The sequence below is a fragment of the Alligator mississippiensis genome, chromosome 13 (assembly GCF_030867095.1).
Source record: "Alligator mississippiensis isolate rAllMis1 chromosome 13, rAllMis1, whole genome shotgun sequence".
Taxonomy (NCBI): domain Eukaryota; kingdom Metazoa; phylum Chordata; order Crocodylia; family Alligatoridae; genus Alligator; species Alligator mississippiensis.
This window is the reverse complement of record NC_081836.1, coordinates 5,381,286-5,511,014: the sequence shown is the minus strand read 5'-3', so window position 1 is coordinate 5,511,014 and position 129,729 is coordinate 5,381,286. Positions and strand designations below refer to the sequence as shown.

General features: G+C 49.1%; 3 protein-coding genes and 1 long non-coding RNA gene across 6 annotated transcripts; 3 read left to right on the top strand and 1 right to left on the bottom strand.

Moving 5' to 3' along the window:
• Positions 1-8,513: 8,513 nt before the first annotated feature.
• Positions 8,514-75,431, bottom strand: LOC109286287 (uncharacterized). Its single transcript, XR_002094279.2, has 4 exons — positions 75,358-75,431; positions 73,632-73,705; positions 13,464-13,693; positions 8,514-13,131 (listed from the first exon to the last, which is right to left on the bottom strand). It is a non-coding gene; the product is annotated as an uncharacterized LOC109286287 (long non-coding RNA).
• On the top strand, positions 40,418-42,990 carry FAM43B (family with sequence similarity 43 member B). The gene has a single exon (XM_019500010.2). The coding sequence runs from the start codon at positions 40,534-40,536 to the stop codon at positions 41,611-41,613; it is 1,080 nt and encodes a 359-aa protein (XP_019355555.1). The 5' UTR covers positions 40,418-40,533; the 3' UTR covers positions 41,614-42,990.
• Positions 50,107-58,836, top strand: MUL1 (mitochondrial E3 ubiquitin protein ligase 1). Of its 3 annotated transcripts, none has more exons than XM_014602022.3 (5): positions 50,107-50,180; positions 50,593-50,738; positions 52,314-52,401; positions 53,318-53,438; positions 55,672-58,836. In XM_014602022.3, exons 2-5 carry the CDS (start codon positions 50,619-50,621, stop codon positions 56,408-56,410), a joined length of 1,068 nt encoding a protein of 355 aa, XP_014457508.1. In that variant the 5' UTR covers positions 50,107-50,180; positions 50,593-50,618; the 3' UTR covers positions 56,411-58,836. The 3 variants fall into 3 exon arrangements, with proteins under 3 accessions (XP_014457508.1, XP_059572828.1, XP_019355556.1); XM_059716845.1 differs by lacking the exon at positions 50,107-50,180 and adding an exon at positions 50,196-50,498; XM_019500011.2 differs by lacking the exon at positions 50,107-50,180 and having other exon boundaries at positions 50,196-50,738.
• Positions 75,432-75,518: 87 nt separating the features above from the next.
• CAMK2N1 (calcium/calmodulin dependent protein kinase II inhibitor 1) lies at positions 75,519-78,798 on the top strand. Its single transcript, XM_059716284.1, has 2 exons — positions 75,519-75,859; positions 77,388-78,798. The coding sequence occupies exons 1-2, from the start codon at positions 75,691-75,693 to the stop codon at positions 77,456-77,458; spliced, it is 240 nt and encodes a 79-aa protein (XP_059572267.1). The 5' UTR covers positions 75,519-75,690; the 3' UTR covers positions 77,459-78,798.
• The last annotated feature ends 50,931 nt before the right edge of the window (positions 78,799-129,729 follow it).

The following is a 129,729-nucleotide window of genomic DNA, read 5'->3' as shown; positions in this document are numbered from 1 at the left end:
GCGAGCAGGTGCACCAGGACTAACCCCCACATACGTTCCTTCCCCACCACAGTAGCTTTTTTGAGCTAGCTTAAACCCCTACCTAAGTCCTACACCTTAAAACATATCATCGTCGTGGTCATCATTATTATTCCATATCCATTACTTCTAGTGATATAGCAGATGTTGTGTTATATTAGCCAGCTCTTCTACAGCGTTTTTCATTAGCAGAACCCATAGTGCTTTATAAAGGATGCCAGTATCATTACTCCCATTTAACAGATAGGGAAACTGAGGCACAGATGAGTAAAGTGACTTCTCCAAGATTGCCTAGCAGAACAGTGCCAGAGCAAGGACTTGAATGCAGATCTCTTCCATCCAAGACCAGTGCCCTCTCCTACACTGCTCCACCTCCTCCCTTAATATGCAATAAGAGTATCAGGTGCAGGTTATACTGATATAACTATATGCCATTTAAATTCACACCTTGCCTTGTACTGAATAACTTTCCCAGGTAGACCAGACCTACACAGTGCTCCATTGGCGGGTTGAATGACTAGGCCTTTACCATGCATTAATGAATGCTGTAGTATATTTCTTAGGGATAAAATAGTAGGATAGGCAGGATTTACATGAACAGAAAACATCCCAGCCAGACAGCAGCAATCGTATAAAGTAGGTCACAGTTTGCAGTAAAAAGTATTTGACAAGTGGTCTCCAACGAAGGGGAAAATTAAAAGTTCTGCACAGAAACTCGCTGTGTCGTTGCAAGGCTGGGGAAGTGCTTTGGCATGTCCCATTTCTCTGGGTCTCTGCTCTGCTGGGATCCCACCTGTCTGGGACAGAAGAGTGCCATTCCTTCCCTGGCACCCTGACATGCCAGGTGGCCCAAGAGACTCCCAGCAGCAGTGCCTTGTTCTTGCACAGACATGAACCCAGCGAGGAGCAGCGGGAGAGGAGAGCAGCAGTGTTTTGCTCCGGGATCCAAGCCAGGAGAAACAGGTGAGAGGAGGACAGTGCCTGTTCCTACGAGCCGGGGCTGGACTCCACGGTGCAGCTATTTCTAGGGAAGCACAAGGAAAGAGGATGGAGGGGTAAGACAGCGAGGGCCGGTGTGGACCATGCAGACCAGCTGCAGCTCCCAAAAGTCAAGGGGCTGGGATATATTTCACAGACGACAGACCTGGCTAAAAAGCACACATCCATGTTTGGGCTACAAAGCTAGTGCTGCCTAAAGTCAGGGCCTCAAATGCCCAAGGAATGGGATGGGAATTTCCATCGGCCACCAGCAATCCCTGTTCAAAAGGGTCCAACACATACAAACCAGGAGGGACTGGCACCAGGGAGAGCACCCAGAAGGAGAGAGCCGGAGGGAAGCGTGAGGGCAGGAGGGGGACGTTGCAGCTGAAAGCCAGAAGACATTGGCCATTAAACAAAACTAAAGGTTGGTCCCCAGAAACATGGATTGGGAGTTTTGTTTCCTGAAAGAATTTCAAAGAAAACAAGCAAAATCCCCAGAAAATGTTAACGGGGGTTTTAAAAGTGTCCGGTTTGGGTTTTTTTCAAAATTCCCCACAAAAAACAATTAGCGTTTCCCCCCTTGCTCGTGTCCTAGTCCCCACTCTGCTGATGAGGGTCGGGGCAGCTGCCTGACCTCATTCACGTGAGTTTTCCCTTGTGTAACGCAGGCACGAGAGCGTGTCCCCGGGGGAGCTCGTCCCGTTAGCAGAGTGCTTGGAGGGCCTGGGCTCGAAGCCTTGTGACAGGCTAGGCAGAAATAGCATTTCCCCATTACTGGCGGCGAATCTTATTGCCACTTCATGTCACCAGGGGCTCCGGGGGTTTCGTGCAAGGGAGGTAGATGGACTAGAGAATCCATTTTCCACGGCTTCTGCGGTCTCAGAAATCACCGCGCCTCGCGAAGGCAGCCCAGGGATGCATTTGGAGTCGGCGCGATGAGCTCTGGCTTTTCATGCCCATGCTCAGGACCACAAAAACTTCCAGACACACATATTTGATTGCATGCATTTGATCATGCCTGGAAGGCTTTTACCAGCCAGCGTGCAACAGGAACGAGATGTCACTTCCACGCCGCTCTCCGGTCCCCGGGCTCATCGCGTGGACACCGGACTCTGCGGAGCACGAAGTAGCAGCGGTGCGTGAAGAGACCTTTGCTGTAGAGAGGCCAAGGAAACTCGTGACGTGTGAGTTAATAAATGCTTCTGGGTCGCACTTCATTCCCGTGGGACCAAACATCCTGTCGGTGCTCTTCCAGCGGGGACTAGCAACACTGCCGCGACAGCCAGAGACCACGGTCTACAGTCACTCTCTTCTGCACCAAAATGCTGGTCCCAAGGGAAATGTCTTCCTCTCTTTTGCTTCAGTGGCCCAAAGGCGGAGTTCATAGAGAAAATGTGACCTCTCAGATATTTTCCAGCCTGGCAGCTCCACAAATGCTTCAAATAGAGGGCTTAATCTAATTTGTCTGCCCATCCCTCTCTCTCTGTCTCCATCTCTCTCTGCCTGTTTTCTGAACTCAGAAATTATCTCTGTTATGTTAAAAATGCAGATGAGATCTGTATCCAAATGAAGCCAATACACAAATGTACCCAAATGTGTCCCAAGGAAGCAGCCTCTGGCTGCACCTTAGGGTCAAATCAGTGGGGTTTCTCCAGGTCTGATTGTGGGAGGCTCTGGCTGGGGTCAAAACAGGCAGCGGACAGTCCTTTACACATGCAGCTTGAAAGGCAATTAAATTAACTGGAATTAGCACCCCCCCTCAAATGGGGGTAAGTGCTATCTCATATACTTGACAGGTACTTAAAGTAGGACAACAGGCTTGTACATCTGTAGGATCCCAGAATAAAAGGCTTTTTTTCCCTCTGTGAAATGCAAGTCTGTTTTTAGCCTTGGGGAAGGAAGGTGAATGTGAAAGGACTCTGGTGCTCACAGCATGCATTTTTCTTTAGGCTTCGGGGGGTGCTTTGTGGCTCTGGCTTTCAGCGGGTCAGTGTAACCCAGCCTCAAGCTGGCTCGAAAAGCCTGGAAGCAATTAGTCACATTTTTGATCATACCTACGCGGCGGTTAAGCTATTCACTGCTTTGGTACGGCTTGTTCTCCGAGGTGAACGGGAGCAGGACCGTGCTTTCCCAAGATCAAATGGAGGAAAGCAAGGCCTGAGATCAAACCTGTGTCATGATAACAGATGAATCACTCTCTGCTGCCCTTTGGGCTGTGCATTTCAGCCGTGGATCAGAAAGGGCTTTACAAGCAGTAATGAATTTAATGAATTTCGACTAATGAGATTTGCACTTGAAAGGCTGGCAAGGCTGAAAAAACCCCATCATCTGCCTCATCCATCTCCCAAGCAGTTGTCAATAAAGCAACATGAAACATCAGGCATTATCGGTTGCTCCAAGTTCTCTGCAAGCTGAAGGTCTCCCAGGCTCTGACCCCGTCCATCCATCACCATTGGCCTTGACTGCCGTGAAAGATGTTCATTGAAGAAGCATCTTACCGCGGAGACCTTGACAGCGAGAACTGGCTGGTTGGCAGCGTGGAAAACCCAGCAGCTGTCTCCCCCCACATCTGCTTCACACTGTATATTCTTTGGGGCAGAGACTGCCTCTGTTACTGGAGATTGTGCCTAGCACAGTGTGGCCTCGATCCCACACCGTGGCCTCTGGACACGACCACAATGTAGAGGCCTGGGTGGTTTGCATCTAAGACGAGCCCTCTCCCTCTGCACCTTGGCTGCCCGGCGGTTCTGCTGGGGCTTGCATCTCTCCTGCTGGGATCTGAGCTCATCCTCAGGGCAGGCATCGATGCCAGCCTTTTGGCTAGTGCAACTGCACTGAACACAAGGGCAGTCACCACTCGAGGGCCTGACCCTGTGGGGTTTTTTTGCACTGTCTGGTACTTTCAAGAATCAAAGCAAAAGCAGGGGTTGGGTGTATTGTCTCCCTTCTGTCTGAGGATCCTCTGCATTTACATCCCAAGAATAATCCTTTCCACTCAGCATCCCTACTCATTCAAGTCTGCAAGAGTGCCATAGGCAAGACTTCTTCAAGCTGGGACTGCAGCTGATTGAACGTTTTCCAATTAAACCATTTTTCATCAGAAAATGCCAGCTCCTATACACAAGAACCTCTCATGGGAGCTCAACAGTTTGGATGAAACTTTCATTGGGAAAGGTTTTTTTCTAGTCAGGATTGTCAGCTCCAGAGGGGGACCCAAGAACAGACCCCTTTTGTACCTCCAAAGCACAGGAAGTGCGAGATGGAGAAGAGCATGTACGAAGGGAGGGAAAAGAGACGCTTGCGTGGAGCTCCGTGGGCAGTCCGAGATCTTCCAGGCAGTGACTGCACCTCTGCACGGTTTAGACGCTCCTGCAAGCTAAATACTAATAGTGATGCACTATCTATGATTAAGAGACTGTTGCATACAGAACCACAGCAAAACAGGGAGTGCATAAGCACTAGCCCAGGCAAGCATGTGAGCTCTGGCTGCAGCATCGGCTGTTCCCCTGGCAAGGCCACCTTGCATTTGCTCTACCCTTGCTTTTTTCCTTTGATGACTTACCAGGAGGGCTTTCCCAGTATTTCAATACATCATACTGAGATAACTCCACCCTCAGTAGCGGTACTCAGTGGGTGAGATGGGATGTTTGGCTCTCTGGTCTCTGCCTGATGAGAGCCAGGATGGTCAGCTCAGAGCCTTGTCACTTCTCTCTGAGTCTCCCTCCATGGCTGCTAAACTGGGCAGCTTCAGGGGCACCCAGCCAGTGCACAGCAGCCCCGCTGCCAGAAACAGGTAGGCAAGCACATGAGCATCCCCAAGACCCATGGGACTGAAGCCTCGGGCCTCAGCAGAGATCCCCTACTCCCCTCCCATCAAAGGAAAGCAAGGCAGAAAACACTCCTGTCAAGCAACAGAGTAGAGTTTATTGAGGGTGAAGTTTATTGACTGTGTCTTAGTTTCCACTTACCATGGGATAAGAGCATACATGTGACAGTTATTCTGGAGCAGCTGACACGTGGTAACATCCAGTCTTCTTTTCTCCTGTGGACCACAGGAGATGGTTCATATTGTCATTTGTTTGTGGTAATTTGTTCATATATCCATACCCTATGGGATAGACTGTTTTCATAGGGAAGTTTGGATACTTCCAAGATGCATAAATACACACACACATATATATACATAGACATAGATGCATTTATCTATCTATCGATCTATCTAGAGATCTATATCTATATCTATATCTATATCTATATCTAGATAGATAGATATATGGCGGGCATGCCAATAGCAGCCTGGCTTGCCGGCTCGAAAGGGCTTCAAGCCATCGGTGGGACTTTCCTACCGATCAGGAGGGGATGGAGGAGATGTTGCCCCTGCCTGGGAGGGGAGGGGAGTGGGGTGAAAACTGATTGAGAACTGCACCTTACAGGCCCGGCAGACTTTGGGGATGAAGCCTCCGGAGAGAATAAAAGGACAGCACGCCCAGCACACAACAGACGCGCCGAGGGATGAAGAGAAGAGCGGGGGAGAGTCACTCAGCAGGGCAAAGCAGGAGCCTGGAAGCGCCCCTGAAGATTTCTGTAGGTGGCAGGAAGCAGGGGATGGCTCCAGCAGCCAGGCTCTCGGTGTGCAGCACGGCACACGGCATCCAGACCCTGGGAGCGGTGTGAGGCGGCTCGGGTCTGCAGCCCCTGGTGTGCAGCCAGAGGCACGGGCTAGGGCATGGAGCAGGACCCTGGGAACCGCTCGCGACAGCTCAGGTCCCCAACCCTGGCACGATGCATGGCAGAAGAGATGCAAGACAATGACTGCACTGCCTTTTCAGTGAGAGCTAAGCACAAATCAGCTATCTCACTATACAATTTTTAATGGATGCAAGGTACAGCTCCCTTTGCTGGGTTTATGGCATGCTGCATAACACTATTTGGATACTAAGTGAGAGCTGGCTTGTTTTTCATCCTTTGGAGATTTCATATCGATGCCATTTGTTCCTTCTGGTGCTGATTTTATTGCCTGCCATTTCCTCATCATTTTTTCCCTGGGCTTGGGGGATAGGGAACTAGTTTCTTGTAAAAAATGTCTAGATAACAACAATAATACTTCTTTACACCCCTCAGGGACTGTAGAGGAACAGAACGGGTAATATCATAGACAGGAGCAGACTGGAAAATGTCAGAGAAGAGGTCCAGGTCACAATCTGCCATGACATTATACCAGGCGTCTTAATGTTGGGACACAACTTGCTCTCGCTTCAGGTCGGGTTACATCACATCAAAGCAGGTCTCTGGCCGGATGCCATCACGTTGTGTATCAGGAGGTTTAAGGTCACATGGGATCATGTTAAGACATGACAAATAGGATCAGGGTCGTTCCCTGAGGAATTTGAACAACTGAGACGCATCAGAGTCAGCCGCCAAGCCTAAATCCAAGAGCTCCAGGTGTATTTATTCACTGACGCTCCAGCCTCTCATTCGGTGTCTCCAACAGACCATCCTACAGTGTCACCTCTGCCTTCTTCTTGGCCAAACGGTCATGTCACCCTGCTGGAGGGCACCAGCCCCCCCATTTGATTTTCCACCTTGCATTGGACAAATAAACCTGCACTGGGTACTTTTGCTCAGTTCACCATACTTTGGAGTGGCAGATCAGCGACCTCCCAGCTGCCACGCAGCCAGTTTGGTGGCTCTGCAGGTTTCTGTCGGTGGCTTTTGGCAGGTAAATGGAGCAGCAGAAGGAGTTGCTGCAGGCAAGGGCTCTGGTCAGTGGGGTATTGTTAATAAGCTTTCTCTCTGGCGTGTAGAGAAACAGAGGGCTTCAGTCCAAGGGCTGTCACTCCGGCACCTCTCCCCAGCAGTGTGAAGGGAAGATATGAATAATCCTCAGTGTCCCAAGTCAAAGGGGCCCTTTGTGAAGCCTCGCTGGCTCTGAAGAACCTGACTCTGCAGATGCAGCAACTGGGGGAGCAAACTCCCTCCGAGGCACAATGTCATCCCAGGGATGAGCTCAGTGCGACGTTCGTGCCAGAAGCTGTTCTCACGTGCAGCCTCCTGGGCCTGGCGGAGGGAGGCGGAGTGGAGTCAGGTGTGAGAGATGGTGTTTAGTTTTTAGAGAGCTCTCAGAGCCTAGAAATACTGCAGACGTGCTCCCAGGCTCAGACCGGCCATTGCTCTTCTGAGCAGGAGAAAACAAACCATAATTCCTCTTCAAATCACAAGGCAAGGCACCCCAGGGGCTGCTACCTGGGCCCAGGGATAGCACTTGCAGAGTGGAGTCACGGTCTGTCCACCCACTTTCCCTGCTACGCAGCGGCTCTGCAGCACTGCCGAGTAAGTGCAATGCAGCTAGTGTCCGCAGCAGAAGCATTAGCTATTGCTCAGCTCCAGTGTGGGGCAAGTAACCCGAATCCTAGTCCTGGTTCTTCCATTAGTTTACTCCCTGTGTCCTCTTCCTCCTCTGTGTGCTGTCTCTCTGTTTTCCTTCCCCTTCCACTCAAGTCTGGAGAACGGTATGGCAGACTTGAGTGGAACTTTAGCAACTGCTTGAAATGAGTTTGATGGCCCCCATTCCAGTTATTCACCCCTATTGGAAGTGGCCAGGCCAAAGGGGGGCTCCAGTAAAAATGAGCAGGGCTGGGTTGTGATCCCATCGGTGACTGGGAGCCTTGTCATTTGTTTCAGTGGGGCCAGGATTTCCCCTTTAGACATTATCATCTCAGGACCTTGAACTCTGAACCTGGTTCCCTAAAAGAAAGAAATACTTGCAATGGGGTTGATGCATGGGTTAGTAGTGAAGCACTTATTCAAAGGCTAGGGACAGGCGTTACACATAAACTGGTTTAAGTGATCAGAAACTAGTTTAAACCTGTAACAGAACAGAAGTTTAGTGCCCATCAGCCAGTTTCAAAATGACTGAAAATGGGTTGAGCTAAACCTGGTTGAATGCAGTAGCAGACTGAACTGATTTAGGCCAAGCCAGCTTATGAAACTTCTGTCCCAGACCTAAGTGTTTTTGTGACCACAGATGCTGGCTTAAAGCACGGTCTCTGTTGGCTGGGACTGGAGCCATTGAAGAAACTTCTGTTTCCAGTAAATATTATCTTTTCCCCTCCATTGGCAGGGATCTGGATTTTCGGTATGGCAGCCCCCGGGGACGAGGGTTCAGGTGCCACAGAAGGTCAACGAGTCCCATCAGCTGGCTGCATTACTCTTTGCTCAGGGTTGGCATCCGGATCTCCAGAGCCACCCCGGGAAGATCCTTCAACTTCCCCGCTCCGTGTCCAGAAGCACCTTGGCACATCCCTGGCCCCAGGCCTCTGCGTCCTCTTGCCTGAGTTATGACTGCAGAGGGCTGCTGAAGGATGAATGGGGGCTGTCCTGCGTGACTGAAATTATTCTATTTACTGCAGCAGTGGCTTTATTAAAGCAGCGCTGTTGTTGTACGGCTCTCTCCCCGCCCAGCCCCCAGGAGACGAGGAAGATGATACCAGCACAAACGAGCAATAAAAACGACGTAGCCATTACAAAGCTGACAAATTTATTGCAAAGCTTAGAGCTTTATTGCAAGAGGAAAAAGGAGGCCAAGCTCTGTTTATTAGCTGCACTGGAGTCCTTCTGAAGCCAAAATGTGAGCAGAGTGCGATGCTGTTAGCCAGGTAGGCAGGGAAAGCATGATGTCTACATGGATTTCCTGTGTGTATAGAAAACACGTGCACCAGGGAATCCTTGCCAGTCAACCCCCTTGGTTTGGTGCTTACAGAACAGGCCCAAAAGTCAGGGCATCTAGCTACTATTTCATTTCAGTGCCAACCACTGGCTCTACTGTTCAGGATAGTCTTGTGTCCAGAGCTATGCACCACTTGCAACTCCCATCAAAGACAAGGGGAGCTGCAGATACTCCCCACCGCTGAACAGCAGCCCTGCAATAGCCTGGGCCTCAGTTTCCCCAGGTAGTAAAATGAGTCTAATACTGACCCTCCAAACAGGGGATAGGATGCAGCTTAACTCAATATAAGCCGGGCTTTGAGAACCTTGTGTTAGAAATGGATTTGCAAAGATCCCTCTGCGCTAAATCAGAAACACGACCCACATTAAAAAAAGCATTGATGGGCATGCACTGAAAAATCCCCTCGTCAGCTTTAAAAAGATCAGCCAAAATTCAGCCTTAAGATGCGTAGGGCAGAGTGCTGGTAAAGCAAGCTGACTGTGTCCAGCTAGAACAAGACACCACCCAAGCCTGTCATGTGCCTTCCTTTGTCTTCAGGATGGGAACTGAACAGGACCTTCTTGTTTGGATCCATTGGGAGAGAGGCTGTGTTTCATGTGTCACAAATCTTGTGCGACAGCCAGTTCTTAGGTTTCCAGCCTGGTTTTGCACACTTGGAGGCTTGGCAAGGCCAGATCAGCATCCTGCGAGGCATCTGAACTTTTGGAGAGGGAATTCTGAAACCTCTAAGGTTTGTTCTTCATTTGCCTTAACCCTAATATTCTCCCCAGCAAGCGGCGGGGGACAGGATTGCCTGTGTGCATTGGGGAGGAGAATTTTGCCTTTCCCACAGACAGGACTGCATTCTGCTTTTCATTCTTGGGGTCTCTCTTTATTGCCCCCTGATGAACATGCCAGGAAATCCCAGATCTCTTTATATCCCTGGCAGGAATGGACTAAGTGCACTAAAATAGTTTGCGGATAGCGAGGCATGATGCTATATCCCTCACACCAGCCATTAGCAAGAAGCATTCCTTTCATTTTACTGCATATTTCCCCCTGTTAAATAACCTCATTAATGGAACATGCTTTTGAGCAAAATAATCAATGCACCACTTCCAAAATGCAGCAGGGAACATCACAGCAGGTCCTAGGCAACTTGCATTGAAAAATGCTCCTTGTAGAACAGGTTCTTTTTAAAGAAAAGCCAAACAGCCGGAAGACAATATGGTAAGAAAGAGCAGCTGGCACAGGTTCATACTTTACAGTGCACTCCCTCTAGCCTCTCAAAAGCATCCCATCTGCTAGATTAGATCTTCCTATCAGGACATTTATATGGGTTGCATCACTGAGATGTCTGAGCCCTTCAAACCCTCTGAACAACCTGCAGGAGTGCCTGCTACCCGATGCTTCAGAAGAAGATAAAATATGTAGGTGCACTTAGATATGGTGCAGATGCATGGCACGACATTTCCTTCTGGCCTCTTTGGATCATGAGCGACTGCTCTGAGGCAGGTCATGAAGCATCAGGCCACTGAGCACACATAATTCAAGTCATTATTAGCCATAGCATTACCCAGGCTCTGTAGTGTTTTGGATCCTCATATCTTTAATGGAGTTAATAGCAGACTCCTGTCTCATGAAGATGTTCTGAGATTAAAACCATGCAAGTTTGGGATGCACTCAGATAATGTAGAAATGGAGCTCCAGGAGGTACCTAAGAAGGGGGAACAAACTCAGATACTACATTTAGTAGTGGCCAGATTAATATTTGCAGAAGCCCAAGAACTATTTAAGATGCCCAACCTGGGAGACTCCAAGGGGTTGTCTACAGGGGGCCAGGGGCTCAGCATGTTCTGAGCACAAGCTCTCTTTGAAGCATCTTGAGTTTGGCAGCCACAACATCACTAATTCATTTTAGGCCATTGCTTTTAAAGAAAAGCGTGCAGCTGGAAGCTCTGCAAAGCCAAGCTATAGCTGAGGCCTCACAGCAAGCCCAGAGTCACCAACTTTCAAGTCATGTCCTTCAGCCAAAGCCAGGTTGAAAGACACAACCCAAACTCCGGCTTTAAAATAGAAATGCTTTCAAAACCTCCAAAGCCAAAGGCAGCAGCTCCCGAACTCTGCTTTTGAGAAAGACTTTTTGACCCCAGAAGAGGCACTGACAGAGCAAAAAGCCAATGTCCCAGTCAGTTTACTCAGTGCTTTAACCAATAAAGTCATAAATGTACAGAAATCTGTAGCTGGCTCGAGACATGTTCCCAAGTCACTGCTTTGCCATACTCTGCTATCCCAATGTGGCAGGCTCAGAAAGCTGCTTGTCAGGGCGAGATTGGTGGTGGCTCAGTTCTGCAAAGCCATTTATTCTGCAGCTGATAAGTAGCATTAGGCTCGTCTTCCTCTCTGCCTGCATGCACGCCAGGCTGAAGTCTCTATTCCAGGTATTGTCATGAGACTAAATGTTCTCACCTCCTTCGAATTGAATGGAGAAAGGTGCAGAAGCAGAGCAAAGGAACGAGTGACTTTCCAGCCTTGTTGCAACTTCTCCCATGGGGGCTATATTTGTCACCGCATTTCGCCCCTGCGTCTAGTGTCATCACTGATGTCAAAGGAAGGAGGATTTCAGGACACAACATGCAGTGGGAGGGAAATGTCACAGCCAAATGTCACGTTCTGAGAGCAGCCCAGCCAGATTTGCGCTGCACAGCGGTTCAGCACTGACGTCACGATGGAGGGGCTTTAAACTGAGACATAGGAGAGGCTGGTGGTGAGAACAAGGGTCCGAGATCCAGCCCTTTTGGGATCTATTCTTGGCTGGATCCCTGACCCGAGCTAGGTGAAACTCATTACAAAAGAGAAAAATCGGGAGCCAAGTCACTGCCTGAATTTATAACATGCCTGCGAAACAGAAGCAATTTTTCAATTCAGGCCAATTTCTCTGCCAGTGTTTCTATAACTCACTCCTCATTTCGGTCTCTGAGTGGCTGATTTGCCAAAATAGCTTGTAAAGTCCCTGGTGTGCAGCTATCTGGTTGGATGCCTTGAGGGACAGGATTAGTGATGGATCCTCTGGAGGGCACAGGACACTTCTGCAATCCAGGACTGTCATGCTGCCAGCGCAGTCCAAGAAAAAGCAAGCAGAGGCTGTTACCTGCAAAGCTGAAGACCCTGGATGCTAAATGCCTGCAAGACCACTGGCTTGTTGACAGCCGTTGCTGCCTGCCACGTTGGGAGCCCGTGAAGGTTGTTGCCAGTCCCAGTTGCAGCATGACCCATGCCCTCCACCCCAGAGTGTGGGGCACTTCACCTCTGCAAATACACCAGCATTCCCCCTGCAGATACACCAGCATTCACCAGCACGGACCAAGCACCTCTTGTGTTTGAATAAGTTGGCTCTCCATAGGCGGGGTCCTTGGTGGGCTGCCTTCCTATTACCTCCAGTCTCGGGGTTCCTTTGTGTAAGACCATCCCTGCCCTTTCTTTCTTCCTTTCTTCCCCCTTTCCTTTGCGAAGCTGCAGTAACTGAGCCTGGCTGACTTCACTCCATAACTCACGCCCACGTAACCCTCAATCATTTTCATTGCCCTCCACGGCACCTGCTTCGTTGCAGCAGCCTCCTCTTTAGGATGTGGGCAGCCGGATTACCTGCACTGCCATATATCCTGAACTCGATGGGAACCGGAGAATGGCTCCCTGCAGGCACTGTCTCCACAGCTCTTTGCCTGCTATTTTTCACGGCTGCCAGGCACGGTGCAGATGGCTTGTGTGTATCGTGAAGGATGTGGAAGAGAACTGTAGTGTTTTATGGCAGTTCAGCTAGTCCTTTGTTACCGCGGCATTGGCTGGGGGGTTTCTAAGGGTTAAATCCAGCAGAAGCTGACTGTAGGAGAGGCCATAAGCTTCAGAGAGCTGCATTCTTCACTGCATCAAGGGACAAAGACCAGCCACTGTCCCTATGAACTGTACCTCTGACCCTGCTAAGCACAAGAAGACCCTTGAAGTCCAGTCCAAATTTATGACCCCAGGATTCAATAGCTCTGAGTTGGCAAAGGAAAGGAGGAACTGAGGTAGGATAACTGCAATCAGTGGAAAAAAACGTGAGCCCTGGAGCTTGGCAGAGGGACACAGGGGTAAGGGAACCATGCCAAACCCCAGGGCTCAGAAGAGTAGGTGACAGCATGAGCTCCGGGGGAGCATTGCTTGTTCTGCTGTTATTCCTTTGATTGAGGTTAGGCACTGTCTTGGTTTGGAAAAGAAGCTTTGAGTCGCTGTGGTCATGCTGGTTACAGGTCCTGAAGGGAAGTCTTGCCGGGCAGCTGAGTCCAGTTAGGCCTGTGGAGCCATCATGGTCGATGAACAGGGGACTGGACCTCAGAGAGCAGGAGCATCGCAGGCTTCCCGTGTCCTGGGAGCTGAAAGGCTGAAACCTAGAAAGGGGAGGCGGTTTGAAGGTTGAGAAGGATCAAAGACATTAATCACCCTGAACTATGGCACATCTACATCTCCCTGTCCTGCAGGACCATGCGATAATGGATTTGGATGGGCTGGGGAGGGAAGCCTCAGAGAAACATCCTTTTCACCATAAGTTTGCTCAAAACTACTTAACTCCTGGCTTTCAGCAAGCACTCAGTGCTTTCCCACCTCAGGCTGCTACACTCCTTCTCCTCGCTTGACTTCTCTGGGGCTTGCATTATTCATTCACTGAATATAGCACACACAATATGCTGTTTACCTTGGCCTGCAGCCGTGCGTGGCTTACCTTCTCTGCCTCCCCCGGATCATTTCCCTGACAAATCCCTCCAAGGCAGATCAGTGCGGTGTATCATTCAGCCATCAAGCAGGTCTCTCCTCCTGTAAAGGTGTGCTTCACAGGTAGGCCATGTGCATCATTCATACACCCTCTTGCTTAGTGTGCTGTGCTGCATTTCCCTTCAGGCAACCGCTCTGCATTATATTAAACCACCGGAGCAGCTTCTGGGGGGAAGGATCCTAAAGAAATTCACAAAGATGAAAAGAGACAGACAGAGAATAGTTGTATGTTTTCATGTGGCATCACAGTAGCATTTGTGAGAAAGGAGAATACACTGGTCCCCTTCTTCCCTACAGTCCTCTGCCCAAGGACCTCAAAACAATATACAATCATTAATGGCTTCAGTCTCACAGCGATCCTTTATACTTGGAAGTGTCGGCAGAGGCAAGGAAAGCGACTGAGCAAAGTCACCAAGGCAGCCCATGGGAGAGTCAGGGCTAAGCCCCACATTTCCTGACTCCTAGCCCTGCATTTTAACCCTGAGATCATCCTTTCCCTTGGAAGTAGGTTCAATGCACACCTATGCCTTGGCTGTCTTTTGAATCTTTAGTCCATATGCATGTGCCTTTCGTCATTTTGTGTCCCCCGTATTTAGTTGTTCCTGTCCCCATTAGCCCCCACAGTTAGTTGGGGTTACTATGTTACTTGGTGGGCTCTGTCCGCACCTTTGTCAGGATACAACTAGGCCTATGCCTTGGCGGTGCAGGACCACCCACCAGCAGTGAAGAGCTCTGATTGAGCTCTTTTGAGAGTTAAATGCACCAGGACACTCAGTGTCCAACTATTGATCTTCCTGGGCCTGGACATCCAATCCACTGCTATTGTGCGGTCTTGCCACGGAGCGTGACCCAGCTGCTGGAAATGATCTGAATGGCAGAGATACGATTAAGGACACACACCTAAGAAGCAAGAAGAGAAGGAATGCAGGCACAGCTTGAGAAAGCTGGAGACACCCTGAGAAGAAAATGACTCTTATCTCTGCCTACATAGCTACAGCCTTGGCAAGAGATGCCCTTTGCTTCTACATACCGCGCTCAAACGGCACGGGAGGCTGCTGTATTGCTCTGCTCCAGTTCTTTCTTGAGCATGTTGCTTTCCTTAGGCTGAAATCCAAAGCCCCTTCTAAGCTGAGAAAGCGCTTTGTCCTTTGTCTGTGGGAAAGCCATTGCGAATGTATCTGCCTCAGGAAATGGGATTGAAAAGCAACCTCCAAAGAGACAGCAAATCCCATATCCCCACAAGACAGACTGAGGCACATGGAGCACGTTCTGCCTGGGAGCTGCTGCAGCCCCCCAAAACAGGACAGTGCCCCTGCTCTTTGCTTAGGTAGCCGTGCTTCCCACAGATGCCCCCCGGACGCCCACTCAGGGTGCTGGAAACCTAGACCCATATCTGAATCGGGCCGTGTGCACCCATTTCTCCTTTGTCTGGAACTATGTCTGATGGTCTGTGGTGCAGAGGGGCCCTCCATCCTCCCTCTCTGCTCAGAAATCTCATCCTCTCACCTCCAGCTCCCTCCCCTCTTGGTTCCCTCTGCTCCAGCAGGCCCTCAGCCTGCTTTCTTCTCCTCTGCCACCCTGCCTGCCCCTCGCCATGCTGTTCAGATGCGAGGCAGTGCCCCGGGGACCTTTGCTGAGCGCTAGGCCAATACCATTTATACTACGTCATCCAAAGAGAGAGGTGGGGGTGAGGAGGGGGTGTTATTTTTAGACCTCGGCTGCAGCAATACTAACTCATCATGAGCTACATCACTCAAGCCCCACATCCCCCTCCATCCTGCTTCACCTGAGAGCCATCCCACTGCTGAAGGTAGGAAGGGAGGCTGCAGCAGTAATCCCTCCAGCACCGCACGCTGCCCTTCTCTCCTGCTTTCTGTGCAGAGAGCGGTCACCCAGCCCTTTCCCACAGGGTGGGAGCAGTGCTGCTTGCAGCCAGGAGCAGGGGAGGGAGCTGTGCTGTGCCCCCGGCCCATGCTTTCTGGACGGGCCCCTGTCTCAGATCGAGAGGCTAGTACAGGCTTCACCGTCTTGCCTCAGCTGGGGACTGTGCCTGGGCACACTTGTCTGCTGGAAACCAGGCAGAGATGGCATCCTCTTCCCAAAGTGGTTTGCAGCAATGATCACAGGGGAGCAGCTCCCAGCATGTCTCCCCTGGCTCAGGTTCAAGCTCGACTCGCTTGGTTTCAGTGCTGTTTTCCATGGGCCTCTTGGATACCCCTTAAAGCAGTTACCCAAGCTCCACTGGCCCTGGCATTTATCAGCCATTTGGGAAGGATCACATGGAAACACCATTCCTGCCAGGGGTTGGAGATATCCCTGGCCTCCCTCCATCTCTCCATGTGTCCCTATGCAGCACCAGGCACAATGGCACTGATTCTGAGGGCGGCTAGTGGGTGCTTCTCTATGCCAATCCTCATAATTGTCAAGGGAGTTTGATAGCCAATGCCTGTCTTTCCATCATCCCCATTTCTCCTCTTTACAGCTCTGAGCTTATCCAATCTGGGAGTAGAAAAAATAGCATATGGTTTAAGCTACTAATTAGATACCCTGGGAAGTGGATGATGACAGTCAACAGTTGGTGGACATCCAATAGGCTGAATATCTGTCTCCCATTCATAGCTAAGCAGCCCATATGAAGGCAGTCTGGGTTGGGTTGTATGCTAGGGTTCACCAGGAGTAACTGGACCAGCTTCCCAACCTGCAGCTCCTTCTGCCACTGTTCAAGTGTCAAATGTTCAGGCTTTGGCTGGGGGAGAATCCCAGGCTTGACGCCAAAGAGTTAAACTTGGGAAAAGAAGACTAGCTTCACAATTTTTTTTCAGTACAGCCTGTGCCTCTCCCGACTCGAGCTATGACAGCTCTAATCATCCTAAAGTGGGACTCGCATTAGCTGGATTGAGCTGACAGAGCTTCTCTCCTGATGAAAAACAAGTACCATGTCATCTCTGAGACAAGTTCTTGCTGGAGCTTGCAAGGCTCTGATAGAAGCTGGAGGGGGAAACAGGGGGGGACTGGATGGTGCAAGGGGTTGGGAATGAACCCCAGAGACCGGCTCAGCCACTGCCGAGCCAGCCCCCCATCTGGACCCTGTGTTGGCTACTGGATGACCATTAGGAAGTGTGTGCTAATGGTCCAGTTCCTGGTGGGAAGGCAAATGCCTTCTGACTCCACGATTAGTCCTCCCTGGGTGTGAATCGCAGGTATTGGCAGCAGAACAGGGAAGCTGCCTTATCCTGTGGACTGATGCAGCAAAACTGGACAGCTGAGGGCTGTTGCGCAGGACCTTTTGGAAAGAGCAAGTGGCTATTTCGTTTGCTAGGATCCAAGCCTGCAAAGGAGCCATCACCAAGGTATCCATGCTCCATCCGGACTGCACACCACCGTCCATCCCCATGGGACCAGACCTGTAGCAACTTGACCCAATGAAAAGATGCCCTTCAGGGGGCTTAAATCACTTGGCGACAAAGCATGTGCTGAGGCTAGGGCATTACATCTGCCTTTCCCTCGGGGCAGCTTCTAGGGTGCCCTAGAAGCAGCTCACCCCAGGACTCTGCTCTGGCTCCCCCAGGGAGAAAGCTCCTGCTTGCCTATTTATTTATGACACTGATCCCTGACTCTCCCTCATCGGCTCCTGGCTAATGGTTAATTCTTGGGCTGCCGGCACATGGCTGCTCTCCCTGGGGCTGGGGTCCAGATGGAGCTGCCTCCACTAATTGTTCAAGTTGTGCTGATGCAATTTCCTTATTCTGTTTGCAGATTTTTTTTATTGCTCCCCCGGTCCAAGGGGGAAGGTTCTTGGCAGAGACAACAGCTGGCAGCGATTCTAATGTGATGCTACAAGGCTGGGGCTCCTTAATTATCGCGTTCACCTTCCAGCTTATACACACATGGAGCTATTTGATTTACGTACAAGCACACATGGCTTCTTACCTGCTACCCAGCTATCATGCTGCACCTCCCAGTATAACGTCCGAGTACCGTCCTGCCCTCCTCGCGACTCCCACACACCCACACCCACATATGCTGGCAGGGAAGGAGCAGAACAGAACGCCCCTCAGTTCATCTCCGTCTTTTCAACTTCTCTGAGGTCTTTGCTTTCCATGTGGCGACCCTCAGTGCAGCCGACTCTGGCTGTCTTTGACGTCGCATCATAATCTATAACTTGGCTCACAATTGAAATTGTTCTCCAGTGACGCAGAAATTACACATCCAAACAGGAAAAGCACTGATCTGTGCAGTGCTGAAGGGAGAGGAGGAGGAAGTCTGCACTCAGGGAGCAGACCTGCCAAGCTGGGGGATTTATTTCCTAGAGCCTTAGCATTTATGTGCTACCAACCTCCTACTGTTTGAAGGGACAAGACAAACTGTCTGCAAATGAAATTATTTCTTGGACAAAAAAAATGACACAGGGGAGCCCGGTTCTCTTCTAGCTCATAGCAGCTGAACACCGATCCATCTCCATTGGCCTTTGTGAAATGAATCCTGCCTTGCACAGGTGTAAATGAGACGAACCTGCAACACTGTCTTTACCTCTAAACCAGGCACACCCAGTCCTGGGAAAAAGTCCAGTGATCAAAAAAGATGCTGTTCATCGTTTTCCAATTTTTTTATTTTTTTTATTTTTTGCATCCAACTCCATCATTATAAGGTGCCTGTTGCTTGGAGACTGCAGCTAGCATGCTGTTTTCTTGGAAATGGAAACCCCAGAATAACCAAAGGGTCAGTTCAGAGCCCTGAGGGGCTGAGATCAGGAGTAGCTCGACCGGGGTATCCAATGCATTGCTACCTTTCCCCAGTGGCTGCAGCCCCGTCCTCTTACTTGTTTTCTTCAAAACAGGTCTCCCGCCTTTCCCTCCCTGCCTGAGTCTGCAGAGAGCCTGAGGCAGCACCACAGAGCCGTGCTATTGGTGTCTTCTGTTCAGGTGGACGGTGACCTTCAGATCCAGCCAGGGTCTGGCCAACTCCTAGCACTGCTGAGCTGATCCAGATGGGCCAAGGAAGAGGACAGGAATCATCTTCAGGCAGGTGACGTTCCTCCCTAACCCGGGAAGTACCACCACACCCCAAAGCCTGGCTGAACCCTCTCCCGCCTGGTGCACGTTACTGTTTTGCTGCTTCTCCAACCAAAGTAGGCTACAGGGGCCTCTGCCCTCACTTATCAACCCCCACTCAATAGTACTCTTGTCGTTTTTGACTCCTCTGTCCAACTGAGTCCTCTCCACCCTTCATAAGCACCATCGAAGCAATTATCAATAATTGGCCGTGGCTGGTTGCAAGCTCTTGAAGTGGCAAGCCACTTTGTTCCCAGGCTGGGTCCTGCACGCTGCTGAAGTCTCCATGAAGGCTTTGCTGGTGTCATCTGCCTCGGGGTTGTGGGGCCTGCACGGTAGATGCTCCAGCTCTCCCCCAGGCTCGCTACTCGGCAAGAGGGGGCAGCTCCTCTCCTTCAATGTTCCCCAGGGCGCTCTTACCAGTTGTTTCCAGGCACATGCAATAGGAGCCCAGTCTTTTCTAGGTGGACAGAGTTTGGGTGAGGCTTGGGGAATGCCACCATTTACAATAGAAAATAATAGCCCCTGGAAAGGGAGAGGGCATGCTGGTACACGATGAACCCTGGGCTTGCCTCCGCTCCCTTGTCCTGTTTGCTAGGCCCATGGAGAAGGGATGGGGCTTGTTGGATGTGAGGAAGTTTTTCCTGAGATAAAAAACAATACCTTTTAAAACCTGAAAGTCAGCAGGATTCAAACCTGCACAGGGAGCTCTCCAAGGATTTCTTTTTAGGCCAGCATTGCAACTACTTGGCTACAACAGCTCAGAATACATCGAGCTCCTTGGCAGAGCCTGTATCAAGCAGCCTCCATGACAGCCAGCCGAGGGATTATATTTAACATCCCTCCTGTCTGCTAATGCAGTCATGATGAGCCCTTCACAAGCAGTACATCACACCAGGATCCCGCCGCTCCCACAGCTGCACGTCGCTGACGGGGAGGCTGTCGGGGACCTGTGGATTAAAGCCAGAGTTGCTTTTAAAACTCTTGCTTTGTGAGCAAGGAGTTAAGCTAGGTTTGGTTGTAGAGAAAGGCAAACTCAAGCCCAGCACGCGGGGTTCGGTTGGGTTCAGGTGACTCTTCTGCTCCATGCAGCCCCCCAGACTCCACGTTGCAACTACAGCACCTTTTCCAATAGGCAGGAGCAATGAAGAAGATCATCAGCTCCAGTGAGGGCTGGAGAGCAAAGACAGGAAGAAAATAAGATCAGAGCGAGCCCCCAGTGAGCTGTGAGGACTCATCTGAGTGCAATATCAGAACAACACACTGGAAGGCTAAGTAGCACTAGGAAACACCAATGCACACCTGGGGAATCACTGGCTAGGCAGCAGCACTGGAGAAAAGGATCTGGGGGCAAAAGGGAACTGCAACCTGAATGTGAGCCGTCTGTGCAATGTGGTTGCAAAAAAACTACAGTGTCCATCACTTCTTCCCCTGCGCTGTAGTGCTGAGTGCTGTTGTACTCTACCCAGAGGTGGCTGCATTTCACTGGGATTCAGTTAAAATGCCATCTGTGTCAGTGCAGGTAAATGTAGCAACACCCTCTACCAGGGACCAGCCCTGGGCCAGAACCCAAGCCCCCACCCAGCTCTCTTCTCCAGACATCATGCAGAGATTTCTAGAGGCTGAGTAAGCTAGCAGCTAGCATGGCCACAGAAACCCATGCTCAGCATCTTTAGTGCTGGAGGCCTCCACCAGCTAGAGGCAACACTAGAAAGTTTGTGGGCACTTGGAGCCATGGCCCAGAAGTCAGGAGCTGAATGAGAGTTTGGAAGGAGTTGTGGTCTGGCTGTTCGATGACCATCACTGGGCAATAATCTGGAGAGAAAAGCTATAGCAGAAGGGACATGTTCAGCGAGAAAGGAAAGAGCAGGGCCTCCCGAACAGCCAAAACACAGGCAGGAAGAACCTAGGATCGTGCAGTCTAATGAGTACAGAAGTGGATTTAAAGAAGTTGAGGAGACGAGGTTACTTCTGCCAGAAAGAGAGGCTACAGAAGTGCTCCTGGCTGGACATGGACAGGCCCCCGAGCTAGTCCTCTAGCCGTGCAGTTCTGAGCATGTCGCACTGTGCCAGTGCTCCTGTGCCGTGCATTCACGGTGGGGCACGGGAAGGGAGAAAGCTGCCCGCAATGCGTGTTCAATGCGGTGCTGAGATGCAGGAACAAGAGAGCCAAGGAGAGAGCGGTGCGTGATGTGACAGCAGCCAGCCCCACGCTGTGCAAGGCAGCTAGTGGAAGAGCTTCATCCTTCAGTGTTTAATCTCCAGGCATTGCAGCTACTTGGAAACACTGCTAATGATCAGCTCCTCTGATATGAAGTCCCAGGCTTGGCTGGCATCATCGCCGATGGATATTTACCTTGCTTCAAGATACACCACTGCAGATGTTTGCATTCTGTCCAGGAGCCAGGCACTGCTGCTACCAACACATCTGTAGGAGAAACCTGTCTCCTCTTCAGCACTGCTATGACTATAAAGATGACGACCAGAATCACTGGTAGATCTGCAGCAATCATTTGATCTGACTCTTGATGCTTTTGCGGTCTTGGTAGAAGCAGTCTGCCTTTTCCCCGGACTCTGCTGAGGTGTCTGCAAGGGGTTTTTGTCCCCTGCCTGTTCCCTGCTGATTTGTCCATAGCAAGAGTCTGCCCTAACACCAGTGCTGATACTACAGGACTAATGACGATTCCTCTACACAGATTTCACCTGTGGCTCTCAAGGTACTTTCTAAGGAGGCTAATGGTTATGCCCTCCTTTGTACAGAGACTTGTTAGCACCCAAAATGACACCCACATTGGCTAAAGGCATGGCTTTGGATCAGCTCCATTAAAACTATCCCACTCCACTCTTCAGACAGGTTTCAAAGCACTTTTAACTGGCTTGGTGTAAAATGGCAATGCTCAGCGCTGACTAGTGGTGCACATCTAAAGAGCCACCCTGGTATGAACCTCCCTTGGTGAGCAGTGCTGCTCCAGGTCAGAAGGAAATATTACAGTAGGGGGTTGCACACGTGGCAGGACAGACAGACCCAGCATATGCAGTCAAACAAGCACTTGGATAATATTTTCTATAAAAAGCCATCAGTGATAAATCAAAAAGTCATTTGCGGGATAAGAACCAAGGCAAGGTATCTCTTGGAGACCTGGGCCTCATGTATGCATTTTGCTGGCAATGTTATGTTGATGAGGGGTGCGAACAAAACCATAGCTTTGCCTGTTAGGAGAAGCCCTGAGGTTCATGCTGTTGTATCCCCAAAAAGTCCTTTTTCCAGTAATTTATTCCTGGTTTGAGCTAAACCAGCCAAAGAACTCTTTGGCTAGGATGAATCACAACCTCACTAAGGGGTTTTGCTTGTAGAGCTCTCCCAGCACCCTGCCCCAGCAAACTCCTTCTAGTTCTAGGTAAGGCATAAGCTATTTTGCAATTAATATAAATCAAAGTGATTGAAGGGCATGTCTTGTCTACACACCAGAGTCCCACTGCTTTAACTGAGCTTTTATGACTGAATGTGGCTGAAGGGATATAAACCCCCTGCACCAAGCATGGCTGCAGATATACTGGGATGATTATGTCTCTGCAGATATAGAATCATAGAAAATGAGGGTAGGAAGGGAGCTCAGGGGGTCACATCTAGTCCAACCCCCTGCTCAAAGCAGGACCAGCCCCAACTGCATCATCCCAGCCAAGGCTTTGTCTACCCGGGTCTTAAAAACCTCCAAGGAGGGAGGGTCTGTCACCTGCCCCCACTGAGAACAGCCCAGCTCCTTCCTCTTTGGAGCTGCCCTTCAGGTAGTTCAAGGTTGCTATTAAGTCCCCTCTCAGTCTTCCCTTCTCCAGACTAAATAAGCCCAGTCCCCTCAGCCTCTCCTTGTATGTCATGTATCCCAGCCCCCTAACCATTTTCGTTGCCCTCCTCTGGACTGTCTCCAATTTGTCTACAAATAGTTGTTCCTCTTAGGGAAGGACGTCAAGCTGAACTGGTGTAATGTTTAGCTCCATCCAAGCAGAGGCTGTACCAGTAGATGTACTTTAGCAATGGGTGCCCGACATCCTGTATGCTGCCTAAGACGAGCAACATCACACTTGTGGCCAGGTGGGGTTGTGACAAGTTAATCAAATAGGTTATTTCAGTTAATAGGTGCAGATGTGCCCTAAGGGCCGGAAGTGAGGAGTGTCTTGTCCAGGGCCATCAAGCAACTCTACAGTGGAGGTGGATCTCCTGGCTCACAGGCTGGGGCTCTGTCCATTCGACCATCACCAACTGTGCACATACCTGTAAAGACCTCCCGGCCTTTACTGAGTCACTGCTGACTCCAATTTACCTACCACGTGGGATCTGGCTTGAAACCCTCCCCAGGTCCCTTGTCCCCAAAATTAGCTCCCCAGCTCTACTCTACACACAGGGCTGTCCTCCCACTCTACATCAAGACCCCTGAATGGCCCACCTTGCCCAGTGTCTAAGCAAGACCCCAAAGCCATGGAGACATCCACAAAAGCCAGGCTCAAGAAGCTCCAGGGGATGGAAAACTGGTTACTTTGCAACTCCTTCATTTCCAGGCAGACTATCCAGTAGGTCACTATGTTAAAAAAATAACGGAGGAGCCAGTTAACCATGGAACTGCCTGGGAAAGCAGTAAATATCCCTCTGACATGCGCAGCCTTGCACCAGGCTCAGATCAGGACTCACCAGGCTCCAGGGGCTGATTAATTAATTATATGAGCTGGGCAGAGGCGCTCCGGCTTCGACTGACATGCACAGCGCAGAGCGGGGATCTGGGCTGGAAATAGTCTTACATTATGTGAAGGAGAGATGAATAATTAAAGGGCCAGTGATAATTCCTTCTATTTCTGTGGATGCCGACATGCAAGCAAGTGGTGAAGTAGTGAACTTGGATACCAGAGAGATGGGCAGACCCCCTAAGACCTGCCTCTCTGGGAGCAGAGTCCCTCATACCACTCAAGAGGCAAGACTTAGATGTCAGGAAGGGGAAGGGGATTTTTTAACTGAGGCTGCTGGGCACAGAGGAACCCTGTGGGTCTCCCTAGGTCTGAGACTCTGCTACTTAATGCACTGCAGTCGTGCAAACTCAACATTTTTGGAAGGGAATGCTGACTCCGTTGCAGTCGGGCTGCTAAGGGAGGGCCCCAGAGGGTCAACTGGGTATGTTCAGTGTTATGAGTCTGTGTAATTGGAAGAGGAAGGAAATGGCTTTGTTGAGGCAAAGACAGTAAAAGACTGCAGTCTTCACAGGCCTTTTTCTAAAGGCGAAGCAAGTCCCACGTGGTTTGGTGTCAAGAATTCTGGGGATTCCTAGACATGAACGCAGGAGACTTCTTAAGCCTTTATTATACAAACAGGCCAAACAAAAGGTGAAAGTGCAGACAGACAGACTGACAGAGCCTTTTCTGGCATTTAAAACCTTTATTATAAACCTGTTAAAAATGGTGAATGTGCCAAACTGCAGAGCCATCTCTCTCCCCCCACCAAGGGGCCGGGCATGAAAGCATTCATCAGTAACAAATGCCACATTCTCCCTAGAGACTGAAACACCCTCCTCCTTCCTCATCACCTTTTACGTGGTCATGCATTTGGGTCTAGCCATCCATTTTCCACCATGCAGAGTGCTCCCCCCAGGGCCCAGCCTGACACAAACTGGTCCACCTTCTGTTGCATGGTGGATCTCCTGACTCCCAGGACAGTCTGTCCAAAGGAGATGTGCCTTGACCAGGAGCTGAAAAAGCCGGAGGGTGTTATTGGATCCAGATCCTATGAGCCAGTGTCTGTAGCTCATTAGGGTTGCTATCTTGGCCTGGCTCAATGCAAAACTGGCCAGGCAGATCATGCTCCCCTCAGCTGCTTGGTACAGGACAGAGAAAATGCATGCTGTCTCACAAAACACCAAGCCCAGAGCACCAAGGAGGACACAGAGAGCAGCAAAGAGTGGTCACAGCTGCAGTCAGTCCAGGAAGACGTGGAAGAGCGTTTCCTCCAACAGATTTTAAGAATAGACTCTTGTGGTCATTGCCTGCATAACCCTGGACAGAGGATTTCACCCAGTGACACCTCTCTTGACCCCAGAAATGTATGCTGTTTTTTGGAAAGGTGTCCAGTCTTGATTTAAAAGGCAATAAATGGTGGCAAATCTGCCATGCCTCGTGGGGAGCTGTTCTGAGAGTGAGCTCCCTTCACTGCTAGCGTTTGGGTCTTCACTCAATCCAGAAATAAGGATTCAACCCCCAGAAAATTCTCAGAAACACCCACGTGGTTCTACAAGAAACAAAGGTGTCACGGTCCCAACCTACATATTCTGCAGCCCAAAATACTATTAATGCATAAACCCCTCAGTTATGCAGGCCTGAGGGGTTCACTGCGCAGTCTTTCATGCCATAGTATTTCTGCGCGTGGGGTCTGTGCTTCCTCTGAGTTTGGCAGATAAAGCCTAAATGGAGCGTTAATGGGAGAGATAAAGATGTCTACCATGACCAAAGCTGTTTCCTAACAGCTACAGCGGTGATTCTCAACCAGGGTACTATGACACCCAGGGGTGCCTTTGAGATCCTTTCTAGGGTGTTGAGGGATGCCACGCAGTGTTAGTACTCTCAGGTTTGTAACCGTGATTCACAAGATAGATCTCAAATAGGCATCCATAGTGTCAAAGGCATGCGGACCTGCTGCGGTCCAAGCTCTCTGCAGCACAAGAATTGCTTTATTATTTTTCTGCAATCAAAAAACAAGTGCAAACGAAGAGCTGGTATTTTCCAAACCTAGCCAGGGGTGCCTTGGGCCCGTTGAGGAGTCTAAAGAGGGTGAGCACCACTGAGTTAGAGGATAGGTAGGGGAGCGGGAAGACATGGGGTTTTTTTCATCTCAGCGCTGCCCTTGATTCATTGCGTGGACTTGAGTAAATTACTAATGAACCTCTCTTGCCATTTCCCTCATCTCTAAAAATTCAAACGTTACCAAGCTTACGGGGGTGTTGTGAGGATTAATTAATGTTTGCAAAGTGCTTTGAACATAGAAGGCACTCAGTGTTATTATTATTACTCTCGACAGACACGCACACGTACGCGCACTCCATCAGGGCTGCCAAGAGCTACTGATTACCGCATGGAATTTATTCCGGGGCTGGTGATGTGTTTATGCAATGAATGATGGACATAAAATGTAATGTGCACCGGGAGGGAACGTAGGCTTCGCAGCCCTCGTTGCTGCTCCTGTGTGATGGAGACGGAGGAAGCCCTCTTCTGAAGGAAGGAGGTATGGCTTGGCCGGGGCGATGAAAAATAAAATACCATCCTTGGAGGACTGTTAGGATCTCCTGGCAGGAAAAAGGATACAGAGAGCCCTTTTATGGAGCTCGTTGGCTTTCTGGACTTCTGCCATTAACTTTTAGCACCTGGTTTCTTCTGGGCTATGCAGGCAGAGAGACAAAGTTCATATAGGGGCTCCAGAAATATCAGACCTGCCTCTGAAGCCACCAGGGTCCTAGGGGGGTGATGAAAGGAGACTGACCCCGATGGGACATTACCCACCTGCTTCAGATATTAAGAGCTTTGGGGTTTTGCAAGCAAACCCCAGATCTGCAGTTCCCACCCATCTCTATTTGTACCTAAGCAAAGCTACTGCAGATGGAGTGAGCAAGAGCTGTGTCCATGGTGCTCCTCGGCTGTGGGTTAACCGTAGCTGTGGGGATCTCCAGGCCAGCATTTGTAGGGGTCTTAACTGCCACCACTGAGGCTACAGAGCAGTGGCAACCAACATACCTCACACCCCGTTATCATACTGGCTACTGCTGTAGGCTACAGCAGATGCCAGAGGGGAAATAAAAGGCATCACCGCATGCGGGTGGCCTGTGAGAGACGTGGAGGATGGAGCAGGATCTGCCCTGCTTTCCTTGAGGAGAAGACAGCAGCACTAGAAGTGGCCGGAGGGCTAACTACCTTCCCCGAGGTGCCTCCATGCTGCAAAGTTGATAAGATGTGCCAGCCCAGTCCTGCCTATGCCAGACAGCATCTGACTGGGGGCAGCAGGAGGAAGGAGTACATATTGCAAGATCCTAAGAAGCAGCAGCTGAACCCCCTGGGGACCATTGTCAGGGAGGCAGCTGGATGCTACCAGGCTGGAGAAAAGGCTGGAAGTGATCTGGTGCCTGAGCTTCCCACTCCTCTAGCCCCAGCTGATTCGCAGCAGTGGTGTTGTTCGATACGGGGAGCAGCGGTGTGCGCTACAAGAGGAATACAAACCCCCAGTCACAGCACAAGTGCCCAGTAGGAAAATGCCACCTCCCGGCAATGCCCAGCCCGTGCCCCATTTCGCATGTGCAGCGAGGCCTTTTCAAAGCGCAGCATAACTCCGCGGGGAGCAGCCCTCCGGTCACAGCAGCAGGATGTGCCGTGCGGGCCAGTTGGCCCCGCGGAGAGCCGAGTCAGGGCGGGGTGGCTCTCAAGGGCTTGTGCATTTTGGTTCCTCCCTCTCCCGATTTCCAGAGCAACTCCATCTGCTGCTGGTGTCCCCAGCACAGCTGCTGCTTTGAGTCAGGAGCACAATGCAGCTTCCACTGGAGCACTGCAGCAGCTGCTTTTTGGTTTCCCTCCCCAGACAAGACAAAGCATGGGCTGGGGATAATTGGGAAGCTGGAAAATACCCCGTGAAATAAAAGCCTACCTGGCCATGCAGGAGGTTCTGTCTTTCATTCTCCACCTGCTATAGATGAGGCACCTCTGTCTTGCCCCAAATATTGTATTTTTATTGCAGGCAACATGCACCTTTTCCCCCAAAAATGCTGCTTGAAATCGGAGTGTGCATGGGGAAACATGGTAACAACAGTTTCTGCTGCTTTGGGCAGGGGTGGGGGAGGCAGGAAGTGAAATTAAAGTCTGTTCTGCTCCTTCTAGATCAGGTGCAATGAGCAGGTTCAGCTCCCTACCTGCCGCTACTCACTCACTACAAGGAAAGATCTTCCTCATTTCATTCTTTCAAAAGCAAGCTACCCATTTTATTCTGGGGTGCATTGTGTGCTAGAAAATATGGCAAGTCCCAGGCACTGAGCGCTCTCAGGAATCCTATGTAGTGTCTACCAGCATCCTAAGGTGCCTCAGTACCTTGACAAATCTGACCTGAGGGTCTCTGGAGCCCAGGCTGATCAGGCCGGTTGCAGTAGAGCTCCCAGCAGACTGGCCTAGGTGGAAAAGTCTGTCCCCTGTAAATTCCAGGGTGTTTGTCTGCAGCTCTCGAGTTCAGATAAAAGGCAGCTGGTGAATTTGGATCCAGATCAGGCTCTGGTATTGAAACAGCTGTTTGAGTAGAACAGAATCTGCTGCTCAATGGCTTGTTGATTTAACCTGACATCTCTTTGGAGATGCTTTAGGCTCATTACGGTGAGGAAGGTCCCAGTCTTGGTCTTCTGATGTAGTGACTTCAAATCAAATCATGATAATGCATCTACTCCTCATGTGCCATCAGTAGTCTTTCATAGTGCAGCATTAGTTAACTAGCAAACCCCAACATTACACCAAGCAAAGATTTTACTCCAAATAGGGCAATGAGCAAGACTTTTAAGTTCATTGGTTTCTTTTCTTTGGATTTGTATGTGGAAGAAGTACACATACCACAGACGGGGTGGCGGGGGGGCAGCATAAAACCGTAAGACAGAGGATAAGGCCCCGTAATATAGTGTCTGGGCACCGAGGATGTATTGACACGTCTCATAATCCTAATGCTGAGTTATTCTGTAGGATGAACAAAGAAAGGTGCCACCTCTGGGATCTCGATACTCATTGTTATCAGCAGGACTTAGGCAAGATAATGAGAACCAGATCCTGCCTCTGTACATACACTCACTCACTCACACGTCCCTTCCCCTCTCTCCACCAGAGAGAAGGCAGGAATGCAAGGTGGAGGTATTCTGCACATCATAAGTTTTAAGGCTTCCAACACATCCTATTTTATCTTCACATCCTGGTTAACAATGTGTTTCATTTGCAGTGAGGCAGTGTCTGGGAAGGATGGCTCCCAAGGTGGCTGGGCTGCATTTTAAAGAGGCTCTTTAAATTCCCTACAACTGTTTCCTGATTTTTGTCCTGTCCTCACACCCAAAGTGGCTGTGGGCTATAAAACTGAGCTCTGATCCTAGCCTGAGGCTGAACCCTCTGCCCAAAAGCAGTTCATCTTACCATAATTAGCTGTAGTCCCACAACATGGTTTATGGTTATTATCCATCAGTTCCACATTCAATTTTCTTTCCTGAGCTACAGGGTTTTCTTTCCTGAGATTTCAGGGTAATACGTGCCTAAAAACAGTAAGGAGCCGATCAAACCAGGGAAGCATTAGCTGTGAATCTCTGTACCCCCATCCAACAACTCTACGGCTTTTGTCTCCTTCAGATGCAGGGGAGGAGAAGCAGGAAGGAAAGGAGGGCAAGGATCTTGAGGCTAAGTTGCAAATATGCTTCAATCCATCAGCCTCTCCTAGTAGCATCCGACTGTCAGCCTCTACGAGCAGGCACCATAGATTTCTGAGACCGGCAACTCATTACTGCACTTTGTCAATGAGAAAAGTATCTCCCCGTGGAAGTAAGGCATAGTCTGTGAATTGGCCACTGAAGTGGTGGTCCACTGCATGCATCCTCTGCCCGGGGTCCAGTTCTGCTACCTGGAAGTAGACGGGGACCTCCGAGGTTGGGGGGATCTTTTAGCAGGAGGAGCTTGTTGCTGGCAGTGAACTTGGGGACTATAACCTGTTGGCCCAAGCTACAGGAAACAGGCGAGTCATGTATTTTGGCTTCTACTTGTGTTGATGCAACACATATCTGAGATGCTGAGTCCCTCAAGTGCACACAGACACTTCTTCCAGGGAAGTTTATAGCCCCCTCTCTATCCTTCCCAAGCACAGACAAAACCCCAGTAAATCAAGGCAAATATTTAGTGTGAGGCTGGCCAAAGAAACTCTTCAGCCAGCCATAAATCATGAGACGCCTGCTGCCTAAGTGAACAAGGCTTTATTTCTGTTCCTGGGGAAGTAGACAACTCCCCGCTTTAGCTTCTTCCTTAGACAAAATATCACTCGTGATGTGAATCGTTGTTTCCTCATTGTCTTCAGTTTCTAGGTGGAGTTCATAGCTTCACAGGCACTATCTAGGGAGACCTGGAGCTGAGTAGTTCTGATCAAAGGTATTGAGAGGGAAGATCCACCAACTCTTCTAATTTAAGGGGCAGAAGGAACTAACCTTATTAACAACATAGTCAAGCACATTTGGTATCTATATGTCTCATAAAATGCTGCATGGTTCACTGAACAGGCCTGGGAGTGGGTAGACCAGCCTTGTTTTGTTGCTTATGTGGTTGATCAGTTTGGGAGACCACATCCCCTCTCAGTGCTGCTGTTTTCCCTCCCACCCATTGCCTGTTTGCAGTCTAAGCTCTCACTGGGGAGTGAACATCTTTCAGTCTATGCTTGTACAGTGCCCAGCGCAAAGGGACTTGATCTTGCTCACAACATTGAGGTGGTATTTTAACATAAATGGTTAACAGTAATGATTTCATTGTTCTCAATCCTGCTGCATCAGACCCGGGTATTTGCTGTCGTTGCTGCCTATGCCACCAGGGCAATTCCACCTTTTAATATCTAACCATTGAATCAAGCACTGAAGAAGCCCTAAGCTCCTTCTGCTTAGTTAGAGCCTTTTGGTGTACAAACGGATCAATGATAATGCACGTGACAGCCCCACGTATGATGGTGCAACGCAACCAGAAGAGCTAGGGATAGAGGAGAAGCCCCAACAGGACCCTCCCGTCACATCTCAACAGCCACAGATAGGTCATTCCAGTGCTTTGTCCCATCTGCAGTTGAACTTCTACAGCAGCCGGGACAATCGGAGGGATCCTACCGCCCTGGATCCTACCGCGGATCTAACAGACCCTGTGCCTATCCCGAGCTCCACGGCAGCTGGCCCCACACAGAAGCACCAGCAGGACTCAGATCCTCCTGCTGGGAGGCTTCTTATGAGATCAGGCCTAAATTCTTCCCTTCCCATCATGACTAGTGGGATCTCCTGGACCACACCCAGCAGTCTCCCTCCTTAACATTTGCACGCTGCAGTTACCAATAGGCCTGGTGACCAGTGCTCCCTGCTCAGCCAGGCTGTGCATATTTAGCTCTTTCCACCTTTTCTTAGGCGTAAACAACTCTGCTTAATCATTTTTTTCTGCTCTTCTTGGAATTCTCTTCATTTTTCCCTTTATCAGGTCCTTGTGCTGCCTACAGTATCCCGGAGTAACAGATGTAAGCTGGGCTCCTTTATAGCCCCTTCCAGGGTATCTCAGTCCTTCTTTTCCAACCTCTCTGCTGTCCCAGCCTTATGTCCCCTCCCCATGTATAACACTGCAAGTTCATCTCTTGTTTCTAGGAACAATCACCCTGGTACGTAACCACCTGGACCTCTGCACTCATGTCCGAGGCTTCTCCTCTTCCTTCTGACATAGCCTGCAGCACATAGCAGCTTTTCAGCTTTAGAGGGAGATGGGAGCTTTTCAGTCTTCTGTAGAGGGAGAGCATCAGATTTATTGCATGGGTGACTCCTGCCACATTTTAAATTCGATTCATCCGAAGTGAGAGGTTTGGGACCTGACCGCTGCACCAAATCAGATATAGGGGAATGTGGTCTCCTTGGCTAGTGGGTGCCAAACCAGCTCCTCATATCTCCCGTCATGCTGCAGCTGCTCCCTGTTTGTGATTTAGAAGAATGTGCATTTTAACCTAGCCTGATGGAGTGAAGTTTCCTTCTTCCTTTATGCTTATTAAGAACGTGTCCTGCTGAAGTTCGTTATAGGAGGTTCAACATCTCTTATTCGCTCAGACCAGCCAACCAGCAGACTGGTCCATATGGGGAACAAGGGTAAAGGTCCCACAAGACCTCAGAAAAGATTCTCCGCTTATGATCCTCATGAAATGTTTAGGTGAATTCAACAGCAAGAAGCATACGTTTTTTCACAGCACTGGGTCTGACTGACAGACAGAGAATCAGCGACTGTCAGCTGGGGTTAAGAGATGATCAAATTAAACAGGAGAATGTGAACGATGAAAAGAAAAAAAATGATTCTGGTGCAGCTTGTGGGAGGGAAATATTGAACAGGAGGCAGAAAAGCAGAGACAAGAGGGGGGGAATAAAGCACTTCCTAAACCATGTAAGATTTATAAATAAACTATCTAACAAACACTATCTTTGGGAGAGATTTTAAATCTGCTGAAAGACGCCCTGTCAATTGAAGGCTCCAGCAATTAAATAAAGATTCTTTACCTCTGTCACTAATAATATCGCAGAACATGAAGACGAAAAGAGCTTTGCCTTCAGATGCTACAGAGTTGAGTGGTATAAACAGCCAAGGCTGCAGTTGGCTGTATTGATAAAAATCTTCAGATCTTCAGTGATTTACTTCCTACCATTTGTAATGCTTGTTTAATTGCTACAGTTGGCTCAGTGCGGACAATGAAACTAAGCTGCTCAGTTTTAGAGCTCTCCGGCTCACAGTAGCATGGTGGTTCTGGGGGTTGTTTGACAGCATTTTAAAGAGATGTCTAAACCAGGCTTGCAACCCTCCAGCTATTTTCTTCCCTTCTCTTTTAGACCTTTAAGCTATTTTTTCTCATGACATCTAATAACCCATTTTTCCCTCCCCCAAATCTAAATTCTTGGCCTAAAACCAATAGACACAACGACGTCCCTTTGGCCACCTTTACACTGGGAACAGGGTAAAATGCATTCCCAACTGCAGCCTTTGCGTAAAGAAAGAATCTTTTGAACTAAAGCCACACATTTTTTTATTAATTTGGTTGCTTTGCTCTTATCTTTGCGTTCTGGAATTGCATGGCATAATTGCTGATGGATTAGCATATGCGGCTGGATATGAGAGTAGGGGGCTGTGCATGGATGATTTGTGTCTTGTGAACACTAGTGTGCTTTTGTAAATACACGTGACTGCGGTGTGTTTGTCAGTAAATATGGCATGCAAGACGTGTGTGTATTGGGTATTTATGCATGTAAACATGGCATGTACATGCGCACATGCACAACAAACATCGGGTGTTTGCAAGCAAATAAGGGGTATGTAGGCTAAAAGGAAAAAATTAAGAGCCAACTGGGGGCTATCTTCTTTTGCATTGCAATATTCCTATGCAAGTAGTTTGGATTTTGTAGCCCCAGGGAACTGGATTTCAATGGCCTTGCAGGACTGCAGTCTGGAAATAGCACCAGAAGCCAGGGTTTTAATACTCCCAGATTAACTGGCTCAGGCAAAAATAGGAACACAGAAATAAAGGGTCTTTTCTGTCACAGACTTGGTTGGGTTGGGGTGACCCTCAAGTGTCTAATCTACTGGTTTCAATGACAGATATTTAGAGCCTACTATAACCGGGTCTGCTCCTCCACACGAAGAGCAATCTCCACAGCAAGGACTGGAATTATGAGAAGCATTAAGAAGACTTGCTGAGTAGGACAGGCAGTGCCGGGTTGTAAAATAGCTATATTAAGGTTGCAGTTGCTTGGCTTTGTGAGGAGGCCCTGGAGAAGCATGCTGAGAAAACAGCGTTGTAAAAGAAGGCAGGTACGTTTCTCTCGAAGACACCAAAAAGGAGCAGGAAGCCAACAGGAGGACAAGAAGGGATGGTGCCCTGGAGAACAGATCCCTACTGGATCACGGAGCCCATACACAGGCATGACACCAGGGTATGTGTGTTTGTGTGACTCCTAGTTAAGGTGTAGCTTGACAAATAGGTCCTGGGCTTTTCTTGTTAACGAGAGCCAGCAGCCGTAACCGCTGCCCTGCTAGAGCTGGCATTGGATTGGATTTGAATGCTGCCATCTGCAGTCACATCTCGGGGCTGGAAAAGATCTGATGCAATGAGGCACATCCGTGCTCAGAGTGGGTGCCTTAGCCTGGGTCCCACAGTTTTGCCTCCCAGCTGCGCCCACCAGTGTATTGGGGTGGGGTGGGGGAAGCTCAGCACATACCACGGTGACTGGGTCTAGCTGGGGTTTGCTTGCTAGAAAGAGCCAAGTCACCTCCCATTTCTGCCTCAGTTTCCCCAAGTATGAAACAGTAATAATCATCATAATTCAGAGGCTGTGACCTTGAGTTCATACACATCAGTGTATGGCCTTGAAAGCTTTGGACAAGAGATGTTATAAAAAGGCTAAGGATAGCGGGAGGAGACATGCCTTCCCCCAGAATCCCCTCTCTAAAATATCTCCCTGCCCCATTTGAGCAGAAAGGAGCCGAGCTGTGCACAGAAGGAGTAATTAGCTCTGTCCTGACACAGGGCTTATCACACGGCCACAAATGCCAGGGAGGGAGGGAGAGAGGAAGGGAGTGAGAGGTGGCACTGAATAATGATCTTTATCCAGGGCTCCTCCAGAGCAGCGGTGCCAGTCACGGGTTCTCTCCTTGCCTCCTGGACTGCTTCCCTGGCATGATGTGAAGTCACTACTGATGGCTCATTAGGGCCTGGCTCCAACTACCTCCTTGTCCTCCCCTTGATTGGATTTGAAGGGGCAGATGAGAGCCCTGGCAGGCTGTACTGGGAAGGAGCACATATCCCCTACCTGTCAGCTCCACAGCCCAGCTCCCTCGCTGCCAATCTCCCCGTGACGGAGGCAAGCAGCTGGGGAGCCCTCCTTAATGCGGGAGTGGTGGGACGCAGGCCATTCTCATGCTCCACTGGGAAGGATTTGCAGTGTTTGCAGATCAGTGGCTCTGTTGTGGCTGGCTGGATTTCTGTGGGGATGCCCTGCATGGCAAGGACCCCCTTTCCTGCTGGCTTTGGTTTTGTTAGCACGTGGTTGTTTCCTGGGTCGTGGTTCAAAGGGGCTGCTGCCAAGATTATGTCTCAGGATCTGAACCAGGAGCAAGGAGCTACATTTGAACTATTATTGGGATGATGGGATGAAAAAGAGCAGAGAGCTGATTAGCATAAGAGGACCTGCCAAAGTCATCCTGCAGCTCAGACTCTCATTTCATTATCTGATGTTCTGCTATCTGCTATGAGGTTATTTCCTTGCCTTTCTAAAGGCTCCACAGCAGAAATAAACACAGCCTGGAACTGGGACTCTTCGTGTAACCCCTGCTAGCTGCAGAGCTGAAGCACTAGTAGACAATAGCCAACTCCTGCTACCAGCAAATGGAGATAGATATTCCTTTAAATCCACCGGCTGAGGTCTGTGTTGTGGTGCAGAAGGGGCTGAGGGGGCAGTCCATTTACAATGAATTTATGCTAGCTCCCTTGTAAGCCTCTGGGTCCAGAATCAGGACCACTATGCCTTGACCTCTACTCCCCTTTACAGCTAGTCCATTCACTAGCTCAAGTGAAATCTTTGCGGACCCATGACTACACACAAGTGCTTCATAGAGCCAGTAGTTCTCCAAGCATGGGCTATATAGTATCTCAGCAAACAGGGTTTGCCAGGCATGCAGCTCTTGGCTGCTAAGAATGCAGTTCTTCCTTTCTCTCGCGCTCCATTTCTGCTCCTCTCCACTTTCCCCATTTTGCTGCTTTGTCTTCTTCGTTGAGACGCTTCCCCACCTCCCTCCATTTTTTTTTTATTTCTTTTTTTTTAATTTTTTTTTGGGGGGGGGGGGGGTTGTTTTATCAAATCTGCTAGCATTTGCTTCTAAAATGGAGGAAAAATGAATGGGATGAGCTGCTATTTTATCCACATTAACTTTTCCTTCTTTCCTCCCCCTATTCATCACAATGCTCTTTGAGCCACTCCACCCTAGTTTCAAAACATCTGCAGGGCTCATCCAAGCTGACCTACTATAAACTCTATCCAATAATCACAGGCGCCTTGCAAAAAACCCCACTGAATCTTGTAGAAGGCAAATCAAGTTCCTGGGCACTGCTCCATTCCTCTGCATCATACAAATTCTTTGCACATTCATTCCAGAGAGACTCAGGTCATTAAAAAAAGAAGGAGAAGAAACAGTTGCTAAGAAAGAAGCAGCTGAATCCCAATAGTCTGAAATTTTATTACGGGCCTGAAAACTCAACAAATGAGTGGGACTGAATGCCAACAAATGAGTCCATTTCCAGAGCACTGGGGACTCACTGCACACTCTGACACAGCAGGTTTGTGCGGTGGGGTGTTTTAGAGGTCCGCTGAAGTCATGCTACAACTCAAGGAGCCATCTCCATTGTGCACAATCATTGCTGAGCTAATGAGTGTGAACTCTTAAGTTCCTGAACTGAGACTTGCAATGGCTTGGAAGGACCCAGGCATGCTTCTTACTGCTTAATTAACAGAGCCAGCTCTTCCCCATTGACATCATGGAGTCGAGCAGCCGCTGGATCTCAACCAGAGTAATTTAGGGAGTAACAAGGCATAACAACAGATCAACAGCCCAGAGCGTCAACAAATGAGGAGCTGCGTTAATGGAAATGTGGGAATTTGCTCCTACCTTTAGCACTGGGGAGGCCCAGGGTTGGGGTACAAGTATTCTTCATGAAACCTTTCCCTTAGAGCCCACTCCAAATCCCAGTGGTGTCAATGGGAATCTTTGCATTTACTTCAGCCATGCCTGCATCAGGTCCTTGCTAATTATTTGTATTAGGGAGTTGCCTTGATGTTCCACCTGAGATTGGGGCCATATTGTTCTTGAGGCACTATTGACATGACTAGTGATCACCAGGGCCTGCCCTGAAGAGTTTCCAAAGTGAACAAAGGAAATCTTGCTGTTTTCCCAAGGTGGCACCAACACACAGCAAGATAGTGCTGATCTAAGGTCACCCACAGCACCTGTGGCAAAGCTGGGGCTTAAGATCTACCCAGTCTCAGGCCACCACGTCTTCCCTTCTCTGAGGTTTTGATTTAGCAGTTTTAAAAGTTTCAGGTCGGTTTTGACCATTAAACATGAATCTACAGATTCTGAGGCTAACACAAGGAAGTCTTGTTGGTTTAATGCTGGCAGGCCTGACTAGGACTAGGATTCGCAGGCACTACTGTAATATGAATAATAATCAGTCATTATAAAAGCAGATTCCCTTCCTTGCTAAATACCTGAAATGGGAAGCCACTCTCAAGTTAGCTGCAAGGGATCTCGTGTCTCAAATCCAGGAGCTGCTCGAAACCATCCTTGCAAAAATCCAGGGCCAGCGAGGTCTCCCTCGCTCAAACTGCTGCTCTGGCTTCCAGCAGGCAATTGTCTGGAAGACTCCCCCATCTCCACTTCCTCCTCACCCATTTCTGCCCGCACGTACGCACAGCGTGACCGTACTGCTGCTGCAGCCACACCTTTCATACTACTTAAGGCAGATTATCATTTACACAAGAGCTGTTTTCTGCACAAAGGGGTTTGTTTTTTGTGAGAATGAGGCCTGACCCATTTTTTTGCAAACATTGAGGAAACCCAAATTTCTAGGGCATTTAACATGTTTACAGGATGTACTGGAGGCAACAATACAGTGTGTGACTGTGCCTCCCACACGCACAGATACACACCCACAAATCCATACGGAGTCACACATGCCTCTTTGGTGTTTAATTGCTTCCACCCTCTGTGACGGTGCCTAAATCAACTGATGTTCTGTTTCTCGCTCTTAAGAAGGAAGTTAAATGGAGCCGGGATCTCTGCTATCTGGGGTAAAAAAAGTGTAGTCGAGTGATCGAAGGCAGCCTGAGAGTCAGAAGCCTCTGAATTGGTCTCTGGTTCCTCTGAGATTTTGGACACGTTCTTTCCATCTGCTCCGTCTTAGTTTCCCCTGGCTGGAGAGGAGTTCATGGGCTTGTTACCATGCCATGGGCTTGTTTTGATAATAAGCATCTCTAAAGTGCCTTGAAGATGTATCAGTGAGGATAATCATCTCTTTTGCTTTGGTGTCACCACCAAAAACAGTATATTGGGGTAAATTATTTTGCCTAAGCTTTCCAGGCGGGAATACTTCCCCTTGGGTTTAAAAAAGGTGGCCTGACATTTAGGGGGGGTGCTATACACCATCCTTTTTTACCTGCTTAAATATGGTTTTAAGTTCTCAAAGCGCCAACAACTGACTTCTTTGCCCCCAGCATAAGGAAGTTATCAGACAGCTGCAGGGAGCTGGGCCATGGTGTTTTTTGATGTTTCTAGGATGGGAATATAGTGCATTTGCTTGTGGTGTGTACTGCAGCATTAGTACCTGTCCCACTGAGAGAGGGATATATGCTCTCTAATGCCAAGATGCTGCAGGCCTGAGTTTGGGGTGATCTGCAAGGCTTCCTGCAGGATTTCTCTGGTTTTGTGGTTTCCTGAGAGCACAGGGGACGCAGCCCACCGGGTGGTGGCACCGTGGACAAAGCAAGCAATGTGGGTCGCATGCTGGTTGGGGTCCGTGGCTGGGGTCCAGGTGAGGCTATGAGCCAGGTGCGTCTCCCCGTCTGTGAGCTGTGAGTTCCCGCAGCGTGTGGTGTGGCCTCTCCGGGGCTGCTTGTGAGTTCTGGACGACTGTGTACACACTCGGGGATGCTCTGTACGTGTGACCTCCAGGCATGTACATGTGCACGTGCTGCTGTGAGAATCTGGGCTTGTGCATACATGAGAGAATGAGAGGCGCCTCTGGGTGAGGGTCTGTGTGTGTGCACGTGTGTATTTGAGGGTGTGTATGTGAATTCTGGGCTGCTGCTCCTCTCATGTGAGGTGTGAGTGTGTGCATGCATGTGTGTTTTGGGGGGTATTAGTGTATGGACCCTGTGTGTTTGCATGGACTGTGCATGTATGGACTCAGTGTGTGTGTACATGGAAAGACTCAGTGTGTGTGCAGAGACTCAGTCTGAGTGTTGTGTGTGTAGAGAGTGGATGTGTGTGGAAAGACTCAATGTATGTGGGGGGGGTGACTTCTGGGTTGCTGCTCCTCATGTGGAGGGGGTGTGTGTGTGTGTGTGTATTTGTGTATGGGCTCAGCGTGCATGCATGCGTGTGTGTGTGTGTCTGTGTGCCTGGACTGTTTGTGTGTGTGTGAGAGACAGAGACTGAATTCTGGGCTGCTGTTCTGCATGTGAACTGTGTGTGCATGGACTCAGTGTGTGCAGGGGGTGGAGATTCGGTGTGTGTGTAGAGACTCAGTACATGTGCTGTGTGTGTGTGTAGAGAGCACATGTGTGTACAGAAAGACTCAATGTGTGTGTGTGTCTGTGTGTCTGTGACTTCTAGGTTGTTGCTCCTCTCATGTCCTCCCGGCTGCAGCTCCTCTCATGTGCAGGGGGAGTGTATATTTGTGTACAGCCTCAGTGTGTGTGTGTGTGTGTGTGTGTGTGTGTATAAAGATGCAACTGTGTGTGTGTGACTTCTGGGCTGCAGCTCCTCTCATATGAAGGGTGTGTGTGTGTGTGTGTGTATTTGGGTACAGCCTCAGCGCGCGCGCGCGCGTGTGTGTGTGTGTGTGTGTGTGTGTGTGTGTGTGTGTGTGTGACTTCTGGGCTGCAGCTCTGCTCATGGGGGGTGTATTTGTGCACAGTGTACAAGGATACCTGGGGGGTGCACACGTGTGTGTGTGTGTGTGTGTGTGACTTCTGGGCTGCAGCTCCGCTCATGTGGGGGGGGTGCGTGTGTATTTGTGCACAGTGTACAAGGATACCCGGGGGGGTGCACACGTGTGTGTGTGTGTGTGTGTGTGTGTAACTACTTGGCTGCAGCTCCGCTCATGTGCAGGAGGGTGTGTGTGTGTATTTGTGTACAGCCTTGGCGTGTATGTGTGTGTATAAAGATGCAGGGTGTGTGTGTGTGTGTGTGTGTGTGTGTGTGTGTGTGTGTGTGTGTGTGACTTCTGGGCTGCAGCTCCGCTCATGTGGGGGGGGGTGCGTGTGTATTTGTGCACAGTGTACAAGGATACCCGGGGGGTGCACACGTGTGTGTGTGTGTGTGTGTGTGTGTGTGTGTGTGTAACTACTTGGTTGCAGCTCCGCTCATGTGCAGGAGGGTGTGTGTGTGTATTTGTGTACAGCCTTGGCGTGTATGTGTGTGTATAAAGATGCAGGGTGTGTGTGTGTGTGTGTGTGTGTGTGTGTGTGTGTGTGTGTGTGTGTGTGTGACTTCTGGGCTGCAGCTCCGCTCATGTGGGGGGGTGCGTGTGTATTTGTGCACAGTGTACAAGGATACCCGGGGGGGTGCACACGTGTGTGTGTGTGTGTGTGTGTGTGTGTGTGTAACTACTTGGCTGCAGCTCCGCTCATGTGCAGGAGGGTGTGTGTGTGTATTTGTGTACAGCCTTGGCGTGTATGTGTGTGTATAAAGATGCAGGTGTGTGTGTGTGTGTGTGTGTGTGTGTGTGTGTGTGTGTGTGTGTGTGTGTGTGACTTCTGGGCTGCAGCTCCGCTCATGTGGGGGGGGGTGCGTGTGTATTTGTGCACAGTGTACAAGGATACCCGGGGGGTGCACACGTGTGTGTGTGTGTGTGTGTGTGTGTGTGTGTAACTACTTGGTTGCAGCTCCGCTCATGTGCAGGAGGGTGTGTGTGTGTATTTGTGTACAGCCTTGGCGTGTATGTGTGTGTATAAAGATGCAGGTGTGTGTGTGTGTGTGTGTGTGTGTGTGTGTGTGTGTGTGTGACTTCTGGGCTGCAGCTCCGCTCACGTGGGGGGGGGGTGCGTGTGTATTTGTGCACAGTGTACAAGGATACCCGGGGGGGTGCACACGCGTGTGTGTGTCACTACTTGGCTGCAGCTCCGCTCATGTGCAGGGTGTGCGTGTGCGCGCGCGGTACACGGGGTGGGCGCGGGGCCGTGCCGAGCCGGGCGGAGGGAAGGAAGGAAGGCAGGAAGGCGGGAGGAGGCGGCGGCGGGAGGCGGAGCGGCTCGCCGGGCGGGCGGTACAGCCGCAGCAGCAGCAGCAGCAGCAGCAGCCGCAGGAGGTGCGGGTGCGGGTGCGGGTGCCGGTGGCGGTGGCGGTGCGGGCGCTCAGCGCTCCAGTGCAGCGGGGCCGGGGCGGCGGCGGGCGGCGGGGAGCGGCGCCGCGATGCTGCCCTGGCGCCGGAGCAAGTTCGTGCTGGTGGAGGAGGAGCGCAAGGGCAAGGGCAAGAGCCTGGGCCCGGGGCTGAGCTACGCCTCGCTGCTGGCCAGCTTCCTGCGCTCCTGCCCCGACCTGCTGCCCGAGTGCCCGCTGGAGCGGCTGGGCAGCGTCTTCCGCAGCCGGCGCCAGAAGGTGGAGCTGACCCAGGAGGAGCCCAGCTACACCGTGTGGTACCTGGGCAACGCCGTGACGCTGCACGCCAAGGGCGAGGGCTGCACCGACGAGGCCGTGGGCAAGATCTGGGCCAAGAGCGGCGGGGGCGGCGGCGCCAAGATGAAGCTGTCGCTGGGCCCCCACGGCATCCGCATGACGCCCTGCGACAAGGGCGCGCGCCGGCCCGGGCACGCCTACCTGCTGCACCGCATCACCTACTGCGTGGCCGACGGGCGGCACCCCAAGGTCTTCGCCTGGGTCTACCGGCACCAGGTGAAGAACAAGGCCGTGGTGCTGCGCTGCCACGCCGTGCTGGTGTCCAAGGCCGACAAGGCCCGGGCCATGGCCCTGCTGCTCTACCAGACCTCGGTCTCCGCCTTCAACGAGTTCAAGCGCCTCAAGCGCCAGAACGACTTCCGCCACGTGCAGCAGCAGCTCCTGGGCGACGCCATCATCCCGCTGGTGCCCATCCGCAAGCTGCTCAATGCCAAGTGCCCCTACCGCCCGCCCGCCGAGAGGAACCGCAGCGCCCCGCGCCTCAGCTCCATCCTGGAGGAGGAGGAAGACGAGAGCCTCGCGGCCGGCGGGGACGATGGCTCGGCCTGTGCCGGCAGCCCCGCCGCACCCAGGCCCACCACCAGCAGGGCCCTGGGGGCCTCCAGCCTCAACTCCGGCAGCCACAGGAGCCTCGACCGCGTCAGCAGCTGCATCGCCACCGCCAAGAGGCGCAACAGCGGTGCATCCGGCCCTGGCAGCGGGAGCCTGGCGCCGGGCTCCGAGACAGCGAAACAGAAGGAGCGGGCCACGGTGCTGACATTAACCCGGGAGATGCGGGGCTGCAGCCTGCGGAGCCCGCTGCCCCACGGCTACTGAAGCTGGAAGGCTACAGGTTGCCCCGTCTGCCGGGGTGGCGGTGAGGAGGATGGGACTTTGTTTGCCGCAGGGTCCCCGTCCGTGTTCCCGTGGCTGCTGTCTTTACCACCAGTGATGGCCAGGGCTGTTGAGGGACCAGACGGCAGTCATCAGCCTCTGCCGACGGATGGGGCTTATTCACTTGGACTGACTGTAGCCACCCGTTCATCGCCCTCCGAGTAAAAGCACCGGCTTGGAACTGTCCTTTCCATCCGCTCTTGCGAGCAGATGTTGGGATCCTCTGGGAAGCCTCAGCACTTATCTTCGAACCCGCCTGTCCCTCCTGCTAACCTGCCTGGGAGAAACGACTGCAGTGGACTTTAATGACTGGCCAGAGAGCCACGGACAGGCTCCTGCAGAGCCGAGACAGACCTGCAGGTTTCGGGTGGGTCAAGGGTTCCTTTTCCAGCACTGAGCAGGGGGGGGTGTGCGACTTGCAGCGATTTCAAGAGAGAGACACGCACGCACGTGAACCGAGAGATTTTATATTTATATTTCAACTGAGAGACCCAGAAGCTGTTCCAGCTGGAGTGACTTTTACTACTTGATATACATTGAAATTTATATCTTTAAAATAATGCCATATATTTACATAGAGAGACCCATAGATTTCGCTCCTATTGCGACGTGCAATTTTTGTACAGTTTTCTATGTGTCCCACTGGGCAAGTGCTGGGTTGTGTCTGAAGCGGTGGGTGAGCTGAAAGGCTGAAGCACTTGGGGAGCTGAAGGGCTGAGCTTCTAAGGGTCTGATCTCCCTGCTGTTCTTTAGAAGGGGTTCGGGGCGCCAAGTAGCTCTGCAAACCAGGTCACAGTTTATAAACCTGCACAGCTAATAAAAGGCCTGATTTTTGGAGGTGCTGAGCAAACAGTCTTCTATGGGACTCGCAGCTTAGCACCTCGGAAAATCTGCCCAAAGGTAGCTAGCCATAGATTTAGATGTCTAAATGTTGACACCCACGCATGGAAAAATGGGCTTTTGGTGCCTAGATTTGTCTTAAGGGGATGGGATGTAGAACACCCGAGACCAAATTCATCCTGGCTTTGGCTTCAGTAGGGTTACATAAGGGATGAATTTGCCCCTGGGTATCCAACTCTGGGGAGGAGGTGTAGAGCATTACGGAGAGAAAGCAGCTTTGTTCGGAAGCATAATGCAGGGGGTGTTTTAACTCCAGGGGGAGATGGACAGCGCACGTCTCATCTGTATGTGCACAGCAGAGAGCCCCACAGGGTGGGGAGGGCTGTATGTATATGCCCGCACCACCACACACTAACACACACACACACATGCACACAGGAATTGTAATAAAGTTTATCTGTGTTTTCCGCAAGAGAACAATTGCTGTGTTTTATCCTTTGCCAGCTCCAAAACATCACTGCTGTTGTGACTCCACAGCTTTAGAGCCAGAACCGGGAAAGAGTCAGTGTCAGCACTGAGAGCGGATCAGGCTCCTAGCCCATCTATCGCTGCTAGAGATGTGTACCGCAGCCCGTCACCGCGGGGTCGGAGCATCTGCCATGTCAAAGCAATGTAAGGCCCCATCTGGCTTTCCAGGTGTCTCTGGCACTTGTCCCTTCACTGGATCCTATTTGGGTCCTGGGTCAGGAGGCTCGTTGGTTTGGTGTTCACTACCCTGTACTAGTTATAACTGAAGGATTTTACAGGTCCGGGATGGAGGTGCTGGTGATGTGGGTGCCGGTTAGTAAAGGATTGTGTGGTGCAAGGGGGCTATGTGTGAGCACATGCATATGGCTATGAATGTGTGCAATTGTGTCTCTCTGGGTGCCTCTGCATCTGTGTGCTTGTTTAATTTCTCCCTGCGTGCACTCGCACATATGGATGTACGTGTGTATGTACGTGTGCCTGCCAAGGGGGACTGTATAGGTCCATGTTGTTTTCAAACCAAAGAGCTTTAACAGGATGCCCCAAGCTCACAGGCTGGTGCTCAGAGCAGCGCTGGCTGCCACCGAGTGACTTGAGTTGGTACCTGATGTGGCACATGGGTGTCACAAAGAGGCACCCACGTTTGATGGCAGGGACCTGTGTGCGGGTGTTGCATGGGGGTAGATGGTAGGCTTGAAACCATCAGATTGTATCTGTGATGTGGAGGTCCCTGGAGATCAGGCCCTTGCAGCCAATCATCAGGAATAAAGAGAAACTGTGAAATGAACCTGTGCTGTAACAGAGGATCGTGCAGGGGCAATTTCCAAGAGGAAGGGGTTTGGGGCACGGCCCTTTCCTGTTATACGAACATCACGCTGCCTTCCCTTCTGTCTTTTTCCACGCAGTCATCCTCATGTTCCTGCTGCTTTTATCTTTGCTTTGGGGGGAACAAATATCTTGTGGAAAAAAAAAGGAACCCAAAGAAAAGTCACTCCGTGCTTTTGAAAATCCACATTCCATCACGATGGCAACTGAAGTTCTAGAAACGATATCAAATAAAGGGCTGCTTCAAGTAGCCATGGCAACCAGCATTTTAAAAATAGGGGGCCCAATGCATCTTTGGCATAACTCCACCCACTCCGATGAGCTTCCACCGGGAGGGATTTGGCCCATTTAGCTAAGAAGATTGTTTTTCTCTTTCCTTTTATTCCTCTGCCTTTCAGGCATGTGGGTTTTATTAAAAGCTCATTTGCTTCTTGCTGAGTGAAAGGTCTGAGTATTAGTCTTTAGCCTTTTGTTGGGACTCAGGCTCGTGCCCCTGATGCAGGGGAAATGTCTAGGGGAATTTGTTACTCCTCCAGCACCGATGGCGTGGCCCCTGCTGTCTGATAACAGGGCAATCTGTGCTCTCTTCCCCACTGAGCTTACAAGATGCCAGGTGTCCAAAAGCAGCCCTCCAGTGCATGGACATCCTTGGTGAAGAATTGTGCTGGAAGTCCTAACCCAAAAGCAGTCCCCACCTCCAACTCATCTCTCCTCGCTGGTGCTGCAAGCTTGGTTTGTTTCTAGCTGGGCCCTTCCCCCCTCCGAGATGGCGATTCCTGTGCACCTAGGGGCAGCAGGAGCCTGAGCCGTGACGCCCAATGGGCCTCAGTGCAGCAGTCACTACATGGTCTGTCAACTCTCAGGTATGGTCATCACGAGTTCCAGGCTAAGGGAGTGAAGGAGAGAGGATGGAGAGGAGGCAAATGTTGAGGACAGAAGGTTTTGTCCAGAGCAGACTCTGAGCCATTCCCCCTGGCTGTGCCACATGGGTAGCGGAGCCCTTGGATTCAGACTGAAAACAGTATAGGCCCTGTGCCCCCTGCTTGCCTTTGCCACCCAAGTCACCTAGGACCTTGCCTTGCTGCCAGGTCTCTTCCTTGAATCAGCCCTCTCCGTGGTCCTGCATGGGCCAGTCTGGGAAGAGGTGTTGCTTCCAAGTAGACCCAATGGGGGAAGGATGGTACATGTTGAACTATTTTACCCCTTTGCCTGGCATGGGTGTATGTGAAGTGGGAGAGTGGCTGAGGGTCTGGGACTGAGGGGCAGTGGGGCTGTGTAGAAAGGATGTCTTGGTGTTTGGGAAAAGGGTCAGCCTGTTCGGATGGGGTAGGTGTTGGGTGCCAGTGGGATGGTTCAGGACTTGGGAGGTAGATGAAGCCTTTCCTTGAGGCTAATTAGACAATGGAAAGGAAGCCAGGGTGTGTTGAGGTGAACGGTGGGAAGGGTTGGGCAGCTGGAGGGAGGGTTTTTGGGTGGATGGCTGGGACTTCAGGAAGAGGAGTCTTGGGTAGAAATTCAAGCCTTTCACTACAGGAAGGCTTAGGCAGCTTGCTGAGGGCTTGTAATGTAGTCCTGGGGCTGCATGACTTTGCAGACAAGTTTGCAGACTCATCGCCAGCCCTCCAAGGGTTAAGTTTCCTTTAAAAATAGAATTTAGCTAGTGTTTAAGGAGTGTGTGTGTGTGTGTGTGTGTGTGTGTGTGTGTGTGTGTGTGTGTGTGTGTGTGTGTGTGTGTGGTTTAGAAATCACACCTCAGCTCTCAGCACCTAAAGACTGAATTAGCTAGTGGCAAAACACTTCAGCAGTCCCAGCCAGCACCTGCCAGCCCCATACACAGCCTCAACTGAATGGAGTGGACAGGAGACGTGATCTGAGGAGTTGTGAACTGGTGCAGGCCCTCAAAACATGATCTCCACCCCCCAACATGGACTGGGTGCTTCCATCTGCCGGCTGCTCTTCCCAGTGCAGCTCAGCAGACCTCTCACGTCCCACAGAACGTCAGGAGCCTGGAGCTTGTCAGACATGCTGCCATGCAGCACGATGATCCTGTCACATCTCATAAACTAAGCAGGGTTAGGCTTGGCTGCTCCTTGGAAAAGAAACTTCCTGGAGCCATCCAGCTGTTTCCAGATGTGCTGAGTAGCACTCTTCTCTCTGAGTCCATGGTACATGTCTAAGTCAGGGTGGTGGGGGGTATCTCTAACCAGGCACCTCTTAACCCCAAGCTCTGATCGGCAAGTGTTGCAGGTCTATCCAGGCAGCATGCACCCCCTGAGTGGTCTTGGCACTGCACACAGGAGTGATTTATAGGCATCTCTGAAGCTGTCGGTACTGTAATATATGGGCTGCACCAGAGGACTCCAGAGGTCACCAGCTTTTGTGGATAATGCAGGGGCAGCAGTGAAAGGATTAAAGGCCATCCAGGGGGATCCCAATCCAGCACAGGGGATTTGCAGCGGCTGCTCAGTTTGCTGCTGATGCACCAGCCTAGAAGGCGAGCTCATGCCTGGGATGACGCCAGCTCTTGTGCTAACCCTTTTCACTGGCCATTGTGCAATGACAACAGGGTTATCCCCAATCCAAGACACAATCCAAGCAAAGGCTGCATTCACACTGCTCCTTTTGTGACTGCCCCTGGGGCTGGGTTGTGACTCAGCTGCAGGGCTAGTGCTGGCATAAACTATAGGCTCCTCAGCTGAGTGAGTAACTAACTCTGTTCAAGCCAGTGTCTCCGCAGCTGGCAGGGCTGCATGCCCTATGTGTCAGCTCATGCCCTTTCTGCCTCTGGCTTTAAAATAAGCTCACCCAGGAATACTGGCATCGTTCTCCAGTGGGCTTAGATGTAGCTGTTCCTGCCTCTCTGTCAATGGCAGGGCGTACTTTTATTGAGTGAGCACAGGAAGGTTTTGCATCTAACCAAAGTTCAAAGCTCATCTCCCAGTGAAGTCCCTTTTGACAGCTGCAGCTCACAGGGCACAGAGTGACAGAGCTCTCCTGCTCCTAGGGTACCACAGGGACCCAAGTGTCTCTAGACTCTGCCCCCTGAATGGCCTGACCAGAAGAAGAGGGGAACTGGAGCAAGATCTCTGAAGCACAGCATGGGATATGAAAGCAAGCAGGGAAGAACTTCACCCAAGCTCTGTACCGCAACTTTGCTCAGGGATTTGCAAACACTCCATAGCAAAGGGGTGTGACGGTGAAAGAACTGGGCATGGTTGGGAAGCTAGTTATGTGGTGGCTTTCTGAGTGAGAGCAGGGCCAGAAGCAGGCTTTCCTTTTCCATTTTTTTCCTGTTCCCTCTTTCTTTCTCCTCTTCCTCCCATGCCAATTTAAACAGGGCGAGGTGGAGAGTAGATACTCCCCAAGAAGCAGCACATCCAATCAGAGCATGCACCATGCCTTTCCCCATACTTCTTTTATATTGATTTGGAGAGGCAACATCTAGAGTGGCTCAATCTTTATGCCCCTTTCACCTCCTAACCCTTCCAGTGGGGTTGCCAACAGATTATCAGTTATTCACAAAAGCTTTGGTGATGAGAACCTCTATCCACTAAGAAAAGGCATGGGAACTGATAAGCACACATAGGCATATGGATTTGGGGGTCAGAGGAAACCATTATAATCACCTAGTCTGCCTTCCTAAACAGTATAAACTGTTGTTTTAACCTAGAACTTCTTCACTGATCATTTAGGGCTGAACTAAAGTGTCTCTTTTATCAATGATATCCAATCTAGTTTTAAAGGTCCTAACTGTTGGAGAATGTCCGCATTTGTTGCTAAACTGCTCCAATGGGTGATGACTCTCACTTTAAAAAATGTGTGCACTTGCCATCCACTTCATCAAGGCCATGTTTCCTATTTTGCCAGGGAACTGGGCATAAGGTGAGCATGGGAGTACTTAGGAACCAGAATTCAGCCATTAGTCCAAACAGCTCAGAGGGAAGATTATGGGAGTGGAGAGTGAAAGTAAGTTCTGTATTGCATGTATGTGGCACTGGGGAGCCTATGGAAACGAGGTTTAGAGTTCCTGGCCAGGTTTGTGTCTGTTTGGCTCAGAAAGTCTTGACTCATCACCTTTTAACCACTTTGTCTCAAATAAAGAGAGCCCACGATGACTTTCTCTCCTTTGCTCTGAGGTCTGCAGACAAAACGCGTTCCACGAGTGCTGAGCATTGTATCAACAATGAAAATATCACAGGGCAATTCTCCTACAGCAGCAGGCTGGGCTCACAGGACCTTTAGCACCAGACATCACTGTTTGAGACATCACTCTGTTTGAACTGTTCTTGATGGTGACCTCTAGCGGCCACTTGCATGACAGATGTGTATACCCTAAGGACTGCCAAGCGGCCCTACAGTACAATAGCTGCTTATATGCATCCCTGGGGTGCTCAGATCCTGTACTGAAGTGATAGATATAGCGTAGGAACCTCAGTAAAACAGGACTGAAAATTACCTATGTGCATATCCCAAAGGATCTACCCCAGGCCCCATTCCCTCTTTGAAGGAATTAGAAAAACTGGTTTAGGTTCATTGCTACTAATATGATTTTGCATATCTTTCTTTACCTTTACAACACGGAATTAAGGTAAACAAGCACCATCATTTTCTCTTTTGGTGTTAAAAGTAGAGCATTCAGAGTGGCTCTGATTTTCTTTTGAAATATATGTTTTGTAAAGCAAGAAAAAATAGTAGCATCCCAAGCAGCCCAGGCCATTTCGATTCAAGAGTGGCTGGTAGGGGCCCCTGTGAAAGTTCCTTCTAGTGAAAGCTGCGGCCATGGGAGAACTGCTGGCTTCACGCTCCCCTCCTGGGACTGGCCACTTCCCCAGACATCAAAACCGGAATTGCAGCGGAGCCACGGTGTCTTCAAAATATACAGCCTATCCTTGTTGTGCCTGGCTCTTTCACGTTAGTGCTAGTTTCTACCTTTCAGATTAGTGTGAGTCTCTCACCACCTAGCGGCTACAAAGGCAGCAGCACAGAGAAGTATTGCACTGGGGTGGAACTAAGGCGGTGGTTCTCAGCCTTTTAAGACTTGAGGCACCCCTTGATAAGTTTGAGACGCCCCCTCTGAAAATGTCAGCTCTGAGTTTTCACTCGTTTGTTGACTGCAGAAAAATAATAGAATTTTTTTCTAAGTTTTTTTCCAACTACTCAGTTGGGCTAATAAAAGATATCACGTCTACTCAAAAAACCTTGCCTGAAAAATAACAGAGCAATTCTTCCATTGCAAAAAACTCAGAAAGACCCCAGCAGATCGGAAAGGTTTCAACACGACAGATTCCTGTTTGAAAGCTCCGAGTCTATCTCGGAAATCATGTCTGCACACCTAACCGTGCTACCATGGTGTGGCATCCTGCGGCACCCTTGAAAGGATCTCCAGGCACCCCAAGCTGCCACAGGACCCAGTTGAGCATTGCTGAATGAAGGGAATGGGACTGATTGCTTCTTGATGAGCCCCTGAAATTTTTCCTCTTCAACGATGCGCACGGCAGCACACGGATGGCAGGATACATGCTGGTGCGAAGTGTGTGGCATGACTGCATCCAGCTCGATGGCCAGAGTAACATCTGCCCATGGCTGCCTTCCTTCTTCATCCTGCTCCCCGCTTCACCCTTCTCACATGGGCACCTGATGCCACATCCAGGCTCCTAACCAAGAGCTGCTGATCCCTGCACTCTTCATTTCCCTTCCACCCCACGCCTGCAAGGGGAGTGGGCAAAACCAAGCCCCTTGGTTCAGTGCTTGAGTACGGATGCCCTGACTAGGCCTCTTGCCTTGCGCCCATGCCCAGCACGCGGGGAAGGCACGTGTCTCCAACGTGCTGGGGCCGGAGGTGTGACGTGCCCTTGGCCTGGTGCAAGAGGCGAAGGCTTCTGCACCGGACCTCAGCATTTTTGGAGGTGCAAATAATCTTCTACAGGACTCGCAGCTCAGCCCCTCTGAACATCTGTCTCTACACATAGATTGACACGTCTAAAATATGGACACCGCACGGCAAAATTGGCTTTGGGTGCCTAGATTTGTCTTAAGAGGATGGCCGAGGGTGCGCTCAGAGCACTCTCCCATGCCAGCACGGCCAGGGCCAGGGCCAGGGCCAGGAGGGGCAGGACCCCAGCCCTGAGCCCCTGGGGCAAGGTAGGCAGGGGATGCAGACAGATCAGCCCCAGCAGGGAGGGGGTCTGGGGTCCCCTCTAGCCTGCCTCTCTATGGCTTTGGCTCAGGACTCTACTGCTCGCGGGTAGAGCGCAGCCAATCGTCATAAGACGGCGCCGGAAGCAAAGCCTACCCGGAAGGCCCGGGTGGGCCGCGGAGCGGTGAGTGTTCCCCGTGTCCTCCTCCCGCACGTGGGCAGTCGGGTCCCCGCGGTGCGGCCCGCCCCTGCCCTCAGCCGGGCCGCAGTGCGCGGGCGCCGCTCGGCTGCTCTCGGGGGCGCTCGTTTCTCCGCCGGAGCTCGTCTCACCCCGCAGCCGCCGGGCATACGGGAACCGGCGCCCCCGGCTCCGGCCTGGGGGATCAGTCGGATGCTCTGGGCCGGGACACATCCCAGCCCAACACGGCGCCCGGTTCTGCCCCGTGTATTTTCGGATCAAATCCACTGTCAACATAGTCTTCGCAAGCTCCCCACCGACGAGGTCTGTGCGCCCGCCGCAAAGCCCAGTGACCCGAGCACGGTTTCGTCTGCGACGAGCTGATCGGCAGCAACCGCCCTTTTCTCCTCCTCCACAGGCGCCCGCGGGGTCCGACTGCTCGTGATGGAGAGCGGGGGGCGCCCCTCGACAGGCCAGGTCATTTTTCTGGTCACCAGTTCGGCGCTCACGGCGATTCTGTACTCGGTTTACCGGCAGAAATCCAAAGTGGCCCATAGCCTCAAGGTCAGTTGCGGGGAAGTTTCATTTTTTTGACGCCAAGCTTCCCGATAAATACGTTAAGGTGTTAAAAACAGCATCTTAAAAGGATGGAGGGGATATGCAGTTTAACAAGCATTTATTTGGATGCATCTCTTCACTGAAACGCTCCGTGTCCGCTTGTCTGAACTGTTTGTTTTTAGCTCCCAGGTTTGTTCGGGAAAGTTGAGCATTTCTTCTGTTCCCAGCGGTGTTTCCTTTTGTACGTTCCGTACGTTAACGCTGGTGTAGGGACTGTTTCACAGTATTAACATAAACTGGCTGGTATGAAGGAAAAAAAACCTCAGCGAGTTGAGATTGTTTAGACAGTTGCATTGATGCAAGTCATTCCCAGTGGCTGATAGAAAGTGTCCAGGCTGCAGGGCTCTGACTTGGGAGGCTCCGGGCACGTCTGCGTGTTCACTAATGTACAGTGCCGGCTTGTAAAAGGAAGTACAGACCGTCCTGGGACTTATGACACAATCGGTTCCTGAAAACTGCATCTTAAGTTGAAACGTAACTTGGAACCAATCTGCTCATAACAAACAATGTTATAAATGGGGGATTGGTTCCTGCACCAAGGCCTGATAACTTATTTCCACCAAAAATAGCCCAGAATTTTGTACTGGCTCAATTATAGATGAGTAATATAGCTACATTAATATATTTATATTGTAAATAGCAATCATACTGATTCGGAAGGACATCTTCGAGGTGACTTTACTGGACTTTTTGAAGGGCTCTTGGTTGGAGCCTTCTCAGGAGTTCTGGCTGCAGGCTTTTCTGGAGCCTTGTCTGATTTCTTAAAGTGTCCAAGAAAGTTTGGACAGATGTTCTCCCGGGAGATGAGCGACACAGCAAACTTGTTTGCTGGCATGGCATTGCATCGGATCAAGCATTGCAAGTTGAAACAGGGTGTCAATTTAGAAACGTTGTAAGTACAAAACATTGTAACTCGAAACGCAAGTCGAGGACTGCCTGTACTAAATAAATGCACAGTAGGCTGCTATACTGCGTATTAGTATGATCCCACATTTTTTTCGTGATGGCTGATGCACAGTAGGCTAATACTAGTGTGCCTTAGCCTAATAGTACATTTTTTGCCTTGACGCTGTAATGCCCAGTCAATCCATCTATTGTGCATTAAGTGTCTCATGTAGACATGCTCCTGGATATTATTCCCAGCTGTGTTATTGGCCCACTGAGTGACCTTAACAAGTCACTTTATAGTGTTAAATCTGCCTCAGTTGCTCCATTCGCAAAATAAAGAGGATGACACTTGCCTGCTTTATAGAGTACTTTGATATGTGATGAAAAGCGATAACTAAGAAGGCATTATTATTAATAATATAATATATTAATAATAAAATGGGAGAAGAAAAGGGAATAAAAAGCTATTGAGAAACAGAAGGAAACTGGCCTTTGTTTCTCAAAATCTTCCTTTCTGCCTTCCAGTTGATGATCTTCAGAAATTGGTCATCAATGGGAAATCTTCCTTGTATCTCGTACATAACACCCCTTTAGTCTATAATTACTCATCCATGTGTTTCTCTGTTTATATAGGGAGCAAAGAAAGTTAATCTAGACCAAGACTTGAAGAATATCCTTAGGGAAGCACCAGGAAAATGTGTTCCATATGCCGTTATTGAAGGTAATGTACATAAGCATTTAGTCCACTAAAGCAGTGTTTCTCAACCTGTGAGTCATGACCCAAAAGTAGATTGCAAGAATATATAAAAGGGTCAAAAGCAAACTTTAAAAATGGATCAACAAGATGAACTCTCCTTTAAAGGAGAAAAATGTGGGAAACCATGGTTTTTCCCTTGCACACTGGCAGAGTTCCAGCCTTCAAGGGGCTGCTTGGGGGTCCCCATTCCCCACACACACTCCCCTCCTTCTCCCCACACACTGGGGACAGGAGGCAGTGGGTCAGGAATGAGGGGCACTGGGTTGGGACTGGCCATGGATGTTTACAGATGGGTCCTGGTACAAAAAAAGGTTGGGAGGCACTGCATTAAAGGGTTCTAAATATAAATACCAATCTCTTCCTTTTGGCTTATCATTCTCCTAAAAAAAAAAACCCCAACTTTTTTCAAGCATCTCTCAAGTAGCTGAATCAAAGTGTGGTTAAGGAAACCCTGAATGAATAAATGTAATTCGAAAGGGTAAGGGAATTCCATTTCAGCATATACATACGCTAAATAGTTCCCAGGTTCTGGGGCTGTATAATCCCGAAGAGTTGCAAAATAAAGGCTATCCATTAAAAGGTAAACCTAATAGGCACTCTAGAATAGTGTCTTTGTTTTCCTGACTATCTTGTGTCCACTGCTATCTGACACAATAGGCCTTATTCTCCTGGGTGGTGGTTGGCAAACCTAAGCACTAAATCTCAGATCCTCGTACCTGTATCTTCGGCTGTCTAATCCATAACATTCCTTTATGATATAACAGGATTAACTCTGGCATTGCTAATTTTATTTATACTAAAAATTAAATAACGTTTAACAATCACAACACATTGTAGAATGGCCTTTACAGTTCTGCGTGGCTCTGTCTGTCTCTTTCAGGTGTTGTACGCTCTGTTAAAGAAACTCTCAACAGCCAGTTTGTGGACAATTACAAGGGGGTAATTCAGAGACTGACGCTACAGGAGCATAAAATGGTTTGGAATCGAACAACCCATCTCTGGTAGGTCCTTCTTTCTTCGGGGCACAAAAATATCCATGCTTTGGGGTTGTTGGTTGTAGCTATTTAGTTTGTCTAACAAAAGATATCACATATACCCAAAGAACCTTGTCTGAAATTATCCAGATATTTATGCACCCTCTGTTGGCTTTATGATGAAAACACATGCCCAAAAAAGGAATCGGGAGAAAAATTGGTAGTGTAGCTTCAGTTTAGCAGTAGTATTTACATTTATATCTTTCTCTACCCAGAAGGGCTTGACAGTGAATCTACTGAATAACATTAGGGTTTGCTACTGGACTTAAAACTATAGAAACCTAGAAAATGAGGGTGGGAAGGGAGCTCAGGAGATCACATCTAGTTCGACCCTTTACTCAAAGCAGGACCTTCCCTAGCCAGATCATCCCAGCCAAAGCTTTGTCTAGCCGGGTCTTAAAAACTTCCAAGGATGGAGCTTCCATCACCTCTCTGGGTAGCCTGTTCCAGTGTTTTACTACCTTCCTAGTGAGAGAGTTCTTCCTAATATCCAACCTAAACTTCCCTTACTGCAACTTGACACCATTGCTCCTTGTTTTGTCATCTGCCACCCTTCCCCTTAAAAACTACTGTCTGCTGCTGTGAAAGAGAGGATATTAAGCTAGGAGGGTCTGTGGTCTGACCTAGTATGGCAGTTCTTACTTTCTTAGCAGTAGGACCAGAAACAAGCTGAGCTTTAGGAGTATACTACTTGCAAAGCCTGAATGCTATACAATAAATCCTCAAGTCAGTAGGTGTAAATAAACAGATAAGGCTTTCTTGCCCTGCTGTTAAACTCTAGTATACATCAGCAGCTGTTTGCATCTAGAAGGATGTTCTTATTGGTAGGGTTGGGAAGAATCATTACTAACCACCCTTTCTCCTGTGGTTTTGAGCGTTTAACTAAAGCTATTTAAACATGTGGACTTCTCAGAGAGCACAGAATTACATGGAGTATGAGGCAGCAAAGCCATACAGGTGAATGGGGTCATGCCTCAAGGCTTTAAATTGCAAACTCTAAAATCAATGCAGAATTTATCAAGAAGCCAATGTAAAGATTCAACACTCAGAATATGTTGCTGCTCCAATCTAGCTGTTTAAATACACTACACATTGTATTGTTCTGGGTGAGTTACCACCTTAATAGAGTATACACAGGTGCTCTAGAAAGTAAAGAATTACAATAATCCAAGCTAGCTAGGGTAAGAGCCTTTGTCAACAGCTGTAAGTTGTTCCTATTGAATAGTGGCCGCAACTTGGTAATATCCCTCAGGTAAAATGAGGTCTTAATAATAGATCTATCATGTAATTCAAATGATAAATCCAGGCTCAGTACCTGCAGCTGGGTGCAGAAATAGCTGAAACTAGAGCATCACTGCACTCTGAGCCTAGACAAAATCTCACTTAATTGGATTATGTGTATTAAAATTGCTTGTGTGGCTGTGCTGTGCTGTGCTTCATGTGACACAACAATTTTTCAAAGTTGCACACCCATCTGGAAGATTAGATGGCATTAGATATAGCTGAGTGTCATGCTCAAGCTGCTAGAAGTTCAGCATCCCCTTACTTAATAGGGAAGAGAGAAGGAGAACTGTTACGATAAGAGGAGGGCAGTATGCACATCTCTGGACAATGCCACTGCAAAAGGAAACAGCTTTAAAATTATTGCAACCCAAATAATCTTTTGCTGAGGGCAAGCACTAAATTGGATTCAAACAATACTAACAAAACACTTTTGCCCAAACTCTGTCAGAGCTGAACAACTTAAAGCAAGAGTAGAAAGTTGCAGAAATTCCAGTTGTGTCCAGACACTTGTTACAGGGGCAGTTAATGTAGTACTTGGTACTCTCGCAATTTTTGTCAACAGATTGATGTTACTGAGCCTCAGTACGTCAGTGATATCAATGTTTCACCTCTCAGATGTATGAGGGATATCACTCCTTTAAGATTAGAAGTAACTTCTGTTGTGCAGTGTTACTTTTTTCCTGGTGCTGAAGAGAAATTGCTTAGCGCTTAGCGTAACTTGTGAAGAACATTTAACTCTGCTGCACAGGTGTGCATAAGGCTTGAAAATGCTAAGTTTACCAAAACCCTTATAAAGCAGATTAGATGCCTACTTCCCTGCTCGCTGTTATCTACAGTGAAGCGACTGATGCTTTTGCTCATTTAAGCCAGCTGATGGTCTTTGTTGGCTTCACTTCTCTCACTTATCCTTTCCCAGGAACGACTATGAAAAGATCATTCACCAGAGAACCAACACAACTGCCTTTGACTTGGTGCCTCATGATGAGTCAGGTGGTGTGGCAGTAAGGGTAATGAAGCCCATGGATGCTGCAGAAATCAGCTTGGAGACGGTGTATGAGAAGTTTCACCCTTCTATCCAGTCCTTCACAGATGTGATTGGCCATTACATTAGTGGCGAACGTCCCAAAGGCATCCAGGAAACGGAAGAGATGCTGAAGATCGGAGCAACATTAACAGGGGTGGGAGAGCTGGTCCTTGACAACAGCCTTATCAAGCTGCAACCCCCCAAGCAGGGCATGCAATACTATCTGAGCAGCCTGGGTTTTGAGGCTTTGCTCCAGAAGCAAGAATCGAGAGTCAGGCTCTGGAAAATTCTGACAGTCATTTTCGGTTTCGCCACCTGTGCCACGCTCTTCTTCATCCTGAGGAAGCAGTACCGGCACCGTCGGGAGAAGCAGCTCCTGCGACAAATGCAAGAGGAGTTCAGGCAGACCCGGGAGAGGCGTGTGCGGGAAATGAACTTGGACGGCGGGGAAGGCGTGGAGACTATCAAAAATGCCTGTGTCATCTGTTTGAGTAACATCAAGTCCTGTGTCTTCCTGGAGTGTGGGCATGTCTGCTCATGTGATGAGTGCTACCAAGCCCTTCCAGAGCCAAAAAAATGCCCTATTTGCAGGCAGGACATCACCCGCGTGGTTCCTTTATACAACAGTTAAACCTTGGCTGAGCAGCTGTGTGTAAAATGTTTCTGCTTTTAGGCCGGCAGTTGGCTGGCCTGTCTGACTCCCTGGGCAGCTGCTGTCCCTGGGGCTGAAATTTTTTGAGGGTAATAGAGAGCGGGTTGGGAAGCTAGTTGGGTACCCAGAACCCCACAGTATATATTTGACTGAAGAAGAGGCAGAACTATCCCAGGGGCTATACTCTACTAGAGAGTAAGTCTTTAGGTAGCTCCAGCTTCATTGTGGTTGCACTCCATAGGCTTTCAGGGTGCTTTGTGCGGTCTCCAAAAATGAGGTTTGCAGTAGCTATGTTAATTCCCCCCACCTATCGTGCTGCCAGTTTCCTGTTGGTTAGGGCTGGGATCTCCATAGTCTTGATTTTTGCATTTAAGGATTACTGTCTTGTTATAACTGGGGCTGCCATCACTGTGCAGTTTGCTGCACGTTCCAGTGACAGAAGTATCTGGGGTAAAAAAAAAACGCTTTAATCAGGAAGAGCTTCATACATTATAGATGACTGTTGTCAGTAGCAAGGTTCAAGTGAAGCTGTCAGCTAGTTTCACAGCCTGAATGTAGTGCTAGGGGATTTTTTTTTTTTAAAAAGGGCTCCTGCAGTGCTTCATATGACTTTAATTTGATCGAACAGTTACAGTTCTATTGCTCTCTCCCAATTCCCCATCACCGTCACACAAAATTTTGTGCAGACTCTTAACCTTTCCCTGCAGCCCTGGAAATTCATACACAGCTACATTATTCTAGCTTGAGAGCCAGAAAGTGAAAATGGCTAGTCTAGGTTCAGTTGAGTCAGGTGGAAAAAATAAGAAGTATCTATACGGTAAAAAATAAATTGGATGTTGATTATTGAAATGAATCTGAAGGGCACGTGTTAGTAGTATGGGCCGGGAAGCTGTTTTCTGACTTGCATTCTTTTGTTTCGACTGTGTCCCCGTTGAAGCGTGAGCAGAGATGACAGACTGGCAGAAGTGATCAAATTTGAGAGGCGAATAGAATCTCTTGTAATTTTGGGGGTGCGGTTATGAAAGTCTTTGAAGGCAAGCTCATAATAAACATTGGTACTTTCTACTGCAAAGTGACACCCCCTCCACTTGACAAAAGCAGTAGTAGGATTATATCCTGTAAGATTCTTGTGTTATCTTGTACATATGTATTTCTTTTGCCTTCTGTCTGGTCTGACAAGTAAACAGATTGGCCCAGCAACATCGTGACAAGACTATTCTAAAGGATAATCTTGAGTGAGATCAGTTTTCTGATGTAGTGTATTTTGAAATTTACCATTATGCCTTTCTTTGCTCCCTCCTTCCCATTTTATAAGCCGCACTGATGAAACATAAATCACCCTCAATATTACTGGTTAAAGATTACTGGTAAAAGAAGGGGCGCTCATCTTCGCGCACTGAATCCAGCATAAGGTGAAACATTGCTGCTACCACACTGCACCTCTTTGTAATAGTGATGGTACGAAATAAAACTTATCTGCCAAACAGATTGTGACTCAATGAAATGGAGGAGCAACCACAATTGATCAAGGTGACACAGAGTTCAGTATTTCCTTTGAAGGACATCAAATCTTCAGTGGGTGGGTTGTTGGAAATACCTACATATAATTTCAGTGCATCCAACACCTTCAATTACTACGTAGGTCCGTAGTATAAAGAAGATTGTTTCTTTTTAAACTGTCCTTTTGAGGACAGCATTTCATGACAGGTCTAGACAGATGATCCTTCTCCTGAAACTCACTTCAGGCAGGTAGAAGGTACTAATTTATGTAACGTGATCTCATTGACTAACGCTACTGTGTTAGCAAGTTGCAGCAAAGGAGGTTTAGGTTGGATATTCAGAAAAGCGCTCTCACTAGGAGGGTGGTGAAGCACTGGAACAAGTTAGTCAGAGAGACTGTGGAATCTCCATCCTTGAAGGTTTTTAAGACCCGGCTTGACATCCATCCCCGGCTGGGATGACCTAGTTGGGGCTGGTCCTGCTTTAAGCAGGGGGTTGGACTAGATGTGACCTCCTGAGGTCCCTGCCAACCCTCATTTGTTGACCTCAGTGAGGGTTGACCCTCACTGAGCAGATCAACTTTTCCTGTTATCTGCCAGTGACCATCTTCTGTTGGTTGTAAGCCAGGGTTTCTCTCATATATAACAGGAGTCAGTGTTTAAGGGAATGGAGCTGGTTAGATTAGTTAGCAAGGGAAGTTGTTGGTTTGAAGTCAATTAACTTACAAGGAGCTTGTCTTAGGGCTGCTGTGGCTTTCTAGGAGGGTGTCTTCTTTCATTTTGGTGGGGTTTTGTTTTTGGTTGGGCGACTTGAGGCTTTTACCAGTCATGTTTTAGTAGTTCAAGTAATTCTAGTGTCCCTGGTAGGCACAAATGGAAAATTCTAAATAAAATAATTGCACGCTGGATCCAGCTCATTATTTTGCGTCTACACAGTCATCTGCTTGGCTGGTGTGAAGCTTGGTGTAGTCCTCAACTTTGTTAGTTCATGTGGTGACAAGTGATGGTTTTCTTCCTAGTGGTGCAGGATGAAGCGGTGCTGCATGGGATGGAGTCCAGCTCCCACTCTCCATATGGCCTACACTGGAGGATCCTACTTCTGTGTGGGTTTCCTATGTAGAGACAGGAGCCTGACTGAGGTTTTGTGTCATTGCAAATGTGGTGTTACCTCAAACAACCCTGAGAAGTAGCCTCACTTTACAGCCAAGGTAACGAAGACAAAAAGTTGAAACTTGCCCAAGACCTCTGAGATTTTGGCTGCTAGTCCTTTACTTAATTCATTCACAGTACTCTTCCCTTCCCATTCTGCAGCTACAGGGCACCAGAAGTCTGCCAAGCCCTTGCTTTTTAGGTACGAGATGTTCTAATTGGGTTGTCCATCCATCTTTGTCTTCTTTCCTTTGCCCCCACATCAGCCTTTTCCTGATCTTCTGTAGATAAATGATAGATGTTTGCCTTGTCAAGAACAGGACAAGCAATCCAGCAGAGCAACATAGAAATTTGCCTTAAAGTGGGAATGCTCCAGTCCATGGATGTGATTGAGCAACAGGCCAATTTGTTACCTCACCCTTGCTGTGTGTTTCTAGTGCAACAGCAGGAAAGGAAGAATGATGGTCCTTAGACTCAACAGGCAGCACAAGGTCTGCTATGCCCAAGACACAAGTCTGAGGAATGTGGGTTTGTGAGGGTCTAGACTACCCCCCACAAAGGTTTTTTCCAGTTTGGGTCTGTATGCTGGCTCCTGAAGTTTTGCTACCACCAGTCATTTGTGGCATGCTTTTGTTGGTCTAATTTGCTAAGGGAAGCTACTTGCTGGCCCCCATCTCCCTAAGCTAGGTACCTCTGTAACCAGCTCCACCTTTTTTGCTGAAATCCAGCATTTAACTGGCTCTCCTAGTAGGGAAGGAAAAGGGCTTTCAGCAGATCCCTTTGTGTGCATGTGTATTATAGATGTAACAGGAGAGAGTGAGTGAGACCTTACACCTCCCCCCGAGCTGTTCTACGCTATTGGGACAAAACTTGCAATGACTCCTTGTCCTCCTCCCCTTACTTGTGCTAACTAGCATCTCTCTTGTGCCTTGGTTTGTCTGCCTCAGGGTATTGGTCCTCTCTGATGCATAGCAAGGTACCAAAGAGGAAGGACTATAGCTTTGTTTGGTGGTGTAAGAAACTAGCTATATTTTGCCCTTTGATCATAATGGGCTCTTCATTTATTAGCCATATAGCTTGGTGTAGTTGTCATGGAATTTCATTATGATACTTAATCCAGGACTTTGGATAGGATAAGAGAAGGGGGAGGGCAGAATTGCTGTGTGGTTTGAAGTGGGCTGAGACACCAGTCTTGAGACAAAATAATTTCCATTTTATTTATGCCATTTTTATTGCCTCCACAAACGCCTTGCAGCTCCCAGATGTACTTGTTAGTCACTTCCCGTCCAGCTGTTTCATTGTTATCTCGCTCCCAGATACACATTGTGCTACAGTGATGGCAACACTGTGCAGATTAAACCAACATCATTGAAGGTTATGACATGCACAGCACGACCGGTGCACTTTCTGCTGCTGTCAGCATACTTAAGGACAGGAGTTTCAGCCTTTATAGTCCTCGCTAGGGGTTCCTTCCCTTGGCTTAGAGAGATCAGAGCATTTTTTTTTAATTTTTGTTTATTAGTTCATCTGCCTTTAAAACAATCTTCTTTTCTCAGCTGCTGGAACAGACAGCGAATTATAGGTTCCCTTTCCCTGCTAAGTGTTACCTAGGTTGAACGAACACATACCTGTGTTGCAGCAGTGATAGCTATATCAGCCCTGGGACTAGCATTAACTGCCCCTGCAAAGCTGGCACGGGAACAGTGCTCCTTGTGCTTCTCACTGAAATAATGGGTAGTTGATTTTCATTGCAAGAATGTGCAGGTGAGCTTTCTTCCAGGGCTAAACTTGGTCTTTTCTCAAAGCAAAATTCTTGCTATTTCTCTAGCAATGGTATGTTTCTGGAAAAGGGTATGTCCTGAAACAGTGCATCTGTAGCAAGGCCACAAGCCTGGTCCAATTATTTTGCTTTTCCCTGTTACCAGAGACTGGAGGTTGAAGGGGACACCAATTACAGATGCAATTCCCCATTAAAAGAGATGTCTGAACGCAGTAAGAGTGTGTTGGGGTCTTGCTGTCCTCCTGCTGCTGTCCCCGTGCCCTGTAAACCAAGATAGTGGTGTCTTGGTCACAGTCCTTCCTAGCTTGCTGCAAAGCCAAAAGGCAAATCTGTGACAACTCACTGATGCAGTGGTGGATGTAGCAATGATGGCATTATTTGCAAGATCAAGGCAAGGCCTCGTTGCAAGGCAATAGCTGCTGATCTAAGGGAATACATCTTTTAAAAACAGCTTGCAAAATTGCCTGGGTATTTTAATTGTTTTGTATCAAGTTGCCTCCTCTGTGGTAATCTTTGTGGCTCGAGTCTAATTTGCAGTTCTTTGGACTTTACAATAGGCCACTTGTCCAATGTTAGGAGTGTCCTTGACTTCAGGATTTAATTCCCGTTAGCCTGGCCTGGAAGGAACACGGTAGGTCTTTTAGAGTTAGAATTTGGTCAGTGATTTGCAAACCTTTCCAAAGACTAAATAAAACCGATTCCAAGCTGATCGTTCTGCCTCTTGCAGTTCTGGTGCTCTCCGCACAGGATTTTATTTGTCCTGCTACCAAACCAAAGATGACATGTCTCTTGCATAAGAATAACTGCATAATAGACTTTCCCAAGTAATAAGACAGAAGCTTGTTCCTAAATCAGATATTCCCTGCTTGTCTCAACATGTTCCTGAGTTTCACAGCCAGAAGAGGTATGACTACATGTTTTCCACGGCGGCTTGCCATGTGGAGTCCTTTCCATACCCTAGATGGTGCTGTATTACTGTGGTACATTCACTGTGCAACCATCCCACCACTTTTGCTGGAACAAGCATTTTCAGAAAGGCAATGCTGCAGCCCTGGCCACAATACCTGTTAACAGGCTGCCGCCTCCTAGAGATGGTGGGAGCAGGCAGAGGAAGTGGGACATGAGAGTAGGGAGTGCTATTATGAGGAGTGGCAGTGAGGAGGGAGCTGTCACTCAGGGCTATTTCTGTTCCACCACAAGACACTTCCACTCCCACTGCTGTGATCCTCTTGTACCCATCAGCATTTCACACAAGGGTTTGTTTCCCCACTTCCCCCAGCCACCTGCCTCAGTTGCAGAGCACAGCAAAATCCATGAGCAATGTGGAGGAGAAGGGTGCTAACGGGGATTATATAACGAATCCTGAAGTGCTGAGCTCGTTTCTTAGTCATCCTCGACATCCTCATTTCCTAAAGCCCTCAGCAGCTTCCTCTGGTGGTTTTGCTCAGAGAAGTGTTTTTTTTTTCCTCCCTAAACTTTTGTGTTGCTCTTTAGAGCCATGTCCTGTCCCCAGAGATGGCTGCAGCTGCAAATGGGTGAGAATGAAAGGATCCCTTTACTGTGTACAGGTTGTAGAAATGGCTTGGGTTTTTAAGGCGTTTGGAAATCCTTCGTGACAAAAATTGCTGTAGACCTGTATATTATGAGCACAGCAATGCCTGGCTCTCTCCATTTATTACTTGTGTTGGGTTCTAATGTGAACTAAGATGTCTCTCTCTCTCTCAGACTGGAGGAAGCAGCAAAATTTAGTATGAGACACCTGAGCCTGGAAGGGCCCACCTGGGTCAGCAAGTCCAGCCCCTTGCAATCATAGGAAATCAAACTCTGGACATCACAATAAAGCCCTCCAAACACAAGCCACAGCCAGTCTGTTCTTCCTTCTCCCTCATCTCTTCTCCATATGCACCCTATAACAAACCAGGGTCCTCAGCATGACAGAAAGAAACACCTCAAAATTTCCAGTCCAGTGCAGGAGAGACCAAGACTGTTCCCAGCTCCTCGAGCTCCTACAGTAGCAGGACTTTTGTTAAGGGAAATAGGGTTTTTGGTTGTAGCCATGTCGGTCTAAAGACACAGGCAGGCAAACTTCTTTGGGTAGGTGTGATATCTTATTAGACCAACTGAGTAGTCAGGGAAAAAAAATTGTTTGCAAGCTTTCAGGTACAAACCCAAGCTGTCTGGCTGAGAGATATGCCTTCTAAGTGATCCTAGGAGGTGGTCCTGCCCCATGCTATAGAGGAAAGCCAAAAACTCCTCAGCCCCAATGGTCTTTGTCAATCTGGCTTGAGGGAAAAATCCCGTCGACTCCAAATCTGATCAGATGAACAAGACCCCCCCCAAGCCAGGTACCTCTGTGTCATGAGGAGCACCAGTGCATCATGCCCTATCTGCAAGGTTTCAGAAGACGGCGAGAGAAACTCCACCAAGCATCACAAACCACATGGTGAGTTCGAGGGGGGAAAAAACAATGTCTTCCTCGCCCCCTAGGTAACCAGCCCTCAAGCATGAGATAACTTGGTTAAATACAATGTAAGACCGTGCAGCAAGTATTTTAAGCATATTAAAGGCTCAAGAGGAAGGAGGATAAAGATGGCAAGGAAACCTAATACAGAAAGGGCTGTCACAACCACCCAGGCTGAATGGCCCTCATTCAGCCATAGCAACACAAACCATGATATTCTCTGTACGCTGGAGGAAAGTACAGCCTCAGACTTTGCATGTGCAGCGAGAAAACCTGGGAGCCCAGCACGGTCAAGTTTTAACAGCTAATGGAAACTCCCAGTTGACTCAGCCAGGCTGTTTCAAGTAACCAGCTGAGAGACAGGGGGAAAATCCCTCCTGTTAAGGCACTAAACTGGGACTCCCAAGGGCTGGGGTTCGATCCCTGACTCTGCTGCACTGTGTGACCTTGGGCAACTCATTCATGTGCTTTGTGCCCTGTGAAATGGAGACATCAGCGCTTCCTTTTCCTTGGCAAGTTTGATTCTAAACTCCTTGGGGTCGGCTGGCTCTCCCGATGTGTATGTGCAGTGCCTCTGCTTTGGTGCTGCAGCAGCACCTGGAAGCCCCAGTCAAGTGGCTTAGCTCACATCTGTGCTTTATTTTCTTCTTCAAGTCCCTCTAGATTTCTGTTCTCTGGTTTATTTGCATCTCATTCTCATGCGAGGAAGAGGAACAGCATCCCATATTCTCTCTCTTGCATTCCCTTTGTGTTTTTTTTCCTCTGGCTGTGTTTTCTAAGAGTCTCTTAATTTTCAGTCTCTCTTTGCAGTCATTCATCTTGTAAAGCACTTTCCACATGTTTTCTGAGAAGCTGTGAAATTTAACTCTGACCTATTAAACAATCTGCTCTGTCTGATCAGCCAATTTTGGTGTAAAATTAAGAAAACCCAAGCAGCAGCTGTGAGCACAGCAGAGCTTAAGAAAAGTCAGCCAGATCCCACTCTTGTCTCAAAGGAATTGCGTGCTCAGCTCCAATCAGTTAATGGGACCAAAGCAGAAGTGGCAAAGGGAGCACTGGGATGCCACTGAGAGCACAGTTCAGAGATAAGGAGGCTGAATGAGGGCCACCAGTGGCCTGGAGGGCCTTTTTTTGGGTCATGATGCACAAATGGGGAATAACCCAGCATGACTCGGAGATTGAGTTTGAAGGGAAAGCAGCCGGGGGAAAGGAAACAAAAGAGAGTGCTTGTAAACTCCCTGTATTATGAGTGAGTCATACAGGGGACTCCATGAAAATGTATTTAGAAAATCACTTTTCTAAACTGAAAGACTTTTCAAGATCAGGGAACTGGATGTGATGTCTCAGGTGGCCCCTTCCAGTCCCATGTGGAGCAGAATCCATAAGGCTTCTTTTTTTTTTTTGGTTTGATGCTATTTTAGAGACTTTGTCTTCACCCTCTTCCCCAACAGGTGACATCTGTTAGAGCCCTAGAATAAACTGCCTCTAGATGCAAGTAATAGGAGCCTGTTGTCAGAAAATTTTGGTGAAGGGTCCCTGGCTCTGGGATTGATTGCCTTCTGCTGTTTGACCGAGGTAGAGTTTATTAATTTGCTAGCTGGCCCAAATGGTCCATCTGTTTGCTCAGGCTTTTGCCTTTGGAAGCAAGTTGGAGAAGGCAGACTGGGGATTAGCCCTTTTGAATGGGTTGTGGATGAGACGAACGGAAGGGCTCAGGTTGCTGTGTGTTCTTTTTACGCAAGCTTAGAAATGAGATATGAGCATTGTGTCAAACGAAGAATAAGCAAACAGCCTAATTCAGGCAGGCCGGCCAGAGAAAATTAAACCTATTCTTAAAACCAATGATAAAAATCTGCTTCCTCTAGCCAAGCGCTCTGAAACATTCTGGAACTGAGGGCTATATCGAGAAGCTTCTAGTCTTAATTTTAAGGCTGTTTTAAGCAAGGAAATGCCAATATAATTTTGACTCTAAGTTCTGCAGTGCTACATCTTTTTTTTTTTTTTTTCCTTGGGTCTTTTGGCTGTTTTTTCCATTCTCTTTCCTGGCTTGAAAAGGAAGAAGAATTGCTAATAAGCTTGGCCTTTCTTGGTTGGGCGCCTCCTGAAATATCTGGAGGATTCTCAACCTTTGCCAGTCTAACTGCTATCCCTTTAAGTCTTTATGTGATAGAATTAATAGCAATGCACCAGCAAACAGCAGTATCTGTCAAGATCTCAGCTGCAGCTGCCTCCAGGGACTGGCTTTGGAGACAGAGCTTGATCAACTTGCTAGATGTTGAATATCTAAAGAAACAAATTGGCACTTGTGTTGTTTTCAATACAGTGACAGTTTTGTGTGCTGGGTTTCTCTTTCGCGCCCCTCCCCTTTCTCTTTTCTCCAGTGTTTCATGCTGTTGTGGAGGAGGGGGAGTGATGTTACACTATATTCCCTGCTTTCTTATCAGCAGCGGATTTGATTGATTGAGGCGGCACTATGGTCCACTGGACAGTGTGCTGAATAGGGAATAAAGAAGCGTGGGTGGTATCTGTGATGCTGCCAGCCCCAGTCTGTGACCTTGGGCAAGTCGTTTCATTTCTTTGCCGCTAGCCTTCTCGCCCATAGGAGGAAGTTAAAGATCCCTGCTTGCCTTGGTAAAAGTGCTGAGACAAAATAGTAAGTCTTAGCTCTCCAATATGAATGTTCTCATAACAGCCCATATCCACTCCTTCCTATGGCCCCAACTGGTCTTACTGGTTTTCTGGAAATGAATAAGAAAACACTGCAAAAGGAAGTTCATGCTTGTGAAAATGTATCCTACCCCTGAACCTGCCAGCACCTGTGCAACAACAATCGGAGCTTCCTGTGTGTGATCTGATAAGAAGAGGGATGACAACAGGGTGGCAGTGAAGGGTGACTCTTTGGCAGGGCTTTGAGCCATCATATTGTTACCAATTACATGGCTTGAATGGGTTAGCGATCCTACATTCCCTTGTACCAGGGCAGCTCTGAAACCAGCTATTTACATCTTTGCTTAGAGACCCACTGTGACTTCTTGTTGCTATGGGTGAATGGTTTCTGCTATGAGCATCCCCGCTCAAATCGGTAAGACACTTTGCAGGCATAACTGCTTCTCCATGGGAGTAATAGGTTCCCCATCTGTCCTTCAGTGAGAAGATTACCCTGTCCACAGAGTAAACTGAATAAGGCAAAAATTACCTTCCTCAGGCAAACTCCTCCTGCCGTGGACTGCCTGGCCTGTTCCAGGTACAAGCCACTTCCTCGGCCTGAATGTTACCAAACCAATACAATAGCAAGGGCCCGCAGCGGTAGCAAAACAATCAACAGCCGTGCAGTATCTGCACGTAGGACTTGGCAGCTCAGCAGTATTCACCCGACCTCAGCTCTATGGTGTACTCTGAGCATCTGAAACGAACAGTGGAAGAGCCTCTGAGCCTTGTCAAAAAGGTCTTACTTAGTTAAAACCCTGCACTAGAGAGGCCTTCATAAAAACAGGCACCATGGAAAGGTCACCACTGACCTGTAGCAAGAGATGCAATAGTACAGTTGAACGATTACCATGCAGAAAGCACGCTCTCTGTCTCTCTCTGCATTGTCCCCTCACCCTTTTCAAAACAAGTCCCATCATTGTGGCTGGTAGATGAAAAACTCCAGTTGTAACAAAGCAGGCAGACCCGGATCACTTGCCCAGTCCAGTACACTGCGCGAGCACAAGTGAGAAAGGAGCCAGCAAGCAACTCTTCCAAGAACATTTCAAGGCTGAGGAACGTTGTGCATCTTAATGATTAACCACGGCGTTCCCATACGCTGACATTTAACTCCGCTGCTGCTGGGCCTCTCTGTGGCAGGCAGTGTCCTTAATGCCAAGGGGGAGCTTGCACCGGTCATCGGGTGTTCGGATGAATCTGGCTGTGTTTTGCAGGACATACAGAAATGTCTGATGTACATGGAGCAGTGCTGAAAGGACAGGCCTTGCTTGGGAGTTACAGTTAGGGCTTCTGCTCTTGGCCTCTGTATATGTGCTCTTAGCCCTTAGTGGTGCCCTCAGCAAAAACCCACATTTTTGGCCACAAAGCTAGTGATTAGAGACCTGCTGTGGTGCATTTAAAGACCTTTGCCCATAAAGTCTGAGGCTACATTTCCGATTCAAGGAAACCTCTGCTCCTTTACTCATGTAACAAGTGGGTAGGTTACATTTTCAGAGCACCTTGCTAAGGGGAATTATCCTCCTGGCTCTGGGAAGCAGACCCAGAAGAAGGACTTGGGTCCCTATCTTGGGGGGAGAAGCAAGGCAGAGAGATTATGTGACTTGCCTCAGGTTGTCTACCCGTGCTTCAGCTCTGCCAAAGCTTTGGGTCCTTCCTCCTGTGTTCAGCCAGCTCGATCATCCTGCTTCCACCATATAGCAGGGCCATAGCTAAGAAATAGAGAAACTCTCATTCTAGAGGCAGGGATATTATCCCACACTGTGCTCAATTAATGAAGGCTTTAATCCCTGGCTGCTTGACCCATTATTGGCTATTACTTCCCTCGCTGTATTATTTTCCCTCTGCTGAGCAATACAATGCATGAAACAGAGGGTCAGGGTTACTTCCCATGAAGCTTGTTTATCTGTTTTACTCTGTAATTTTGGCACCAGTGACACTTCCGACTGCAGACTAGACATTGCCTGTGCAGGCATGTTGCTGCTGTCTGCTGCTGAGTGATTTCCAGGAGAAAAGGAGTTGGCCATGCAAGTAAAACTGTTTCAGCACATCTCCCATGCACTGGGGCTGGCAAGTCTAAAGGAGAAGCCTGAAATAGGTTGGGGTTTTTTACTGAAACAACACAAAGAGGAGCCCTGGGGAACTGGCTGGCAGTTTCTCTTCTAGGGCCAGAGAGCACTGAAAGAAATCAGGTTTCCAAGGTTCCTGGGTGGGTAGGTTCTTGGAAGATATTACTGAACAGCTCTTAATTTACACTTAACCCATTTTGGAGCTATTAAACCTCTTGCAAGTGGAAAGTGCTTGTTCACGTGCTCATTTGTTGCTAAAGTACTTATAGATTATAAAGTACTCAGATGTTGTGGCTGCCACCTTCACTGAAGTGTCACGGTTTGCTTGCAATTACAGTCTCCCTGTAACCCAGCATCACTTAACACACACACACTGGGGTCCCTCAGCCCAGCTGCCCAAGAATAGTGAAACCTGGACTGGGGGGACAGATTAGATGGAAGTATTTAAAATAATTATCCACTACAAAAAAGTTAGTTACAGCAATGAGACTGATAATAGTGTGCATCTGTGGAGCCTTTTGCATCACACAGTGGCTTGAATTCATCACAGGAGTGACAGGAATTGGGCCCTCTTGATGGCGATGGAGTGAAGCTGGTTCTCTTAGCCCAGCTATCTCAAAATCACCACAACAACTAGCTGGGAGCTGGGGTGACAGTTGCAGCAGAGGGCCACTGCAAGGATGATCCGCTTAGCTCTGGTGGTCTGTCCTAGTGGACAGACGTGCCCAATGTCGGTGTTGTGCCCTGCTGCCCATATCTGCTGAGGTTCAGAGGTTAAGAATCGAATCAGTTTATGGCTGGACCTACTGGTACTTTCCCTGGTTGAGGCACATCAAGGGAACACATCTACGCTGATATAAATGAGTCAGTACTAGTGGGGTCATATTGCTGATCCACCCTAGCCTAGGTAACACATTACAACTTTTTGGCAAGATCTCAGATGAACAAAGTCCGAGAGCCTGGATCTTCCTTCCTTTACACCTTGTTTGCTTTACACCTTCCTTACTTTACACCTTGCTGAGTCACAACCAGAACAGAGTCTGAAGGGAGTGTCTAATGGTGCTGCCGGTATGAGTAGCTGGAGAATCTCCCCGAGATTGCAAACTCTTCTGGCAGCTGCTGTCTCATTGTGTCTGTACAGCACGTAACACAATGGGGCTGGGCCTTGAAGTTGCTATTTTCATACCAATAACAATGATTGTGATGAGGTGATATTTTACATTTGCTCTGCCCCTTCCTACCCCAGATTTAAGGCACACTGGACCCACTCTTGATGGATGGGGGATGTGTCACTGAGGTTCACTGGGAATAGGCATGCAGCCCCTCTCCCCAGCTCTCCCTGCATCCATTTCCCCTGCCACTGGTCTCCGCATAACCAAGAAGATTCCCGTCTCTGAGGTTGTCAGTCTAGCACCTCCTGTAAGAACTTCACTTCACACCTATCTGCACGTACTGAGTAAATCTTCACAGGATGAAGCTCTAAATTAATGCTAAACAACAATGGAATTGCTGTGGGATCAACACATCCCTTCTGAGCCAAGGATGTTGGCTGGAAGAGAAGAACATTACACAAATGCCTACAGGAATCAGCCGTGGCATGTTATTGCTATTCAGAGTGCGCTGCCTTCCTGTAAATCATTGTTCACGCTAGCTGGATGTAGTAGGACGAGGTGGAAGGACAGAACTGTACACAGGATCCCGTGTCCCTGTCATGGAGTCTTGTTACTGCTGCTTCAGCATGTGTATGCAACACAACGTAGGGGTCCAGAGTTGTTCTGTTGCATGTACAAGTGCCTTAGTCCCCACAGCCAGGGACCAGACTGTCATTCTGCAAGTGGACATATCAGGTGCCGGTGCTACATGAGAAGCCAGGCTAGGCTTACAGCATTATCCCATCTCCCCAAGTTGCACTGGGCTGCCCATGCCCCGCAGCACTGTGTAACCTCATGCCCCTTTTGGTCCTGTGCTGTAGTGGGTTACATACATTGTCATAGGCCCACTTCTGTGCACCACCCTTGATTTAGGATGGAGTTATGCCTCACGGAGGGCCACATCATGTAGAGTTGGGACAGGCTTGGACTTCAAACATGGATTGAGCGTATTGCAGCATGACCCCGTTCTCGGGGAACACATTCTCATTCTCCCACTTTGTTTTCTATCACTCTACAGTGACGTACGGTGGCTACTTCCCTTTGGCACCAACAGTGGGGGGGCAGGTAGGGCTGCCAACCATGGGCATGCAGAAATCACGAGTCAAAGCCCTAAAATGTCCCAAGATGTTAAAAACAATATGCTTGGGAATTTTCTATTGCCCTTCAGGTTTTCGTGGCGTTGGGGCATCACATGTCCAAGGTTCTCTCTGCACCACTGAGGGCTAGGAATGGAATAGAAGGGAGAGCCAATGTTCGCAGAGTTGTGACTCCAGGATCTGGAGATTTAAATAAAAACATTCAATATTTGCAAGGCTTGTGATAAGATCATTGGCACTGGCACCACTGCACAGCAGGGGCCCGAGCAGCACCACTCCTTCACTGGTCAGCATGATTGCTGGAGGGAAAGAAAGAGTTGATGCCTCCTTCAGGTCCTTCCTGTTTTTATTGTTGCAATGGTCCTGGCCCAGGCCTCCAGGAGCGAGGTCCTGAGCAGGGTCCTACTTTCTGCAGCAGAGCATTGCACTGCCATGAGGCACAGATCCATAGGAAATCTAGGGAGGAAGAGAGGCAAGCGTTTACATCCAGGGAGCCCGGACACTTTGGACTGGGCTGCCGTCCTACAAAGTGGTGACTCAGGCTGCTGTGATCAGCTGTATCCTGCTGCACCAGCGCTGTTGAGCTCATTTGTTTGCCTGGCAGCAGTAGGAAGTCACAGGGTGTCGGATCGCCTCAGCATTGCGTCACACACCACCGGCTGCAGCAGGGTTGTGTCATATCACCTGGGAGTATTCCTCTTCATTTCCAGGAGGCACCCTATCGCATTGCAACCCCTCCCTTGGGAGAGGAGGAGTGAAACAGGCACCTGAGAGCAGCGCAGGAGACAGGATGGCATTGCAGCCAGCGCCCATGGTGTTGGTTTCATGCCCTGTATGCTGACGAATAACATAGGACATAGGGACCTCCAGGGTCACTGAACCCACTGCTTCCTACTGAAGGCAGCCTCATGCGATAACCTCACCAAGCTCTGCTGTAATGCTGTTAGGGCTTTTTCCTCCCTTCTCCCCATGTTTCTAAATCCAAGCTGGCTAGTTAAAAAAAACCTACTAAGGTGCTGCAGTTGCCACTCATGTTCCGGGCACACGCAAATGGACCTATTTCCCTATACTTCTTTCTCCAGGTGCAGGTTGCTACCCATTTTGAATGTGGAGGGTGCCACATAGGAGGCACCTATTGGGGTATCTCTGCTCTGCACACTAGCCCCTTGAGCTAGCCTGGTCTCTCATCCAGCCATGTGAGAGAACCCTTCATTTCCATCCGTATGGATGGCTGGTCATGGAGGGAACGCGGGCATCAGGGAACAGCATCATTCAAGGGTGAATCTTCACTATACACGTCATCAGGGCTCTTGAGTTTTAGCTGCAAGCCCCTCTGCAGTCCAAAAAGAGCCCGACCCAGTGATGCTTTGAGCCCTGGCTAAGATTACACAGGTGGGGACGGGATATGCTTCAGAGCCTGGTGCTGCTTCTGGTTGACCTGAACGTGGTCTGCTTTGCAGTATGGACAGAAGCAAATTTTGTGTGTATATATATCACTGATATTCTCTGTTTTTTCCTACACTGCCCACCAAAAGACAGCTGATTTCTCCCACAACTGCCTGGGGAAAAAAAAAAAGGCCTTGAATGTGTCTCAGCACAAGAAACAATGGCATAAGCTTCCAGACACATAAGCAAGTGCAGGAAGAGAGAGGAGACAGTAATGCAGCCAGGGGTTCAATCTGGGCAGGGTCACTCAAGACGAAACAGCCTCAGAGCTCAAACTCAGGTGCCAAAGCCTCAGGCTAGCTGGTCTGGGCAGAGCTCCCCCAATTGTTCCCCTGGCTGATGTGACTGGGCCTTTCAGGACTGGGTCCTTTGTGCTCTTCTGCTCTGCTTGCCTGGAACAAGCTTCCCAGAAGGGTTGTACAATCTCCAGCCTTGGCAATTTTTAAGACCTGGATAGACAAAGATGATCTAGTTGGGCCTGGTCCTGCTTCAAGCAGGGGGTTGGACTAGATGTGACCTCCTGAGGTCCCTTCCAATCCTTATGGTCTATGGTTCTGTGAGCAGGCTGCAGCAGTCCCTTTCCTTGGCCTCTCTGGCACTTCATGAGCACAGGCCCTAGGCCCCTTTGAAATAGGACCATATGTCCCAGCTCCCCAAGAACTCTTCAGGACCTAGAACCACTGCTGAGCCTCTAGGTGCCCAGTACCCAACCCCATGGGCCTCACGGGCACTCAGGGTTTACTTTCCCAGGGTCTCTTTGGGAACAAATGCTGGTTGAAGCAAACAGGTGACCGTTCATAGCAAAGACGTTGCAGTTCAGGCTCTTTTTATTTCAAATAGCACAAAACCAACACATGCTTCCATGCAAGTGCTGCCTGAGTTCCCTCAGCACTCCAGAGCATTCTTTGTTAGTCCTCTAATATGCACTCCAGAGCATTAGTTAGTCCTCTAATATGTCCAGCCCCAAATCCCCCCTCTTCCTCCAAAAAGACAGAAACACCTTCCACCTTCTTTGGCTCATCCCACAATTGAACTAGAGCCCGCTACAAGATTAGTGTCCTCCTGTTCCTCATTCCCGCCCGCCCAACCCTCTGTTCTTGCCTTGAGCCTTCCTAAGTTCCTTTCCCTGCACCCGGATCTCTGTTATTGTGTGTTCAAGTCCTAGCATTAACACTTGATCTCTTTGTTCTGTTTGGGGATTTTCCACTCTCCACTCCCCAGGGCAGCAGAGGAACTTGGCTGGGTCGCTATCTGTAAATCGACAGATATCAGTTGTCCTGAGGTGCTCCCACTTGAATGGAAGCCATTGAGGTTTAATGACCTTCCATTATCTTTCATCTGGGACATCTGTGACACAGTGTTGACAGCTTATGGTCGATTCCATATATACACTCAGCTGCTCAATAACAGCATTTTTATTCCCTCCACCAGAGTCCATGAGTTGCGCATACACAGATTCTCCAAATCATCACACCCACCCTGACACACTAAGGTTAGGTCGGTGTAGATGTTTGCCAGCATCGCTGTATCAATCAGGTGGGAAGAGGTGGATCCCTTACTGACTTACTGGTGCTAGCAGTCGAGATAATTGCAGCTTTATCAAACAAGGCTTGTTTTGTTTATGAAAGGGGTGGTTCTGTGTCCACACTATAATTGCTGTGCTGGTATCATATACTGGGAAACACTACTTGTATAGACGGACCATAAGGCTGCCAAGGGTACAGGAGACTCATCTCCCTTAGGCTCTATCCCAAGAAAGATGATGCCGGTCTTACACATGCCCACACTGCCACGTGACAGAAAACTGAGCTTTGCTATGCCTTCCCTGCAGCTGTAAAGGCTTACCTTGGTGCCGCATAATCTCTCAGGGGATCCAGGTTCAGGCCCTTACACCACCTGACTGGGATGCAGGGAAGTGGCTGGAAAGGAAAGGAAGAGTTGCTGAAATGCCAGAGGTGTGATGCAGATGGGCTTGGGAGGGAGGCTGCATCTTGCTCAAGAGAGCAGCACGCGGGCATTACCTATAAAATGGGCACGTACCGCACTTGGGCATGTACTGAAGCTCATGGAGAGTGTGGCATTTGAGGTGGGGGAGGCGGAAGAAAGATATTGATGAGCGTGGCCTACATACCCAGATAGATTAGATGAGGTTTAATTAGTTAAGATTAGGTTCGATTAGATTAGATTACAGCAGATTAGACAGCTAGCTCTTCTCTTTCAGTGCTTCTCCCACATAAACCTTCCCGATGGAAGTGTCTGGCCTGAACCCATCCAAGGCTCCCCTGCCCCCTGCGCACATCGCTACCCAGACCCGGTGAAACAGCCCCGGGCCTGAAAGGTCACTGCCCCGGACTGCCGCTGCCCGGCCGGCCACGCGGGGGGCTGAGAGGAATTGGGGGGGGGGGTTAATTGGAACAATTATAACAATGATGTTAATGTTACTATCATCATTAATAATACTAGCAATATTACTACTATTATTATTATTAATAATAATAATAATAATAATAATGGGCTGGACATGATGATCTACTGAGGTCCCTTCCAGCCTTACAATCTATGAATAATAACAAATAGCAATAAAAATAATGAGAGTAATATTAAAACTACTAATAATAGTATTCATAATACTAATGGTAATCATGGTGATAAAGATGGTCACGATAACAAGGTTAATGTTAATATTATCATCACCCTTGCTAATAATAATAATAATAATATTATCACCCTTGCTAATAATAATAGTAGTACTAATACCGTTAATAATGATCATAGTAATGTTAATATTATCATCCCCCTTGCTAATAATAATAATCATAATAGTCCTAATACTGTTAATGATTATAGTAATGTTAATATTATCATCACCCTGGCTAATAATAATAATCATAATAGTACTAATACTGTTAATGATTATAGTAATGTTAATATTATCATCACCCTGGCTAATAATAATAATAATGATAATAATACCATTAATAATGATCATAATAATAATAATATCATCATCCCCCTTGCTAATAATAATAATCATAATAGTACTAATACTGTTAATGAACATAGTAATGTTAATACTATCATCACCCTGGCTAATAATAATAATAATAATGATAATAATACCATTAATAATAATAATACCATTAATGATATTAATGTTAATACTATCACCCCCTTGCTAATAATAATCATCATCATAATACTAGAACTAATCCGGTTAGTAGTGATCATAGTCATGTTAACGCTGATAATAATGGTAACAATAACAAAGCTAATTCTAATACTAATAGTGCTGATGATGATGATGATGACGAGGATGAGGGTGTTAATATTTTTGTCATGACTAATAATACGAATACTACATGAACGGTCATGTCAACAGCGGCGCATTGCTGGCAGCGGTCACAACAGCTGACACCGGCGGGCAGTAAGTCATGAGGAGGAGGAGGAGGAGGAAGGCGATGCCGATGTTTGTGTTTTCATGAATAATAATAATAATAACAGTCCTAGTAACACCCCTAGCAACAACCCCAGCACACCGATGACGTCACGTCATCCCCGCTGCCGTGCTCACCCGGGCGGGGACACTCCCCTCAGGCGGCGCCCCCCGTCCCGTCCCGTCCCAGCGCCCCGCTGCTTCAGTTCCCGGGGGCGGGGCCGAGTGGTGGCCCCGCCCCGCCCGCGTGACGTGTCGCGGCCGGGCCCCGCCCCCACGGCGCTGTGGCAGCCGGCGGTGTCGGCGGCGGCGGCGGGAGCAGCTCGGCGCGGCGCGGCGCGGGTCGGGGCGGCTCGGCATGGCCCAGCGCTGAGCGCCGCGCTGTCCGGCGCCGGCCGCCCGGGGGCTGCGGCAGCGGCAGCGGGAGCGGGGGGCGGGCGGCAGCCCGAGCCCCAGCCCGAGCGCGGCGCCATGTCGGAGGTGCTGCCCTACGGCGAGGACAAGCTGGGGCACTACGCGGACGGCGCGGACGTGGGGCAGATCTCCTTCACCTGCCGCCTGCAGGACGCCGGCCCCTTCTTCGCCGCCGCCCCGGGCAAGCGCCCGCCCAAGCTGGGCCAGATCGGCCGCAGCAAGCGAGGTGGGTGCCCGCGGCCAGGGTGCAGGGGCGATGGGCGACCTCTCCTCCCAGCCCCCTGCTCGTGCGGATGCTCCCCGGGACAGGGCGGCCACGGGGAGGGTGCAGGGGCAATGGGCGAGCTGTTCTCTGAGCCCCCTGCCTCATACAGATACCCCCTGGTATGGGGCAGCCATGGGGAGGGTGCAGGGGCGATGAGCAAGCTGTCCTCCAAGCCCCCTGCCTCATACAGATGCCCCCCGGTACAGGGCAGCGATGGGGAGGGTGCAGGGGCGATAGGCGACCTCTCATCCGAGCCCCCTGCCTCGTGCAGATGCCCCCCGGTACAGGGCAGAGATGGGGAGGGTGTAGGGGCGATGGACGAGCTCTTGTCCAAGCCCCCTGCCTCGTGCAGATGTCCCCCGGTACAGGGCAGCGATGGGGAGGGTGCAGGGGCGATAGGCGACCTCTCACCCGAGCCCCCTGCCTCGTGCAGATGCCCCCAGTACAGGGCAGCGATAGGGAGGGTGTGGGGCGATGGGCAACCTTTCATCCGAGCCCCCTGCCTCGTGCAGATGCCCCCTGGTATGGGGCAGTGATGGGGAGGGTGCAGGGGTGACGGGCAAGCTCTCCTCCAAGCCCCCTGCCTCGTGTGGATGCCCTCCGGTAGGGGACACCGATGGGAGGGGTGTAGGGGTGATGGGTGAGCTCTCCAGGCACCAAATCCAAGCCAGCATCTTGTGCAAACGCCACCCGGTCAGCGACAGCGATGGGAGCAGGGTTTCGGAGTGACTAGGTGAGCTCAGATCCAACTGCGGATGCGGATGCCCCGCTCCATGCTAAGGCTGGGGGGATGCTGACCCTGCACCCAAAAGCCTGCGGGGAACGACTGGGTCCCTGCGAGCCCAAGGGGAAAGTTGAGCACGCTCGAGAGTCTTCCCCGCACAGTCACGTTGGGGGTTTAAAACCAAAAGGGTCCGACCCCTGGACAAAGAAACCCCAATCTGGTGTGACCCAGGGAGCCCGTCTGGGAGGGGAAGGTGCTGCTCAGCCACCGCTTGGTCGAGTTGATCGGAAAAGCCCCCATCCGCTGTTTTAGGCAATGTAACCCCAGCGGCCAGGTATTTGGTGACCTTGAAAACACTGGATTAAGTGTGTAACACAACCCAGTGCCTTTAATTCTTTGCAGCGGTATCACTTCTCGCCTCTCAATAGCAGCAGATTGCTGAATCGGCATATTCCTTTCCCCAGGAAAAAGAAAATGTGGTTTCCCTGACTTTTGGTGGCATTTTTTGTCTGCGATAAATGAGCTTTTACAGTGGACCGTATGCCATGCGTTTGTGTGCACGCACGTCCGAGTGTGTTACGATGCAGTAGATAAAAGTGGCCGTGTTTTCTTGTAATTGGGGAAGAGAGAGATTCTGCAGACCCGGACACGTTTCGGGGAGAGGGGGACGGATTTCAGGACAAAAGGGGAATTCATGCAACAGCAAAGGGAGATGGAAGAAGGGAAGTGCCAATGTATTCATCCTTTTGTTTTTCTGCTTTACAGTTGTCATTGAAGATGATAGAATTGATGATGTGCTGAAAAATCTTTCAGAAAAGGCACCTCCGGGGGTTTAATTCCCCGCCAGAGACACTGAGCAAAGGGGGGGGTGGAAAATAATTCACCATGTAACCCATTATTAGCAACAACCCCCCCGCCCCCTCCCCCCAACAGAGCACTTTGAAATCCTTCATTAATACCCTGCAATCCACAATGCAAATCAGTAAATTGTATCTTAACGGCAGGCTCGGAGACAGAAGAAGCGTGGAAAAGGAAGACGGTTTTTAAAAGCGGATTTGTAAGACAGCTAAAGCAAACCCACAAAATCATGATTGATCGCAGCGCATCAGTCGCGGCTCTGTGGTCGAAATTACTTGTCACTTTTTCTCCCCCCTACCCCGTATCTGATGAATATGGCGCAATTCGAAATCCGAGGTGAAAAGTCCTTTAAATAATGCAACAAACGCAGTGTTTTTAAACCCCTGATTACCTTTTTTGCTGGTCTTGATTGTTCCCAAATGAGACCTTGTTTACATTATTTAATCTTGCAAAAATGATTCCGTGCACTTGGATGTAACATGCTATCAGTTTCATTGTTATTTTTTTATTTGATGTCTTTGGATGTTTAAAAAAGAAAAACGATATATAAATATATATATATATATTTCATTTTAGTCACATTTTAAAGGTATCGATGGAATGTGTGAAAAACAAACTTTTATAAGGAATGAACCGATCGGAAGAATTCTTGGTTTATTTTTTAAAGCTTGTATTTCTTTGTTGCTCTGAGCAAGCTGCTCAAGTTAGTGCAGATGGACAAATTTTATATGTAAAATGGGGGGGAGGGGGGGAAATGCTCCGCTTTTTCTAACTACCTGCAGTCTGTAGTGTGGGCAGTCTGTTTTTTCTTATATCGTGGCAGTTTATTCTCTTTAATAGACTGTATAAAAATAACAAAATGGAACAAAAAAAAAATCCAATGTAATCACAAGAGTGCCAAATATTTTGAAATGCCGAATGGCAGTCTGTTTTCCTTTCTTATTAGTGCTCTTTGAGTTCATGTAAAGTAGCACTTTTGGTCTCCTTTCTGTTCTTTATAGGGCTCTCTATTGGGTTATATTGATATCTAGACATATATCTATCTATCGATCAATCTATTTATCTATCTTTTGGATTTCCTCTTCTCTTTTCTATTTTTTTTTTTTAATTTTTTTGCATGACGTGCAAAAAAAATATGCCTCTTGCGTGAGGGAATATTATACTGTTTTTTGTTTGCAACTTTGAATGACAGACCTCAAGAAGGGTTGTTGTTTTGGTTTTTTGGGGGGGTTTTTCCTTTTCTTAAATATTGTGTATGTTGCACTTTTATCCACTACACAGGGCTATTTCTGCAATGTACAATAAAAACAAAACAGAACGTGCTGGTGTCCGATCCCTATCTTTTGCCTCGCTTTTGTGCCTGCAGCATGCATTGATATCCCTTTCGGCATAAACAGCAAAGCTACATGTGGCTGTCTGCAAATAAGGTGTTTGGCGGTCTCTGCGGGGCGTCAAGGATAGATGAAATTAATGAAATGTCAAGCTGGTCTGCGCTGGAAATACCTTCTGCTGGGAGCTGGGCATATGGTGAACTTGTGGCTACGAGGAGTGAGAGAGCAGCCCCCAAGAGAGAGGTTAAAGGGACCCAGATGGGTTGGGCTTGGTTTGCTGGTCAGTAGTGGTTTAAGTTCAGGACACAGGCCCCTCTAGTTTCCTTGGGTTAACAGTAGTAAACACCTCCAAGATGCCTTCCTGCCTAAAGCTAAATTACAAAATATATATAGTAGCTAGGGCAGAATCTACTTAAAAGCCGAATTCGGTACCTAATCAAATAAAGCCAGGATCTTTATTCCCTCTGCTCATGGGATATTCATGTTGCCTTTAGAGTACCAACTTCTTCCCCCCTCCCACATCCCCCTCGCTCCTTTACTGCGGAGGAAACCTGATCATGTAACATATACTTTCACATGTCATCTCTAGCTTCCAGCCATTGCCAGGAGGGTTTAACAATAACATCCTGCTTCTGGAGCGTCTAACAGGGAATGTGGAGGGGAAAGAGCAGGGGGCTGGAGGAAGAGAGAGCGCTTGGATTATTACTAGAGATAAGCCAAAATGAAAGCATTCCCCAGCCCCCTCCCTGACTTTATTAGGGGTTCAGATAAAAGCAGGAGCCACCTCTAAACTACTCCAGTTTTACAAAGCCAGTGCAACCTCTTCTCTCAGCTTGGCTACAAGAGGCTTCCCTGAATTATTACCAGAATTCAAAACCCACTGAGCCAGGCAATGTTGATGGAGCTGTTGTAAAACTCTTGAGATCTGGAGTCATAACATTGAATGCAACAATGTTAGTGCCGGGAGTGACTCAGATGGCTTAGAAATGCAGCAGCCGGGGTAAAAGGGCTCTGGAGGACAACTCAGACATTTTAACTTCGCTTAGCAAGATGACTATTCAAAAGCACAACTGTAGTACAGTGATAGCCTTACACGCACACGCCCAGAGTTTCAAAGATGCTTAGCTGACCTTGTACACGTGCATCAGTCACGGCTTGCACCTTTGAAAACATCGGCCCTAATGTTTTTGTACAGCACCGCACACCATGGGGTCCCCCTATCTGGTCGGCTGTTAGGTGTTCACCGTGCTACCAGCAAAACTAATAAAGCAAGAAAACCCTGCAAATGGGTTATTATTACTGCTGTGCCTCTCGTGGTTTCACCACCTGAGATCTGTAGAGGAAAAGCACTGCATGACAGCTAGATTGAATTATTAATAAGAATTAATATTCATTAGGATCTGGGGGAAAAAAAAATGTTGTAAATGCCGTGTTTGACATCCCTTCCCATCACCAAAAGAAATCCCCTGGGAAGGAAGAGAAATTTGTCTCGGGTGTTAATAACATGAGGGATCCAACCAGAAGAGCTGAGAGGCATCTCAACCTGCCAGCACCTAACAGAGAGAGGTGAGGGGTGACTCCCAAAAGTTGAGAGTCTGCAACTCACAGCAGGTGGTGAGGCACTCATCCCTTCAGCATGAACGACCCCTGTAGCTTCAGCTTGGGGGCTAGCAAAGAATCCCGATGTAAATTAACTTTCAAAAGTAAAAAGTGGCTATACCGAATATGCGTGGCCTATGGATGGGGTTGGGATGAGTGGCATCCTTCAAGATGGAGAGGCTTGAGAGGTAGGATCAGTGTGGAAAGCAAGACACAGGGCTAAAATATCACCCTGCTCCATAACTAGCACTAACTGTAAAACATCTCTCTCTCTTCCCTCTCCATTTGAAAATATAGATTTCCTTAATTCTCCTATTTCCATTTCTCACTCCCTTCCCCTTCTTTATTTCTCTCTTTTTCTTTAAACAATTGCATAACCCGTTTATGGCTTGTCTTTTTTTCCCCCCATTTGGACAATACGCTGTTCGAGGATTATGCAGACGTGACAACCAATGAATGTGAACAAAGAGCTCCTCCCATTCTGCTCAGAGATTTGTAAATCAGTGGATGAAAAGCTTTGACCATGTTGCTTCTTTTTTTCTTTTTTTTTTTGAAGAGACGATATTAAAATATTATCATCTCCAAAAAAAGCAGGCAAGCATTCACATTAGCAGTGAGGATGCTGTGTCATCTGAGGCTTGGGAATACTGTCATATCACAGACACGAGACAAACATCTGTAAGGGATGTGGAAGCATGCTCATGGACAGCAAATGATGCCAAGTGTAGGACATGTTATGAAAATATGTTTGAGCAACAGTAAGTGAAGAAAAAGGACAATATTACACTTTAAAGAGGATGAGAGAATCTATAATCCTTCTCTTATTGATTGAGAACAAAGAGCTGCATTATTCAAACATAACTAATTGAATGCTTGCAATAAACATAAATCTTGGTGTATTCTTTGCCCTGGAGGAACTGACAATTTAAAAGAGGGAAAAAAAAAATCCCAAAACTCCAGTCACGCTTCTTTGGGGAATTCTTTACAAAACCTGGTAAATTATTGATTTTTCTTTTTTCTTTTCCTTTTTTTTTTTTTTTTGTAAAGCAGGAATGAAAGCTGCAGCTGCAGAGAGAATGAACAGCAAAAGGGAGTGAGCAAGAGAGAAAATGACTTCCTGGCACATATAGCGCAAGCCAGGCATAATGAGCTCTAGGAACAGTAGGGCCCAATCCAGTCCCCTTTGAACGGCATGAAGTATCAGCCCAATCTTGCAATGAACTTGGTGTAGTTAGATGCCTGTAAAGGTCGTTACAGAATCCTGGCTATCCGCTTGGATAATACCTTGCCTTTCATTTGCGTATCCCAAAGCACTGGGTGTTCAAATCTGGTAAACCTTTGCTTCCCCTAGCCACATGCAGTTTAGTTAATAGGAGTAGCTCCACTGATTGCAGCAAGGCAACTTGCATCAGTGAGGATTACTCGCTCCAATACCTGTTTGCAGAACTGATCCAGAACGCAAGCCTCCCAAATCTTGTGAGCAGGTAGGAAAATAGCACATAGGGTAACGCTTCATTCCACGTTAGGCAGCACATTTCCAGGGTGCGACTTAACTGTTATTTAATAGCTCAGATGAATGCACAATGGGATGTGGGGGGGAAATTAAATTAGTCTGCAAAATGATTAGTTCAAAACCATTCTTTTAGAGTAGGGACCTCAAAGGGAGCCCTGAAAAGCGTAGCCTACATTGTCCTTTCCCTGTACCTAAAGGGTGAACACAAAGCGGGTCACCCGCAGGTTGTGCACAGCAGACAGTAAAACTGAAACAACAAGCAGCCTCCGTTCACCTGCCAGCAAGCATTCAAATCTTCTTGTGGAGCGGGGTTATTTTTATGTTAAACACATGCAGATCTATATGTAAATGAGGCACTGCCTGTGAGCTTCTGGCTAATTGCCACAACAGCCCTTCGCGTTGCAAAGTTTGGGTGCCTCTGCCATAGGCTTATGGCCATAACAATGACACCTCGAGAACTGCACTTCCCGCCCCACAAAGGAGCTACATCCAGTGGCACCACTCACAGCCCTATTAATAATTGCTATTAGTGCTACTACTGTTTATTTGTAAAAGGCAAGCCGCAGTGCCAGGCTCTTTGCTAACAGCAGTCCCTTTGTGCAGGAAAATTGAGGGCTGGCTGTGCTTGGGGAAACCAGGAATCTTAGAAATGTTCTTTGTAAAAGAGAACTGGTATTTATAAGATAAATGCAAGCCCTGAAATCGGGACAAACTCCGAGCAAAGTGAGAAGCATGCAGGGTGCATGATCGTCTCGGTTCTGCACGCAGCCTGATGGATGCTCTCAACAAAATATTTTAATAAAACCAACTTCCTGCTAAGCGGAGCTGTCATCTCCAACTGGAGACTGCACAGCCCCTCTCTCCCCTCGCCCTTGGAACAGCTGCACTGGTTTATAAAACCTGCTTTTTTGGGGAAGGGAAAAAAAAATAGAACAAGAGATTCTGGCTGTAATCACCGTCCCAAATCCTCCTGCTGCACGACGAGCTGACGTTAATGACGGCACGTCCGAGCGAAGGGGGACCTGAGCACAGCTGGGGAGTTTCTCGGGTAAGGAAGGGAGTGAAATCCTTGCCTGCAATCCTGAGATTGCTGCTGTCGGTTTGTGCAACCGCACAGCAACTGCAAGGTCTCAGCGCACATTCGTGGCAGTCAGTGGAAAACCCCTCAGGCTGTTCTCCGAGGTGACGGGTAGACTCGGTGTCAGCAGGTGTGCAAAGGAGGGTCCCCTGGGGCCGAATTTATCCTAGCTGCAGTGTCTTCATAGATAAGGCCAGGCTGAGTTGAAATGGGTACGTGTCGTACATGGAGGGCCTGGCTCGTCTTTGGGCTGCTGCCAAACTCTGCAGTATGACCCAGAGGGGTGGCCTCCTTGCTTTGGGTCGCCCAGGGATCAGTGAGCCATCTTCATTTGTCTGTTAGTGACAATGGGCCTATGCATTATCATGCCTGAAAGGAGCTGGGGTGGAGGACTGCCCTTGTCCACGCTATCTCCCTCTTTGACATGCCCTTTGGCAGGAGACACCTTTTCCCTACAATCCCAGCCTAGTGCCTGCCTGACCCAAGGTTATCCTGTAAGCAAGCATCACGACTACTTCACAACCCCTCTGAGTGCAGTGTGTCCTCAGGGCAGAGAAGTTTGGCCACCTTCCTCTACCCCCATGAACTCACCCTCTAGACTCGGTGCACGGGGGAAACCGAGTCAAGTCAAACGGAGTTACTGACCCCAGCATAAATCAAGGGCAAAACCAGAGAATGGGAGGAAGGTCCCCCAGACGGCAGTCTCGATCCTTTCCTGCCTTTCTTGTTTAGAGGCAAAATCTGGATGGGAGTGAAATAAAAGATGATCCACCCTTTGCCCCAGAAAGTGCCAAGGGACCAGGGGAGGTGTCCCTGGGTGAGGAATGAGAAAGGAGTGGGGCGTCCAGGGAGACCCAGGAGAGAAAAATAATTGCAGAGAGGCATCCGGCTGTTGCATGCAACAGCACTGCAGCCCCAGGTGCAGGAAGTTCCTGAGCCGACTGTCTGAGGAGGGAGCAGGCAGCAAAGGCTGTGGTGACTCTGCCCAGGTCACAGGTACGTGGACTTGGGGCTGATTTGGGGCAGGGCACTGGTGGGTGAAGGTAGCTCCGAGGGAGCAGGCAGAGAAAGAAGCGTTCAGTGGAAATCTACAGGGCAAAGCTGTGGGCCAAAAGCCAGTGGAGAGTGTGGGTGTGCACAGGTGCCAACAGGAGGCAGGGGGAGGATGTAGTCAGCGTGCGTTGGCAGGGAGAGTCTCAGAGGACAGTGCTGCCAATGCATGAAGCTTCCCAAGGCAGGTGGGAAGAGGGAGCTCAGGCTCTTGCCAATGAGTCTGGGGGGAGCACAGGGACGGCCTCACCCGCGATGCTCCCAACCTGGATGCAGCCGCAGCAGAAGTTGCCACATGGACAGTGATGGGGACCTGCAGGTCTAAGAGAGCACTTGGGTGGGCAGCGCATCACCCGGCTGGTGGGGGGAGTTGATGCCTGTATGCCTCTCAGAGGGCACATCTACATGTTCATTAATGCACCTTAGATACTGCACTTTTAGTTTAGTACTTGCTTAATAAAGTACTAAACTAAATGCGCAGTCACTAGAATTACTGGGCAGTAGCACCAGTGCATGGTTATTTTGTGATGCTTACTGCGCATTAGCCTAATAACACTGCGCAGCAGCCTATTAGCATGGTTTTTAACTGCCACACTATTGCACACAGTGTTATTAGGCTAATGAGCAGTTAGCATCTCATGTAGATGAGCCCAGTAGCACTGAAAGCCCTTCCTATTTGGGCAGGCATTTAGCCAACAGTGCTAAGGGGAGATATATAGCAGACCCCTCCCCAACAATGTGATATTCTAGTTGCCTTTTAAATTGGTTTGTCCTCTTGTTCAAGCTCCTGTTTTATAAATTATTCCGTTCTCTTCTTGTAAATCGCCTTGAGCTTTCATTGGATAGGGCAGCGTATAAATCAAATGAAGAAGCAAGCAAACAAATGAACAGCATGAGCAACAGGCAACAAATGAAAGGGGCATGATGAGCATTGCTAAGGCTTTGCGTTGGGAGGGACTGCAACTTTGCTGAGGACAGAAAAAAAATAATGTAAAGGGGCCAGAGGGCTTAGAAATTCAGAGGAATCACATAAGGGCTGGCTTATTTGGGTTTTGGGGAGGAAGAAAATGCAAGCTACTACACCTCCAGCCTTGGTTGGGACCTTCAGGCAATACCAAAATACTCCTATTAACAGCAAATTTTACTATTCACATTTTAATACCCTAACTCTAAAGGGGAAATGGGCGGCCAGATTTGTCCATTTAGGCAAATCCATAAAATCAGTGCAAGGTCCCCGAGGAGGATGTTTCATTAGCAGGAAGGAAAGGGACTATGATACCTCCAGCCACGAGTGTCATGATCCCAATGGTCATGCCAACGCAGTGAGAGGAAGCAGACGACAATGAATGGGATTACGTGCTGTGACTGTGCTAGCAGGCATTGCATTTGATAATCCAGGGGGTCCCTTCCGGTCTTATGTTCCTATATGGGGACATAAAACATCCGAAATACAGATACTTCGTGGGCAGAAGCATCCTGGGAGGAAGTAATTGTGGAAGGAGTTGTGGGAAGTGGGCACAGGCAAGGAGGACTGGTTGAGTGGGATTCTCCGGGTGGAAAAATGATCAATCAGGGTGTGGGCAGTTGGAGTCTAAGAGGCGGAGGGGAAGGAAGGACAGGAGTGTCCCTTCTGGGGTGTGGAGGGGTATAGGAGAAGCAAAGCCTCTCTGCACAGAGAACTGGGCAACGTGGTAGTTGAGTTTCTGGATAGTGCACAACGTGCGGGTGTCTTGGCTCAAGGAGAGGAGCCTGCAGGGTGTGAGAAATATGGGGCTGTCCCTGGAGAAGGAGGTGGTAGAAGGGTACAAGAGGAAACGGGCAGCAGAGGTCTCTGCAGGGATGGAGGTGGACGAAGGGCTTGGTGGAAGGGTCTAGGTCAGGACGGACGGTAAACAGGGGCACAACCCTTTCTTTGTCATAATGCAAACACTTAGGCAGTAAAAGGATGCTGCCTTTAACTTCTCCTGGGCACCCCTGTGAAAGCCCCTGAAGGACCAAACCATTGCCTCCAACTGACCCATCTCAAATAAAACCAACACTTGGCATGAGACGTGCCATAGAGAGGTCTTATGAGCAGAAGGAGGGAGAACCATCTACCCCTCGGGGCAACACACCCTCCCTTTGACCCGGCAACCCAGCCCCTGGCTCTCACCTCCAAACCATTTTCCAGTATTCGCCCCTCAAGTGCAAGAGCAGGAAACAGCGAAGGTGGAAAGCGTTTCTCATGCCGTAAGAACAAATCCCCTGTCTTTGCAAGGTTCCTGCTCTATCGCTTTAGGCCTCACAGCTTGATTGCTCATGCTTGCTTTTTACACCCTACAAATTAAAGCGATTGCTGATCGGAGTTATAGGAGCTTTCCTTTCAGGTCAGTGGGTCAAATCTGGGTCAGGGATGCGAGTGATCTCAAGTGGTGGCTGGTGAATGTCCTGCTTGACGTGAGCTGTATACTGTTCGTGCAGCTATTCCCGGTCAGGAATTTATTGGTTCTCTGGGTGGCAGTTTCAGCGCACGGCCGGCTCTGCTGAGCGGTTTAACCCTATAGGGTTAGCCTTGCCATGTCCCCAGTAAGCTCTTACCACTTTCTTTAAGGGACCATTCAGCATCATCTCCCCCATGTTGCAGCCCTACCTGATGGCATGAGCCAGGCAGGTTGGAGAGGCAATTCTCTCTCAGCCCTCTCCATGTCCGTATCCTGAGGGAGGCCCTGATCGGACAGCATAAGCAGATTCGGAGCTGGTGGGAATTGGTACAGCTCTGTGGACATTATCAGCTGGACTTTTTTGGCCCATTGCTATCTCATGGTGGAAAAGCCACCCCCAGAAAGCTGGAGCTCCTGGCTTTAATGCACTGTCCATTCCCACGGAGCAATGCTGTGCGACTGAGGCAGGGGCACCTGGCTTTGGGATGAAGGGGGAGCCAATGTCCCCGTCTTCAGCAATGGTTTCCCTAAAAGGGCTGAAAGGGAGACTAGAGATATCTGATAAAGGAACCCAATGTTATCATTTATACATGTCCTAGAAAGGAGTGACCTCTCTGCTTGTGAGATGGGGCTATCCCAGCTCCTCGCAGCAGAGGAAGCAGGGAATTATTTTAGAAAAAACAGTTTTGCAGCAGGGGGAACATGGCACTAATCTGTTGTGAGTCCTGGATAAGGCAGGTTGCCAATGATTAACAGTCTTATGCAATCTGTCCCTAGCCAAGCAGGGCTCTTCTGAGTGTATCTGGGTTAAGAAGGTCCTTTCTATAGCTGGTCTCCTGTCTAGGCTATCTCTCTTTTCTGTCTAGGTATTTGTCTCCTTTCTAGGCTTTTTAAGAACTCTTTGCTCCCCGATGAAGTTTGGCAGGGGATTAACATGGATCAAGAGAGCGGGATTTCCAGACACTTGGTACAGCTGATAGAAACAGAGCAAACTATATTTGCTGCCCACCCAGGTAAGAAGGCCCTACACAGGGTGAGATCGTGCCCCTGTATGAGCCCACTGAGGCCCACGGAGTTACACCAGGAAGGCATTGAACTCATCCTGCTTATAAACAGTCCTGGGGGAGTTGCAGTAACATGGTGTAACCGGAGCCGTCTCCCTCGGCCAGGGTCATGCAATAGGGCGAGGGCTTTCTGACCTTGCTCATTCCCCTGCCTACAATGACACGATGTCTTGGAAGGCCATGGCATTTGCCCAGGTTGGGGATGTCTCGGGGAGCTGGCGAGAGCTTGGCTCTCTGTATTGGGTTTTGCCTTCTGGTTTCTCATTACCTGCACACCACCAGTCTCTGACAACGACGCTCCCTCTCTCTCTCTCTCTTTCTCATTAGGACATTGCTGTCTGTTAGCTCTTTATAGTATCAACTCTTTTAGGAGGCAGCTGGGCTTGCCTGTGCAAACAAAAAAGCCCATGCTTTAGAGATCACAACTTGCTGCCCCTTTGATATGGACTGGCAAGGTCCAAGTGGATAATTATCCATCTTTTTCAGCCCAGATGTGTGTCCAATGTGTCAATGCAACGCAGTAACTTAGTATTTGTAGGCCGGAAGGCATCTTGGTGATCATCTGGTCAGCCTTCCTGCCTAATATAGTCCAAAACATCACCTAGTCATTCCCACATCACCCCTGATCGTGTGGGCAAGTTACAATATTGGGTTTTAGAAAGATCTCTGGAGCTGGCAAGAACTGGACTCAGCCTGGTCCCAGACAGCGGTGACTTGCAAGGCTTTACCCTGCCTCCGAACTAGGACGGGGACTCGGGGTCATGCAATATGAACTTGGGTGATAAAGAAGTTTTTCCTTATGTCCAAACCATTTTAGGAGCTCTCCTCCTGTAGACTGCCCCCAGAAGTGGTGCAAGCACTTACTCTGGACACTTCTAAGAAACACTTGGATGCCTATCTTGCTGGGATCAGTTGACCCCAGCAGACTTCCTGGGGCTGGATCTGATGACCTTGCGAGGTCCCTTCCAGCCCTAGGGTCTATGAAATCTATGAAACTCCCCAAATCTTATGCAGGCATCTTCCAGATTCACGGCTCCCGAGAAAAACAGATCCTGTCGTAGGGACTGTGAGTGTTGGTTCTTCAGGTACAAGCCTGTTGTGGCGGCAAGGCTAACGACCAGGACCTGAGAACAGATGATGTGGGAAAATATATGTCCCGCAGCGTTTGGTGCCAGCACTTTACGGGTCAAAGATTTCTCTCCTAACTCAAAAAGCGAAATCCTGTCTTTTTAGTAAAGACTGTCTGACTTCAAATTCCAGCTGATGACTGGTGTGTCTAGAGCTACTGCGCCCTGTTTTAAGCAAAAGGGAAGGGAGAAGGGCTAGCAATCAATCATAGTTTGGTAGCTATTCTTTAAGTAACCCAAAGGAAAGACATATCCAGGCTCGAACGTTTGCTGAAGGCTGGGAGTCCTGGTCCCTGCAGGCGAGTGAGAGGAGAAGGCAAGCTAGTGACGATGGCAGGGCTTTTCCAAAATGGGGAGCAGTCAGTGGAGCAATGTTCATAGGCAAGTAAGGATGAGATGGAGCTGTTAAATCTGACTCTGGCATCTCTATTGGTCTATTGTTTGTACAGGAAGTCTTGTTCAGGGCCTGTACCTAATTTACAGGACACACACATAAGAGCAATGGGAAGGTGAGAGGATTCATAGGTTTTAAGGACAGAAAGATTGTCATCGTCTGGTCTGGCCTCCTGTGCAGCAGAAGCCACAGGACGCCCCTGAATTAATTCCCATTTGAACTACAGCAGCTTTTAGGAAAAACATCCAGCCTTGATTTCAAAATTGTCAGCGGCGGGGACCCTGTTTAAAAAATTGTACCTAGAAAACTTGCTCTGGTTTAGCTTCAGTGTGCAGCTACCGGACCATGTTATACCTTGTGTGGTTGAGCCGTGATAAGATTTCTATTCCTTGTGTAAATACTCATTTAGATGGTGATGGAGTCACCTCTTAACCTTCTCTTTGGTAGGCTAAACAGCTAGAGCTCCTCGAGTCTAAGTCTAGGTTTGATTTTCTAGTTGTTTAGTCATGATTATAATTCTTCTCTGCACCTCTACAACTTGCCAACATCCTTCTTGAACTGTGGACACCAGAACTGGACACTGCTTCCTAGCAGCAGTCAAACCAATATTCAATAGAAAAAATAAAATAACCTCCCCGCTCTGACTTGAGATTCTCCGCTTTCTAAGGATCACATAAGCCCCCTTGGTGACAACATCATATTATGAGCTCATGTTCAAGCAACTGTCCACCATGAATGTCAAGTCCCTTTTAGAGGCACTGCTTGCCAGGACAAAGTCACTTATCCTGTAAATCTGGCCCTCTTCCCTTGTTCTTAGATTTCAGCTGGTTGTGCCGAAATGCCTTTTGTTTGCACCTAACTCACCAAATGCTCCAGATTGCTCTGTCCTGGTGACCTCTCTCCTTTATTTTACCATTCCCTGTGTGTCACGTGCGAGAAGAATGTGGGGGTTTTCCAGGTCACTGCTAAAAATATTAAATAAACTAAAAACCGACCCCTGTGAAATACAACCAGAAATGCACCTGTTCAGTGATGATTCTTATTTGCAAGTACACTTTGTGACCTGTCAGCTAGCCAGTCTTTAATCCGCTCGGTGTGTGCCATGTTCGTTTTGTATCATTCCAGGTCCTTAATCAAAGTGTCAGGCAGTACAAAGTCAAATGACTTGCAGCAGTCTATTACATCAGTGCTATTGCCTTTATCAGCCAAACTGGTAATATCTTGCAAAAAAAGGAATGCAGCTAGTTTGACAGGATCTATTGCCCATTACCCTATGCTGATAGGTATTAATTGTATTACTTTCCTTTAATTCCCTATTAACTGTGTCCTGTTATCTGCTGTTCCATTATTTTGCCTGGGATCGATGTCAAGTTGACAGGCCAGTAATTACTTGGGTTGTCCCATTTACCTGTTTCAATATCAACTCAACGTGAGCTTTCTTCCAGCTTTCTGGATCTTTCCCACTGCTCCAGGTTATTGAAAATCAGCATCAACAGTCTAGATAGCAACTTGGCCAACTCTTGCAAGACTCTTGGCTGCAAGTTATGCAGCCTTGCTGCTCTAAAAATGTCTACCTTTAATTAGAATGAAAAGCGTTTCATCTTCATCCTTTGATACGACCATCTGGCTCCTCCCCAAATACAGGGTAAAAACATTTATTGAACACCTCTGGTCTCTTCTGCATTGTTATTGCCAATATTAGCATTTCCATCTAGTAATGGAACAATATCATTGTGGAAACCTTTTTTTTTATTATTATTCTTAATGCACTTAAATAAAAGCATCCTTCATATTGTCCTTCATACTTTTGGCCATAGATTTCTCTAGGATCTTTTGTATCTCTAATTTTCTACAGTTCTTTGCTTCTAATTTATATTCATTCCTATCAACTTCCCCTTTCCCCCCCCCCCAACTGCTATAGAATTGGTTGGATTTTTTTTTAAAAAACTGTTGTGGCATTTCTCATCAGTGGGACTTTGGTTTTCTAAGCATTTGGAAAAATGTTCTTAAATGGGAATCCTTCAGTGGTTCACATTTTTTTCCCTCCCAGTTTGAATCCCTCTCTCTAAACTGATATGGCTCAGTAGTATTTTCAGCTTGGTGAAATTTGCCCCTTTAGAGCAGCCCTGATAGATTGCTGCCCCTTTTGACCGGAGCAGTCAGTCAAAGTTCAGGGCCCTGCAACAGGACAGGGATGGTGGCATGGCGTCCCTCTTTATACCTGCTTATTTACAAAGAATGTACAAATTCCAGTTTCTCCAAGCGTAGGAGGGATCAAACATACTTGCTCACAGATCCAAGCCCTGTACCATCAGCCAGCGCTTAGTGCAACTGTTTTATTTCTCCTGCACATGCTCCCCGTGCTCCTACAGCTATCCAGGCAATTTCCTTGCTACTTCTTGTGTCTTCTTTAGTGTCGCTGCTCTGCTCAGAGCATACCCAGTGAACCCCTCCACCCCCATAATTCAAATTCTTGAGTGCTCTTCCATGTACCTTGTTCCCCTCCGTAGCTCTTTGGCCTTTGAAGTTCCCTGCCCGACTTCCTTTGAGGAAGGGGATTCTGTCACAGAGCGTCTGAAGTGGGCATATGGGGATTGCTCTGCACCATAAGCCCTACCAGGTTTGGACCCGCAGGCGAGCCAAGACATGAGCGGCAGTCCGAGAAAAACCTTTTCAACCCTGCCAATGCTAGATCACTCTCTGCCGACCACACAATGGTTTCTCTTTCCCACTCGGTCTATGCAATGCTTTTATAATGTTGGCAAGCCTGCAAAAAAAGCCTCCGGGAACAGGGGCAGATTCCTGTAGGCTCTGCCCATCTGCGAGTGCCTGGGGAGGTGGCCAGTTTTGGAAAGCTTCAGTTTTCTTTTTGTCAGCGGAAAGTCCCTCCTCGCCGATCGTGAGCCAAAGAGAAATTATCTCCTTTCGAAACAGCTCGCATTTCTTTGGGTTGCAGTGCTGACTGGCAACTCGCAGCTGATCATGGACCTTTTACAAAGGTATCCATTCTTGCGCAGAAGTTTTAGCCTGGCTCCGGATGTCAGATATCATCAACGAGCGGAGGGCCTGGCGATGCAATATGAAAGTGGTTGGTGCCGGGCCCAGCCCATAAGCTCTCCCTTTTAAGTGTCACAGGCCTCACACTGCTGTGAAAGCAGATTTTCCCCCTGTCCTTTAGATCCAGTTCCAGTTGCTAAATCTCCATTTAAAAAAAAAACAGGCTGGAAAACAAAATCAGAAGTATCCAAAGTGTCATCTGTCCATGGAAATGGAAAAAAAAAAAGCCTTGCAAATGACTTCAGATAGTGAACAGATGCTGCGTGGACTATTGTTTCAGTAAAGGAAAAATAAAATACCCTTGTTCCTTTTCCCGCAACAACGAGACCAAAGATTGGTTAGAAATGTAAGCACATGTGTCAGGTTACTATATCAGTTTCCACCAGTTTTTGCCTTGCGCTGGACCAGAGCAATACAGCCTGTTGGCCTGGATTTCTAACCGGAAGGTCTCTTGGATTATTCCTCCCCGTAACGTGCAGAACGGCACTGGACTGAGATCAGTACCGGCTCTGGGAGCTTGCCTTCTCTATTGTAATAGTTCTCTGTGCTGGCATTTATTTATTAGAAACTAGCTCACATTTTGCAGTGGCAAGTTCCCTTTCTTATTCCTTGCTGCTTGTTAGAGACATTCAGCAAACAGATGGGAATCCATTCCTGTTCAGGTTCATAAGGCCCTGAGCTGCTGAGATTCCCTTGAGATTGTGGGCTTTAAAAGAAAACAGGTTTGAGCCATTCCCCGTCTTCCCCCCCGTGCAGAAGAGCTGCCACGGCATATATAGTGCTTCGAATGGTTTCTGGCCCTGGAGGCTGGATAAACCTGATCATACCTAATTATTTATTTCCTTATTTCTTTTCACCTGGGCATGTCTACAGAGGGAAATTCCACACAATTAATTTGTCAGACCTCTTTCCAGGCATTGCTTGCACAATAATTACCCCGAATAATATTCAAATCAACTCTTGGCTCAGCTACTTGGATTCTTGCTCATAGTCCAGAGGTTCAGCCTCTGGACAGGTGCCCGTGCCCTGCTCGCGGCCTCCGCTGGGGGCCGCTTGGATGGCTCGGTTTGTTAATCTCTACTCTCAGCCCCTTTCAGCACACGGGTCTAATCACTGCAGAGCTGAGCCAATGGCTCCTGCTACTGTGCATGTCACAGGCCTTTGCATGCACTCCTCAGCCCACCTCCCATATTCTGTCCAGCTGCCCAGATGGCAATGAACTTGGGCTCCTCCTCGGGCTTCTCCCGCCAGCCTCCTAGTGAGTCCAAGCCTTCTTTCCCCAGCTCATTATCAGGATCCCAGTTTCCTCAGCTCCCCACTAACAGTTTTATGCCGCCTTGTCCAACTCCTAGTCCAGTGCTTTCAGTTCCAGGCTTAGTTTGCTATTCAGTCTGAAATCGCTCCACTCCTCCAGATCTACGGAGTTAGACATTTGGCCTTTACAGATCACAGCGGATGGCTTCAGAGGTCATGCATGCAGATCCAGCCTCATCCTCTGGCCTGTACAAAGATGAGGAAGTTTCAGACATCTGCGGTGCCGTTTGGGTGCAAAGGAAGGACAAACAGAGGCTTTCAAGGCAACCAGAGCCTTCAAGTAGCCAGGAAAACATATTTGGTTTTTGCAAGATGTAAATGGTCTTCTTCTCATCCCCAGATTACAGCTGGCCATTTTCTGTGCACTGAGGTCAGGAACAGAGAGAAGCATTGTGACAAATCCATCCTCCCAACAGGACTTCCCTCCCTGCTAGCACAGGCAAAGTGTCGTATTTTTTGCCGGAGCCTTATTCTCGGAGCTGACCAAACCATTTTGTCAGAAATGAAAGCAGTAGCCCCAGGCAGGAGCCTGGCATGTAGCATTTCAGCTCAGATGATTAAGGTTTTTGCAAAGTTTTAGGCAACTGGATGTAGGGATTGCATATGAGAAGTGTTGAACAAAGTAGCTCCACCTGGGATACAGCCGCTTCTCAGGGATCTGCTTCTTCTCATGAGATCAGAGCAGCTGAGTAGGGTGGGGATCTTTGCAATACTGAGAGGCCAAGTACCTCCCAGCCCGTTGTTAGGCCTTTCAGCCTCCAGGTAAGGCCAACACCATGCCCTCTCTCTGTGCCTCAGTTTCCACACCTGTAAAGTTGTAAAGTATTTTGCCCAAGTCCAGAAATGGAGCTGCCCTTATGCTGTAACCGTCAGGCCTCGTTCTTTCCCACACCGATTTCCATGGCCAGGGTGGAGGTTGTTTCTCTCTCTAGCTCAGCCTTACCATGCAGATGAGCATATGCCCCTTGAGAAAGGCCATTGCAATCTGCCTCTTTAAAGGCCAGCAATAGCATCACTAATAAAACAAGCAACCCACTGAGAGAGGATTAAGCCTATTAGCCCATCCGTTCACAGACTGGCCTCATTATTTCTTGCTGCCTCTGAAAAGCTTCGGCACCTCTCTCTCTCAGCATCCATGTAATATTCACAGAGAAGTCCATGCGCACCGGTGGCAGCATAGGGAAGGGGGCACAAAGGAGCCATTTGTATTTTGATTAGATCTCATATCTAATCCCTGGTTAGCCCCGTCTAAGTTTCATGCTATTGCCTCTGGAGCAGCAGCCTTGCAGGGAGGGTCTCAGATGAATTATGATGGGTTTTCCTAGCGGACGACACGACCATGGCACACAGAGGTGCTGAGCTGACCCTCTCCTCACTGACTCCAGTGTGGTGCTGAGCGAGTTCACACATCCAAAAGCATGAGCCAGACACGTTGCTGTCAAAGCCGGTTGACAGAGGGGTGGCGGACAGACAGAGATGCAGCCACATCACCAAAGTGAGGGCGGGGAGGTAGCAGATGCGAGAGAGCAGAAAACCAAAAACTCAACTAGCGAGGAGCATCTGAGTTTCCAGGAGCAAGAAGGTTTAAGTGCAGGGTTTCACCTCGTCTCTATGAGTAGAGCATGGCTGGGATCCACTGGGAGTAGGACCCAGGTGGATTACTTGAGGAGAGGAGGAACTCCTCCCACAGTGCCAGGATATCAGCATGAAAGCAGGGAAGTAACCTGCCCAAAGGGCACACAAGTGTGAGCAGGGAGCACAAACTGTGTCTCCAGTTGCCAAAGCGGTGCCCTGGGCAGTAGGTCAGGCAGCCTCAAAGCTCAGGGCTGGTTTGATTCAGGGGGTGTCCTGATTGCGAACGTGCCCTGGCTGGGACTCTTCACTGTAAAATAACTGGGGATTGGCGCTTGTCACCGCTCTACTCTCCTGGTATTTATTGACTACCCTGATTTGCAAACCAAGCTATTCAACAGCCTTATACCTTTCCAGCTGACTTGGATGCAGGCTGGTGATGGATAGGATATCTCCTCAAGTCACTGCAGGTCCTGCATAAGCACCCATATGTCCACTTTCTCATCCCCCTCTGAGATCCCCGAATGGTATTAGCCAAAGTTTCAGCAACGCTCCATCAGCAAGCCTAGCTGGGCTCTGACGTTTGGTGGTCTCCATCTAGCTCCAGCACAGCTATCAAATTATCACACCAGATAGCATGCATTCAGCCCAAAGAAAGAGCAGCGTTCTTATAACGGGCTCAAATTTTGCATTGAATTGTAGGGGGGGTGTTGCAGGTCATTCAGGGCAAGATTTAGGCCTAGAAGGGCAGAGAATAAAACAATAAAATGCTAATGAATGATCAAGGAGATGAGGAACAGAGAACTAGAAAGGACCATCTCTGGATCGTCAGGTCCTATCACAAGCTACCAAAGGCATAGACGTGAAAGCCGGGAAGTCCACAAAAACAGCCATCGTTCTTGTGGACCACAGATCTCTGGGACCAACGTCTATACACGTCGCTTTACAATGGGGTGAGTCTCAAACTACTTCAAAAAGCTAACTGAACGATGAAGCAACCGAGCACGGCCTTCTAGTTGGCTCAGTTACAGAGATACACAATACAGATGCAGAGCAGGATAATGTATAATAGCTGAGCAAGACAACAATATAGAGGTGCAGGCAAGGCAGACGGGAGACTGTGGAAAGGGGCAGAGAGCGGCTCGTGCTCTCCGGGCTGTGCAGAAAGAATAGATGATATTCTGAAAGGGACTGAAAGACAAAACTAACCCCTGGGGAAGAGGTTGCTCCGTACAGTGCTTAACAGATGTCCAGTGACTGTCCAGGACCAGGTCGCTCCTTCCAGCGAGAGGCTCCCACTCAGTATGGTCGCCTTTCCTCCATCACAGCTCCTCGGGCAGCAGTCGAGTCACTGAGAAGAAATGCAAAACGTTCCTTGGAGGTGGGCATGCCAGCTACTCTAGGGGCTAAGCTAGCCCCACTGGGCAGTGTTTTTAGCATCTGGGTAGGCCACTAACATCCATCTAGTAGGGGATACTAGCTTTGGCCCACAGTATCTTCTCCACCGGCCGGACAAATTCCCAGCCTATATGGCACGACACCAAAGGCCCAGAATTGCTTCCGTGTCTTCAAGGCATGAAAGACAACATCTGGGTTGTATTATGAAAGCAATATTTGGGCAAAATAGCACAAACATCTCCTGGTTTGGCCACATCAGCCTGTTGCTATTTGGAGTTTCTTTTGCATCTGGCCGGTGCCGACTGTCATCCACAGAAGATTGTCAGAAGATATTTTTCCCCCAAAGTTGTCAGCGTGGAAGACATTATGCAAAGTTGAAATCCATAAACGTGACAATAAAAGCACAGGCCCTGGCGTGAACGGCAGAGCTCTTCCAGAGCCGCTGAACAACCAGAGCTCCCATTGAGGTCCAGAGGAGCTTGGCCTGAGTGAGTCAAGAGGCTGGGATGTGCCCTGATGGTCTTTATCTTGCAGGCTCCTGAGAAAGGATGAATGCCATCAGCTCCCTTTGAAGTATTGGGCAAAAGAGGTTGCTCAGAGCTTCTTGGGACTTCAGCACTCCTGCAGGACTGGTCCAAGCACAATGCAGTCTATTGCTTTCCATCTGCCTTTCCAAACTCAACCTTACACCCTTCTTTTTTTTTTCCGGGTAGGGAAACTCAGAGAGTCAAATCTTTTTTTTTTTTTTTTTTTTTTTGCAAATAGATATAGGTATAGATATAACTCCAACTGAAGGCAGAGGTAAGTCAGGAGAAGGAGGCTATTAAAAGAACCAGAGCTGTCAGGTTCTGATCTAAATGCTGCTGTATACACACGGCAAAGTTTCCACTCCTAGTTTTCTGTTTCTTCCCCCAAATAGATCATTAATACGTGGCTGTTCAGGGCACTGCTGGCATGTGCTGTACTAGGATCAGGATGTCCTGTGAGTGCCATTCGTACAGCCGTCTCAAGCTAGAGGACATCAATTAGACTCTCAAAGCCAGGTTCAGGCACATAAATAAGTGGGCTGATTCTCTTTTTTCCCAGAGACAAGCACTTGAAACCCCCCTTGAATGCAATAGGATTTGTGAAGACTCAGCTGCTCATACAAGGAGCACAAATTTACCATCCAAAGGCAAAATGTTTGGGCTACGGTGTGAGGGGAGCAGGATCCTCTCACCGTTAAGGGAGGGGTGTTAGCCTTACCAGGAAAATCCTCATTTGCTGACTCTGGGATATGTCTGGGCGCAGTACGCCATTACAGGTGCTTGGTAGGGAAGAGTCAAGAGGTCAGTCAATGGTCTGCCCTTGCATGGTCAGGCCCTCACTGGCCTTTGATGAGAGCAGGGCAGCTGTACCATGATTTACAATGGCAGAAAATCCCTGGAGGCAGGAAAACCCTCAAGCCGAAGGATGCTGTGGACTACATAGGAGAATTCTTCCACCCATCGGTGGCCTATGGACTTCCCCCCCAAAATCTGTTGAGACCTATAGGAGAAGTGCTGGTAAAACCTGCTCTGCTGTCTCCAACTGGCTCAGTCCCTGACTTGGATATCTTATCCCATTTTAAAGATGAAGAAACTGAGGTCCAAAGATATGCAAATCACATCCCTGGGGTCATATAGCTTCTCACTAGGGGAGCCAGGGATGAGACCATGAATCCTAGGGGATGTGCTAGGCTTCTCCCTCTGGTAAAAGGATTCCCACTGGGATGGGGTTATTCTTCTCAGAGTCTGACCCAAGAGCCTGTGACGGGCAAGAGGATTGTCTGGATGGGAAATCGGGATTGCGGATTAAAGGTGGCACATGTTGGGAATCCTATCCCATGCATGGGGCAATGAATCCTCATGCATGCTACTTCAGTGCCCCTTGTGAGCTGAGCACTGTACATACCCCTTATAAGCCACTTTCTCTGCCCTGAAAAAAAACTTGCCTCTGGACTCAACCATGCTGCATGGGATGAGGAGGAGAGTGGAAGAAGTGTGGCTGCAATTTAGATCAGACTAGTTATGGGCACCCCATTCTCATCCCTATGGCCTCTGGGGCACCCGTGGGGAGACGGCATGCGGCGATACATGAAACCTAGGACCTCGGCTTCCTTCAGAGGGTGCAGGGAAGATAATCCCGCTTCCCCTTGTCCACAGCCTATTGTCTCCTAAACGACCTTCTGTTAGAGATGACAGCGCCTGGCAATTAGATGCATGTGATACCAAGGCTCAAGTTGCACAGGGCTAGAGCAGCCTCCGGAAAATACCCTCCTGGAGAGGCACCACGGGAGCATCTCTGGAGCCACATTTCCATGGTAACTGCATCCACAAAACGGGTGGCTGGTTGTTTTGATGCCGAAGGGGGGGGGGGGATCAGCGGATCCAGGGCTTATTTATTGCAGAAAACTTGGTGTTCCCTGGGGAACGTTTGTGCCGCATCCTAATGAGCAGGAATGTTTCCTGTGCAGCAAGAAGAACAAAGGTCACCCAAAGGGGAGGCTGTGAGCCAGAGGCACTGGGTTTCCCGGGTCTCCCAAATGTCCTACCATTCCCTATAGTCCTCACGGTTTATACAGCACCGAGATGCAGTCTTCAAAAGTATTTGGATAGCTAACTCCCAAGGAGACCATGAAGATTGATCTGGTGAAATAATCACCAAGCATAAAATGTCTGGACAGTCTGAGTGGTGCAGCTGGGGCTTGGGGTTTTTAAATCTTACTCTACAATGAGTATTGGTGTTGCTGGAAGATAATGAATGATGGTTCTGGAGACTGAAATCCTCTCCCCAAAGACCTGGTGCAGCACAGCTAGCAGGAGCTTCCCTAGTCCAGGGGACGCGGGGGGCGTCACCTGCTCTCCACCCAGCCTTCTGCCTCCTGCTTGAGGTAGATGCGGGTGGGTGTGTATGCACACACGCGTGTGCACTCTGACCGCACCATAAACCTGAACTCTGCGTCAGCTTTTCCAGACGCCACTCACAAAACCAGTCTCACCGCTCACACAACGTCCCGCAGGGAAATCCAGCTCTGCTGGTGTGAGCCCTTCGGGCTCGGCAGAAACGCCAGCCCCCGCCAGATGCTGCCCCACACTATTACAGCAGCGGGAGAGTTTGCAAGAGAAAAAGAGAGCCGTGTAAACTTCCAGCCCGTCTCCTGCCAATGCGGGACGGCTCCTAGCTGGACAGGGCCAGTGGTCTGCGGGATGCTTTTTGCATTTCCTGCCAGTGCGTGCCCTCTGAAACTGTGCCAAAGTCTCCCTCTAACGTCCTCCCCTGGTGAGGACACTGCCCCAAGCAGGCTCATGTCTCCCACAGGTCTCACGCAGGACAGCCGGTGCCCTAAACACTACCAGAGCCACTCCCAGAAATAACCGGGCCGGGGCCATTGTGTTTTGCTGATGGTCCCCAAGCAAATCCCTGCTCAGAGCCTCAGTGGCTGCTGTCTGGATCGGCCCCAAGTCCTCATGGCCTGTGCAGCTACATCAGGTCTCTCCCTGCTGGCACCTCAGCTGTCCCCTCCGATGGCCGTGCCACCACGTTGGGGACCCTCTGGTAAAGGCTTCATCAGGAGGGAGGGGGACAGGGATTTTTAGCCCTCCCCGGCTTGTCCTAAGATACAGTTTGTGGGGAGGGGGAGCCGGCTCATCAGGTCACGGGAAAGCGTTTCTCCGAGAAGGGCAGTGATGCTGCTGGCAGCACCGTTTCCTAGAAAGCATGAGACGCCCCAGCACTGCCTTGGCCCAGCCATTTCGCCACAAGTGCACGGTGATATTTTTACCCCAGTTTCAGGACTGATGCTCTACGGCTGACTTTATCCAACCCGCTCTGATTGCTATCCAAGCCATGTCTATCTGTGCTAGCTGCCCTCCTCCTCCCCTGAACAGTGCGGGACTTCAGCCGGTGCTAAACAGAGCTCGCCATTCACCTGCCGGGTCCTGAAGGCTCCTTGGTACAGACTGGATTTGGGATGGCATGGAGGGGATCCCCCCAAAACAATGCACAGCAAGAGGGTACAGTGTTCGAAGGAGCTCTCTAATGCCGGAGCATCCCCAGAGGGGTGCAGCAGGACCACAACCCTGCTCCCCCATCAATTGTCTCCCCTCCCTCTGGGGTGCCCGCTGCCTGCAGGAGATGAGGCAGGAGTCATTCCTGCTGTCGGCATGGCTCGGGTATGGAGCACAGGGTAGGTGAGACCTCCTCCTGCCCCTGTCTGTCTTGGGTCAAGATGGATATCAAATGGGAGTGGGAAATTGCATTGCTGGGTATAAAGAACAGGTACAACGTCTCAGCCTCTGCCCTGAAAAGGTAGGCATGGGTTCAGCCTAAACGGCGAGAAGAGGTCAGGCAACATGACTGAATAGCCCCGTAGGTTTTAACATCTCTGAATCCATTAAAGTGTCCAAGCAGTGGGATTTCTGTGCTAACACCTCTGTATTAATACCGCTGCTGTTCCTGCAACACGATTCTTATGTCAACATAATGTCTTTATCCCCGAGTACTGTACAAGCTGTAATAGCCAATGCTCTCTTTCACCTGCCATTTAAATTTAGCCACTTCAGGGGTGGCGGTGGCAGCTTTTCCATTGTATAAAGCCACCCTCTGTGGCAATGGGAATTAACACTGTAGTAATTGAAACAGAAAAGAAGTTCACAGTCGGGTAGAATATTAAATTTTCCATGCTGGGATTTCTCAGGAACGCTAGAGTCAACACTCCTGTTCTCATTGATTTTTATGGGATTTTTTTTTAATAGCCCCAAGCACTTGGGAACCTTATTGTTATGCCTCATCCTACTGGATCAGGAACCTACTGAATCACTGACACCAGCTTCCTACCACAACCCAGGCTTTCCCCAAGGACTCCTGCTGAAGCATTCACTTAGCCCCGTCCAGCTTAACAGCCTGCACCAGATTTCATGGGAGATGAAAAATTGTCAAACCTTTTCTAATCAGAGAGAGACCCTCTTAGCTCGAATCCTGCTTAGGTGAATTCTCCACTACGAAGAAAATCCTACAGCTCTTACTCAGCCAACTCCCTTTGGCCGGACAAGGGAGTTGATCTGAGTAAGGGCTGGAGCACTGGATTGCTTATCAGGCAAAGTGATCCAAAATCTTTCCTTCTGCACAGAATCAGATCGTCTGGAGCATGGGATCCTTAATGACTGATGTCAGTGGGAGCAAGCACTAGGTATGGGCAGGCATCAGGATTAGGCCTCTCAAGCCTGGTACTTGGCTGGGCTGTGCATGGTTGCAGCACAGACCCGTTGGGAGCGGGGCTGTCAGTCATTACCCCTGTTCGTGGCAGCTGCTGGGTTTTCCAAAGGAAGTGCAGACTCTCCATCTCAGCTTGCCAGCACTGCACAGATATCTCAAAACCCATCCATGCTGCGATGGATCCAATTCAGTACCTCGTTTGCAATGGGACACATCATACAGGCTGTTTAAGGTGAGACCTCTAGCTAAAACTAGCTGGAGGTGGAGATCCAGGGAGGCTGGATACAGGTGGCTTCCAAGGATCTTGGAAGAGACAAATTCTGCAAAGATGCTCGTTGTTTCCGTGCCTACATCTCACCGGGTTTCATTGCTCCTGGGAGACAGTGACCCACCAGCTGCTCTTGTGTTATTGCTGCATGCCTCCTTCTAGAGCTGGGCAAAGGCACGTATCAGTCCCTCAAATCACTTGCATCGCCCTTTGTCCATTTAAATTAAACACAAGGTGATTTTTTTTATGTAGAAAACTGATTTTTAAACTGCATTAGATAAAGACGTCGTTGTCAATTAGCTCCAAGTCATAATGCAAATCCCTTGTCCTCTGAAAGAATGATGTGCCCTGGATATCATTCTGGGTGTCGTACAGGGCCCTACTAGGGCTGACACAGGCCAGATCACGGTATCTACTGGGGTCTGAGTGCTTTGAGGAGTGGAGTCATTTCTGATAGTCAGCAGCTAGCTGGTTAGTGTTGTCCAGAGTCATTACCAGGCAGAGTCAGCTACTTGCCATTCAGGGGCATTACTGGGGCTAGCTGGTGGTACAAGAACCACCTGGGGTGCCTTTCAGTAACCCTCACTAAAGGGATATATATGTCATGAATAGTCAGGGGAGGCCTAGCTCTCTTGACCAGTTTGAGGAAGGAGAAAGGTGGACAGTTGCTGGGTTTGTAATAACCTCCCGATGAAAAGTCATAGTTCTTCATGGGACTGCACAGCACCGATTCCAGTTTAAATAAAAGGATGCTCGAATCTTCTGCAGCAAACACGGCGGGTACCAGGTCCAAGATGTGACTGGAGGGGCAGCCTCCCTTCCCTGGGTTTTGTGGGATAAAACACATTTGGGAGGGTCCGATTCCTAACCAGAGCCAAAGGTCTCTAGGACTAACCCTGATCAGGCTCGATGCTAACACGACCAAGCAAAGGAAGAAGCCTTTTAAGGTTGGAATCTGTCAATTTTCTGACAGCTTTGTTCTGTGACCTCAAATGCAGTTCTTCCACTGAACATCTTCTGCTGAGAATCATTGATCGCTCCTCGGAGCAGTCAGCTACTTAGCAAGGCATCGGTATTCAGAGATGGCTCGGAGATCCATGCAAAGGACTTGGAAATCAGCAGAGACCGAACCTTGGCTGAGCAGTATAATGGCCAGAGATTTCCACTGCCCTGGAAAAGCTTGCCTTCCATTTACAACAAATGGAGGATTAAGGGCATGATCCTGGTCTCTCACTGGTTTTAACTGGGAGTAGTCATAATGGGCTTTACAAGTGTCTCTCATGGTTATTTGCTAGATCTCAGACTTGCTCTCACCCTCCACATGAAAAATACATGAGAGGGGGGAAAAAAGGTCTTAGGCTGGGTGTTACGTGCCACATAGCTTCCCACAGCTGCACAAGTCATCCTTCACTGGTGCTCCAGATGCTTTTTAGAGAAAAGATATTGGACCTGTCCCAGCTGTAGCAGCATTTGGTTATTCAGCAGCATCACCAGGTGTGGATAAAAAAAAATCACAGTGCGATCTCTGGACATCCTTGGTGAAAGCTGTGACAGCAGCCACCCCGGGGGGCTGCACCTACTTTGGGGCAAGATCCTATGGCACCGTTTTACAAGGGATTTCTTGGCAACATCATATCTCTCAGCATCATATCCCTGCTTGATGTGGGGGACACAATTGCGGGAGACGGGTGCTGTAGCCAGATGTTCCCTGGCCTTCCTTTTGCCAATGTGAATGGTGCTGAACAGGGTGCAAATTATGGCAGAGCTTGGGGAGGCTGAGCCCCCTCCATAAGAGATGAGAGCCCCCCTGTAAGATTTGAAAATCATAACCTGGGGGGGTGGTCTCCGATCAGATTGCTCTTCCAATGAACTGGTTTAATTTTTTTTGTAGACCCTCCAGGAGTCCAAGTGCAATCCAAACCCGGGTGCTGCCCACTGTGCATGCGGTGCTACGTGTGCCTTTGGGCAGGGGGCAGGGTGTCAGCAGTGCTTTCTCTGGGATACGTGGGGCAGCTCCCCAGCAGGCCGGGAGGAGACAGCGGGAGCAGAGCGCAGACTGGAGCACTTGAAACCCCAAGGAAAGTGTTTTGCGTTTCCCACGGGTATTTTGCGAGGTGGTTACTGGTTTCTTTCTTTTTGCTATTTATTAAGCTCACGGTAAGAGCCAGTCAAACCTGGCAGCTTCCCTGTCTCTGCCTTCCCAGCTTCCACAGAAGCAATAACAGCGCTGAGCAAACAGAGCCTGACTCTTTTTTTAGCCTGCAATTACGGTGGGTACAGCTGAGTTCCCTTAGATGATTATGCAGCTGATTGCATTTGTCCTGCCTGTCCCCAGTGGGGGAAGGAGGGGATCCTTCCCTTCCTCCCTCCTGCTTGCTGGATTGTCCCCCATGGTCTCTTCACCGCTGGGAGGGGACGAGATGCCATTAGCTGGTCACACCTGGTGAGGGACAGTCGATTTAGTCATTTGCTTAGAGCTCTCTTAGTGTAGGGAATGCCCCTATGATCTCCCATCCCGTGGCTTTGCAGGAGACCTGGGCCAGAAGGGAGGGCCGATAGCTGCAGAGGTGCCCGTAGAGTCTGCAGGGCAGGAGCTGTGATTTAGATGCAGGATCTGATGACAGCTTCTTTAGTGCCCATGAGAAAAGCAGCGACTAGACAAATTACCACCACCGGTTTCATGTTTAAATGCACAAAGGGATTTCTCTCTCATCTCCCTCCTGCAACAGGTGAATAATTTATCCCGTGCCCATAAATCACCCACCTGAGACAGGCAAAAGCAAAACCAGCAGGCGTGTAGAAGCCTCCTGGTGTCTCTGTTTGCTCTGAGCCAGCTGGGGCTGAAGGCTTAAGCAGGCAGCTGACAATTATCCCAGCCCCGTTACTGTACACAGCCCTGATGCCGGAGTGGATGAATGCATGATGATCATGTCAGCACTAATGTGGTCCCACTCTCGCACCGGTGATATGATGCTGTCAGGTAGTGCTAGACCTGAGGCTAAGCATGCGATCTGACTTGAGCCATCTCTGCTGACCTAATCTGCAAACAGCTCCCAACTTGCCCAAACGTTGCGGTCACAGATCCAAATGTCATGGTTCTAGCTTGGGCCCACTGCCATTGGGATGCCAGGACTATCAGGGCACAGCTGTCACAACACATCTGGGGCATCCGTCTACATCTGGACATCCTTAGGGACACCGTTCTAGCACCAGGCTGCTTCCATGGTACAAATGACCTTGCACAATTACAGCCCTGACATGACTTCTGTCTGTCACGATACAGCTGGCCTAGCAGTGACATGTCAGGATCTCTCGGATCGCTCTCCGCAGGGCTAGCACGTCACCGAGATAAAATATACAACTGAATTCCTTGCCGCTAACTCAGTCCCGGGATGAAAAACAGGAGTCGAAGTTACTGCTCCTGCTAAAACGTAGCTGACATTTCCTTCCACCTGTTTCTCTCCGAGGTGCTGTATGTTGTTCACATATTGGTACCACGTGATGCTGAAGTTGCCATGGTAACATGCCGATGCACTTGTATTTGAACACCAGCCTAACGAGCGGGGCAAAGACACCCGAGTTATCTTCCTGCACGTTGCCGAGTGCTCCCAGAGCTTGGACTGCTCTTCTCCTGCCCTTGCTTGGCTGCCATGTCACGGCTGTCCTCCACTAGGGTCTGGAGGAAAGCGAGAGGGTTTCATTGCCCGGGAGTGGGCTAAGCTTTCCCTTCATCCACCCAGTTTGACAAAGCACAAAGGAGAAGGAAGCCCCTAATATCACAGGGTGCCGCGGACTGGAGCATTGATCACACCACACACCCATGCCCCCGGGCAATCCCGGCTGCCTGCAATCTGCCCAGACATTGGGCAAGGGACAGAGTCTCTGAAGCCCTCCCTGTTTCTACAGACATCATCTCTGCCCACTGGGCTCATGCCAGGAATCACACCTGCTTCCCAGCAAAGCACCTTCAGAAGAGGCAGGGATGAGCTAAGTGCCCCGTGGGCTTCAGCTGCTGTTTAATAGTTGGGAAAGCAGTAGGTCGACTTTTTTTGGTGGAAACTCCAGCATGAACGGTGGTTAAAAAGTATGTGCACGCCTGTAAAATTCCACTGCGCAGCTCTGCCGTGCTGGCTAGATGCTCAGCTCCCCCAGCATAGCAACCAGGTATAAAAATATAAAGCCTTCTCCTATACATAGGCGCACGCAGTAGAAACCTGCATTCTTTAAGTCACAAGCAGTTAGGATCCAAGCCCGGTCCACCAGGTCTTCGGCGGTTTGGCAGGGGTTTGGTAGCCCGGGTAAGATGTGCTGCTGGTGGTCTTCTTTGAAGAGTGATGTCCATGTCTTGCAAGCCATGCCCCGCTCTGACTCCCTGGTCGGTGGCCTCAGCAGGGGTTGGATGTCTGAACAGATCATGAAGCACTGGTGCTTCTGGCACCATTGCCGCTGATCCCTTGTGTCCAAGGTAGGAGGAGAAGCAAGGCCTCTCATCTCAGCCTAGTACTGATCTCGGCGGCAAATTGCAAGCTGGGGTTCTGCATCCCGCTTTGCATGCAACCTCTCTCCGATGCTCCAGGGAGCTCCTGTCTCCGTTTTTGGTTCGGGGAGAAGGGCATCATCTGGACAACTGAGGGGGGCATGAGCTGGCAGGCACCTGCAGGCTGCTCCTCTGCAGCTCTAGACCCCTCCCTAGATGGGCCAGTGTCTGGGGTATTGCTAGTGGGCAGGTGTGCAAACATCTCAGATGGCCAGGAGCCATCACGGTGCAACGGACACCTTCCTTGATCCTTGGACATGCTGGGAGTCTGCAGGACAGCGCCCAGCTGGAGAAGCAGTGGCAGCAGTTGTAGAAGTAGCAGCTTGACATAACTCATATAAAAATGAGGTCAGTGTGTTGCGTCGAGACAGGAAGTCTCTTCTCCGCTGGGACCGCGCTCGCGTTCAGCCGCCATGCTCAAGGAATCCAGGCAGAAACCAGAACAAAAAAAGATAAACAGGTTAAATATTCAAAACACCCGTTCCAAGTTGCCTCCCTGCCGAGGCCTTGAATGTAGCACAGTCTGAAATAAATATTCATTGCCACTAAACTAGGACATGCTAAACTAGGCCAGCATTTTCCTGCAAAAATGATTTATTTATAATACAGAGGAGAACGGCAAGCAGTTCCTTTCTCTGCTTCAGGACTTGGAAGAGCAAGCAGGGCTGGTCAGTGGAGGGCTGGCGGAGGTTTTTAGCCGCTTCCCATCACCGAAGTAGGAGTGTGACCCAGGTACAATTCAAAACAGTCAGAGCAGAGTCCTTCAGTGGGCAAAGCGCTTCACCACCACGTCAAGTCCAGTGGTGGAAAGTGGGCTGGTACCTGAGCTTGGGAGGTCATCGGGGAATTTTCCCCAGTGGCCTGCACCCAAAAATGAGGAGTCAGGCCCCTAAATTCATGAGATTTTGAGAAACAATATATATATTTATTCTGGTGCCGAGGCCCTTAGCTCACGGATTTTGCAGCTTTTCTCTGCAGTCCCAAGGGCTAGGAATTTAATTCTCGAAACATGAAAGCTGAGCTGCTTGTTCAATTCTGGGAGCCGGGTCTTTAAAAAAAAAACATCAAATATTGTGATTCAATCACAAGAGCTGGCAAGATCGCCTGCTTGTGAAATACTCTTCTTTGGCTTCAGGACTCAGACCTCTGTTTTCCTTTCTTCTCCCGCGAGAGGGTTTTCAATAGGGCTGGAGAAAAATTTGGGGGGGCAGAGAAGTTTCCAGTTGGGAAATACAGATCCACTGAAATCAAAACACCGCACAGACAACTCTAGATTTCACATACAATTGCTGATGGGAAAAACAAGTCTAACCCAAACAAGGTTCTTTGGGTAAACCTGATATCTTTTATTAGACTAACTTAATAGTTGGAAAAAAAAAATTAGCAAGCTTTTGGGTTGAAAAACCCTTTGTCGAGCTGAGGAAGTCCCCGCAGTTGGTGTGCGCTCTTCCTGGATGGAGTGAATCAGACTAAACCAGTCATTTATAATGTCTCATTCTGATAACAGCTAAATGTTTTGATTCATTTTGTCATTAAAAGCATGTTTATTGCATAAGTAGCATGATGGTCGTTAAATGTTGTGATAGTGCCGTATCATCATAAACAGGAGGAATTTCCTGTCTGAGAAACAGCTCAGCTTTCCCTTCTGTGCTGGAACCAAACTATTCAATGTTGAAACGTCCTGTCGAATGGAAATTCTGGTTTCTGACCACCTCCACAGTTCACTTGCATTTACTTATATTGATGGTGATTGTCCAATGCTTAAGGCATTATAGATACAAGGTTATAGATGACTAAATCCCATATGGGACAATGCTGTCCAGTCTGGTTTTTTTAGAGGATGGAGCTACCAATTCCATCCTAATTCGCAGCTTATTTTATTACTTTTTTTATGGCAGCACCCAAGGACCAGGCTCCATGTGCCATCCAGAGTCTCTGTCCAAGAGCTTACGATATAGGAAGCAAGCACATGGTACCAGAGACCAGGAGATGGAGGATGAGAGTCTTTTACTAATCGAACCATCGAATAGATGATCTGTTCAGGTCCCTCCTGACCCTAGCTACTATGAAACTACTTTAGCTCACCAATATTTCTGGCTCAGGACTCGCCTGGGCATTTTTCTGGTGCTAGCATCTCAAGCATCACTGCAGAGGAGGGTTTTTAAAAAGGTGGAGGCAGATGGACTTGAAGGACTTTCTGCTCCCAGAAGTTGTCCCAGAGGCTGCCACACTGGTCCTGTTTCTTTCTTGAATGGACACTGGAACCTATTTGCAGCAGATAGAGTTTGAAGTCTATTTATAGGGTTATCCCAGGAAATCCAGGAGCAACTTCCATGCACGGCACAGTCAGCTCCAGCGACCTGATGTGGGAAGGAAAGAGGAAGAAATAATCAGGCCTCCTCCTCCTCCTCATGGGGTCCTTAAGTCTGTCTGGACGGGCTCGTTCAGTATTAATCTGGGGTGTGCTGCTTGGGGCAAGAGAGCAATCAATACTCAAGGCACATGGGCCTGATCCTGTTGCCATAGGCTTCAATGGGAGAGACTGGTCAGCGGTATAAATGTCATCAGCGCTATCTTCTTCTGGTGCAAGAGCAAATCCCAAATGAATGCCACCCTCAATGCAGAGTGTGTGAATATGCTGCTGAAAGCTAGCTGTAGGCACAGGGTTAACCTGGCGGTACCTATTCATAGCTCCTATTCTGCTGGATAAAGGAGGCCTGATATGAAGAGCACTTTGGATTGCTGGCCTTATTTATGATGAAAATGCTTGGCTTGTTTTACCCTCTTGAAATATCAGTTCTGGGGGCGTTCGAGGAAATGCGTATGGGTGTTCTTGCTGGAGAGAGTTATTAGCTCTAGCGCCTACATTGAATGTTTGAAGGTGGGGCTTGGAGGGGCTGTTAAGGAATCTTTCACGTCACCTTCATCCCTCCAAAATGTTAGCTAATCTGTGAAGTTTACTAAGTGTTACCAAAAAAAAAAAGGTCTTGAATAGTCTAAAATTCTTTTGATCTCACTTAGCAACAGTTTTAAGAACCAAGAGGAAGTTATTTCCCTCCATCATCCAGGCTATGATGTGCCTGGATGATCGAGGCACATTCTTCCTCCTTCCTTTGTACATCGTAAGTGAAGGCATTGGCTAAGTTTGGTGACCCATCATCTCTGCCCTACCAAAGATGAAGCTGAGGCCCTACAGCAGGGCATCGGGTGTGCAGCCTTGGGTGGCTGCCCTCACCAAGCCAATGGACTGTGGAAAGACAGTCCAGTCCTTGCCATGAATCCAATCCCTCTTGTCTTAATCTCATCAAAAAGGAGGTTATCACACTATTAGAGGGACTTCCTTTTTGACTCGGTAATTGTAGGCTGTGAGAGCATTAATAGGCTCTGATGGGCAATACATGGTGGGTCAAACAATAACATCCCGACAGCGATGAATACTAGGAAACAAAAGCTTTTCATGGAAAGGAATTTCCTCTCTGCACCATCAGGGCCCGTGCACGCGAGAGCATGGTGTGGCTGAAAAGCTAGTCGCGAGGGGGTCATGCAGAGTCTAAGGGGGAGCATGTTCAGATGAAGTGCAATTAAAACAACTGGGCAGCTTGTATTTCCAGCTGGGATGACGATGGAAACCCCTAACGTCCGAGGTGGAAAAGAGTGAAAGATGAGTTAATTCAGTATTTCTATCTGATTTTAGACAGGAGACTAGACATCTCAAGAGGGGCCTCTCTGGAGATGCCCACCCTGCTGTTACGGACTCAGGAGGTCAGAGAAGCCCGTGGATGCTGGGGTGCTCAGTGGACTCAAAGGTGACCCACTCTCCTGTATCTTTCTAACGAGGCACGTACAGAGATCGAACTAGCTTCTGAGCTCATCATGGCAAGAACTGCAAGAAAGAGGTATAAAGCTCCTGTCCCAGTTTGGGTCACTTCTATAATCTCCTAACCACGTTCCCAGTCGCAGCGATTGCTCAAAAAGGGAGGTTTACGACCTCCCAACAGAACACATGCGTCTTTACAGTCCTTCGACCACCGACTCCTGCCTCCGTGTCTGGAGGACGCAGGTGGCCAAGCAGAGACGAGGCGCATGAGCTCACCTCGCAGCGAGAGGTGGGTAGGGGCAGGGCTGGGCCTCAGCTGTGCATGGGATCTGCAGTGGGATGGTTCGTCGCCTGCAGTACCAGGCTCTGAAACCCTGAGAGGTGTGAACTGCCCAGTGCATCTCAGGAGAGTTTGGGATCCTACTTGTCGACATGCAAACTATTATTTCCCTGCTCTTTGAAGTGGGTAGGAAAGGAGGGGGAGGATGGGATGGGAGCAAGCCTGCTGTGAGTGACTAGACGTGGAAGAGCCAGTGCCTGGGCACCCCCTCCCAGCTCCCGATTCAACGGGGAGGCCCAGCAGGCCATGTAGTGCCCCTGAAAGGGGACCTAGATGAGGAGCCCCAGTGGCAGGGATGAGCCTCGCAAAGGTAAAGTCAAGCCCAAGTTAGGGAGACGGTATGGGTGCAGGTGGCGCTCCTTTGAGGGCAAAGCTTGGTGGGCCCCACCTCCTTTTTTCTAATCTGATCCAAGAATGGGAGTGAACCCAGGCCAGATGCATGTCTGGGGATGATTGTGGATGTAGAATTTGGTCCCCAAAAGCTCACCAATGAAGCTACCACCAGAGGCTAGAAAGACCTCATTTCATGGAGTTGCAGATTCCCACCCTCCCGTTCCAAAGCAATGTGGCGCGGCCAGATCTCCTATGTGCCGGATAACCAGAATCACGGGGGCCTTGAGCACCTGAAGGAAGATGTCGTGCTTGAAGCAGGGATTTTTTCAGCTGTATCCCATGCTCTCCTGCCCCGTCCCCCACAAACCCAGTTGTCTGGACCCCAAAGCAGAGCCACCTCTTGGGCAGCCTCTCTCTTTCCAACATCTTTGCAATAGCTGAACCTTCCCCCTCCTTTTCTTGGCTCTTTATTCTGCAGCCACTAGAGGCCACTGAGGTTCTGTGATCCCAGCTTGATTTATCTTCACAGGACACTTGTTTTCCATTCTCCAAAGGGGCCTGATGGTTACTAGCTGAAACTGCTGTCAGCAGCTGGATCCCTGCCCACGTCTCTTCCAGCTGTTGGATGAACGGGATGTAGCTCTCGCTGTACTCGGAGCATTTATAGCAAGGTGCTGCATGGAGCTGAAGTTCAGTCTTTGAGCGAGTTGAGAAATACAGAACGGAGGTGCACAACCCCTGGACTTCTTGCAATTGTAGGAAGTTTCCTTTTTCCCCAGCGGGGTTGTCCATAAGCAAGACTCAAAGTCAGTGCCTACAGGGTGCAGAGGGGAACCGGAGGACTGGGAAAGAGATTGAATCAAGGGAGTCTGGGTGAAGCCCAGCAACATCAGGCGTAGCTGGGTCACCTATATCTACACCATGACTGCCATAAGCAGAAACAAGGGAAAGCAATAAAGAAATTAAAAAAACAACATCCAGCCATAGGGCTTCAAAATTGTCTTTACTCACCAGCACAAAGGAACCCCCTTTGATTTGCAGCATCTGGGCAGCTGAGACAACTAGTTACTAAGGACTGTGGCTTCAGGAAGCTCTGGGGAGGCAGAAAGCCAACCCTCCCTGCAAAAATTTTAAAATACCAGGGGCAATTTGCTGCATGCCAGAGGATTTGAGACCAAGACAGAGACAAAACAACTAGGGAAAGCTAATTTCCATTTAGTTTGAACCATGGTATAAAACTTCCCTGGAGGAAGCAATGCCAAAAGGTTGTTAAAAGCATCCCTGCAGAACACGAGCTTTTTGTCTGATATGAATCAGGACAGCTCCCAGCCGCCAGCATCAGAGCACTCCTGGCAAGCGGCGTCTTGAAAGAGCATCTTCACCTCCGAAGTATCCGAGCGGTGACTTGCACAAGTACCCGCCTTCGCACAATGCAGACACTCTCCTTATCGGGGTACTTTACGCCTACCACCGCGGCGTCAGAGCACTCCTAACAGACGAGTCAGGTTGTGGATCTCTTCAGCAAAACACCAGCGATCCGGAGGAGATTGAGAAGTACAACCAGTCCCCTGGCACTATCTTGGGGGCAGCAATTTGAAAAGATGATCTCTGCTAGAGCCGTGTCTCTCTTCTGCTTCCGCCGCTGGAAGCACATGTTTGGGAGACAAGACCGCCATGGGGGAAGGAAAGGCAGGAGCTGATTCTGGCTGCTTCTCCTTGGGGAGAAAGCAGAGCTATGATGGTGTGAGAGCTTCTCCACAGGACAGAGATGGCTATCGTGGGGGTAGGAGGCCTCTCCCTGCAGCCAGGAAAGAGAGCGCCTGTGCACAAGGACTCATGAACTTGTAACGGGGCAGGTTCCCGCTCACCGATTCCTGCCTCTCTGCCCACCCAACCCAGTGCACCCACCAGACCTCACCATTGCTGGCCCGAATGCATCCCAGGTTGCAAGCATGTCTCTGCCCAAGAGCGGGCCTGCTTCTTCCAGGCCTCTCTGCTGTTTGCAGCCTGATGCTTCAATGTCTTGTGCAGCTAGGCCAACTCTCAGAGGAATCCCCAGAGTTCATCTGGTAGCAGAGCGTGTTTGCTGGCACCTGTCATTTGTCTGCAAACCTGCCTGCCAGGACACCTCCTTTGCAGTGGATCATTATCCACACACCCCCACCACCAAAAGCAACACCTCGCTAGTTTTTAAGTGAGGGTTGTTCTCAGGCCAAGGGGAGCAAGGAGTGGGGAAAAAAAAAAAAAAATCGACAGATTTAAAAAGAAAAAATATATAAGCTGTTTAACAGACTGGAAATTCATTGTTACCAATCACATATAACCCATTTCTCTGCCAGTGCAGGGTGGATGAGCAGGGCATTAGCCTTAGAGAGGGCACAAGGATGCTACCACTGCCATCATTGGCTTGGCCACTGCTGGTCCAGCTGCCACTGCCATGTAGAAGGCACAGCTTCCTAGTCCTTGCCTGCTGCCAACCAGCCAATAAACCAATGAATGGGGACATTGCAAATAAGGAAACTGCCTCTTCAAAACCACTGATTCAGCTGCAAAAGCACATTTCCTATTTTTTCTGGGTTCCCCATCATTTTCTTTTTTTCACTGGAAGGAATTAAATGAGTTCAAGCCTACAGGAAATGCAAAATCACACCTCTCTTGGATCCTAGGGAAGCTTCCCCACCAGGGAGAGGAAGTAATAAGTTTTGTAGGGCAAGGACCGCAATCCCCCATTGCACTTCTGTAAAATCAGGGCGCATACGTAGGCTGCCACAGAAACCATCCCAAATCGTGCTTTCCCTCTGTGTGTGAGCCTGCAAGGCACCCTCTCGACTTCTCAAAATGAATCAGTACTGATGGAAACAGGACCCTTCCCCGCCACTCCCCAAATGCCCTTGGCTAGGGCTGAAGCGGAGTTTTTCCTTTCTAAGCTTTGGAAAGTTTTGCTTAGTGGGTTGTGTCCTCCCATTATTTTTGATGCTTTTGATTCTCCGCGCTTCCCATATTTGGCTGGGACTGAGGGCCTGGGTGCCAGAAAGCCCCGAGAGAGCCTGTTCTCAAAGCATCGTGCTAGGAATAACACTGCCTGAGTAACAACCAGGGTTAGCTGGCTGGGTGGAGGTAGGAATTCCTGCTTGCAACATGGTCTCGTGGCCGGCGATGGGGCTACTCACAAGAGCAAATGCTCAGCCAGCTCATAGGGGTTTGAAGGGCTGGTCTTGCATTGTGCAGCTCCTTCTCATGAAGCCAGTTGCAGTAAAATACCCTAATTATGGGGTCCCCCCCCCACAAGCTCCAGAAGATGTCGAGGCCCAGCTCTCATGGATCGAGCCGTGTTGCTGCTTCACAGAACACGTCGTCTTCGTTCCCTGGGTTTTATAACCCCCAAAATAGCACGCACCGAAGAACTTTCTGATTTCGGAGTCGCTTGATAGAAGTCATGCGAATGTTATGCAAGACTTGATGATACGTTGTAAACAGTTATTAAAAATGATTGATAGGCCTGCGATGAACTATAAAAAGGGACAGGAAAAAAAAAGATGAGTAATAACAATGATAACAATAATTATAAAATGGAGATGTCCCATAAATTTAAAAGCCTTCAGAGGAAGGGAGTACTGTAACATGCCATGAAGAAATTATGTTTAAAACCCATGTGCTTGCACTTCTCCGAGTCTTGGGAAAGGCCCAGCGTGTCGTTCTGGCTGTTTTGCTGGTTTTGCTTTGTGTAGCTTTGTCTCTTCAACATTTGTTTCCAGTGAACAGAGGAGCTCCTAAAAAGCTAGCCTTGCAATCACAGATGTCTGCACCACTTCTACCGGGGGATCTGCTTCTCTTACAGGTCCTTCTTCACGTCTGCCTCAAACTCTGGCCTTGAGCCTGCTGAAAGCCTCAAAACTTCACAACTTGCTTAAAGGACCTTGTTTCATCTAAGTCCGGGGTATGCGAGACGGGTATGTAAAGAAATCAGGACCTCTGGGTGTTCTTCCTTTTTTTCCAGCATGCTCCAACCAAGCGTTGCACCCGGTTTTCAGTGCGATACACTGTGATGGAGGTTTTCTGGAGGTGCGAGCCGTGTGAACCAGTTTCCATGGCACAATTGATCCCAAGGCTGAAACGTGTTTGCCGGGATACTTATTTCTATCACGCTGCAGTCCCGGCCTTAGGGGAGGGCAAGCCGGGTGACCGCCCAGGGCCCCACACTTTATACAAATTAAAATGAATTACACTGACTAGTTGTATGATCAATATTGTATGAAGATACTTTCATTGCAGTTTCGTGGCTAGGGCAAAGTGAAATTGAAATCGAAAATGTCTGGCTTGCTTCTAGGTCATCAAAATTAAACCTCTACGGGGCCCCAAATGACTCTTGCCCAGGGCCCAACAACCCTAAGGCCACCGCTGCTCACTAATAACCGTTTAGGGTCTCATGCTACTTGCTTTACAGCTTAATAAAGAGACTTCTGGGGCACATCTGCAGATACACTGCATTGCCAATGGCCGAGTCTAGTGTAATTTCAGTGTTAAAATGTTTGCAAACCTCCCCTGTAAAGCTCCTGATGATGTGAAAGGTTCTAGACATGGGTCCTCTGAGGGATAAAAGTTCTTGTCTTCCTGCTTTAAATGATACTAGTCTAAGTCTTACAGAAAATTCATCTGGGTGATATCCCCTAACCCAGACTGATGGTTGCGGTCTCGGTTATAGGATATCCCTATCTGTACGGGAAGGTGACGTTCCTTCACAAGGCACAGCTATGAGAAAAGCAGCTTCCTTAGTCTCCTATCAGAGGTTATTGTCGGAGATCGGTGGGGCCCGCGATCTTTTGAGACAGAACAAGTGTTGGGTTTCATTTAGACCTAGCTGGGATGTGCTAATTCCTCAGGTGCAGCTCTAGGACAAACCGAGTCAGGTCATTTCAGTAGTAAACCAAACCCTGGCACAAAACAGCGAAACCTTTCTGCAGGCCCCGAAATTTTCCAGGGGAGGAAGAATCCCCCTTCTCAGTACAGTGCTGTGCTCAACGACACCGGAGATGCTGGCTACAAGGGACTGGTTTGACCTGCTGCTGGAAATTCAAAACCGAACACCTCCTTTTCTGATCAGCAGCCTAGGACAATGGCTCGGAGAAGTTTAATTGGACCTGAAATCATTTGTACTCAGTCGTATCAAAGGGATTTGCTGCCCTGACACGTTGTAAAATGCGACTTCTTTGAAAAAAAACAAAGCCAACTTGTCTTTTTAAAAGTGGCTAATAGTTAAGTGAATGAGAATGAAGCATCTGACAAAGCTCTTGTTAAATAATGCGGCCTGATTTTTTTTTTTTAATCTATAATGTATTCTGCTCCTTCTTTGTAAGCTTCTTTCCAGCAAGGAAGAGCCCGACTACCTGAATATAAGGAGAGAACAATGAACATGACACACACACAGTGCCCATCACTGGTACAAAGGAGGCCATTTCAAATAGGCATGAAAAAGGAAATCTCGTTGTCAAAGTCTTTTCTTGGGTATTTCAAGTTGCATTTCAAGAATGGTAGAGCCAATGGTTGTCAGACAAAATGCGATTGCTTTTGAGCTAAGGGTAGGACAGTATCTGTCTACAGCTTGCATATCACTTACATTGTGGCTTGTTTCAAATGCTGACTGCTATTAAGAAAGTTTGGGTTAACTAAACATTGCTTTTTCTCCTTAGCTGTGATTATCTCCACCAAAGCCTAGAGGGCCATTTAAATGCTGTGCTTTTGCTGCCTCCATCTAAAATGGGTTCCTCCTTCCACGTTCAAAATCAGCTACAAAAGCCCCATGGCACTAATTGAATATCTTCTCCTCTTAACACACTTGAGCAGCTGTAGCTCCTCTACTTACTGCTGACATAAGCAGTAGCATATTATTACAAACTGTCTTGTTAGTACGATTGCATTTACTCCTATAGGTTTGCTTTAACTGGATGTATAGGCGTGTGCGACTTAGAGAAACGCTTATTGTTAGTTGTGCTGCCGGTGTTTTAGGAACCTGTTGTAAATTAATACAGCCGCTTCACTGCTCCCGGGATGAATGCCTCACCTATAGGCTTGGTTCCTATAGGGTACAGTCAGGAAAGCAAAGTGAATGGCACAGACCTTAAGCTGAACATACGAGGTAACACCCACCAGCAAAAATTAGGTCATTCCTATTGTCATGGCTTTATCTGCCTTTTAACTGTATAGCGACTTTAGGAACCAGCATGCCCATTATGGATACCTAAATCAGCTGGAATCCAGTGCTGCGTATGGTCTGGAAATCTAAACCCTGAGTACCCAATTAAATGGAAAGATGACTACTAAAAACAGGTCTGAATTCAAGCAGCAGGAAGTGAGATGGGGTGATCAGAAAGCTTTGGGGTTTTTTTTTTTCTCCATCAAGGATGACTAAAATGCGAAGGCTAGGTAAAACTCCTACGCTTTCTATTCCTGAATAGCATTAGTTGCTGCCCTTCATAAGGTGTCATACCTTCCGATGATCAATGGCCCATTAGACTAGGCAAGGATGCAGGCTCTGTACCCAGAGCAGCGTGGTCTCAGATTCCCAGACACCGAGTACTGCTCCAGGCCTCGTCGTTACCCTGGAATCAGTTTTGCTGTCTGGAACATCGGGCTATGCAATTGCTGAGTAAATTAGAAAAAGACAAGTGAGCAAATTATAGAGGAGACAGCTTCTATTTATGCATAAATAACTTAGTAATCAGCAGCGATGGGAAAGGAAAATACAGAAGAAACGTGCAACTGTTTAGGGAGATTGCACTGAAATATTATACAATACATTGTGTTTGAAGTCGCAGACCATACAGAAGCAGGTTTGCAGGTGACAGATGGAACGTGACTCATGGTACCAGCAGAACGGAAGGAGAGAGCAGCACAAGTGAGATGCTTCATCCTTAGACTGTAGTGCTTTATAGCGAGGAAACCACAGGTCCGTGCAGCCCTGCAGATTGCCCTCTGCAAGGAAGCATCCGTGAAACCAGCCACGCTAATCGCATGAGCAGCTCTGCTGCTAGGAAAAGAGTTTGCAGGACTGGGCTACGCGACTAGAGAGGATGTGCATGGCATTGCTCTGAGTCCTGGAAAGCCTTCATGGAGACCAGTGTGTCTTGCAACAGAGACTAGATTTGAACATCAGACCAGAGGATGGACTGGCAACAGGGATGGAAGTGAACAGCACACAGTTCTTCCCAAGGAAGGGTGGGCAGTTGCAGGGGGAGAAGCCAACTCCCACCATGAGCCTTTTCCCGATGTCTCGCAGACCTAGGACTCCCTTGAAGTCAACGGGCTTTGCACAGGAGTGGTACCACCCTGGCACAGGCCGTGCCCTTGCATGGCATACCCCAGCCCCGGAGGAGAAGGCCACTCACCAGACCTTACCCATGGCAGGTCTCATCACGTGATGTGCTATGTACATGGATACCAAAGGATGTGGTTGCTATAGAGACTGTAACTAGGAACTGTATCAGCTACTGGAATTTACTCCGAGCTCGGTGACATTTGAGCAGGCGATTAGCACCCGAGTGCCTGATCCCAAACGGATTTCTCCTGCCAGCCGATCTGGGTGTGAATAAACTCCTCCTGTTTGCTGCCTCTCTCTCTCCCAGCCCGCACCCAGGCAGCACAGCAACTTCACTGCATGCAAGCAATTACTGTGGGACCTGAGCACACTATTGATTAAGCTGAACTCTGTTGACTTTAATGGAGATTTCTGCTCTTAAAAAAAAAAAAAATTAAAAAAAAAAAAAATCAGTGAACAGTATGACCCGGGTCTCCCAGGTGTCCTGCTCCGTGATCATAAACCCTGACTAGCTAAATTCTTTTTTGTTTGTTTTTTTTTGTAGTGACTCTTACTTAACACTGTTTATTTGGCAGGTTTAAGAAGGGAATCCTATTACACGGCTGTCTGGGATCCCGGGCACTGGACTTTGACTCAGAAGGTTGTTCCCAGCCCAGTGGCAAATGTTTATTCATGTCACTGGCTGTAAATATTGCATTTAGCATCCAATTGCCTTGGTTTCTTGCATCCTCGGTCCTGGGACTTCATTCGGTTTCCAATCTCCCACAGCCATCAGCTCCATCCTGCTTCCAGTCTCTGTACCGCAGCTTTCTGCCTTCTCTCTTTCTAATCATTTCAGCTCTCTGCTTTAATCCCAAGCAGAGCCCAGTCTCCCCGCCGTACTCCTCGCAGTTTCAGAGGACCCATGCATTCATCATACCCGCGACTATTGCCACTGTGCTGCTCCTGGGATCCACGGCCCCATGCATCTCACAGTGCGCTGCTGCTTAGCCATGTGGCCCATTCTTCTAGGGCTTTGATAGCCACGATCCCTGGGTGGGTGAAAGCCTTCCACCATAAACACTTGCCCTTTGATGTTCACTTTTGGTTAAATATAACATTTCAAACTCAAAGCTGCTTTCCAAAGCTGGCGAAGCTGCTCTTTTGTTCTCCGTGGATCCTCTTCTCCATTTGCTTTCAGGATTAATCAGCACGGTGCTTGGTGAAGCCAGAGGGCTCCGGTAGGTATTATGTGTTTTGTCAAAAGGCCTAATTCTTCTTACAAACAGGTTCCTTTTCAGGGAACTAGGAAAGGATTTAGTGAGGTTCTGCATGCCCTGCAGCTTGGCTTTCCTAGTTTTAATCTTAATAAATGTTTATCTCGACAATCTACTGGTTTAACACTCACCAGGGGATTGTGCTGGGAGTTTTAGCCCTTTAAGCACCTTCTTTTTCTTCCAATTGATCTTTTCAGAGCTCAAGTTTAATTACTTAACAGCAGCTCAGGGAGAGAAAATCCTTCGGCACTTTGCCAGGAGCTCTGACGGCTTTGGCCCTGCACTGGGGGAAGAAGGGGCGCAGGGCTACCTTTACCATTCTCCGTGCCCCCAGTCTCAGCTCTGAATCAGATGCTCTCTGGAGCCTCGGTGGTCTGTGCAGATGCACCGGGGGTGAGTTGAATTTCCATTCCTTAAAAAAAAAAAGGGGGGGGGGTTTAAAAGTGAATGGATTGCTGTGTGATCCGGCTGTCTTGGGGCTTGGGACTGCCAATATTTCCGCTGCGGTATCTGAACACACTTGAATGGCAATAACTACCTCCCTCGTGGCTGGGTGGAGGCTGCAGCACTTCTCCTGCTTGGGACTCCAGACAGCATGGACATTTGTCTTTATGTACAACACAGGCAGTACAAATGTCAGGCACTAGCCCGCGGGTTGCACGTTCCCCTCTGTGCCCAGTCATCGGAGGAAAAGTTTCTGCTAGGACTTCAAGGCAACACACCTAGCCCTTTAGCTCAAGCTGCTGAGACTCATAGCTTCAGTTTTGGATGGTCCCAGCTCAATGCTTTGTCTCTGCCAAGCTGGTACAGATACCCAGACCTCCCTAAATGGCTTCCTATACATAATCCTTCCACCCAAGGGAGATGAGGGCATGTGAAGGACTCCTTTGCTCCTGCCAGTGTGATGGGCCCTTGCACTAGTGGCCTTTATAAATGTGGCTGCCTGTCCAGCAGGAAACCAGATGAAGACTGCCTAAGGGGCAAGCAAAGACCATGAAATAGCTTATGCTTATGGATTTTGGGGACCCTGGGGGCCTTTAAGCACCTCCCCCCTCCACGTCTGCTTCTGTCCCCATTCCCCCAAGCTGCGTTCTGCTTTATCTATACGGTTTCTGATGCATTTGCACAGCACAAGCAGGGTGTATATATGCCCAGGGAGTCCAAAGGATTCAGCAATACGGGGGCCTCTCATCCTCCCAGAGGCATCTGCCTAGGACAAGAGAGGTGCCAAAATCTCCTCTGCCCAACACACTCAGCAAGCCTCGCACCTTGTACAACGCCCACTCCCTCAATTCAACCGGCTCCAGAGTAAAGTGCAACAGCTGTCCCCCAGGGCACAGCCACGTGGCTCTACATAGCAGGAAATAAGAATATCCCATCCCCGGTGAAGCCACAGAGGATTTCTAAATAGGCAGAGTGTAACTACTGGGCTGGAAGCTAGCCAGGGCACTACCATTAGCATGCCAGCTCCTGCAAAAAGACTGCCCTAGGATTCTGCAGCAATATCAGCGCCCAACACCTAAACTGTTATCTAATGGCCTGACACCCCCAGCACCACCGTGGAGGAGTGAGTTAGTACTGACATCAAGTCAATCTCTTCCAGAAAGTTTCCCATCCCCAAACTGAACAGGTTGGGACCTTCTGGGGGCTGAGACAAACAACACAAGAGTGTGGGACTGCTGTTCATAAACACATTGAACACGTTTAATTCTTTTTTGGCCTTGCCTATATGAGTCATGTCCCCAATAACTGATTATATAAACATATATCACAAAAAGGGTGGGGGGTGTATATAATCTTGTGGATCTTGAGCCTTACGGGGAACCATAGTCGCATTTCCCAACATTTTTCTGCTACACGGTGGGTTAGAAACAGATTTTTAAAGCCGCGAGATTGGCTTGCAAGCATGTGATTCCAGGAGCTGGAGCCTTAACGAAAACGCATTAGCGCCAAGAGACTTGTGCTAAGACTCATTGGCACGAGAGCTTTTAAAAGCCCCAAAAGAAAGTTGAGTACGCTGGTGTAAGGTCTCTGCAGGAAGACCTAATCCTTCGCTGCCACATGGGAAAGGGCAGTGACCCGAAGTCTCCATCTTCCATTGAATCCAACTTCTAAAAACCCACTCGCTTCTATGTAATCTAGGGTCAGGCGGGCCCTGTACCTCCAGGACTCCCAAACTGATGTGCTACCGCAATGCAGAGCTCTTCCAGACCCAGCGTGGGCCCACAGTCTGAAGCATTTATGGTGCTTTGAGAAGACTACCAATGCAAGAAGCTACGCAGGGCTGTATGATAGTTCAGCGCCCATCCCGTCTTGCCCATAGACGGTGCTTCGGCATTTGGAGACTTCAGGACAAGTTTCCATCAAAACTTGGGTGGAGCTGTACCCACTTTGCCCATTTCCTCCCGCAATTTCCATAATTAAATCTGGCTACTTTCATGTGCCGTTAACCTGCAGCTCATGAGTTAGCACTGAAGCCAGACTCCTGTCTCCTAGGGTGTAGGAGTGGCGTTTCGTCCAGGTGCCAGAAACCACTTCCAAGAAGCTACTTTCCCTAGATGCCGGGAGATCGGCAGGAATAAGGCCAGAGCCTCACGCCAACGATCCCCTCTCTGCGATATCCTGGGATTACTCTGTTGAAGCTGGCTTGCAATGCTGTGTCTCTCTAGTCTTTCCTCCTTGGCCTCTTCCCCCCGCCCGCCTCTGCACTGAAACCATCCGGGAAGAATGTGCAATTAATCTTCGTTTTGCCTAGCGTGCCAAGTGACTGATTTTCTCAATCATGGTGACAATCCATTTTCTTTTCCTTAAGTGAGTTGGAAGGGAATTATTTGTAGTTTACGTCAAATGGCTGCAGGGTGTCCCTTGTATTTTTAACTCCAGTCATTTGGGGAGAGAGCTCGGAGTTTCTAAAAGGAAGATAAAATCTTTTCCTTTGAACTAGAGCTCTAGAGGGCTCATCTGCAGAAAAATCTGAATCATCAGCAAATCGTGCAAAAACGTGGGGAAGGAGAAGGGTGAGCGATCGGCTATTTGTTCTGGCCTTTGTCGGTCGTGGCAGGAAAAAAGCCTCACGTGCTCAGATTTTTAGGATTCTTCAGTGAAGGCCTTGCAAAATTGGGTTGGTTTTTTTAACCAGAAAAACTTGCCCTCTGTTGGGACAGCTTTGAATGCATCCCTGCTCATCTGTGAGCCCTGCCAGCAAACCTCTGAGCTTTTGCCAGTGATGTTAAAGTAGCTCCGAGTACAAGATAGGCCTGCTGCCGTCAGCCCCATTCCTGCATAAATGCTCAGCTAGCTCTGCTGGGATGAGTAGTCCTCCACCCACCAGCCCACAATATCAGTGTCCCTGGAGCAATGACCGCTGTGATTGTGTATTTGAATTCTGCTGCCCAAAGACCGAAGCAACAGCAGCTCACCCCTGACAGCAGGAAAAAGGCTGCCGCATCTTCATGAGCAAGCTGGTAAAACCCCAGCGAAACCTCATGCTGCTTCCTGGTCCCAGAAAGAAGTAATTCCTTGGCCTTCATGGGGGGAGCGAAGGGGCTGTTTAAGCACCTCTACAGAACTCCTACAGCAATAAAAGATGCATATTCAAATACTGCAAGAGCAATGCAGAAGGTGGGGTATAGCAGGACAAGCTCCAGAGCTGGGCAGAAGGGAAGAGCCATATCGGTCTTACAAAAGGCAAAGGAGGGCAACAAAAAAAAAAACCCTCTGGTGCTGCTCCCTACTGCTGTTATAAGCAGTTTGCTGCCATATTAAGCAAAAATCCAACTAACAACCCACCAGGAACAGTGAGCACCTTATAATATTAGATACACCTTGGACCGTACCCATGTTTGTGGTTGTGGCAACTGGAAAAGGTAAGGTCCTAAACTGATCATGCAGCTAGGTAAGAGGGAGACATTTGATTCACAGAAGTTTAGGGCTGGAAGGGACCTTGTGAGATCATCAGGTCCAGCCCCCTGCTCTGGCAGGAAAGGCTGCTGGGGTCAAATAACCCCAGCAAGGTGCGAGTCCAATCTCCACCACCCTCCTGCACCAAAACCACAGCTTGTAAAGAGGTAGGAAACGGTTCTCATGGGGAAGAGTTGAAAAACCAGGGCATGTTCTTTTATGAGCCCTGCTGTAGCTCAATGGTACATGCCAAAAGTTTTGAAGACACGAGTGCCAGTTGTGCCACAGACCCGACTTGTGCAAAGTCACCGCACCATTGGTCAGAGGTGCCAGCTATGTCAAGCACCCAGGAGCTGAACATCAGCCAGATGCTGTGCCCTGGAGCGGCACACGCTAAGTGTGCCACGATCATCTAAGAGCTGAGCTGTGTTGTATGTGCACCTTGTGTCATCACACATTTCCTGGGGGTGCCAAATATACCAGAAGCCCTGGAAACATCAGTGATTGGTGTCAGCTAGGCCTAGGCACTTGCACTGGGCATGTCAAATCCATGCCACATCGCAGAAACCTCAGCAACATCCCAGCTTGCGCCTCCGATGCACCTACTTTGGCAATGCTGTATGTGCAATAGGCTCTAGAGATGGTTTTATTGCACCCATCACAGACGTGTGAGCACACCATAAGGACCTGAGCAGGACAGAGCTCTGTGCTATATGCAGGTAAACTAAGGAAAGGAGCCTGCTAAAAAGACTAAGTCCCAGACGCGTGTGCATCAGCCAAGCCAAGGGCGCTGCAGGGAAGAGTAAGATATGCCACCACTGCTAGTAGAAAAGTTTCTCCACCGCACATGGAAATGCTTATTTACTTCTCCCACCATCCTTACTCTTTGCATATAAAATAAGCCATAGATGCTATGGAAACATCAGACACAAATAGCCCAGATCTTAGGGCTTCTGGGCTGTCAGTCTAACACCTCTCCCCAGCTATAAAAACGTTAAAAACGCTGCCCTTCTCCCTCTTGAGTGGGCATCAAAGCTAGAGTGTCACTGGTAACCTTCTGTTCCAGTCCTTGGGAGCACAGTAGCCATATTGTGCCTATATCTAGCATGTGAACTGCAAGGCTTAGGTTAAATAAAAAAAGAAAATCTTAAAATTAATGGCTGCTTTAAACAGCTCGCATCAGCTGCTCCATCCCCACAGCCCCTTGCACAATTGGTTTCCTTTTCCGCAGCGTACCATTTCCTGCTCTCAGGTCCCTGGCTGCCTTCCTACCAAGTCTCCAGGATTCTGTGAATGCATGAGGCTGCAACGTAGCCCAGTGTTTTCAAGGAGACCAGCGCTTCTATAATGCAAGGCTCAACTTGGCAGCATGATGGGAGAGCCAGTTTTCCACTAAACTCTCCAATTAGCTACGCCACCTTCTCCAGAAGTTGAGACAGACTGAACCTTAATGAGTGCTAAGTGTCATCACACACACCTCCTGCAGACAGAAATGGAGTATATGTAGCTACTACCTCCTAACTGTACACAGCCCAGCTAGTATGTAAGCAGAGAAAGCTGGGGAGGTGTGAAAGCATGCTGACAGCCTGACCCTTGGAAGCAATGTGCTGACTGCTATGGAGAGTTTTGCAAACAGCCCTGGAAAAGACTCAGAGGAAGGCATGTCTCTCTCTGCTCCAATTCCCCACCATCTGAATGTCACTGGACTTTACTGCTGGAGATCTCAAACACTTCCAACCCCTGACTGATATTCCTAAGAGTGCAATCAGTCAGCCTAGGCAATGGCAAGTAGCTTCACTCCTGCCTTCAGTTTCTGAATAGAAATGAACCACAGTCCCATGACCCAAAGCTCATGTTCCCAGATCCTGCCTGACCCAAAGGGAAAAAAAAACACCCTGAGAACAGCATTACTCTCCCAGCCCTCTCCATTGCCCTGCTGGCTCTTGGGAAGCTCTCTTAAATCTCCTAGCTGAGCCCCACCCCAATCAGTGCATCCCCCTCACCTGTGGATCAACCTTACTCAGAGCACAGCTGGATGCTCTCTCCTGCCTCTCATCCCTGAAAGGGGCAAATGGCTGTGACCAGGACTCACCCCTTTGGTGTAATAGCTTCTTTGGGGCCACAGTGAGCTGCCCTCCACCACAAAACATGCCGTCTGAGGCCTTTCAAGTCCCTCCCAAGTTAGAGGGAACAGCCCCAAAGCTGCAAGTTGGCTGTGGGCTCCTTAAAACTTTTCACTGCCTTCAGGAGCAGTGAGGCAGGACATGGAAACAGCACAGGAGTTTCTCGCTGCTCTTAAAAGCAGCAGAGAATTGCAGATCTTGGCCCCTAGCATGATCAGCTACAAAGTCCCAGCTCCCCCCACCAGTCGTGCACCCCCAGAGGCAGGTTTCTGGGTGCAAAAACATTGTTTCGTGAGTGTTAACCAGGGGTAGGAGACATTCAAACTAGATGGCTTAGACACCTTCTCAATGATGGGTCACGATGAAGTTCCACGCCCCCCTTCCTGGTCAGGGTACTGCTAGACTGCAGCAGGATGAGGTGCCCTCAGCCAAGTCCACGTACATGTTCAACACAGACCAGCAAATAAGACTGGATGGACTGATGCAGGCATGTCCCCATCTGTCACCAGGTGGCGAAGGCCAGGGCAGGCCGAGTGTTGGTAGGGTCTATGGAAAGAGCAGCCCATAAGATGGACAGACGAGGGCATGGGCCTCGTGGGCTGGGACTGGGTGGTTATTTAGTGCACGAGGGGTAACCTGGAAGGAGACGAGAGTGAAAGGATGATGCCTGGGGGGCAGTTTGCAGGCTGGCATCCTGGGGCTGGGAAAGGAGGAAGGACTCTGGATGCAGCCTGGGATGGAGCTGTGTGCTCAGCGCCTCAGGTGAAACCCTGGCTGCAGCTGATCCCAAGCAGGGAAACACCTTGGGGAGCCTTTGCTCAGCACACCCACACAGCGTACATGAGGGAGCACAGCAAGCACATGTAAACAGCTGCTTGCTAATGTGCAGCGCATATTGCCTCTGACTGTCTCCAGGAACCGAGCTGCTAATTAAAAGTGGGTGGTTATTTCTCTCCGGTGGGAGGGGAAGGCTGGGCGCTCTCAGCCAAGGGATCACCCCCACCCCTTGGGGCAAAACCCAGCCCAGGAATCCCCCTGATTAGCCAAACATCGCTCCCAGCCTTGTGAGTGATGGAGTCATGCAAAATATATGAGAGATAATTTCCACGTCCCACACTCCTCTCGACTTAATTAAAAGTCATTAAAAATGATCGGTACTTGGGGATATCCCCCCTAGGGCTCCATTACTAACAGGAAATGGAGGCAGAGGAATGTCAGACACTTCATGCTGGTTAGGGCCTGTTCCCTTCACCCCCTGGGTGCACCAAGTGTTTCGGGCTTAACCCTGTCCTTCCTGAAAGCCTCCCATCCCCCACGCCTTGTGCAGAGAGCCTGGGCTGGGGTGACCTCCGTCCTGGCTTCCCCTTGACTCGGGGAAGGGTCACAGTTTCTGGGGGAGCCAACGGACGATGTTTTCTTCAAATGGCTCGTTCACATCAGGGCCCCGTATCTAACAAGAGAAAGCATCTTCCTCTCCCCCTTCCCTTCTTCCTTGGCTCACTTCCTTTGCACTTCCATGGAGGGCAACCTCGGCAAGCTCCTGCTCGCACGAGCTTCCCAACACTTCATGCATCAAACGCTGAGAGCACATAGACTTCTCCCCGTCTGCATATCCAATGAACTGCTCCAAACAGGAGATTTTATCACACTTTCAACTCCCTTATGAAACATGAACTTTCATTTCTACCCAGGAGAACTTGGACTATGCCTGACCCAGGATGCTTGTGCCTGAAAGCTTGCAATTAAAGGTTTTGGGGGTTTTTTTGCAAAAATCTAGTTGGTCTAATGAAAGATATCCCCTCTACCATGAGTCCTGATTCCTTTTGACTTCTCCCTAGCACTCAGCGAGTGATGAGCAGGGTGGGCCCGGGAGGCAGGTAGGCATTAGATCTGTGCATGGAGCCTTGCAGCCATTGTGAGGCTGTCTTGGCAAATGTTTCCTGCCAGAGGGAGGCTCCTCTGCTTTCCTTGCAGATCCAGAGCTCAGATATGTATGTACTGATGGTAGTTATTATTACCCCAACATGCCCCTGCAGTCCCGGCGGTGCTATGAACTTAATTGGAAACCATTGCTGAGCGGGGCCTCTGCATGGCTAATGGATCCTCTGGTTTCCCTCGCTATTTGCTTGGTTTATTTCTGTTTGCTTGTTTGGCAAAAAGCTGCTCCAAGTGTCCCGAAGAGGCTGGGGCTGGTGTTTGGAGCCGTGGCCCTACCGTTTCAAGGGGCTTGGTGCTTTGTCAGCATCCCTTCCTGGCATGCAGCTACAGCTTCTCTGACTTCCCCGGGAGGCCCACTTCATGCTGGGGGCACTGGAGCTCGGTCGTCAGCAGGGGATTTGGAGGACAGGGCTAGGGATGCCCTTCCTCTGGGTGAGAAGCAGAGCAGAGCAAGCAAGCCTTTCCTCCCCTCCCGCCCCAGAGGATTGCCCTCAACTCGCGTCAAAGCATACTCCAGCGCTCCATGGCACGTGTCCAAGTCACTGCCACTTCCCTTGCTGGGCTCTCTCCCTGCACCATAGTTGTGCTCAGCCACAGCTGCCCCCAAACTCCAGTTCTCCGAGGGGGCCAGATGGTTTCTGCCTCTATCAACTCAACCGGAGCAACGCCGGCCGCGCAGCGTGCGCGCTGTGCCGGAGGGGCAGTCAGGCCTCCAAGCTCCAGGCTCGCTCGCTGCGATGGTAATGACTCGATTTTCATATCTTTTCAATTAGCGGGCTATGGTCTCTCCACGCTCCCTGCCTCCCCGGTCCCTGTGCTGAGTAACACCACCAGCAGGTTATGTAAACTGCAGGCGAGTTACATAAGGATGCAGCAGCACGGAGTTGTTGCATGGGTGTGGGAAGCTCTGGCTGCCTCCTCCGTCCTCGGCCCACCGAGATGCTAATGACGTCGCAGAGAAGTGAACGGCCCTCCTCTCAGCACTGCCGGCCCTTCTTTGGGAGGCCTGGTTGACTCCCACTCGGGGCTGCAGAAACACGACCGAGGCCTCTTCGCTGCCCGGCTCACGTGAAGGGACCGTTGCTCTTGCTTTCTGTTGCTGCGGCTTCCTCCTCCTGCGTGGTGGAGTATAAACCAGGACCCCCCTTGCAACCAACCGGTGGCCTGACCTTGGCCAAGTCACCTCTCTTTGCCTCAGTTTCCCCATGTGCTGATATTGCCCCTCTCTTCGCAGGGCACAATGAGATCTCCAGGTGAAACGAGTGTGGTGCTCTTTCCTGTTGCTTCTATCTCTGCTGTTAGCGTTAACCTACAGTCTTGACAAGATGCTGCGATGCTTTCCAGCTGGACCAGCTCTGTAATTAAAACCAATAACGTTAATGGACATCACATTGGTTACTTGAGCTAAGAGCCATGGCGTGTGTGAAAATACCAGTGGGGCCTCACAGGTCCAAGCAGGGTTTTACCCCGTGTGACTACAGAGCACAAGAAACAGGTCCTTGGAGCTTGGGACTTCTGCTCCTTGGACAGTGGGTACGCCAGGAAGATATCGGGGCCAAAATGTGGCCCCGATATCCAATGGGTACCTCTGCCCTAAAGTAGCTCGATAGCAGTAGCTCCAGCTCCAAGTTAAGGTCACTTTTGAAGAAGCAGGCCCAAGGTCGCACAAGCTGGGCCACCAAAATCACTTTTGAGAGCTGGGCCATCACTCGCCCCTGCTGTCTCCTGGAAGCTAATTTTTTTCTGCATCAAAAAACAAATGCAAGAAAGAACGCCACTTTTCTCGAGATGGTTTTGTTTCCTTGTAATTAAGTACTCAGCCCCATTGGAGAGATTAAGAGATGTTATTCCACGCAGTTCAAAACATCCTCTCTTTCCCATGATCAAAGTGAAAACTATCCCCACCGTGTTAGGGGGGCATCGTATTGTGGTGCAGTAACTGCTAATCATTACAGACCTCAGCATTCAAATCCAACCCCCAGTTTCAGCTCCCCTTTGACATCAATTTTCCGGATCCTCTGAATTCAGAGATTTCATAGACATTGGGGCCGGAAGGGACCTTGGAAGATCATCGAGGAAGGGACCATCGAATTGCCCCCCAGAAGCCAAGGGCATCGCATTGACTGGCGCCAGCGAGGAACCGTCCTGGTGACATAAGCAGGTGGAACCCAGGGTTTGAATTTGGCCCAATTAGTTTAGTCACAGCGTCAATTAGCTGAAGAAAAGGAGGTGACCTGAGGAAGGGACTAAAATGGGAGGTCCCCAGCAGACGT

Bases quoted from the DNA above. Each gene is read 5' to 3' on its own strand.
- FAM43B (XM_019500010.2), top strand. From the start codon at position 40,534: ATGCTGCCCTGGCGCCGGAGCAAGTTCGTGCTGGTGGAGGAGGAGCGC.
- MUL1 (XM_014602022.3), top strand. From the start codon at position 50,619: ATGGAGAGCGGGGGGCGCCCCTCGACAGGCCAGGTCATTTTTCTGGTC. The intron at 50,739-52,313 runs GTCAGTTGCGGG...CTGTTTATATAG, and splicing joins AAGTGGCCCATAGCCTCAAG to GGAGCAAAGAAAGTTAATCT. The intron at 53,439-55,671 runs GTAGGTCCTTCT...ATCCTTTCCCAG, and splicing joins AATCGAACAACCCATCTCTG to GAACGACTATGAAAAGATCA.
- CAMK2N1 (XM_059716284.1), top strand. From the start codon at position 75,691: ATGTCGGAGGTGCTGCCCTACGGCGAGGACAAGCTGGGGCACTACGCG. The intron at 75,860-77,387 runs GTGGGTGCCCGC...TCTGCTTTACAG, and splicing joins GATCGGCCGCAGCAAGCGAG to TTGTCATTGAAGATGATAGA.